The following is a 144,179-nucleotide window of genomic DNA, read 5'->3' as shown; positions in this document are numbered from 1 at the left end:
TATCTTCTTTTGCACAGTGTCTGTTTTACATTGAGATTTTTGTCTTTGCATTATTGAACTGTAAAAATTCTGTATATATTCTGAAGTCAAGTACCTGCTTGAGGTATACATTCATCTTAAGCATCTTTTCCCAGTCTGTTGCTTGCCTACTCACTTGCTTAATGATGTTTCTTGATGAGAAATTTTCAATTTTGTTTTAGCACAACTTATCAATTATTTTATGGTTAATGGTTATTCTATTTAAGAAATTTTTTTCACTCTGATGGTAGTTTCTTTTGGTGTGCAGAAGCTCTTTAGTTTAATTAGATCCCATTTGTCAATTTTGGCTTCTGTTGCCATTGCTTTTGGTGTTTTAGACATGAAGTCCTTGCCCATGCCTATGTCCTGAATGGTAATGCCTAGGTTTTCTTCTAGGGTTTTTATGGTTTTAGGTCTAACGTTTAAGTCTTTAATCCATCTTGAATTAATTTTTGTATAAGGTGTAAGGAAGGGATCCAGTTTCAGCTTTCTACATATGGCTAGCCAGTTTTCCCAGCACCATTTATTAAATAGGGAATCCTTTCCCAATTGCTTGTTTTTCTCAGGTTTGTCAAAGATCAGATAGTTGTAGATATGCGGCCTCATTTCTGAGGGCTCTGTTCTGTTGCATTGATCTAGATCTCTGTTTTGGTACCAGTACCATGCTGTTTTGGTTACTGTAGCCTTGCAGTATAGTTTGAAGTCAGGTAGCATTATGCCTCCAGCTTTGTTCTTTTGGCTTAGGATTGACTTGGCGATGCGGGCTATTTTTTGGTTCCATATGAACTTTAAAGTAGTTTTTTCTAATTCTGTGAAGAAAGTCATTGGTAGCTTGATGGGGATGGCATTGAATCTATACATTACCTTGGGCACTATGGCCATTTTCATGATATTGATTCTTCCTACCCATGAGCATGGAATGTTCTTCCATTTGTTTGTATCCTCTTTTATTTCTTTGAGCAGTGGTTTGTAGTTCTCCTTGAAGAGGTCCTTCACGTCCCTTGTAAGTTGGATTCCTAGGTATTTTATTCTCTTTGAAGCAATTGTGAATGGGAGTTCACTCATGATTTGGCTCTCTGTTTGTCTGTTATTGGTGTATAAGAATGCTTGTGATTTTTGTACATTGATTTTGTATCCTGAGACTTTGCTGAAGTTGCTTATCAGCTGAAGGAGATTTTGGGCTGAGACAATGGGGTTTTCTAGATATACAATCATGTCATCTGCAAACAGAGACAATATGACTTCCTCTTTTCCTAATTGAATACCCTTTATTTCCTTCTCTGGCCAAATTGCCCTGGCCAGAACTTCCAACACTATGTTGAATAGGAGTGGTGAGAGAGGGCATCCCTGTCTTCTGCCAGTTTTCAAAGGGAATGCTTCCAGTTTTTGCCCATTCAGTATGATATTGGCTGTGGGTTTGTCACAGATAGCTCTTATTATTTTGAGATACGTCCCATCAATACCTAATTTATTGAGAGTTTTTAGCATGAAGGGTTGTTGAATTTTGTCAAAGGCCTTTTCTGCATCTATTGAGATAATCATGTGGTTTTTGTCTTTGGCTCTGTTTATATGCTGGATTACATTTATTGATTTGCATATATTGAACCAGCCTTGCATCCCAGGGACCATCAGAGTTAACAGGCAACCTACAGAATGGGAGAAAATTTTCGCAACCTACTCATCTGACAAAGGACTAATATCCAGAATCTACAATGAACTTAAACAAATTTACAAGAAAAAATCAAACAACCCCATCAAAAAGTGGGCGAAGGACATGAACAGATGCTTCTCAAAAGAAGACATTTATGCAGCCAAAAAACACGTGAAAAAATGCTCACCATCACTGGCCATCAGAGAAATGCAAATCAAAACCACAATGAGATACCATCTCATGCCAGTTAGAATGGCAATCATTAAAAAGTCAGGAAACAACAGGTGCTGGAGAGGATGTGGAGAAACAGGAACACTTTTACACTGTTGGTGGGACTGTAAACTAGTTCAACCATTGTGGAAGTCAGTGTGGCGATTCCTCAGGGATCTAGAACTAGAAATACCATTTGACCCAGCCATCCCATTACTGGGTATATACCCAAAGGACTATAAATCATGCTGCTATAAAGACACATGCACACATATGTTTATTGCGGCACTATTCACAATAGCAAAGACTTGGAACCAACCCAAATGTCCAACAATGATAGACTGGATTTAGAAAATGTGGCACATATACACCATGGAATACTATGCAGCCATAAAAAATGATGAGTTCACGTCCTTTGTAGGGACATGGATGAAACTGGAAATCATCATTCTCAGTAAACTATCACAAGGACAAAAAACCAAACACCGCATGTTCTCACTCATAAGTGTGAATTGAACAATGAGAACACATGCACACGGAAGGGGAACAACACACTCTGGGGTGTTGTGGGGTGGGGGGAGCGGGGAGGGATAGCATTAGGAGATATACCTAATGCTAAATGACGAGTTAATGGGTGCAGCATACCAGCATGGCACATGTATACATATATAACTAACCTGCACATTGTGCACATGTACCTTAAAACTTACAGTATAATAATAATAAAATAAAAAATAAATAAATAGGGGGGAGGAGCCAAGATGGCCGAATAGGAACAGCTCCGGTCTACAGCTCCCAGCGTGAGCGACGCAGAAGACGGGTGATTTCTGCATTTCCATCTGAGGTACCGGGTTCATCTCACTAGGGAGTGCCAGACAGTGGGCCCAGGCCAGTGGGTGCGCGCACCGTGCGGGAGCCGAAGCAGGGCGAGGCATTGCCTCACCTGGGAAGCGCAAGGGGTCAGGGAGTTCCCTTTCCGAGTCAAAGAAAGGGGTGACGGACGCACCTGGAAAATCGGGTCACTCCCACCCGAATATTGCGCTTTTCAGACCGGCTTAAAAAACGGCGCACCACGAGACTATATCCCACACCTGGCTCGGAGGGTCCTACGCCCACGGAATCTCACTGATTGCTAGCACAGCAGTCTGAGATCAAACTGCAAGTTGGCAGCGAGGCTGGGGGAGGGGCACCCGCCATTGCCCAGGCTTGCTTAGGTAAACAAAGCAGCCGGGAAGCTCGAACTGGGTGGAGCCCACCACAGTTCAAGGAGGCCTGCCTGCGACTGTAGGCTCCACCTCTGGCGGCAGGGCACAGACAAACAAAAAGACAGCAGTAACCTCTGCAGACTTAAATGTACCTGTCTGACAGCTTTGAAGAGAGCAGTGGTTCTCCCAGCACGCAGCTGGAGATCTGAGAACGGGCAGACTGCCTCCTCAAGTGGGTCCCTGACCCCTGACCCCTGAGCAGCCTAACTGGGAGGCACCCCGCAGCAGGGGCACACTGACACCTCACAAGGCAGGGTATTCCAACAGACCTGCAGCTGAGGGTCCTGTCTATTAGAAGGAAAACTAACAAACAGAAAGGACATCCACACCGAAAACCCATCTGTACATCACCATCATCAAAGACCAAAAGTAGATAAAACCACAAAGATGGGGAAAAAACAGAACAGAAAAACTGGAAACTCTAAAACGCAGAGCGCCTCTCCTCCTCCAAAGGAACGCAGTTCCTCACCAGCAACGGAACAAAGCTGGATGGAGAATGACTTTGACGAGCTGAGAGAAGAAGGCTTCAGACAATCAAATTACTCTGAGCTACGGGAGGACATTCAAACCAAAGGCAAAGAAGTTGAAAACTTTGAAAAAAATTTAGAAGAATGTATAACTAGAATAAACAATACAGAGAAGTGCCTAAAGGAGCTGATGGTGCTGAAAACCAAGGCTCGAGAACTACGTGAAGAATGTAGAAGCCTCACGAGCCGATGCGATCAACTGGAAGAAAGGGTATCAGCAATGGAAGATGAAATGAATGAAATGAAGCAAGAAGGGAAGTTTAGAGAAAAAAGAATACAAAGAAATGAGCAAAGCCTCCAAGAAATATGGGACTATGTGAAAAGACCAAATCTACGTCTGATTGGTGTACCTGAAAGTGATGGGGAGAATGGAACCAAGTTGGAAAACACTCTGCAGGATATTATCCAGGAGCACTTCCCCAATCTAGCAAGGCAGGCCAACATTCAGATTCAGGAAATACAGAGAACGCCACAAAGATACTCCTCGAGAAGAGCAACTCCAAGACACGTAATTGTCAGATTCACCAAAGTTGAAATGAAGGAAAAAATGTTAAGGGCAGCCAGAGAGAAAGGTCGGGTTACCCTCAAAGGGAAGCCCATCAGACTAACAACGGATCTCTCGGCAGAAACCCTACAAGCCAGAAGAGAGTGGGGGCCAATATTCAACATTCTTAAAGAAAAGAATTTTCAACCCAGAATTTCATATCCAGCCAAACTAAGCTTCATAAGTGAAGGAGAAATAAAATACTTTACAGACAAGCAAATGCTGAGAGATTTTGTCACCACCAGGCCTGCCCTAAAAGAGCTCCTGAAGGAAGCACTAAACATGGAAAGGAACAACCGGTACCAGCTGCTGCAAAATCATGCCAAAATGTAAAGACCATCAAGACTAGGAGGAAACTGCGTCAACTAACGAGCGAAATCACCAGCTAACATCATAATGACAGGATCAAATTCACACAGAACAATATTAACTTTAAATGTAAATGGACTAAATTCTCCAATTAAAAGACACAGACTGGCAAATTGGATAAAGAGTCAAGACCCATCAGTGTGCTGTATTCAGGAAACCCATCTCACGTGCAGAGACACACATAGGCTCAAAATAAAAGGATGGAGGAAGATCTACCAAGCAAATGGAAAACAAAAAAAGGCAGGGGTTGCAATCCTAGTCTCTGATAAAACAGACTTTAAACCAACAAAGATCAAAAGAGACAAAGAAGGCCATTACATAATGGTAAAGGGATCAATTCAACAAGAAGAGCTAACTATCCTAAATATATATGCACCCAATACAGGAGCACCCAGATTCATAAAGCAAGTCCTGAGTGACCTACAAAGAGACTTAGACTCCCACACATTAATAATGGGAGACTTTAACACCCCACTGTCAACATTAGACAGATCAACGACACAGAAAGTCAACAAGGATACCCAGGAATTGAACTCAGCTCTGCACCAAGCGGACCTAATAGACATCTACAGAACTCTCCACCCCAAATCAACAGAATATACATTTTTTTCAGCACCACACCACACCTATTCCAAAATTGACCACATAGTTGGAAGTAAAGCTCTCCTCAGCAAATGTAAAAGAACAGAAATTATAACAAACTATCTCTCAGACCACAGTGCAATCAAACTAGAACTCAGGATTAAGAATCTCACTCAAAGCCGCTCAACTACATGGAAACTGAACAACCTGCTCCTGAATGACTACTGGGTACATAACGAAATGAAGGCAGAAATAAAGATGTTCTTTGAAACCAACGAGAACAAAGACACGACATACCAGAATCTCTGGGACGCATTCAAAGCAGTGTGTAGAGGGAAATTTATAGCACTAAATGCCCACGAGAGAAAGCAGGAAAGATCCAAAATTGACACCCTAACATCACAATTAAAAGAACTAGAAAAGCAAGAGCAAACACATTCAAAAGCTAGCAGAAGGCAAGAAATAACTAAAATCAGAGCAGAACTGAAGGAAATAGAGACACAAAAAACCCTTCAAAAAATCAATGAATCCAGGAGCTGGTTTTTTGAAAGGATCAACAAAATTGATAGACCACTAGCAAGACTAATAAAGAAAAAAAGAGAGAAGAATCAAATAGACACAATAAAAAATGATAAAGGGGATATCACCACCGATCCCACAGAAATACAAACTACCATCAGAGAATACTATAAACACCTCTATGCAAATAAACTGGAAAATCTAGAAGAAATGGATAAATTCCTCGACACATACACTCTCCCAAGACTAAACCAGGAAGAAGTTGCATCTCTGAATAGACCAATAACAGGAGCTGAAATTGTGGCAATAATCAATAGCTTACCAACCAAAAAGAGTCCAGGACCAGATGGATTCACAGCCGAATTCTACCAGAGGTACAAGGAGGAACTGGTACCATTCCTTCTGAAACTATTCCAATCACTAGAAAAAGAGGGAATCCTCCCTAACTCATTTTATGAAGCCAGCAGCATTCTGATACCAAAGCCGGGCAAAGACACAACCAAAAAAGAGAATTTTAGACCAATATCCTTGATGAACATTGATGCAAAAATCCTCAATAAAATACTGGCAAACCAAATCCAGCAGCACATCAAAAAGCTTATCCACCATGATCAAGTGGGCTTCATCCCTGGGATGCAAGGCTGGTTCAATATACGCAAATCAATAAATGTAATCCAGCATATAAACAGAGCCAAAGACAAAAACCACATGATTATCTCAATAGATGCAGAAAAAGCCTTTGACAAAATTCAACAACCCTTCATGCTAAAAACTCTCAATAAATTAGGTATTGATGGGACGTATTTCAAAATGATAAGAGCTATCTATGACAAACCCACAGCCAATATCATACTGAATGGGCAAAAACTGGAAGCATTCCCTTTGAAAACTGGCACAAGACAGGGATGCCCTCTCTCACCACTCCTATTCAACATAGTGTTGGAAGTTCTGGCCAGGGCAATTAGGCAGGAGAAGGAAATAAAGGGTATTCAATTAGGAAAAGAGGAAGTCAAATTGTCCCTGTTTGCAGACGACATGATTGTATATCTAGAAAACCCCATTGTCTCAGCCCAAAATCTCCTTCAGCTGATAAGCAACTTCAGCAAAGTCTCAGGATACAAAATCAATGTACAAAAATCACAAGCATTCTTATACACCAACAACACACAAACAGAGAGCCAAATCATGAGTGAACTCCCATTCACAATTGCTTCAAAGAGAATAAAATACCTAGGAATCCAACTTACAAGGGTTGTGAAGGACCTCTTCAAGGAGAACTACAAACCACTGCTCAAAGAAATAAAAGAGGATACAAACAAATGGAAGAACATTCCATGCTCATGGGTAGGAAGAATCAATATCATGAAAATGGCCATACTGCCCAAGGTAATTTACAGATTCAATGCCATCCCCATCAAGCTACCAATGACTTTCTTCACAGAATTGGAAAAAACTACTTTAAAGTTCATATGGAACCAAAAAAGAGCCCGCATTGCCAAGTCAATCCTAAGCCAAAAGAACAAAGCTGGAGGCATCACACTACCTGACTTCAAACTATACTACAAGGCTACAGTAACCAAAACAGCATGGTACTGGTACCAAAACAGAGATATAGATCAATGGAACAGAACAGAGCCCTCAGAATTAACGCCGCATACCTACAACTATCTGATCTTTGACAAACCTGAGAAAAACAAGCAATGGGGAAAGGATTCCCTATTTAATAAATGGTGCTGGGAAAACTGGCTTGCCATATGTAGAAAGCTGAAACTGGATCCCTTCCTTACACCTTATACAAAAATTAATTCAAGATGGATTAAAGATTTAAACGTTAGACCTAAAACCATAAAAACCCTAGAAGAAAACCTAGGCATTACCATTCAGGACATAGGCATGGGCAAGGACTTCATGTCCAAAACACCAAAAGCAATGGCAACAAAAGACAAAATTGACAAATGGGATCTAATTAAAATAAAGAGCTTCTGCACAGCAAAAGAAACTACCATCAGAGTGAACAGGCAACCTACAGAATGGGAGAAAATTTTCACAACCTACTCATCTGACAAAGGGCTAATATCCAGAATCTACAATGAACTCAAACAAATTTACAAGAAAAAAACAAACAACCCCATCAAAAAGTGGGCGAAGGACATGAACAGACACTTCTCAAAAGAAGACATTTATGCAGCCAAAAAACACATGAAAAAATGCTCATCATCACTGGCCATCAGAGAAATGCAAATCAAAACCACTATGAGATACCATCTCACACCAGTTAGAATGGCAATCATTACAAAGTCAGGAAACAACAGGTGCTGGAGAGGATGTGGAGAAATAGGAACACTTTTACACTGTTGGTGGGACTGTAAACTAGTTCAACCACTGTGGAAGTCAGTGTGGCGATTCCTCAGGGATCTAGAAGTAGAAATACCATTTGACCCAGCCATCCCATTACTGGGTATATACCCAAAGGACTATAAATCATGCTGCTATAAAGACACATGCACACGTATGTTTATTGCGGCAGTATTCACAATAGCAAAGACTTGGAACCAACCCAAATGTCCAACAATGATAGACTGGATTAAGAAAATGTGGAACATATACACCATGGAATACTATGCAGCCATAAAAAATGATGAGTTCATGTCCTTTGTAGGGACATGGATAAAATTGGAAATCATCATTCTCAGTAAACTATCGCAAGAACAAAAAACCAAACACCGCATATTCTCACTCATAGGTGGGAACTGAACAATGAGATCACATGGACACAGGAAGGGGAATATCACACTCTGGGGACTGTTGTGGGGTGGGGAGGGGGGAGGGATAGCATTGGGAGATATACCTAATGCTAGATGACGAGTTAGTGGGTGCAGTGCACCAGCACGGCACATGTATACATATGTAACTAACCTGCACAATGTGCACATGTACCCTAAAACTTAAAGTATAATAAAAATAATAATAATAATATATTAGAACAGTAATAAATGTCACCATTTATTAACAAAAAAAAAAGATGAGGGTTTAATAATCATAGCAGATCAGAGGCTTCAGTAGGGAGGAGATGGGATAGCTTATTGTGAAAAACGATTTTCCCCCTAGTTTAAAAGTGGCCTCTGGTAACATTTTTCTTGAAGCTTCTAGTTATATATATCGTTGTCAGTCACTTTGCAACTTTGAAGAAACAGTTTTCCTGCTGAAGGGCTCTATTATAGTTAATATGTGTCTACATAATACAAAAAGTCATTTAAAAAAATAAAAATAAAAATAAAATAAATAAATAAAAAATAAAAATAAATTAAAAATAAATAAATAAATAAATTTTTTTCTACTCCAAGATCACAAAAATATTCTGTTTTTTTAATAAGTCTGGAAGTTAGAAAACAAAGGTTCTCCAACCCTGTTCTTTTTCAAGATTGTTTTGGATATTCTAGGTCTTTTGAATTTTTATGTCAGTGTTAAAATCAGCTTCTAAATTTCAACTGGGATTTTGTTTGATATTATATTTCTATAGACCAATTTGGGGAGAACTAACATCTTAACAACAGTGAGCCTTCTAATTCATGGACATGGTATATCACTTCATTTACTTAGGTCTTTAATATCTCCACAATGCCATGGAATCTTCAATGTAAAGGACTTGAAGATCTTCAGTTAAATTTATTCCTAAGTACTTTATATTTTTGGTGTTATTATAAGTGGTATTGCTTTCTAAATTTTGTTTCCCAATGCTTCATTGCTAATATATAGAAATACAACTGATTTTTGCATACTGACCTCATACCCTATGACATTGATAAATTCACTTGCCCTAGTTGTTTTTATTTGTCTGAGAATAAAGAGTTTTAACTATTTATTTCCAATATTTATGCCTTCTATTTCTCTGTGATGTCCACCATATTACACTGATTAGAATTTTTGGAACAATGTTGAGAAGAAGTGGTGAGAGTAGACATCCTTGCCTTGTTCTTGCTCTTAGAGGGAGCAGAATTATTTTTTATACCTGCCTGATTCCTCCCCCTAAACAGTAAGATTCTCCAGAGTAGGAATCACAACTTATTCACAGTTGTATTCTCCACCATTTCTGAAATAAAAAAGAGTCTGACATTTCAGAAGCATTTAGTAAATATTTATTGGTGTATTAAAGGAATTACATACACATGGCAGAAATGCACTAAGGTCTCTGTTTTGATTCCTGGCCATATTTGGTGCTGATCCCTTAAAATGAAGTAGGAGCTCATAACCGGGCAGCCACTGATAAAAGAATGTTTTTTTAAGTTAGTAGTTTCCAATTCTGAGTTTTATGCAAATGTAATGTTAGAACGTCTAGTCTTGTGGAGAGGGGTGGGAAGTGGCCATTTTGACCAGGATGCTAAGTAAGACACATGCATAATCTGATTCTTAGGTTCCGAGCACACAAAGAACTGTCAAAAGCAACCATAGGCACGGCGCGGTGGCTCACACCTGTATTCCTAGCACTTGGGGAGCCTGAGGCGGGTGGATCACTTGAGGTATGAAGTTCGAAACCAGCCTGGCCAATATGGTGAAACCCCATCTCTACTAAAAATACAAAACAATTAGCTGGGTGCGGTGGCAGGTGCCTGTAATCCCAGCTACTCGGGAGGCTGAGGCAGGGGAATCGCTTGAACCCGGGAGGTGGAGGTTGCAGTGAGCCGAGATCGTGTCACTGCACACTGCACTCCAGCCTAGGCGACAGAGTCAGATTCCATCTTAAAAAAAAAAAAAACAGAAAGCAACCATAGCATTCAGTTTCACAAACCACAAGTCCCAAATACGCAAAACTATGAAGCTGGCTAAAAAGAATAAAAAACTGGAAAATTAGGATTTGTGGGAAAATAGATTGACTCATTCAATACTCATCCACAAAATATCATTACTTATGAATCAGGGTGTTACTAAAGCTCGACCATCTGGTTCAGCAGCAACTGTTGATTCAAAGCTTTTAGCGAAATGACAGGTAATGATAAGTGTGACCAACTACTGAGAGTTAATGCCAAGCATTGTGCTAAGAGCTTCAAATACCCTACATAGTATTATTCACCAGCACTTGGAGATAGGCATTGCATCCGCTTTATAGATGAGTGGCCAGAGATTAAATGACCATCTCAAACCATGCAATTCCTGTGTGCTAGAGACAAGGCCCAACAAGATCTCCATTCAAAGTGTGCACACTTAACCACTAAGCTATACCTCCAAATTCCATGTCATGGTGAGGGGGTGTTGTGAACATCCTTCTCCATCAGCCCTAGGACCTGGACTGTCAGTCCCATGAGATCAGGGACCATATCTGTATGTCACCACTCTGACCCGAAGTCTGGAATAGTGTCTAGCACTAAATAGGCATTCTATCAAATTAAAAAGCTAAATGACACACATTATCAGTTAATCCTAACCACACCCTAATATTTGTCTGTTTCACCTCTCAATAATTTAACTTTTTAAAATTAAAATCCTCCATTCTGATGCTGAATTTGCTCATTTCTCATGGTAATTCTAGGTACCTTATCAATTTTTGCTTTATATTTTTGAAATATGTTAAGGTAGCTTTTAGGTACTTAAGCTTTTTAAGCATTACTTAGAGACCTATTTACTCCTAAAGATGCTTTATGTCTTAAAGTCTATTTTATCTGAGATTAATATCTTGTTGTCAGCGTTTTTTGTTTAGGATTTAGGTATTTCATCTTTTTTCTAGCCTTTTTACTTTTAACCTTTTCAGGCCTTTAAGTTTCAGGCATGTTTTTATAAAAGCACGGGCAGAATTTTGTATTACTGTTTTCAAATCCAGTCTAAGTCTATTTTAACTGGCATGTTTAACTCATTTTCATTTTACTGATTATTAAAATATTTGGGCTTGTTTCTACCATTCTTCTCTGTTTTTTTTCTATGACTTCTCTTTTCTCATTTTTAAAAATATTCCATTCGTGGCATGTTTGGTCTGGAAGTTTTACACTCTACTTCAATTATTTTATTGATTGTCTTTGAGTGTTACCACTTATAGGTGTTTTTGAAATTTCACTTTGTTTCATTTAAATGTTCTGTTCACTTCTGAAATAGCTGAGCTTTTAAAATTTTCGCCTTTTCTAAGGACAATTTATCAGAAACCCAGTGACAAAAGTGTGGCAAAAGAACATAATCATTGCTGTGTTAAGAAAAGTATTCTGTGAGTATGAGAGATATAAACACTGTGTGCAACTATATAATAACAAAAGGGTCAATTCAGCAAGAGGATATAACAACTTTAAACATATATGCAGCCAACACTGGAGTACCCAGATTTATAAAGCAAATATTATTAGAGCTAAAGAGAGAGAGAGGCCTTTTTAATACCATAATAGGTGGAAACCACAACACCCCACTTTAAGCACTGGAAAAAGCTTCCAAGCAGAAAATCAACAAAGAAATACTAGATTTAATTTGCACTACAGATAAAATAGCCCTGTAGATATTTACAGAACATTTCATCCAAAAGCTGCAGAATACGCATTCTGTTCCTCAGCACATGGATAAAACACATGTTAGGTCACAGAACAAGTCTTAAAACATGCAACAAAATTGAAACAATATCAGGCACATTCTCTGACCACAATGGAATAAAACTGGAAATTAGTAATGAGGAATTTTGGAAACTATACAAACATATGGAAATTAAACAATATGCTCCTGAATGACCAGTGGTTCAACGGAGAAATTAAGATGGAAATTGAAAATTTTCTTGAAACAAATGATAATGGAAATACAACATACAAAAGCCTATCAGATATAGCAAAAGCAGCACCAAGAGGGAAGTTTATAGCTATAAGTGCCTACATCAAAAAAAGAGGAAAAACTTCAAATGAATAATCTAACGATGCATCTTAAAGAACTAGACAAACAAGAGCAAACCAAACTGAAAATTAGAAAAAGAACAATAATAATAAAGATTGGAGCATAAATAAATGAAATTAACATAAAACAAGAATACAAAAGATCGACAAAACAAAAAGTTGTATTTTTTTTTAAATAAAGAAAAGAGGTTTAACTGGCTCATGGTTCTGCAGGCTTTACAGGCAGCATGGTGCCAACATATGCTCAGCTTCTGGGGGGGCCTCAGGAAGCTTAAAATCATGGTGGAAGGCAAACAGGGAGTAGGCGTATCATATGGTGAAAGCAGGAGCAAGAGAGAGAAATTGCGCAGGGATTGTTGCCACATACTTTTAAATGACCAGATCTTGTGGGAAGTCACTCACTATTGTGAAGACAATACCAAGTCATGAGAGATCCATCCCCCGACCCAAACACCTCCCATCAGCCCCACCTCTTGCATTGGAGATTACAATTCAACGTGAGATTTGAGTGGGGACAAATATCCAAACTCTATCTCATGGTGCCTGGAATATGATCCAATAACAGAATTAGTTAATCAATAAATATTCAATCTTTGTCTTTCTTATCTGAGACTTCCATCTTTAAAATCTACCTTATCTACTTTATAGTGTCCTTGAGGATGCAACAAAGGAGTTAATGAATTCGAGTATGTTTTATACAATCTACATTCCTCAATAAGGTAGTATGTAAGCTCTTGGAAGAAGTAAATCTTTACTCATTTATTTTATTTTATTTTTTATTTTTAGTTTTTAAACTTTTATTTTAGGTTTGGAGGTACACACGAAAGTTTGTTACATAGGCAAACTCATGTCACCAGGATCTGTTGTACAGATTATTTAATCACCCATGCATGAAGCCCAGAACCCAATAGTTTTCTTTTCTGCTTGTCTCCCTCCTCCTCCCACCCTCCACCCACAACTAGACCCCAATGTCTGTTGTTCCCTTCTTTGTGTTCATGAGTTCTCATAATTCAGCTATCACTTGAAAGTGAGGGCATGTGGTATTTGGTTTTCTGTTCTTGCATTAGTTTGCTAAGGATAATAGCCTCCAGCTCCATCCATGTTACCACGAAAGACATGATCTCATTCTTTTTTATGCCTGCATAGTATTCCATGGTGTATATGTACCACATTTTCTTTATCCAATCAGTCATTGATGAACATTTAGGTTGATTCCATGTCTTTGTTATTGTGAATAGTGCTGCAGTTAGCATTCACTTTCAAGTGTCTTTATTGTAGAATGATTTATATTCCTAGTAATGGGATTGCTGGATCAAATGGTAGTTCTGCTTTTGGTTCTTCGAGGAATCATGATACTGCTTTCCACAATGATTGAACTAAACTCTCACCAATAGTATCACACCAGTCAGAATGGCTATTGTCAAAAAGTCAAAAAATAACAGATGTTGGCAAGGTTGCAGAGAAAAGGAAACACCCACAACTCTTTGAGTCTGGGTAGATTGAGGTGAGTGTCCTGATATCCTAAAGACAGGCAATAACAAATTCTGGTAAGGAGTGAAGAAAAGGGACCTCTTGTACACTGTTGGTTGGAATGTAAATTATTACAACCACTATGGAGAACAGTTTGGAGGTTTCTAAACTAAAAATTGTGCTACCATATGATCCAGCATCCCATGCAGGGCATAAACCCAAAAGAAAGGAAATCAGTGTATTGAAGAGATATACTGATCTCCTATGTTTGTTGCAGCACTGTTTACAATAGCTAAGATTTGGAAGCAACCTAAGTGCCCATCAACAGATGAGTGGATAAATAAAATGTGGTACACATATACAATGGAGTACTATTCAGCCATAAAAAAAGAATGAGAACCTGTCATTTGCAACAACATGGATGGAACTGGAGATCATTATATTAAGTGAAATAAGCCAGACACAAAAAGACAAACATCGCATGTTCTCACTTATTCGTGGGATCTAAAAATCAAAACAATTGAATTCATGAACGTATAGAGTAGAAGGATGGTTACCAGAGGCCAGGAAGGGCAGGGGTGTGGTGGGGGGAGGTAGAGATGGTTAATGGGTACAAAAAAATAGAAAGAATGAATAAGATCTACTATTTGACAGCACAATGGGGTAGCTGTAGTCAATAATAACCTAATTGTACAATAACAACCTAATTGTAAATACTATTTGCAACTGTAAATTGTATTTATTTTAAAATAACTTCAACAGCGTAATTTGATTGTTTGTAACTCCAAGGATAAAGGATATTCCATTCCCCACAATGTGCTTATTCCACACCATGTGCCTGTATCAAAACATGTCATGTACCCCATAATACATATACCTACTATGTACTCACAAAAAATTAATTTTTAAAAATTCAATACATAAACACAGTATTGTTGTAGACATTAAACAATATTGATTTTTTAAACTTGAAAAAACCAGTGTATTCAAAACGCTAATTCTTATAAAACAAGAAATATCTAGGCCTGAAATTTTAATAAGATAAAGAAATATTGATTTGCCAAGAAGGAAAATTATGCTTTTATCTGAAAAAAAAGTGATTTTTTTAAAAGGTAATAGGACTTTTGTAATCTAGTCCAAGTTCCTTATTTCCAGAAAGTAAAAATAATTTGTTCAAAATGTTGGCTCATGAGCATGAGATACACTGTGAGAGAATTTCTTTTCTGCAACTATTCATGATTGGAGATGTAGGGAAAATCTAAGCATAAAATAATAACTATGAGAATGAGATTGTTTCTTACATAAACCTCTCCATCCAAGTGGGACCCACAGACAACTCACAACAGGCAACTTGAAGGGAAGCCCTGGCAGATAAGGAAAGCCATTTGGGTGATGGTTACTGTCAATTGACTGATTTGTATTTGCAGGTCACATGCCTGCAAACCATGTAGCTACCACTAAGGTAACAGTGGTGGTGCCTCCATTATCAGCAAAATTCAAACAACTATTAATTAATAGTTGAATTTTGAATAGTTGTTTGAATTAACAACTAAAAATTTTCAAGTAGTAGCCAGAGGACCTTTCAACTCCTGGAGAGCTTTTTCTTGTGGTCTCTTTATTGAAACAACAAAACATAACAAAATAATTAATCTCTAATTGCCGTCATAAAGTTCTGAGGTATTTCTATAAAGAACTGCACTTCCAAAGTCCATGAAGAAAACCTTTCATTACTTTCTAGACACAGTTACTATACAGATAGGAGAATAGTTTAAAATGGTGCTTTCCAAACTGATATTTCGCAGAATACCAGTTCTGATGGGTATTTAAGAAATCTTTGGAAAGAAGTGTCCTAGACTCAAAATACACATACGAAATGCTGGGTTAAACAATGTAGTATAATTTCAATGCAGGTCTTCTCAGAGACTTTTCTGTGATTAATGTGCTTTGTGTGAAGGGTTTCCTGGTTGATTCAAACAACAGAACATTTTTCTTGTGAGTGCTTCCCCCACAATGTGATTTTTTAACACGCAAACTTTTACAAAATAACACAATATTATTCCCACTAAGCTTTTTTTTATTGTGGTAAAGTATACATGACATAAAATTTACCATTTTAGCCATTTTTAAGTGGACAGGTGAGTGGCATTGAGTACATTCACATTGTTGTGCAACCATCACCATCATCCATCTGTCTCTAGAACTTGTTTCATCTTTCCAAATTTATACTCTGTACCCATTAAATGATAACTCCCAATTCCCTCCTCCCCCTATCCCCTGGCGACCATCATTCTACTTTCTGTCTCTATGAATTTTACCACTCTATGGAGTCATGCAGTATTTGTCCTTTTTTGTGACTGACTTCTTTCACTTAGCATAAAGTTCTCAAGGTTCATCCATATTGTAGCACGTGTCAGAACTTTCTTCCTTTTTAAGATTGAATAATCTATCATTGGATAGACCATATTCTGTTCAGCCGTGCATCTGTGATGGGCACATTGGTTGCTTCCACTTTTGGGTATTGTGGAAAATGCTGCCATAAGTCACTAAGTTTTATTTACTATAAATTTGACTCTGGCCCTATTCAAGAAGTTTTAAAAACTTAGTCCAAAACTTTCCTTTTACCCGCAAAATCCTTTCTGATGAATAAGAATTTTTGGCTCTGACTAAGGCACTTAAAAGCTTTAGACAGCCTGGTATCATGATTTTTTATAGGCACTCTGTCTCACTCTTTCAAGGGAAGCATTTGGCAGCCTCGTAGAACTTTCCAGAGAGCACACATAGCTGTCTGACTATTTCCACTCCTCCTGCTCAGCTTTGTCCTCTTCTGTAACAAGAAATCATTTCTACCACAGGACTTCACTCACATGAGTCCGTAGAAGCTCTCATGTGGGCACCAGGCAAGAAGCTACGTGACTTAACCTTAAGAATCTGTTTGTTTTTTTCTAATTGGAAGAAGATATTCTCCTATCAAGAGAAAGGGCCTTTCATCAAGTATTTAAGACCCTAGTATCTTTACTAGGCTGAAATTTTATTGCTCTCCATCAGAATTCTTTTAAGAATTAAAGAACAAAGAGGAGGTACTGTGCTTTCTTTTAAGTCAGAGAAGCACGAATTGACGTGACCTCGTGTACTGTGAGAAGAGTGTGCAGGGATGCTTTTAGAAATTAAAAGGCAACCACATTGGCCAGTCAGACAACATGGGGTGGATGACAAGAGTCTAAGAAATGCCAGAGGAAAAGCTTTTCCTCTGGCTTCTGGAAAGTCAAGTTATTGACAATTTTCAAGTGGATAAGAAGAATACTAAGAAGGTGAAATATCTGTTCTACATGCAAGACACAAGGCTTTACAATACATTATCTTCTACTTAACCCCTTCCTTCTCTGTTAACTGCATTTATTCTGGCCCAAGTTTTTGACTGCATTGATTCTGGCCCAAGTTTTCCAGGCCATCCCAATTGCCCTATCCTTTGAGATTTAAACAAAAGTGGATTAAATGACTCTGTCATGCATATGACAAGCTCTCTCCACCCTTCTTTCACTATGATTGCTAGGAATTCTTAGAGACTTATGTTAATATTTCTCCTGGTCATCACTTGGTTCAACTTTCTCCTGTCACAGAATTCTTGTTCTCTGCTGTATCTTCCCTCTTGCAGCTCTTTTCTTCTCTACCTTACATAAACCCAAACCTGGAGCACTCAGTCCCTTTTTGAAAACATTTTCCCAAGCGTCATTCATACATGGAGATATGAAGAGTAGGGATGTAGTGAAGATCTTGGAATACTAGCAGAGAAGTCACAGTCCTGAGAAACTCCCCAAGATTGAATATAGAACTTCTCATCTGCCTTCTCTTCTCTGTTTTGTGCATCTTGCTAGGACCTCTTCCCAACACACCCTCTATTTTTTCCTTAGGTTATTCCTTGTTTCTTTGGTGAGGGGAGGAAGATGGAAGGAATCATGAGGCAGGGTGGGGTTGGAGAGGTGCTGTCCTCACCTCGTCTGCTTCGAAGTTGCCCTTGAACACTCAAAATTTTGCTTTCGTTATTTGTGAAGAATGATTTAGTCTTCTTTGACTGATGCCAACCAATCTAGGAAATTCTCCGAGGGCTACTCTCTCATGTCAGAAAATAGCACAGCCGGATGCTTTGTTAAATACAGCCTCTTCTTAAAGCCGTAGAGTTTATTTCTTGTTTATCAATATTAAGCCTAGTCTTCCTGACTAGAGCTCACCTTAGCTCAGCTGTTGCACACTTTTCTGAAGATAATGAGTGTTAAACAGAAATTAGGCCAAAGTCCTGTTTCAGGAGAAAACTCTTCAGATTGAGTCTCTTGTTGGCAGATTACTTAGGAAGGCGTAATCAGTGTTCACATTGCAATTTACCCCCTTGCCTGCCTGCACCTCCATGTTTAGGATCAGAAGGGAAAATGATCTGCTTTGAAAGCACAGAAAAAGAGGAGCCCAGAGACACCATTTTGGAAAATGCATTCAAGCACTGTCCAGGGGAGAGGGTGCCCAGGACCCTTGGTTAATCTGGTCCAGGGGGCAAGTCCTTCCCTGTGGTGGCTCTTCTTTTGCTTCCGTTGCCTACTGATATGGTTTGGCTGTGTCCCCACCCAAATCTCAATTTGAATTGTATCTCTCAGAATTCCCATGTGTGGTGGGAGGGACCCAGGGAGAGGTAATTGAATCATGGGGGCAGGTCTTTCCCGTGCTACTTTCATAATAGTGAATAAGTCTCATGAGATCTGATGGGTTTATCAGAGGTTTCTGCTTTTGCTTCCTCCTCATTTTCTCTTGCTCCCACCATGTAAGAAGTGCCTTTCACCTCCTGCCATGATTTTGAGGCCTTCCCAGCCATGTGGAACTGTAAGTCCAATTAAACCTCTTTTTCTTCCCAGTCTCAGGTATGTCTTTATTAGCATCATGAAAACAGACTAATACACCTACTCAATGAGAATCCTTTGAAAATTTGAGTTCTCATGTGTCTCGATCACAAATCAGCAAAAGTGCTGGTCAGGCCAGTATTCTTCTAGTCTTCCTCATAGCACATTCCTCATTGTAAATAATTAAAACAGCATTTGGGTTTTATAAATCTTCTTCTTGATAGCTCTGTTAGCATTACTGAGCATCTAACCCCTATCAACTCTAGTATATTGGGTCCTAAGATGGCAAGCCAAGGGCCTTTACTGGAACTCAGTGTATTCACCAAGGTAAATGTCACTTGGCAATGTGAGGCTTCTTCATGATGGGTCAATTGGCCTTTCCCAGGCAACAACTCTTATGTCTTTTTATGAGTTCCATTCTTCGGTTCAGAAAGTAGAAACTACTTTGAGAATTTTAAGCAGGAAGGGACTTAATTCAGAGAATTAGATATTTTCAAAATCATTGTAGGGGCTTAAGGATCAGGTTCTAGACTGGTCCTCCTGGAATAATCCCCAGGAGTATAGAACTCATCCATCATGGAAACGACTCCTTTGAGACTGTCACTGTAGCTATAGATACAAAAAGTCACTGCCTTGCTTGCTGCCTCTCATGCCTAGGAAATTGGACAGTGGACACCCCAGGCTGTAATTAAGATTAGAAGTCACAGAGGAGGTAGCATGGGGCATGATGTCAAAGTAGAAGGTGCCATCAATCATGCTCCCAGAAGGACACCAATTTAACAACTATCTACACACCAAAGAAGTATGTTCATGAGAATCAAAACACAGGTGAGCACTCATAGTATCTGGTTTTAACTTTGCATCACTGAAAGAGGTATTGAAGAGGTAGGAAAAGCGGTACTGAATCACCAATGCCACCCCTTCCCCATATCCAGCAGTGACAGCATGATGCAGAGAGTGATTCTATGTTGGGAAGAAGGAGAGTGCAGCATTTGTGAGACATTGAACTCAGTTCTGTCCTGTTATAGCAGAAAGCAAAATTGGACCAAACTCAGCTGACACCCACCCATGGAGTGAATATTTAAAAAGACCCTAGCCAGAGAGGAATCACCAATCTCAGTGGTCAGAACTTGAGTTCCCACAAGCCTTTCCATCATGGTCTAAAGTGCTCTGGGGCCCTAAATTAACTTGGATGGCAATCTAGGCCACAAAGTCTGAACCTTCTAGGTGAGTCCTAGTGCTGAACTAGGTCCAGTGCCTGTGTACTGGGTAGGGGAGGGGTGGGAACATGACCTACTGAGACATCAGCCAGAGTGGCTAAGGGAGTGGTATCACCCCTTTCCTAACCCCAGGCTGCACAGCTCATGGCTCCAAAAGAGCTCCGTTCCTTCTGCTTGAGGAGAGGAGAGGTAAGAGTGGCGAGGTCTTTGTTTTGCACATTGGATACCAGCTCAGCCACAGCAGGATTAGGGCATTGGTCAGAGGCATGAGACACCCTTTCCAGGTCCTAGCTCTCAGATTATATTTCTACACATACCCTACACCAGAAAGGGACCTACTGCCTTGAAGAGAAGGACCTACTTCTGGCAGGATTCATCACCTGCTAACTGAAGAAGCCTTGGGCCCTGAATAACCACCAGCAATACCCAGGTAGTACATCGTGGGCCTTGGGTGAGACTCTGAGACTAGCTGGATTCAGGTGAGACTCAGCACATTCTGAGCTGTAGTGGCCATGGGGCGAGACTCCTTCTGCTTGAGAAAAGTGGAGGGAAAAATAAAGGGAGCTCTGTCTTTCACCTCAGGTACCAGCTAGGCCATAGGTGGGTAGAGCACCAAGCAGGCTCTTGGAGCCCCCAGTTCCAGGACCTGGGACTTGGATGGCATTTCTGGATCTGCTCTGGGGCAGAGTGGAACCCACTGCCCTGAACAGTGAGTCCCAGGTGAGGCATCATTCACCACAAGCTGACTGAAGAGCCATAGGGTCTTAAAGGAACATGGGTGGTAGTCTGGTAGCACTCTCAGTGTGTCTTTGTTGGTGGTGGCCATGGGATGAGGCTCCTCTGCCTTTGGAAAGGGGAGGGAAGAGTGGGAAGAACTGTATGTTGTGGTTTGGGGGACAGCTCAATCATAGTACAACAGAACACTAGATAGACTTCTAAAGTTGTTGACCTGAAGTTGTTGACCTGGCTTCCAGATGGCACCTCTGGACTTGCCTGAGGCCTGGGGTAACATGTCATCCTGGAGGGAAGGACACAGACCTGGATGGCTTTGCCACCTGCTGATCACAGAGCCCTAAGGCATTGAGCAAGCATAGGCAGTAATGAGGTAATGATTACAATAGGCCTTGGGTGAGACCTAGTGCTGTATTGGCTTGAGGTCAGAACCAGCACTGCCCTAGTGGTGGTGGCCATAGGGGTGCTTATGTCACCCTGCACCCAGCTTCAGGAGGGGGAGAGAGAGAGAGAGAGAGTGAGAGAGAGAGAGAGAGAGAAAGGAAAGAAAGAAAGAAAAGAAAGAGAGAGAGAGAGAAAGAAGAAAGAAAGAAAGAAAGAAAGAGAAAGAAAAAAGAAAGAAAGAAAAAGAAAGACTCCATTTGTTTGGGAGAAAGTAAGGGAAGAAAACAAGAGTCTATGTCTGGTAATCCAGAGAATACTTCTGGATCTTTTACAAGACCATCAAGGTAGTACCTCTATGAGTCTGCAAGAACCACAGCATTACTGGGCTTGGGATGTCTCCTAAAGCAGATATAGCTCAGATCACAACACACAAGTCTTTTTGAATATCTGGAAAGCCTTCCCAAGAAGAATGGGTACAAACAAGCCCAGACAGCAAAGACTGCAATGAATACCCAGTAATTCTTCAATACCCAGACACAGATGAACATCTACAAGTCTCAAGACCTTGCAGGAAAACATGATCTCACCAAATGAACTAAATAAGGCACCAGGGACAATCTTGGAGAAACAGAGATAAGTTATCTTTCAGATAGAGAGTTCTAGATAATTGTTTTCAGGAAACTCAAAGAAATTCAAAACAATACAGGGAAATAATTGAGAATTCTATCCGATAAATTTAACAAAATAAAGCAGAAATTCTGGAGTTGAAAAATAAATTGACACATGGAAAAATGCATCAAAGTTTTTAAATAGCAGAATTGATCAAGCAAAAGAAAGAATTAGTGAGCTTGAAGACAGGCTATTTGAAAATATACGGTCAAAGGAGACAAAAGAAAAAAGAATGAAAAACAGTGACACACATCTGCAATATGTAGAAAATAGCCTCAAAAGGGTAAATCTAAGAATTGTTGGCCCTAAAGAGGAGATACAGAAAGAAACAGATGTATACAGTTTATTTAAAGGGATAATAATATAGAATTTCCCAAACCCAGAGAAATACATCAACATTCAAGCAGAAGAAGGTTATAAAATATTAAGCAGATTTAATCCAAAGAAGACTACCTTAAGCCATCTAATAATTAAATTCCCAAAGGTCAAGGATAAAGAAAGGATCCTAAAAGTGGCAAAAGTAAAGAAATATATAACATACAATGGAGCTCGAATACATTCAGAGCAGACTTTTTAGTGGAAACCTTACAGGCCAGGAGAGCATGGCATGACATATTTAAAGGGCTGAAGGAAAAAACTTTTATTCTAGAATAGTACATATAGGGAAAATATCCTTCAAATATAAAGAAGAAATAAAGATATTCCCAGACAAACAAGAGCTGAAGGATTTCACCAACACCAGACACACCCTGTAAGAAATGCTACAGGGAGTACTTCAATTAGGAAGAAAAGGAGATTAATGAGCAAAAAAAATCATTTGAAGATACAAACTCACTGGTAATAGTAAGTACACAGAAAAACACTGAATATTATAACACTGTAACTATAGGTTGTAAACTACTCTTGTCCTAAGTAGAAAGACTAACCATGCACCAATCAAAAATCATAACTATAACAACTTTTCAGGACATAGACAATACCTTAAGATATAAACAAAAACAATGGAAACTTGAAAAACAGGGGGACAAAGTTAAGGTGTAGAGTTTTTACTAGTTTTCTTTTTACTTGTTTGTTTGCTTATATAAATGGTATTAAGTTGTTATCACCTTGAAGTAATGGGTTATAAGATAGCATTTGCAAGCCTCATGGTAACCTCAAACCAAATGTCATACAATGAATACACAAAGGATTAAAAACCAAGAAACTAAAGCATATCACCAGAGATATGATTCACTAAAAAAGAGAGAGGAAGAAAAGAAAGAAGGAAGAGAAGAACGCAAAACAAACAAAAAACGAATAATAAAATGTCTTCAGGTAGTCACAGTCAAAACACAATTGACAAAGAAATTTGGTTATTTCTGTGATTTACAATAACTTAAGATAATAACCTTAATTATTATTGATAGCATATACTCAAACATTAGAATTTTTTAGAAACCCCATACCATGTTGGAACATATATTAAAATTTCTTAGTAAAATATAACCTGAAGAAGATTAAACATTATTTTCATTTTGGCATTCCACATAACTAAACATGTCAAATAATCCTATTTACCTCTCTTTTGGATGACCCAGGGGCCCTCTGTAGCATCCAAAAGTTAGAGGTCAAGGAAGACAACCTTGAAACTGAAGTTTGATTTTGGGAAGCCTGTTAAATATGTTAGAGGCTTAAAACATTTGATATTATGAAATAGAATTCCAGATTTCCATAAGTCATTTACTTAGCCAAAATAATGACTCAAAAAAATTTTTTAAGGCAAAAACCTTTACTCATTAGGAGGAAAGATTTAGCTTTCCAAACAATCTGTCTGTTGTCTTTTCCTTATTTTTTGAGTAGTTGATTCACAAAGCAAACAAAAATTTTTCATTATCCTTTACTATTACATGAAAATCTCATTCAAGGGAGAGAAAGCAAATTTCACCCTTTCATTAGTCTACTATTAATGTCAACCCCAATTTTCTAATGAAATATTATAGATAATTCTATCCAATCTTAACCAGTTTGATCATGAGGTAAGATTCTTGTGAATCTTTTATAACACTTTACAAATTTTTGTTAAAGAGCAGATCAGTGCCCTAAGAAATCCTTGTTTTATTCTTTTATTTTAATGCTCAATTTAGGGAAAAACCTATAATACTCTTTTGAATTTAGTCAATATGTTCACATACAAAATTTCTCTTGCAAGATTAATTTTTACAAACTTTCCACAACTTGTTTAAACCTTCAGCTTTATCTTTATCCAGTTTAAAACAATCCTTTAACCCTCTGAACTAGGCAAAAATTTACATTCCCATGCTTTCTTATAATCTTGTACGAAAAACACATTTTACTTTCCTTGCACACCTTGCATGTAAATCTATGTTCAGTAGTCTCAATTACATATTATAATGGTAACCCTTAGCAATTTTTAATTTTAATGTAAAGCATGGTAAGTTATTTTAATTATGTACTAGGCACAGATAGGGTCTAACTCTTTCCAGCACAGTTAGGGACATTTTGAATTCCATATGTCCCCAGGTCTTACCAAACCATAAAGCAAGCAAGTTGAACAACTTTCAAAAGCCAAAGAAGCAGTTTATAACCTTAAAGCATTTAACAAGCCCAGTATCTGACCTACATAATTTAGACCACATATTTACATTTTGAAGACATTTGTATTTTACTAATAATCTTTAAAACTGTTTTTATTTCTCAAAAATTAAAGTCACATGAACTAAAAGCATTACAGCTTTTCTTTTTTGCATCAAATAATATTTAATCTAAGCATGTGTTCTTCTCTAAGCCAATTAATTAGAGCTCTTTTTTATATAAACATCACACACATAACACATATATAACTACACAGACAGACAGAAGATCCAGTAGTTGTAAGATTTTTCACTGGCCAATCTCCTAATTAGATTATTGGCCTCAGGGTGGAGCCCTTCAACAAACACGGTAAGAAAACATGCAGTTTCTACGGCCTAATAAGCGGATATAGCTAAAAGACAAAAACATATTTTGAGAGGGATTTAGTCACTTTTAATTCTTGGGGATCCGTGAGGAAAACAGAAGTTTTTTTCCAAAACAGGGTCAATGGTGCCTCCTCTGCTTTTTCCAGGGAGTCCCAGGCCATCAGAAGTTATCTTAGGGCCTCTCATGCGTGCATTAAGAGTGGCAAGACAAAATTGAGAAAAATAATGCAGTTGGCCAAGAAGAACAAAACTCTTTTTCAGTGAAACAAGATCCAAGAAGAGAAAAACATAAAACCCTTTTAAATATACCTATAGCATGGATATCCACTTTTAATTAAGCTGACTTTTAACCATAGCACTCTTTAAGAAAATCCTTTTAAATCTCTTGTTACCTGACTTTAGCCATACCAAGTGGCCAATATTTCTGGCTTTTGAACTTTACCAAAAGTAACCTCACAGGTGAAACCAACAAACCTTAACTAAGGTATGATTTAACAGTGAGTGTACAAGGTATTTTCAAAGAGCTGGTAAGCAGTTTTTACAAAATCTAGAATCTTTAAAGGTAGTTCAGAGAAAGGAAGATTTAAGAACGGAAGCTGGAAGCTAAGGGAGGCAAAGAGAATCAGCAAATTGTAAAAGCAACACAGATATTAGCCAGAAAGTACTCATTCCCTAAGCCAGGATTGAACCTGAGCCACAATTGTAAAATGGCAGGCACCAAAAGAAAGTACTGCCACATGGTTACATGGTCAAGCTCCCAAGGACATAAAAAAAGATGGAGACCTCATTCAGTTTTTTTCCCTTCAGAGACCTGTAGCAAAGTTTGTTACTGACCAGTTTGCTGGGATAGTTTCAAAAGTGGGATTATGGGGTCCTAGACCTGCATTCTATCCTAAGGTACCCCTCTTTCTAATAGAAAGACATAGAAAGATAAATTCTTAGCACAAAGTACAACAGATTTGTTACAGGTTAAGTCTAGCCTCACACATCCTTTTTTCCTATTAATCAAAAGTTTACAGAGGATATAAACAGTGATTTTTATCATTCATTCTACCAGTTTGCACAGGGAGAGGAAGGCCAGAAGTCTGGCTAGTTTAAAAAAACAAACAAACAAACAAAAAAAAACCTTTTACCCTTTTGCCAGTATGTCAGGCTTCTGGGCTCCCTTCCCTTAGCTGTGGAGCCCTTTTGTGACTCTGGAGTCTTGTAAAGGGGGAGCAGACAAAGAGGTTATTTGCATACTAAAAAACTTGTCCCTCCTTAATAGATTTGCTCAGTTAGGCCTGTAATTTTTTCCTGGCTCATTTTTAAGCCAAAAAGTTTAAGATTTGGGAAAATTAACTTTTCCCAGTTTGGGGGATGCATCTGAGAGGAGTGTCCTGTTGTATGGAGAGTAGCTGAAAATGGTTGGTTACCCATCTGGAAAGAGGGGAAACGGTGTCCTTTAGTGCCTTTTTTCCCCCAAGCAAATACCCAGGGCATATGAGGGAAAGAAAGAAAAAGTGTCTTCTTTCTTCTGTCTTTGTATCCCTGAGTCCCAGCAAACTCCACGGGGTGCTACCCATGGGTGCCAATGTGACTTTCACCCATGTGGAACAGGGCGTCCTAGAGAGTAAGAATTATCTGCACTCACCTACACATTTTCTATTCTCCCTGCTGTTGGTAACCTCATCTATGCCATGGATGCTAACATGACCTCCATCCATGAAATGGTGGGGGGCCTCGTTGGCAGGAATTAGTCATGCTCACCTGTGCTGTGTCCCTTGAATTCCATTGCCATCTGCCTCTGGATCCCTCAGATCCAGTTTTCCTTTCTAGGGCTTTAACCTGAAGCTTGGAATTGAGTTTGGGACAAATAACTGCCTCAGGAGGGTGCATGGACTCACTAAATTAAGTAAGTCCCAGGTGGCCCTTGCTAAACTGCAGACAGCAGCCAGTGGGGCTGCTCCTTTGCTGCCTCTTTATCATAAGCTGAATGCTAAGGTAAAGCTGTAGAACTGGGTCCTCCTCAAACAAGGGAGAGAAAGGGGGACCTGGCCCTTCAAAAGGAAAAAAGATGCCTTTCAAAAGGAAAAAAGAAAAACTCTCACATAGAAAAGCTCCCCGTATTTGCAGGGCTGTGTTAACTTCTGACATGGTAGAGAAAAAGAAAAAGACAACCTAAGTGTGGGGGTGGGGTAGGTGCTTGTGGGTAAAAGCCTCTCACTGTATGCAAATGAGTTTCCTCTATAGGAAAAAAAAACTCTTAAACACTGTACCCTTTTTGCCTCTAAGAACAGACAGAAAACACATTGTTCTGAATTACATTTTTGATGACTGGGCCAAGCACCCATTCTAGTCAGTAATATCTCTGTAGTTTGCAACAACACTCTTAACATTGTAAAAGACAAGATAGGCACCATGACAGCCCCCAAAACAAGAAGGAAAATATCACAGAAAGGAGTAAGACTGATATTTCCAGCTCCCAAGAGTGACAGAAGGGTCCTCTCCAGCATCCTGTCCTGTGTAGTTGTACCATTCATTCTTAACTAGCTAATCAGAGGTTCAGTGCTTCATCTGCCTTCAGAAAAAAGTCTGAGGACAAGAAGCCTCAGAAAAAGTGAAGCATCTTGGTTCGCATTCACTCACCCTTCAGGGATCCTGGGCAAGCCTCCAAAATGACACAGGATTTTTCTTGGCCCCTTTGCCAGACTCACAGCAGGGGTGCCTTATCTACTTGGCCTACCATGCTCACCTTCTTGCAGAAGGGAGCACATGAGCGAGCAAGGCAGGATCTGGCCAGCCACTCTGAGCACTGACACAGGAGCAAGCTCCACGTGGGTCCCACAGCCAGACCAGGCATGTCACCTTGAGGGCAATACAGTGGCATCCAGACATGGGTGCTCACGATTTTGAAACCCCATAGTGGGTGTTAGTGTGCTAATTAGCTCTTTTAGTTCTGCCGTCCACAGCCCAATGGACAGTGACATGTTAGCAGCTCAGTTGGCCCCTGGATCAATTGCATGGAGCAGCTGCCCTCTGGCAAGGGCAAAGGGCCAGTGTGACAGCCTTTCTGGGTACCCACACTAGGTGGGTCTTGAGCTCCTGCCCAGCATCCAAGAATGAAGTCATGCTGATGGGTGAAGAAGAATTTTATTGAGTGATGGAACAGCTCTCAGTGGAGAGGGGATGTTGGGGGAGGTACCCCACCCCTGCAGTCAGGTGGGTTTTTTGCCTCTCAGTGTGGCTGGGTCTGGGGCTTTTTATAGACTCACAACAGGGAGTGTATGCTGATTGGTTTGTGAGCATGCAAGAAAATTTAAAGCAAAGACACCACTCAAAGGTGGGCACAACAGTGTAGAAAACCAATTAGGAAAGGGTAGGTATATGTAAAATAGGTGAAGGGTGTGGATCAGAGGAAAGCATGCCAAAAGGAAAGGCACGTTCTCAATCAGTCCATGGATTTAACTTGTAGCTTGGCTTTCAGGCTTTAAACTGTCTTCAGCTTGGAGGTGAGGTTTCACTGAGGACCTGCTCTTATCTGCCTAGGCATTTGACTGCCTCCTGTCACTATCAATAATAAAGCGGTCAATTCAGCAAGAGGATATAACAATTTTAAATATATGTGCACCCAACACTGGATCACCCAGATACATAAAGCAAATATTATTAGAGCTAGAGAGCAAGACAGGCCTCAATACAATAATAACTAAAGACTGCAACACTCCACTTTCAGCATTGGAAAGCTCTTCCAGACAGAAAACCAACAAAGAAACACTGGACTTAATCTGCACTATAGACCAAATGGACCTAATAGATATTTATGGAACATTTTATCCAATGTCTGAAAAAATACACATTCTTTTCCTCAGCACATGGATCATCCTCAAGGACAAATCCTTGAGAGTGTTGGGTCACAAAACAGGTCAAAACATTCAACAAAATTGAAATAATGTCAAGCATTTTCACTGACCACAATGCAACAACAAGAGGAGAAATCAACAACAGGAGGAGTTTTGGAAACCGTACAAATACATGGAAATTCAACAATGTGCTCCTGAATGACCAGTGGGGTCAATGAAGAAGTTGAAAAGAAAATTGAAAATTTTCTTGAAACAAATCATAGCGGAAACACAACATACCAAAGCCTGTGAGATACAGCAAAAGCAGTACTAAGAGGGAAGTTTACAGTTATAAGTGCCTACTTCAAAAAAGAAGACAAACTTCAGATAAACAATAGAATGATACACCTTAAAGAGCTAGAAAAGCAAGAGCAAACCAAATCAAAAAATAGAAGAAAATAAATATTAATAATAAAGATTAGAGCAGAAATAAGTGAAATTGAAATGAAGGAAATGATACAAAAGATCAATGAAAAAAAGTTGCTTTTTTTGAAAAGTTAAACAAAATTGACAAACATTTAGCCAGACTAATAAAGAAAAAAAGAGAGAACATCCAAAATCAGAAAAGAAAAAGGAGACATTACAACTGATTTAACAGAAATTCAAAAGATCACTACCGTCTACTATGAGCAATTATATGCCAATAAATTGGAAAGTCCAGAAGAAATAGACAAATTCCTACACAGCTTACACAACCTATCTACCATGGTTGAATTTCTTCATGGCTGAATTTTTTCAAGCATGAGGAAATCCAAAACCTAAACATACCAATAACAGGTAACAAGATAGAAGCCATAACAAAAAGTCTCCCAGTAAAGAAAAGCCTGGGATCTAATGGCTTCACTGCTGAATTCTACCAAACAATTAAAGAAGAACTAATACCAATTATACTCAAACTATTTCAAAAAATAGATAAGTAGGGAATACTTCCAAACTTATTATACGAGGGCAGTATTACCCTAATACAAAAACCAGACAAAGATACACCATAAAAAGAAATCTACAGGCCATATCCCCAATGACTATTGATGTAAAAATTCTCAACAAAATACTAGCAAACTGAATTCAAGAATACATTAAAAAGATCATTCATCATGACCAAGTGGCATTTATCCCACAGATGCAAGGATGGTTCAACATATGCGAATTAATCAATGTGATATATCATATCAACAGAATGAAGGACAAAAACCATATGATCATTTCAATTGATGCAGAAAAAGCATTCCATAAAATTCAACATCCCTTCATGATAAATTCACTTGAAAAACTGGGCATAGAAGAAACATACCTCACCGTAATAAAAGCCATCAATGACAGACTCACCACTAGTATCATACTGAATAGGGAAAAACTGAAAGCCTTTCCTCTAAGATCTAGAACACAACAAGAATGCCCACTTTCACAACTGTTATTCAACATACTACTGAAAGTCCTAGCTAGAGCCATCAGAAAAAAAGAAATGTAGGACATCCAAATTGAAAAGGAAGAAGTCAAATTATCCTTGTTTGCAGATGATATAACCTTATATTTGGAAATACCTAAAGACTCCATCGAAAAACTGTTAGAACTGATAAACAAATTCAGTAAAGTTGCAGGATACAAAATCAACATACAAAAATCAGTAGCGTTTCTATATCCCAATAGTGAACAATCTGAAAAATAAATTTTAAAAGTAATCCAATTTGTGATAGCCACACATAAAATTAAATACCTAGAATTAACCAAAGAAGTGAAAGATACCAAAAATGAATAAAAAACACAAATGAAATAAATTAAGGAAGACACAAAAAATGGAAAGATATTCCATGTTCACACATTGGAAGAATCAATATTATTAAAATGTCCACACTACCCAAAGCAATCTACGGATTAAGTGCAAATCCCTTACAAAATACCAATGACGTTCTTCATATAAACACAAACAAACAATTCTAAAATTTACATAGAGCCACAGAAGACCCAGAATAACCAGAAGTATCCTAAACAAAAAGAATAAAACTGGAAAAATTACATTACCTAACTAAAAAATATACTACAGAGCTATAGTAACAAAAAGAGCATGGTACTGGCATAAAAACAGACTCATAGATCAATGGAACAGAATAGAGAACACAGAAACAAATTCACACACCTACAGTGAACTTGGTACAAAGGTACCTAGAATACATGCTGGGGAAAAGATAGTCTCTTCAATAAATGGCACTGGGAAAATTGGATATCCATATGCAGAAGAATGAAACTTAGACCGCTATCTCTCACCATATACAAAAATAAAATCAAAATGGACTAAAGACTTAAATCTAAGACCTTAAATGGTGAAACTAGTACAAGAAAACATTGGGAAAAATCTCTAAGACATTAGTCTGGGCAAAAGTATCTTGAGCAATACCTCATGAGTACAGGCAACCAAAGCAAAAATGAACAAATGGAATCACATCAGATTAAAAATCTTCTGAACAGCAAAGGATACAATCAACAAAGTGAGGAGACAACCCACAGAATGCGAGAAAATATTTGCAAACTACCCATCTGACAAGAGATTAATAACCAGAATATATAAGGAGCTCAAGTAACTCTATAGTAAATAGTCTAATAATCCAATCAAAAGATGGGCAAAAGATTTGAATAGACATTTCTCAAAAGAATACATACAAATGGCAAATAGGCATATGAAAATGTGCTCAACATCACTGATGATCAGAAAAATGGAAATCAAAAATACAGTGAGATATAATCTGTCCCCAGTTGAAATGGCTTATATCCAAAAGACAGGCAATAACAAATGCTGGCAAGGATGTGAAGAAAAGTGAACCCTATACACTGTTGGTGGGAATGTAAATTAGTACAACCACTATGAAGAACAGTTTGGAGGCTCCTCAAAAAGCTAAAAATTGAGCTACCATGTGATTCAGCTATCCCACTGCTGGGTAAAAACTCAAAAGAAAGGAAATCATTCTATCAAACAGATAGCTGCACTCCTATGTTTGTTGCAGCACTGTTTACAATAGCCAAGATTTGGAAGCAACCTAAGTGTGCATCAACAGATGAATGAATAAAGAAAATGTGGTAAATATACACAATGGAGTACTTACTATTCAGCCGTAAGAAGAATGAGATTCTGTCATTTGCCACAACATGGATAGAACAGGAAGCCATTATGTTAAGGGAAATAAGCCATGCATAGAAAGACAAACATCACATGTACTCACTTACTTTTGATATCTAAAAATCAAAACAATTGAACTCATGGAGATAAAGACTAGAAGGATGGTTACCAGAGGCTAGACAAAGTAGTGGGCTGCTGGGCGGGGTGGGGGGAGATAGGGATGTTTAATGGGTATAAAAAATAGAATAAATAAGAACTCGTATTTGATAGCACAACAGGGTGACTATAGTCAATAACAATTTAATTGTACATTTTTAAATAACTAAAAGAGTATAAATGGATTGTTTGTAACACAAAGAATAAATGTGTGAGGGGATGGATACCCTATTTTCCATGATGTGGTTATTAAACATTGTCTGCCTATATCACAACATCACATTTACTCCATAAGTATATACACCTACTATGTAGCCACAAAAATTAAAAATAAAAAAATTGTAAAAATGAGAAGAAGTAGTATGGACACTACCACTTCTTCTACCTCCACGAAGCTGGGGACTGGAACTTTAGAGCAATCCGTAGGAGTGTCACAGGTTTCTACAACCTTCTTGCAGGAAAATTTTACTTACATTTCACCTCTAACTTTCTAAATATTATATGTGCCAAATTCTATGATTGATATAACTGAATTCACATCCTAAACTCTGCCACAGAGAAATCTGGGAAATGTAGTTTTTAGTTTTTCAACCTCTCCAATGAGAAGACTGCTGAAATGAAGGCTGAGAGGCCCAATCCAGAGCATTCAGCACAGGTATTATTATCCCCATTTTGCAGAAGAATTCTGCAAGATGAGAGTCAGAGTGCAGGTAACTTAAACAAGTCCATACTTACTAAGTGGAAGAATTGGGATTTGAAAATAGATGTCTAACTCATATTTATTTTACTCTACCACTCTAATATTCACATACCTGGGCAATTCATTTTTTCAAAAGTCCTTATATTGTGAACCTGGAGTAACTGCTGAAGTCCAGTTACAATCCTCCGTGGAGTCTTACATCGTCCTGGTATCACTACACATGTGCAGGATCCAGGAATGCAGAGGAGGAATGAGGAATGAATATACTAATACCAGTCGTTATAACAATGCTATGCCTCCTCCATGGATTCGCTCATTTATGCTGAACTCCACAAGTGTATCTCTGACTTCTCTATCTGATATCTACTCTTTCCCATCCTTCTAAGTCTCAATCCCTGAAAGTGTTTTCAGCCATTCCATTCCCTGTATATTCCTTCCAGCCTCTGTGAAACTTACATACTGATTTCAGCTTAAGCTTCTGGATGTGTGTTATTCACATACTCCTCCTGTGAATGACTGGCCTCCCATTGTCATGATAACTTCCTTGGCCCTTGTTCTTCTCTGCCTGAGAGTCACCTATGACCATAGATGACATCAGTAGTATCTGAACAAATTAGGTCAGAGATAGGCTAGGCCAAATCTACCTACCCTATTAGCCATGGAAGGAGTTTGCATTTTATTCTAAACGTGTTAAGAATTCATTAGAGGGGAGTGTCATGATATGACTATGTGTTAAAAGACCATTCAGGTTGCTGTATACAGAAAAAACCATATGTGGGGTGTGTGTGTGTGTGTGTGTGTGTGTGTGTGTGTGTGTGTGTGTAAAAATAGAAATACAGAGACCTGTTAAGATGCCACCCTGATAAGAAATGATGATGTTGTATGCAGTGGGTTTAAAGGTGGTCGTCCCAATGATATGTCTACATCCTAACTCCTGGAACTTGTGACTGTGACTTTATTTGGAAAATAAGTCTTTACAGATGTAATCAAGTTAAGGATCTCAAGGCGAGGTCATCCTGGATTATCCTGATGGGCCCTAAATCTAATGACAAGTGTCCTTATAAGAGATGGAAGAGAAGAAGACACAGAGATAGTGGAGAAAGCCATGTGAAGGTTAGAGCAGACAATTATGTAATGGAGCTACAACCAAGGGATGTTTAGGCCCACCGAAGCTGGAAGAAGAAGGGAGGAAGTCCTCCCTAGATCTTTCAGAGAGAGAATGTAGCCCTACCAACATCTTTTTTCAGACATCTATCCTCCAGAACTGTTTGAGAACAAATTTCTGTTGTTTTAACCCACCCAGTTTGTAGTAATTCATTAAGGCAACCCTAGGAAACTAATAAAGTATATTATTTATCTATTGTTAAATAACAAATTATCCCCAAAATTTAAAGCTTAAAATAATAAACATTTATTATCTCACATATTTATATTCCAGAAGTCACTTAGCTGAGTAATTCTGGTTCAGGGTTTCTCATGAAGCTACAGTCAAGGTGTCAGCCAGGGCTGACATTATCTGAAGGCTTGACTTGGGCTGATGGATCCACTTCCAGGATGGGTCACTCACATGGCTGTTGACAGAAAGTCTCAGTTCCTCACCACTTGGATTTCTCCAAAGGGCGCTTGCACATCGTTCTGACATGGCAGCTGGTTCTCCCCAGAACAAGCGATTTCACAGCCTCTCTTCCACCACATTGCATCCATTAGAAATGAATCACTAAGTATAACTCACATTCAAGAGCATGAGAATTAAAATCCAAATTTTGAAGGGAGAGAAGCAAATAATTTTCAAATTTGAAAACAACCACAGTGGCACAGAATAAGATGGTTAACAGTGGAGATTAGGGTGAATAAAAAGATTTGGAATATATTTTGAAGACATAGTTGAATAATTGTAAGTGAGGTATGAAAGAAAGAAGAGTTAAAATGCCTCCAAAATTTTGACCTGAACAACCAGATAAATGGCAATATCATTTAATGGGAGATGAAGGGGTTTGGAAAATGGTGGTTGATCAAGTTCTGCCCTGGACCTGTTAAATTTATGATGTTTATTAAATATTCAAGCTGACCTTTTGAGTAGACAGATTTACAAGTCTGGAAGTAAGGGAAGATGTCAAGACTTGAGATATAAATTTAGGAGTTACCAGCATACAGATGATATTTAAAATCATGCCATTATTTGAGATCACTTGGAAAATGAAAAGAAAAGAAATCTTAAGATTGAATTCTGGGGGACTCCAGGATTTAATAGCAGGAGCATAAAAAGAAACTAACAAGCAGTAGCCAGAGAGGTAAGAGAAAAAACAGAGTGTGGTATTCCAAAATCAAAGTGAAGACATGGTTTTGAGAAAAAAGAAGTGTTGTTGAGAGTTGAGTAAGATAAGGAAAGAGAATTGACTCTTGATGATAGCAAGATGGAATGGAGGTGGTGGAGGACAGAATGGGAAGTGAAGATGTGGAGAAAAAAAGCATAGACAAGCCTTTCTAGGAGAGTTGCTTTTAAGGAAGACACAGACATGGAACATAAACTAGAATTGGTGTAGGGGCAAGGAGAGTTTCTAACAGGAGAGATCCTTGTATGGAAGCAGGGGCTGCTCACCCTGGGGCAGAAAGTAGGCTCCTGCAGATTGGTTGGTGGATCTGGTGGTGATAAGATGAGGCAGTTCTCTTTGTATTGCCTCTGTTTTCTCACTGAAATAAGAGGTGATATCATCAGTGGAGAGTAGGCAGAGGGTTAGGGGTAGAGGTTTGCCAAGGGGAGGAGATGAGGACAAGTTGACTCAGAGTAGGAGAGCAATTGATGAGGGAAATGAAATAGAGTGAATGGGGCCCATTTGAAATGTGTGGACATCAATTTAGAGCAAGACCAGTCTGCAGGATAGTGTAAAAACTCAGAGAAAGCCAAATGTCAGATTTACCCAGGGCTGAGGGTTTGCCAGATATGTAAATGGGGTGAGGGGGACATAGCAAGAGAATTACCAGTGTGAGCAAGGAACTATTATATTTACAGTGTTATTGACAGTTCATGGAACCATGTAAGATAAGGAGGGAAGTGAGCCCATGAGGGGAGATGGGAGGATGAAAAGCAGAAAAGTGGTGGAGTCAGTGGATCTTGGTATGGTCAGAGAATTGTGCTAGTGGGGTTTTTGAGGTAGGTCAGAGGTAAGTTTTTGGAAGAAAATTAATTTTTGTGATGATAAATTTTGTTTGATTTAGGATATTCTAGGACAAGGGTCAGAAAACCACAGCCTGCAAACCAAATCTTGACCTCCTTCTGTTTTTGTAAATAAAATTTTATTGGAATATAGAGCCATGCTCATTAATTAATGTATTGTCTATGCATTCTTTAGTGATACAAAGACAGAGTTGAATATCTCCCACTGTATGGGCAGCAAAGTCAAAAAAATTTGCTCTCTGGCTCTTTGCAGAAAATGTTTGCTGACCCAATGGCCCTTCCCACCCAAATTCCTATAAATTAAATCAGCCCCGAGCCTTCCTCACCACCCCCATCATACCAGGGGTTTTGGTGTGTCTACTTTGCAGGTGCCTCAAGCATGTGTTTTATCTGCCTGTTGGAGTAATCCATCCAGGTGTTCTGCTAACATCAGCAGGCAAGCCCTCTGCCCCCTCTGATGTAGAACACAGCACTGACTGTAATCCCAGCTACTTTGGGAGGATTGCTTGAGGCCAGGAGTTCAAGACCAGCCTGGAAAACAAAGCAAGACCCTGTAACTAAAAATAAAAAATAAAAAGAAGATAGAACACAAGCATAGCTTTGTCAGTGCCAGGATAAGGATGAGGTAGGAGAAACACTTGCCTTGGGCCTAAAGTTTGAGGGGGTGCCCCCAAAATTCAGTAATTAAGACAAAAATTATTTTAATTCATTTTTTTTGAAAAACAAAATCAATGGAAAAAAATCCAGGATAAACAAAATATCAGAATTTAAAAATAAAGACAGGATCCAACAGGGCCATGCCAAGCCTTATTTTTTAATGATTGATATTTTTCCGGAAGTAAATTTTAGAGATACTATTGATGTTTTTGCTTCCATCAGAGGTAGGAAAGTCAAATTATAATAAATAGATTCTTTCATGGAATACAAATAAAATATTTAAATTTGCAATAATGTTGTAAGTTGTAATATATTTGCCTATCAATTTTTCAATATTTTTCAACTTCTTTAGTATTCTAAAATATAATATCATTAAAAGACAGATGAGAACATGTTGATAGGGGTGCACATTGTTTCTTTAGCTCCAGGCACCCATAAGTCTCTGCATGGTGCTGGCTTTAGTATATGGGGATTAATGTAACTCAGCTTCAGCAGGGGTGACAGAGATGGAGGAGACAGGTCCAAAGGCCCCAGAAGCCATGGCTGCGGCTCTTTAAAGCCCTTCTTAGGCCAAGGGGGCTCCAGCCACAGAAAGCAGTGAGTGAAATCAGATGAGGAAAAGAAGAAACAGGTGGAAATTAGAGTCACAGAAAGGACAGGCAAGAAACCTGCAGGGCTGGGTGAGTGCTTTTCAGGAGGCTCATGATCCAGTGTTGGGAAGTGAGAACAAAAGCCAGCAAAACAGGTTTCACGTCGCTAAGCAATTTGCTGTGGTAAGACAGCAATTAGAACAGCCCACACACACCAAGCCTGTGTCTGATTTCCTGTCAAGGGTAGGTGGTGTGCTTCCTTCAAACCAGTCATTTTCTTCTCTAATGCCCTGCTCTGCAGGTGGAAAAAGATCAGGATGGCTTAAGTTTCAGGAGCTTTTCTCCCTACCCTTTCTCCAACACTTTCCCTTCCTACAAATTCCCACCACTCCAGGATTTCTTCTCTCCTTTCATTGTAACCCTTCTCTGTTCTCCATATCTACACCCTTTCTTCTGTCTGTGGGAAAAATGGCAATAGAATGGGGGCCAATGTATGACTTTAACTAATGTACCAATAAATTGGATCCTTACATTTAATTCTTTAACAGATTTTCCATTCTCTAAGCTTTGAAAAGCATTTGGAAATGGGAAGTGGAGGTCATTGTAGAAATTTAAGAATAAGACTCTTATTTACAAAAACTGCTTTAAAGGAAGGAAGATGATATGTGTTTACCAGCTTTGGGCATTGACTACTGATACAGTTTGGCTGTGTCCCCACCCAAATCTCATCTTGAATTGTAGCGCCCCCAATTCCCACATGTAATGGGAGGGACCTGGTGGGAGGTAATTGAATCATGGGGGCGAGTCTTTCCCATGTTGTTTTCATGATAGTGAATAAGTCTCAAGAAATTTGATGGTTTTATAAAGGGGAGTTTCCCTGCACAAGCTCTCTTCTCTTGTCCGCTGCCAATGTGAGATGTGACTTTCACCTTCTTCCATGATTGTGAGGCCTCCCCAGCCACATGAACTGTGAGTCCATTAAACTTCTTTCTTTTGTAAATTGCCCAGTTTCGGGTATGTCTTTATCAACAGCATGAAAACAGACTAATACAACTACTACACCCTCAGTACATCAACATTTCATTCCTGTACAAATATAATCCAAGAATTCTCTGAGAATTTCCTGGCAGTCATCAAGGGAGGAAGCCCTAGAAGGAGAGATGAAACCTCTTGATACTCAGCAGAATGGTGAGATTAGACTTTGCCACCATAAATATTAGATACTTTCCAAACACGCTATTTGAAATGGGAACTGCTAACATACATTCAAAAGAGGTTACATATTTGCCCAACAAATATTAAATATCTATAAAAGTTCACAGTATTTGTCCAAGAGAGTAACATATTGAAGCTCTATAAAAGAGTCAGTTTTTTTTTCCAGGGCATCCAATGATGAAGGTCTCTATAAGGGTGAAAGTGTGTGTCCAGAGGAATAAAACATTAAGGAGCTCAGTTGGTTGAGATTTTTATCTTTTTTTTTTTTTTTAGATGGGGTCTCGCTCTGTTGCCCAGACTGGAGTGCAGTGGCGCCATCGTGGCTCACTGCAAGCTCTGCCTCTTGGATTCACGCCACTCTCCTGCCTCAGCCTCCGGAGTAGCTGGGACTACAGGCGCCTGCCACCACGCCCGGCTAATTTTTTGTATTTTTAGTAGAGACGGGGTTTCACCATATTGGCCAGGTGGATCTCGATCTCCGGACCTCGTGATCCGCCCGTCTAGGCCTCCCAAAGTGCTGGCCACCATGCCCGGTGGAGATTTTTATCTTTTATAATTAACGACTGGCATGGGAAAATTGTTGGGTTATTTTGGGGGATTTTTTTGGCTTTGTTTGTTGTTGTTGTTTTGTTGGCAAATTGAAATGTAAGGTCATGCCCCACATGTACCACATTTAAGTGTGTAACTCTAACTCATTTACCAAGAAACCTGTAAGTCCAGATGTGAATTAGGTTGAAAGCAAGAGAAGACTCTGCAATTAATCCAATTAGTGAAAGCTGTCCAGCCACTTGGATATAATCTGGAAGATTTAGTGATGCATACTGTGTTTGTGGCAGATAAGGACACTGTATGGAATCTCTGGCTAACCCTAGTAGTAGTACACACCTCTAAGGTTTTAAAGCAAAGCCATGTGATCCTCTTCAAATAATCCTTTGAGAAACAGCTTCTGGCTTACTGCTGAGCTCTAGTTGAGAGTGAATGCCTGACCACAGAACCCAATGTCATTCAGTCACTGCTGCTCATTATTAGCTGGATATTATCTGAAGCCCAGGTTATAGCGGTGGACATCCAGAGGAGCATACCATAAATGAGTAGAAAGTTGGATGAACAGCTGGCTCAGTCTCCAGCAGCACCTGCTCCCACTAGATGGCTGCTGCAATTGTCATCATATCTGATTAAGTTTTTAAAAACGCATAGTCATTCTGCAAGACCCATCTGTCTTCTGGCCAGGTCAATAGGCACAATAAGAGGGGATATGGGAGGAATCACCATCCCTGCATCTTTCAAGTCTTTGGCTGGGGCACTGACTCTTGTAGTTCATCAGGTGTATGACATTCACTTTGGTTTACCATCCCAGGGACTTTTGCTTGAATCTTTCTACCTTAGTAGCCCTCAGTCCATAAATCAGGGACTCAACATAATAATTCTGCCAGTTACCCGTAGAGCAATTCCAATCACGCATTCAAAAACGTTGGAAGTAATGCTGAGGAAGACTCGAAGACTTTCTAGACTCACCGTGAGACGGATTTAGACCAAAACTCCGTCTGTCTTCCACCTCCACGAGCCCCCACTCTTGCAGATCATGGATGCATTTCAGGTCACCAGAGATTAACATTAATTCAAATGCATTACCTACAATTCCTAAAGATATTGTATTTCCCTTTCTTCAAGTCGTTGTCATACCGATATGTCGATGCAGGTCCTTGGGGGGAATCTTGCAGGAATATTTACACTATAGAACTGTGGTGGCGTCGCGAGCACCTCCTCAAGGAGTTTCCATCTCTCCTTCACTCAAAAGACTTTAAGTTTTTGAATTAGCTTGCCAGAGATTAGGGTGATAGGACACAACTCTACTGTGGTGACAAACTGACAATATCAATGCCTGTTGTCCAGATCGCAAATATTTCTGATTATAAGTACTACTCCGACTGGTTGCCCATTTACGAATCCTAAAGACACTGACCAAATAGCCACATTGGGTCACATTGGGTCACAGCATTCTGATTCCTGCTCCACCATTCTAACCATTTCAGTAACTGACCCAGTGTCCCTGGTATTTAAGTGCTGCCACATGGTCTCAGCCACTCTGGGGTGTCCCATAATAGTGGCATCTATCACTTTCACTTGCAGCTGGCAGGAGACAGACACCACAGAGCTTTATGGAATGATGATGCTTCTCTTGTCAATGCATTTCTTTTTCTTTCCTTTTTTTTTTTTTTTTTTTTTTTGACAGAGTCTCGCTCTGTTGCCCATGCTGGAGTGCAGTGGTGCTATCTTGGCTCACTGCAACTTCTGCCTCCTGGGTTCAAATGATTATGCTGCCTTAGGCTCCTGAGTAGTGGGGATTACAGGTACACACCACCACACTCAGCTAATTTTCGTATTTTTAGTAGAGATGGAGTTTCTCCATGTTGGCCAGGCTGGTCTCAAATTCCTGGCCTCAGGTGATCCACCTGCCTCGGCCTCCCAAAGTGCTGGGATTACAGGTGTGAGCCACTGCACCCGGCCTGCATTTCTTAATACTCTAGGCCTTCCTGCAGACACAATGAAGGAAATTTCACTTGAGAAATTTATTTCAACATTCTTCTCCCTAAGCCTTTGGATTCTTTCCTTTCCATTGTACCAGAAAAGTTATGGCACCTTAACTTCATGGAATTAGGCTACAGTCAACTCCAGATTTCAGTCAACTAAACAAACTGACAGTAACCACTTCAGCTACTCAAAATAATGCATAGATTTCAAAAGTTCTAGCAATGGAATCCATTTCAATAAATGCAGTTTGATCCAACATTATGTGCTATCATCCTTGGCAGCTAGTACTATATCAGTCAGGGTTTAGGCAGGAAAAGAAAACCATCTTAGGTATGTTAAGCACAAAGGAATTTAATACCATGGATATTACTTTAAAGTGTAAAAAAAAGACTACAGAAACAAAATGGAAAGAAGGAAGGAAAAGTACCACCACCCAGAGATCAAGTGCTGCAAGAAGCCACTGCCACCTGTGTTGGTTTTCTAAGGCTGCCATAACAAAGCTCTACAGACTGGGTGGCTTAAACAATAGAAATTTATTTTCTCACAGTCCTGATAGCCAGAAGTCTGAGATCAAGGGTTGGTTTCTCCTAAGGTCTCTCTCCTTGACTTGTAGATGGTCTTTGTATCAGTCTGAGTTCTCCAGGGAAACAGAACCAATGGGATGGATGAAAAGTTTAATAGAGAGAGAAAAACAGAGATTACAAAGAATAGGCTCATGTGGCTGTGGAGGCTGAGAAGCCCTAAGATCTTCAGTCAGCAAGCTAGAGACCCAGAAAAGCAGACGGTCTTGTTCCAGTCCAAGTCCAAAGGTCCAAGAACTTATGCAACTGTGTTAGTTCCAGCCCACGTCTATGTCTGAAGGCAGGAGAAGACTGATGTCCCAGCTCAAAGACAGTCAAGCCAAGAGTGGATTCTCCTTTACTCCACCTTTTCCTCTACTCAGGCCTTCAGTGGATTGCATAAGGCCACCTACACTGGGCAGGGAAATCTGCTTTACTCAGTCTACTGATTCAAATGTTAATTTCATCCAGAAACACCTTTGCAGACACACCTATAATAATATTTAACCAAATATCTGGGCACCCCATGATCCAGTCAAGGTGACACATGAAATTAACCATCAGAGCCATCTTTTCCTTGTATCTTCTCTTGGTCTTCCTTCTGTATACATCTGTGTCCAAATTTTCTCTTCTTATAAAGACATCAGTCATACTGAGGTAGGGCCCACTCTAGTGACCTCGTTTTAACTTAATCACATCTTTAAAGACTCTGTCTCCAAATACAGTCACATTCTGACATAGCAGGAGTTACACCTCAATATGTGAACTTTGGGGGACACAATTTAGTCTATAACCCCTGAAGGAGCCCACGGAAATCTGCTTCACAACTCACTCTTTCTTACAGGAGACTGTGCTGGTCTGAGTTCCATCTCCACAGGAGTCTGCACAGCCATTCAAAGGCCCCTGGAATCCACACTCACTAGAGTCCAGGCTTCTCTCTCTCTCCATGCTGCTGTGCTCTTTCTACAGGAAACTATTACCTCTATTAATGCCACCAAGGTGCATGGGAGCCAACAGTCAGTGCTGTCATAAGTGACATCACAGCCCATGGCATTCTGGAGCCACCTCCATGGCCACCACAAGTGACTCTGCTGGAGACGCCATCACTGCCAAAAATGGGGTAGCTTCTTTCTCCCTGCTTGTAATCTTGCATGACTGTCTCCCTTGGCGGAATGTAGCTGCAAGTCTACTGGCAACAGAATCTGACTTGCAGCCCCTGCAACACAGGAGACAACATAGAAGGGCAGCCATGCATCTGAGCACCAACAGGGAGTGTCTGGCACAGAAGCTTTCCCAAAAACATAACATTTGAGCAGAAACCTGAAGAACAAAGGAGCAAGCTGAGCAAGGCACAAAACTAGAGCAGTGCCAGCAGAGGGGCTAGCAGTTGCAAACCACTGAGGTGGAATCAGCCTTATTAGTTTAAGAAATCGAGAAGACTCAAACTAGTACACCTGGAATGGAATGGACGAGGAATAGTAGTAACAGATTATATCAGAGAGATAGTTGGGGGACCAGACCATGAAAGACCTTGTAACTTGAGTGACAATATAACTTGCCATACAAACCAAAACATTTTGAGAAAGAGAATGAAGGAGGTGGTACTACTAATAATTATACTGGGACAACAGGCATAAAACAAATTATCCCAGACCAGTCAAGACATAGCCACTCTACTTATAAGCCATTGTAAGGATTTCTTTTCTTTTAAGCTGAGTGACAAGGGAAGACATTGGAGGTTTTAACAACAGTGATATGATCTGACTTACATTTTTAAAGAACCACTATGGGTTTTATGCTAAGAATGGGCTGTAAAGGGGCCAAGGGTCAGAGCAGTTAGAAGCTTACTGCAATCATCAAGGTAAATGGTCGTGGTCGCTGGAAGCGGGTGATAGCTGAGGAGGTGGTTAGCAGAGGGATTTGTTGATGAATAAGATACAGGGTACAGGAGGAGCAATTCTTAACACAAAAGCTAGAGTGGCCTGGGTCCATGAACCTCTTCTCTTCTCTCTCTACACTCATACCCATAGAGATATCACCCAATTTCATGGATTTCAATGCCATACATTTCTGTATATTTACCTCTGCTCATGATATCCAACTCATATATAGTATCTCTAAGACTTGTAGATCCAACTGTCTTCCCAAATGTTTTACTCAAATAACTATATCAAAGTTATTCTACTTCAGACTGAACTTGTTTCTCTTCTACTTTTTCAAAAGATTCCCTCCTCTGATATTCCTCCATAACAGTAAATTGATAGTCTTTCAATCAATTGCTCAGGCCAAAAAAAGTCTTGACATAATCTTTGACTTCTCTCTTTTTCTCACATATAACACCCAACCCATCAGCAATAATATTAGCTCTACCTTAAAACATAATCTAAATCCAACCACTTTTTATGCTCTCCATCACTACCACGCTTGTACTTGCCACCACCCTGCCTCAACTACCACAGCCCTAGCTCTCTGGCTGATTTCCTTAGTTTTACATTCGAACCCTGGTTTTCTATTGTCCACATGACAAGCAAAGGCATTCTTTTAAAACAAAAGTCGGGTCATGTCTGGTATCTTTCCACTCCCCCTCCTTACTGTATAGAACATATTGCCTTCTCCATCACTCACCATTGACATCTGGCTAAAGCAAGGAACAAAAAAACAAGGCTTCTAAACTCTTCAAAATTATCAAAGCATAAGCCTTGGCCTTCAGGAGGTTTGCAGATCTCCTTGGGCCCCAGATTTGATTATCAGACTTTTAAACAGATATTTCTTAGCCTTTCATCTTCTTAGCCTTTGAACCCCACACCTCCCTTGCACCAGTTTCTCAACAGACCCCTGAATTGGTCATAATTCTCAAACTTTATGGCATGAAATATGATAAGATATACAAATATGTGATTATAGTCAGTTCTCCATAAATACTTTCTTGTTTCCTTCCCTACTCCCTTCCCCTAATATTTATTTACTTTTTCTTTCTTCTTATTTTATTCCCCATTTCTTCAGAGTCAACTTTGTGTACATTTACACAAAGGAGACCTTGTCCAAATAAAGTGAAAATTGAAGTACATGCCCAAGTTGTTTAGAGACTCTCAAACCTTACTTTTAATGATGTGAATGGAGACTCTCAGGTTAAAGCAGCAAACTGGGCTATTTGAGGCCAGCTTGATTCTTTGGCTTCTCTTGAGTTGAGGAGACCTAGTTGGTATTCCCCTACCTGTCCAGCCTAAGTTAATATAAGGTGACCAATTTCTTCTGTTGCTAAAAGAAATGAGATCTCTAAAATTGGTGGCTCAGAGAGGGGAATTCAGTGTGCAGCTGATTTCATTTGATAAGACACTTAAATTTCAGTGCCTGCAGAGAAACTCTATTTTGTTGAAATAGAAATGTATTTGGCTCACACCATATATTTATTTCTGTAATATAGCTTAGTAGAGTGGAGAAGAGAAAAGAATACTATATGTGGACCTTTTAAAAGAAATCTATTCTTAAAATGTGTTCCTCATTTTATGATAGGAAACTGGGGAGCAGTAGGTAAACTTTGGTAAGGGAATGAAGACCTGAAGATATTAGGTTCCTGGAGACCTTTGTATCTAGAAAATATGATTGTAACTACAACCAGAAAGTTGCAAGCAGACATGGTTGCTGGGGTGATTTGCATCCTAGTTTTATCAAGGTGGAATCCTGATTACACCTGTAAAATGTTATAAGGGAACTGAGAGATTAAACAGATCATCTACCCTTTAATAGCAGTTTTCTTCTTTTATAATCTATTCCTACATGTTATTCATTCCCTGATTTAAAAATATAATAATTTTTTGTTTGGGGTTTTCAAAAACACAGTTTTCTGTTTTGTTCAGGCTCAGATTGTGCAGCCTTGGGGTCCCTGTTATAGGAAAGGCTGAGACTGCCAAACCATAATCAATGTTTCTAAAGCCTGGCACCATCTCTTCCCTGCAGGCACAGCTCAGGAACGTGATGAATCTCTAAGAAAGATGAATGACTGCTCAGTTTTCTCAGGGCTTGACTGTACTCCCACTAGAATAAGTCTGTGGTGTAGAACAGTGACACATAGTTCCTATCAAAACTAATGACCTGCAGAGCTTTATTCAGCAACAACTCATCTGACTCAAACAAATGAGCTGGACCAAGAGAGCAAAAATCACTGTGCATATGTGGGTGACTCAATAATTGAGCACCCATGGGGTTTTTCCATGGTCCTTGAACTAAATATTTTCTAACTAAGCTCTCTTTCTAAATACTGTGTAAGTACAAACTAATCAGACAGCTTATTTTCCACTTTGGTAATTAACAACAGCAGGGGACAGAGAGAGCTACCAGAGATACTAAAAGGAACCAGTCTTCAATCATGGGGAACTTGACTTTGTTTTCCTGTACTTAGAGGTTGATTTGGAGAAATGTAAAGTCCACACTTTCTATACTATCAGAACATGTATCTATATTTTTGGTATATGTAATGAATAATTCTGCAACATTTAAAAAATCAGCATGTTAACTCTAAGGCACACCTTACTACACAGTCTGTGAGAATAACAAAAAAGCTAAGCTTGCCCCTGAGACCCCGAAGTTGGGGAGCAGCTGTGGTCCCATACCAGTCACTGACATGGTCAACACAGGAGCACAAAACATCAAAAAGGGAGTATGAATTCGCCTTGGGGGCACCAAGTTTTAGAGAGAAAACGAGTAACTCAAGGACATTTTCCTGGGGGTCACACCAATATTTGGGAGGGAAATAGGAAGAGAAGTGGAGACTGAGAATTAATAGTCCAAGAAGTAGAAGGCAAACCAAGAGAGACAAAAGTGAGACACCAAAATAGAAGAAGGTGTTAAGGAGGAGTGACCAGGTGAGGGAACATGGTTTTCCAGACCAAGTGGTTCTCTAGCCCCACTTGAACTTTGAGATGGTTGTAGTTCCAACTGGCAGCTTTATTGCAAGCTTGTGAGAAACCCTGAGCCAGCAGCACCCAGCTGAGTCTCTCCCAAATTCCTGATCCCCAGAAAATGTTTGTTATTGTAAATTGCTAAGTATTAGAGGTAATTAGTTACATAGCAATAGACACCTAACAGAGCAACAGCCATTTCAGTAGAGCAATGGGGTGGAATCCAAGACACATTGGGCTAAATAGTGATTTAGAAAAGAGGAAATTGGAAAAGGAAATGTAGAATTCTTTCATAAATCTTGACTGTGAGGAATTTATGAGTAATGACAAAAATAGCAAGGATTTGGCACCTGGGGAAGAGTTTGATTGTTTTTGTTCTTTAATGGGAACCATATTTTTATTTTGAGAGGAAAAAGCCAATAGATAACAGGGTTTGAAGATAAAGATCCTGAGGGGATCTTGATGCTGATGCCATCACAGTGATGAGGAAGGGGATGGAGTGGTGCAGGTTACTGGAACAGTAGGAGGGGAAGAAGTGAAACCCTAATGGCTCCAGCATTTATAACTCTATCTCTTGCTGGCTCTAGGTCATTCTGTAAGCAAGCTATCTCTAAGTTGCCTAGTCTTTTCAAGTTTGAAGAACTCTTATGTGCTCCTAACTGTCCAACCAGGGGCCTTGGATATCAAACTGTAAGACAGGAATGAACTCACAATATGGACACTTTGGTTATGTTTTAGGCATTTAATTTCATCTGATCAAAGCTAGAATTTCATATGGTCTAAGAGCATAAGAGACACGCTGTTCTGGGGTGGTCTGCTACTGAAGGTGGAAGGACCCTATGGGAACTACAATTAAGTCCTTCATTAAAAGTTATGGGCCCACGATTCCAATGCCATCAATTCGGATTTTAGGATAATTCCCTCCCAGCCTGAGCTTTGAATCTTTTCATGCTTTTGCTTAATGTTTTCCTCCACCTGGTATGCTAGGCTCTGCATGGTCAAATTGTAACCAGTTCAGAGGTCACACACTTCATTCTTTGTTTCCTAATGCTGCCTGCTGGTTTTGACATCTCTTTTCTCTGATTCCTGTAGTGTTTTCTTTGTGCCTCTTATTTTTTGTGTTGTGCCTTTTTTTTTAAGTCACTTATCTTCTTATAATAATGCCCCAGTTGCTGTATCAACACCTCTGACTCAGAGGCCAAGTTACATTGACCTCAGTATTCTTAATACTTGGCATAGCACCTAGCATATAATACTCTGTCTGAGACATCGTATATAAAATGCATTTGATGTAGTACCTGATGGATAGTAGGTTCTCCTTGAACTTCTGCCTTCCCTTATGATTGGTTGGAAGGACGAATAACTGTTTGTATAGACGGATTTCTGAGCTGATCAATGGAGAAAGACACTCTGGCAGTTTTGCCTGTCCTTGAAGCACTCAAGTAAGTAAAATGCTGTATACCTTAGGAATATGTTACTTCATTTTTTCATATCTGTAGGGAGCACTTGGGACTAAACAATTGCACTGAGGATTATTTTCAATAGTATTAAAAATTATTTTCTGACAGTTAGCTGTCATGATTGAGAACTGGTTTAAGGCACTCTAATTATGAAGATCCAGTATGTCTGCAGTTTCAGTTCCCGGTTTCAGAGACCCCTGTGGCTGGGCAAGTGTTCATACCATAACACAAAAAAGCTTTGGTTAAATTTCATCCTGTGAAACATGTATATTCATTATGTTGGTAGCCTTTCACTTTTCTCAGAAACAATTACTTGTGTTTATGATTTTGTTCTTATTCAGACAGATCTCATCTTTTAGCTTTGAAGTAGGGGAGAAAAGCACAGAGTACCTAGAAGTCCTGAGGTATAAAAGGAAGCGAAGGAAAACCTGTACTAATGAACACAAGCCTACTGTTATGAAGTGCCAACTCTACCACACACTTGGCGTCTACAATGTCACTTCGACCCTCATCCCAACACCATAAGGCAAATATTGTGATCCTTATTTTACAAATATAAAATCTAATGATGTTGAGTTATTTGCTCAAAGTTACACAGCTAAAAAGCAGCTCAGTTAGGATTTGAATCTTTGATATCTTACTTCAAAGCTTCAGCCTTTGCCACTATACCAGACTGTATTTGTAGCTCATGGATATGAGTAGAACACCTTCCCGGTACTTTTATTAGATCACAATATATTTACGGAGCCTTTGAAACTCAGTCTTTTTAAAAAACTGTCTCATAAATGTAGTTTTCTCATTTACTTTTTATGATGAACTATTTTTAACTTAGAGAAAACTATAGGGAATAACACAAGCTGTGCATCTACATACACATCGACAGCTTTAACAAAGTCTGATAATTTACCATTTTTGCTCCCAAAATGCGTCTCAAAAAAAAAACAGCTAGATTGAGCCTTTCATCCCATAATAATTGTACATTCAGTATTCCTATTCCATGAATTGCCTATTCAAGTTCTTTGCCATTTTGGAATTATCATTTTGTAGGAGTTTTGGACATATGTATTGCAAATAGGTCCTTTCAGACTATGGCTTACATTTACCTTCTCTACGGTATTCTTTTTTCAACAGAAGCTTTATTTCTTTAAAGATAGTGTTATCAATGATATCCTTTCTTGTCAGTTCTTAGTGATTCTTGAAAGAAATTCTTGCATATCTCTTTTTATAAAAACCTTTTATTTTAGGTACATGTGAACGTTTGTTATATAGGTAATTTCATGTCATGGGGGTTTGTGGTACAGATTATTTCATCAACCAGGTATTAAGCTCAGTACCCAATAGTTATCTTTTCTACTCATCTTCCTCCTGCCATCCTCCACTCTCAATTAGATCCCAGTGTCTGTTGTTCCCTTCTTTGTGTTCATGGGTCCTCATCATTTAGCTCCCACTTGTAAGTGAAAACATGCAGTATTTGGTTTTCTGTTCCTGCATTAGTTTGCTAAGAATAATGGCCTTTAGCTCCACCCATGTTCCCAGAAAAGACATGATCTCATTTTTTTATGGTGCAGAGTATTCCATGGTGTATATGTACCACATTATCTGTATCCAGTCTGTCATTGATGGGCATTTAGATGAGTCTATGTCTTTGTTACTGTAAATAGTGCTGCAATATACATTCATGTGCATGTAGAATGATTTATTCCTCTGAATATGTACCCAGTAATGGGATTGCTAAGTCTAATACTAGCTCTGCTTTTGGCTCTTTGAGGAATTGCTATACTGCTTTCCACAATGGTTGAACTAATTTGCACTCCCAGCAAGTGTATAAGTGTTGCCTTTTCTCTGCAACCTGGCCAGTATATGTTTTGTTTTGTTTTTACTTTTTGGTAATAGCCATTCTGACTGGTGCGAGATGGTATCTCATTGTGGTTTTGATTTGCAAATCTCTAATGACTAGTGATGTTAGTATTTTTTTCATATGCTTGTTGGCTGCATGTTTGTCTTCTTTTGAAAAGTGTCTGCTCATATCCTTTGCCCACTTTTTAATGGGGATGTTTGGTTTCCTCTTATAAATTTAAGTTCCTTACAGATATTGAATATTGGACCTTTATCAGATGCATAGTTTGCAAATATTTTATCCCATTCTGTAGGAGGTTTGTTTATTCTGCTTATAGTTTCTTTTGCTATGCAGAAGCTCTTTAGTTTAATTAGATCCCACACATCAATCTTTGCTTTTGTTGTGATAGATTTGATGGCTCTGTCATGAGATGTTTACCCATTCTTATGTCCAAGACGGTATTGCCTAGGTTGTCTTCCAGGGTTTTCATAGCTTTGGGTTTTGCATTTATGTCTTTAATCCATCTTCAGTTGATTTTTGTGTATGATGTAAAAAAGAGGTCCAGCTTCAATCTTCCGCATCTGGCTAGCCACTTATCCCAGCACCATTTATTGAATAGGGAGTCTTTTCTCCATTGCTTGTTTTTGTCAGCTTTGTCGAAGATCAGGTGGTCATAGGTGTCTAGCCTTATTTCTGGTCTCTCTATTCTGTTCCACTGGTCTATGTGCCATTTTTTGTACCAGTACCACATTGCTTTGGTTATGGGATCCCTGTAGTGTAGTTTGAAGTTGGGTAACATGATGCCTCCAGTTTTGTCCTTTTTGCTTACGATTTTCTTGGCTATTCAGACTCTTCTTTGGTCCCATAAGAGTTTTAAAATAGTTTTTTCTAGTTCTGTGAAGAATGTCATTGTAGTTTGATAATAACATTCCATCTGTAAATTGCTTTGGGCAGTATGGCCATTTTCATGATATTAATTATTCCTATTCATGAGCATGGAATATTTTGTCATTTATTTGTGTCTTCTCTGATTTCTTTCAGTGGTGTTTTGTAATTCTCATTGTAGAGCTCTTTCACCTCCCTGGTTAGCTGTATTCCTGGGCATTTTTTGTGTGTGTGGCAATTGTGAATGAGATTTCCTTCCTGATTTGACTCTTGGCTTGACTATTGTTGGTGTATAGGAATGCTAGTAATTTTTGTACATTGATTTTGTGTCCTGAAACTTTGCCCAAGTTGTTTATCAGCTGAAGCAGCTTTTGGGCAGAGACTATGAGATTTTCCAGATATAGAATCATGTCATCTCCAAACAAAGATAGTTTAATTTCCTCTCTTCGTATTTGTATGCCATTTATTTGCTTCTCTTGCCTGATTCCTCTGGCCAGAACTTCCAATACTATGTTGAATAGGAGTGGTGAGAGTTGGCATCCTTGTCTTATGCCAATTTTCATGGGGAATGCTTCCAGCATTTGCCCATTTAGTATGATGTTGGCTATGAGTTTATCATAGATGGCTCTTATTATTTTAAGAGATGTTCCTTCAATGCTTCTTTTATGGAGAGTTCTTAACATAAAGGGATGTAGAATTTTATTGAAAGCCTTTTCTGTGTCTATTGAGATAATCAACGTGGTTTTTGTCTTTAGTTCTGTTTATGTCATGAGTCACATTTATTGATTTGCATATGTTGAACCAACCTTGCATCCAGGGGTTGAAGACTACTTGATCATGGTGGATTAGCTTTTTGATGTGCTGCTGGATTCAGTTTCCCAATATTTTGTTGAGAGTTTTTGCATTCATGTTCATCAAGGATATTGGCCTGAATTTTTCTTTTTTTGTTGTGTCCCTGCCAAATTTTAGTATCAGGATGGTGACTGCCTCATAGAATGAGTTGGAGAGAAGGCCCTCCTCCTCTATTTTTTGGTATAGTTTCAGTAGGAATGATAACAGCTCTTCTTTGTACATCTGGTAGAATTCAGCTGTGAATCCACCAGGTCCTGGACTTTTGTTGGTTAGTGGGCTATTTATTACTGATTCAATTCTGAAGCTCATTATTGGTCTCTTCAGGGAATCAATTTCTTCCTGACGCAGTCTTGGGAGGATGTATATGTCCAGGAATTTATCCATCTCTTCTAGGTTTTCTAGTTTGTGTGCAAAGAGGTAGTGGGCATTCAAAAGCTAGCAGAAGGCAAGAAATAACTAAAATGCAAAGAGGGAGGGGCATCAGCCATTGCTGAGGCTTGAGTAGCTCACAGTGTAAACAAAGCATCCTGGAAGCTGAAACTGGGAGGAGCCCACTGCAGCACAGCAAGGCCTACTGCCTCTCTAGATTCCACCTCTGGGGGCAGGGCATAGCAGAACAAAAGGCAGCAGACAGCTTCTGCAGACTTAAACATCCCTGTGTGACAGCTCTGAAGACAGCAGTGGTTCTCTCAGCATGGCATTCAAGCTCTGAGAACAGACAGATTGGCTCCTCAAGCTGGACCATGACCCCCATGTAGCCTGCCTGGGAGATACCTCCCAGTAGGGGCCAACAGACACCTCAAACAGATGGGTGGCCCTCTGGGATGAAGCTTCCAGAGGAAGGATCAAGCAGCAATATTTGCTTTTCTGCAGCCTCCACTGGTGATACCTAGGCAAACAGGTTCTAGAGTGGACCTCCAGCAAACTCCAACAGACCTGCAGCGGAGGGGCCTGACTGTTAGAAGGAAAACTAACAAACAGAAAGGAATAGCATCAACATCAACAGAAAGGACATCCACAGCAAAACCCCATCTGTAGGTCACCAATATCAAAGACCAAAGGTAGATAAAACCACAAAGATGGGGAGAAACCAGAGCAGAAAAGCTGAAAATTCCAAAAACCAGAGAGTCTCTTCTCCTACAAAGGATCGCAGCTCCTTACCAGCAAGGGAACAAAACTGAATGGAGATTGAGTTTGACAAGTTGACAGAAGTAGGTTTCAGAAGGTCAGTAATAACAAACTTCTCCGAGATAAAGGAGCATATTCTAACCCATCGCAAGGAAGCTAAAAACCTTGACAAAAGGTTAGACAAATGGCTAACTAGAATAAACAGTGTAGAGAAGACCTTAAATTACCTGATGGAGCTGAAAACCACAGCACAAGAACTTCGTAACACATACACAAGCTTCAATAGCCGATTTGATCAAATGGAAGAAAGGATATCAGTGACTGAAGATCAAATTAATGAAATAAAGTGAGAAAACAAGAATAGAAAAAAAAAGAGTAAAAGAAATGAACAAAGCCTCCAAGAAATATGGGACTATGTGAAAAGACCAAATATATGTTTGATTGGTGTACTGGAAAGTGATGAGGAGAATGGAACCAAGTTAGAAAACACTCTTCAGGATATTATCCAGGAGAACTTCCCTAACATAGCAAGGCAGACCAACATTCAAATTCAGGAAATACATAGAACACCACAAAGATACTCCTCGAGAAGAGCAACCCCAAGACATATAATTGTTAGATTCACCAAGGTTGAAATGAAGGGAAAAAAGTGTTAAGGGCAGCCAGAGAGAAAGCTCAGGTTACCCACAAAGGGAAGCCCATCAGACTAACAGCGGATCCCTCAGCAGAAACCCTACAAGCCAGAAGAGAGTGGGGGCCAATATTCAACATTCTTAAAGAAAAGAATTTTCAACCCAGAATCTCATATCCAGCCAAACTAAGCTTCATAAGTGAAGGAGAAATAAAAATCCTTTACAGACAAGCAAATGCTGAGACATTTTGTCACCACCAGGCCTGTCTTACAAGAGCTCCTGAAGGAAGCACTAAACATGGGAAGGAACAACCGGTACCAGCCGCTGTAAAAACATGCTAAATTGTAAACACCATCAACGCTATGAAGAAACTGCATCAATTAACAGGCAAAATAACCAGCTAACATCATAATGACAGGATCAAATTCAAACATAACAATATTAACCTTAAATATAAATGGGCTAAATGCTCCAATTAAAAGACACAGACTGGCAAATTGGATAAAGAGTCAAGATCCATCGATGTGCTGTATTCAGGAGACCCATCTCACACGCAAAGACACACACAGGCTCAAAATAAAGGGATGGAGGAAGATCTACCAAGCAAATGGAAAGCAAAAAAAAGTAGGGGTTGCAATCCTAGTCTCTGATAAAACAGACTTTAAACCAACAAAGATCAAAAGAGACAAAGAAGGTCACTACATAATGGTAAAGGGATCAATTCAACAAGAGCTAACTATCCTAACTATATATGCACCCAATATAGGAGCACCCAGATTCATAAAGCAAGTCCTTAGAGACCCACAAAGAGACTTAGACTCCCACACAATAATAATGGGAGACTTTAACACCACACTGTCAATATTAGACAAATCAACGAGACAGAAGGTTAACAAGGATATCCAGGACTTGAACTCAGCTCTGTATCAAGCAGACCTGATAGACATCTACAGAACTCTCCATCCCAAATCAACACAATATACATTTTTCTCAGCACCACATTGCACTTATTCTAAAATTGACCACATAATTGGAAGTAAAACACTTCTAAACAAATGTAAAAGAACAGAAATCACAACAAACTGTCTCTCAGACCACAGTGCAATCAAATTAGAACTCAGGATTAAGAAACTCACTTAAAACCCCACAACTACATGGAAACTGAACAACCTGCTCCTGAATGACTACTGGGTACATAACGAAATGAAGGCAGAATAAAGATGTCCTTTGAAACCAATGAGAGCAAAGACACAATGGACCAGAATCTCTGGGACACATTTAAAGCAGTGTGTAGAGGGAAATTTATAGCACTAAATGCCCACAAGAGAAAGCAGGAAGATCTAAAATTGACACCCTAACATCACAATTAAAAGAACTAGAGAAGCAAGAGCAAACAAATTCAAAAGCTAGCAGAAGGCAAGAAATAACTAAGATCAGAGCAGAACTGAAGGAGATAGAGACTTGAAAAACCCTTTAAAAAATCAATGAATCTTTATAGCAGCAGGATTTATAATCCTTTGGGTATATACCCAGTAATGGGAAGGCTGGGTCAAATGGTATTTCTAGTTCTAGATCCTGGAGGAATCACCACACTGTCACATGTATGTTTATTCTGGCACTATTCACAAGAGCAAAGACTTGGAACCAACCCAAATGTCCATCAATGATAGACTGGATTTAAAAAATGTGGCACATATACACCATGAAATACTATGCGGCCATAAAAAAGGATGAGTTCATGTCCTTTGTGGGGACATGGGTGAAGCTGAAAACCATCATTCTGAGCAAACTATCACAAGGAAAGAAAACCAAACACCACATGTTCCCCCTCATAGTGGGAATTGAACAAAGAGAGCACTTGGATACAGGATGGGGGACATCACATACTGGGGCCTGTCATGGTGTGGAGGGAGCAGGGAGGAATAGCATTAGAAGATATACCTAATGTAAATGATGAGTTAATGTGTGCAGCACACCAACATGACACATGTATACATACATAACAAACCTGCACATTGTGTACATGTACTCTAGAACTTAAAGTATAATAATAATAATAAATCAATGAATCCAGGAGCTGTTTTTTTTAAAAGATCAACAAAATAGATAGATCACTAACAAGACTAATAAAGAAGAGAAGAGAGAAGAATCAAATAGATGCAATAAAAAATGATAAAGGGGATATCACCACCAATCCCACAGAAATAAAACTACTATCAGAGAATACTATAAACAACTCTATGCAAATAAACTAGAAAATCTAGAAGAAATCAATAAATTCCTGGATGCATACTGCCTCCCAAGACTAAACCAGGAAGAAACTGAATCTCCTAATAGACCAATAACAGGTTCTGAAATTGAGGCAATAATTAAGAGCCTACCAACCAAAAAAAGTCGAGGACCAGACGGATTCACAGCCAAATTCTACCAGAGGTACAAAGAGGAGCTGGTACCATTCCTTCAGAAACTATTCCAACCAATAGAAAAACAGGGAATCCTCCCTGACTCATTTTATGAGGCTGGCATCATCCTGATACCAAAGCCTGGCAGAGACACACACAAAAAACGAGAATTTTAGGCCAATATCCCTGATGAATATCCATGCAAAATCCTCAATATAATACTGGCAAACCAAATCCAGAAGCATATCAAACAGCTTATCCACCACAATCAAGTCAGCTTCATCCCTGGGATGCAAGGCTGGTTCAACATATGCAAATCAATAAACATAATCCATCACATAAACAGAACCAATGACAAAAACCACATGATTATCTCAACAGATGCAGAAAAGGCCTTTGACAAAATTCAACAGCGCTTCATGCCAAAAACTCTTAATAAACTAGGTATTGTTGGAACGTATCTCAAACAAGAAAAGGATGCCCTCTCTCACCACTCCTATTCCACATAGTGTTGGAGGTTCAGGCTAGGGCAATCAGACAAGAGAAAGAAATAAAGGGTATTCACTTAGGAAAAGAGGAAATCAAATAGTCTCTGTTTGCAGATGACATGATTGTATATTTAGAAAACCCCATCATCTCAGCCCAAAATCTCCTTAAGCTAATAAGCAACTTCAGCAAAGTCTCAAGATACAAAATCAACTTGCAAAAATCACAAGCATTCCTATACACCAATAACAGACAAACAGAGAGCCAAATCATGAGTGAACTCCCATTCACAATTGCTTCAAAGAGAATAAAATACCTAGGAATTCAACTTACAAGGGATGTGAAGGACCTCTTCAAGGAGAACTACAAACCACTGCTCAACGAAATAATAGAGGACACAAACAAATGAAAGAACATTCCATGCTCATGGGTAGGAAGAATCAATATCATGAAAATGGCCATACTGCCCAAGGTAAGTTATAGATTCAATGCTCTCTGTATCAAGCTGCCACTGACTTTCTTCACAGAATTGGAAAAAACTACTTTAAAGTTCATATGGAACCAAAAAACAGCCTGTGTAGCCAAGAAAACCCTAAGCAAAAAGAACAAAGCTGGAGGCATCACGCTACGTGACTTCAAACTATACTACAAGACTACAATAACCAAAACAGCATGGTACTGGTACCAAAACAGAGATATAGACCAATGGAACAGAACAGAGACCTCAGAAATAATACCACACATCTACAACCATCTGATCTTTGACAAACCTGACAAAAACAAGAAATGGGGAAAGGATTCCCTATTTAACAAATGGTGCTGGGAAACTGGCTAGCAATGGGGAAAGGATTCCCTATTTAATAAATGGTGCTGGGAAATTGGCTAGCAATATGAGAAAGCTGAAACTGGATCCCTTCCTTACACCATATACAAAAGTTAACTCAAGATTGGTTAAAGACTTAAATGTAAGACCTAAAACCATAAAAACCTTAGAAGAAAACCTAGGCAATATCATTCAGGACATAGGCATGGGCAAAGGCTTCATGACTAAAACACCAAAAGCAATGGCAACAAAAGCTAAAACAGACAAAGGGGATCTAATTAAACTAAAGAGCTTCTACACAGCAAAAGAAACTATCATCAGAGTGAACAGGCAACCTACAGAATGGGAGAAAATTGTTGCAATCTACCAATCTGACAAAGGGCTAATATCCAGAATCTACAAAGAACTTAAACAAATTTACAAGAAAAAATCAAACAACCCCATCAAAAAGTGGGCAAAGGATATGAACAGACACTTCTCAAAAGAAGACATTTATGCAGCCAAGAGACACATGAAAAAATGCTCACCATCACTGGCCACCAGAGAAATGTAAATCAAAACCACAATGAGATACCATCTCACACCAGTTAGAATGGCGATCATTAAAAAGTCAGGAAACGACAAGTGCTGGAGAGGATGTGGAGTAATAGGAATGCTTTTACACTGTTGGTGGGAGTGGAAATTAGTTCAACCATTGTGGAAGACAGTGTGGCAATTCCTCAAGGATCTAGAACTAGAAATACCATTTGACCCAGCAATCCCATTACTGGATATATACCCAAAGGATTATAAATCATGCTACTATAAAGACACAAGCACACGTATGTTTATTGTGGCACTATCCACAATAGCAAAGTCTTGGAACCAATCCAAATGTCCATCAATGATAGACCGGATTAAGAAAATGTGGCACATATACACCATGGAATACTATGCAGCCATAAAAAAGGATGAGTTCATGTCCTTTGCAGAGACATGGATGAAGCTGGAAACCATCATTCTCAGCAAACTAACACAAGAACAGAAACCCAAACACCGCATGTTCTCACTCATAGGTGGGAGTTAAACAATAAGAACACATGGACACAGGACAGGGAACATCACACCCTGGGGCCTGTCAGGGGGTGGGGAGCAGGGGGAGGGATAGCATTAGGAGAAATAGCTAATGTAAATGACGAGTTGATGGGTGTAGCAAACCAACATGGCACATGTATACCTATGTAACAAACCTGCAAGTTGTGCACAAGTACCCTGGAACTTAAAGTATAAATAAAAAAAAAAAATATATATATATATATATATATATATATACGTATTTTTTACTTCCCCCACGGTCAGTCTTGCTTGAGGTTTGTCTAGTTTGTCTCTTCAAATAACTGATTTTTAGTATTGTTAAGTCTAAGTTTTGTTTATTTTCATAATTCATTACTTCATTATTTCCTCCTTTCTGTGTTTACACAGGGTTTCTACATAAATATCAGTAGCAACTTTATTTGTAGCAGACAAAATGTGGAAACAATTCAAACACCCATCAACAAGTGAATGAACAACAGATTGTGGTATCCTAATTTGTCATTGAAATACTGCTCATGTAAAAAAACTCTATTAATACACAAAACAGCATAGCCATAACTCAAAAACATTATGCTATTTCCTAAGTGAAAAATAAAGTTTATATTGCATAATCCTATTCATATGAAATTTCAGAAAAGACAAACTAATCAAGAGTGACAAAAACATCAATGATTGATTGAAGTTGAGATGAGGATGGGGTCATTATTGACTGGTAAGGGGTAAGAGAGTGATGAAAATATTCTATATCTGATTTATTAGTCTGTTTTCACATTGCTGATAAAGACATACCTGGTGGAGCCAAGATGGCTGAATAGGAACAGCTCCGGTCTACAGCTCCCAGCATGAGCGACGCAAAAGACAGGTGATATCTGCATTTCCATCTGAGGTACCGGGTTCATCTCACTAGGGAGTGCCAGACAGTGGGCGCAAGACAGTGGGTGGAGCGCACCGTGTGCGAGCCGAAGCAGGGCGAGGCATTGCCTCACTCAGGAAGCGCAAGGGGTCAGGGAGTTCCCTTTCCTGGTCAAGGAAAGGGGTGACAGACAGCACCTGGAAAATCGCGTCACTCCCACCCGCATACTGTGCTTTTCCGAAGGGCTTAGGAAATGGCGCACCAGGAGATAATACCCGGCACCTGGCTCGGAGGGTCCTACGCCCACGGAGTCTCGCTGATTGCTAGCACAGCAGTCTGAGATCAAACTGCAAGGCGCAGCGAGGCTGGGGGAGGGGCACCCGCCATTGCCCAGGCTTGCTTAGGTAATCAAAGCAGCTGGGAAGCTGGAACTGGGAGGAGCCCACCACAGCTCAAGGAGGCCTGCCTGCCTCCATAGGCTCCACCTCTGGGGGCAGGGCACAGACAAACAAAAAGACAGCAGTAACCTCTGCAGACTTAAATGTCCCTGTCTGACAGCTTTGAAGAGAGCAGTGGTTCTCCCAGCATGCAGCTGGAGATCTGAGAATGGGCAGACTGCCTCCTCAAGTGGGTCCCTGACCCCTGACCCCTGAGCAGCCTAACTGGGAGGCACCCCCCGGTAGGGGCAGACTGACACCTCACACGGCCAGGTACTCCTCTGAGACAAAACTTCCAGAGGAACGATCAGACAGCAGCATTCGCAGTTCACGAAAATCCACTGTTCTGCAGACACGCTGCTGATACCCAGGCAAACAGGGCCTGGAGTGGACCTCTAGCAAACTCCAACAGACCTGCAGCTGAGGGTCCTGTCCGTTAGAAGGAAAACTAACAAACAGAAAGGACATCCACACCAAAAACCCATCTGTACATCACCATCATCAAAGACCAAAAGTAGATAAAACCACAAAGATGAGGAAAAAACAGAGCAGAAAAACTGGAAACTCTAAAAAGCAGAGCGCCTCTCCTCCTCCAAAGGAACGCAGTTCCTCACCAGCAATGGAACAAAGCTGGATGGAGAATGACTTTGACGAGTTGAGAGAAGAAGGTTTCAGACGATCAAACTACTCCGAGCTACAGGAGGAAATTCAAACCAAAGGCCAAGAAGTTGAAAACTTTGAAAAAAATTTAGACAAATGTATAACTAGATTAACCAATATGGAGAAGTGCTTAAAGGAGCTGATGGAGCTGAAAGCCAAGGCTCGAGAACTACATGAAGAATGCAGAAGCCTCAGGAGCCGATGCGATCAACTGGAAGAAAGGGTATCAGTAATGGAAGATGAAATGAATGAAATGAAGCAAGAAGGGAAGTTTAGAGAAAAAAGAATAAAAAGAAACGAACAAAGCCTCCAAGAAATATGGGACTATGTGAAAAGACCAAATCTACATCCGATTGGTGTACCTGAAAGTGACAGGGAGAATGGAACCAAGATGGAAAACACTCTGCAGGATGTTATCCAGGAGAACTTCCCCAATCTAGCAAGGCAGGCCAACATTCAGATTCAGGAAATACAGAGAATGCCACAAAGATACTCCTCGAGAAGAGCAACTCCAAGACACATAATTGTCAGATTCACCAAAGTTGAAATGAAGGAAAAAATGTTAAGGGCAGCCAGAGAGAAAGGTCAGCTTACCCACAAAGGGAAGCCCATCAGAATAACAGCAGATCTCTTGGCAGAAACTCTACAAGCCAGAAGAGAGTGGGGACCAATATTCAACATTCTTAAAGAAAAGAATTTTCAACCCAGAATTTCATATCCAGCCAAACTAAGCTTCATAAGTGAAGGAGAAATAAAATACTTTACAGACAAGCAAATGCTGAGAGATTTTGTCACCACCAGGCCTGCCCTAAAAGAGCTCCTGAAGGAAGCACTAAACATGGAAAGGAACAACCGGTACCAGCCGCTGCAAAATCATGCCAAAATGTAAAGACCGTCGAGACTAGGAAGAAACTGCATCAACTAACGAGCAAAATAACCAGCTAGCATCATCATGACAGGATCAAATTCAAACATAACAATATTAACTTTAAATGTAAATGTGCTAAATGCGCCAATTAAAAGACACAGACTGGCAAATTGGATAAGGAGTCAAGACCCATCAGTGTGCTATATTCAGGAAACCAATCTCACATGCAGAGACACACACAGGCTCAAAATGAAAGGATGGAGGAAGATCTACCAAGCAAATGGAAAACAAAACAAGGCAGGGGTTGCAATCCTAGTCTCTGATAAAACAGACTTTAAACCAACAAAGATCAAAAGAGACAAAGAAGGCCATTACATAATGGTAAAGGGATCAATTCAGCAAGAAGAGCTAACTATCCTAAATATATATGCACCCAATACAGGAGCACCCAGATTCATAAAGCAAGTCCTGAGTGACCTACAAAGAGACTTACACTCCCACACAATAATAATGGCAGACTTTAACACCCCACTGTCAACATTAGACAGATTGACGAGACAGAAAGTTAACAAGGATACCCAGGAATTGAACTCAGCTCTGCACTAAGCGGACCTAATAGACATCTACAGAACTCTCCCCCCAAATCAACAGAATATACATTTTTTTCAGCACCACACCTAGTCCAAAATTGACCACATAGTTGGAAGTAAAGCTCTCCTCAGCAAATGTAAAAGAACAGAAATTATAACAAACTGTCTCTCAGACCACAGTGCAATCAAACTAGAACTCAGGATTAAGAAACTCGCTCAAAACCACTCAACTACATGGAAACTGAGCAACCTGCTCCTGAATGACTACTGGGTACAAAACGAAATGAAGGCAGAAATAAAGATGTTCTTTGAAACCAACGAGAACAAAGACACAACATACCAGAATCTCTGGGACACATTCAAAGCAGTGTGTAGAGGGAAATTTATAGCACTAAATGCCCACAAGAGAAAGCAGGAAAGATCCAAAATTGACACCCTAACATCACAATTAAAAGAACTAGAAAAGCAAGAGCAAACACATTCAAAAGCTAGCAGAAGGCAAGAAATAACTAAAATCAGAGCAGAACTGAAGGAAATAGAGACACAAAAAACCTCAAAAAATCAATGAATCCAGGAGCTGTTTTTTGAAAGGATCAACAAAACTGACAGACCGCTAGCAAGACTAATAAAGAAGAAAAGAGAGAAGAATCAAATAAACGCAATAAAAAATGATAAAGGGGATATCACCACCGATCCCACAGAAATACAAACTACCATCAGAGAATACTACAAACACCTCTACACAAATAAACTAGAAAATCTAGAAGAAATGGATAAATTCCTCGACACATACACTCTCCCAAGACTAAACCAGAAAGAAGTTGAATCTCTGAATAGACCAATAACAGGAGCTGAAATTGTGCCAATAATCAACAGCTTACCAACCAAAAAGAGTTCAGGACTAGATGGATTCACAGCCGAATTCTACCAGAGGTATAAGGAGGAACTGGTACCATTCCTTCTGAAACTATTCCAATCACTAGAAAAAGAGGGAATCCTCCCTAACTCATTTTATGAGGCCAGCATCATCCTGATACCAAAGCTGGGCAGAGACACAACAAAAAAAGAGAATTTTAGACCAATATCCTTGATGAACATTGATGCAAAAATCCTCAATAAAATACTAGCAAACCAAATCTAGCAGCACATCAAAAAGCTTTTCCACCACGATCAAGTGGGCTTCATCCCTGGGATGCAAGGCTGATTCAATATATGCAAATCAATAAATGTAATCCAGCATATCAACAGAACCAAAGACAAAAACCACATGATTATCTCAATAGATGCAGAAAAGGCCTTTGACAAAATTCAACAACCCTTCATGCTAAAAACTCTCAATAAATTAGGTATTGATGGGACGTATCTCAAAATAATAAGAGCTATCTATGACAAACCCACAGCCAATATCATACCGAATGGGCAAAAACTGGAAGCATTCCCTTTGAAAACTGGCACAAGACAGGGATGCCCTCTCTCACCACTCCTATTCAACATAGTGTTGGAAGTTCTGCCCAGGGCAATCAGGCAGGAGAAAGAAATAAAGGGTATTCAATTAGGAAAAGAGGAAGTCAAATTGTCCCTGTTTGCAGATGACATGATTGTATATCTAGAAAACCCCATTGTCTCAGCCCAAAATCTCCTTAAGCTGATAAGCAACTTCAGCAAAGTCTCAGGATACAAAATCAATGTACAAAAATCACAAGCATTGTTATACACCAATAACAGACAAACAGAGAGCCAAATCATGAGTGAACTCCCATTCACAATTGTTTCAAAGAGAATAAAGTACCTAGGAATCCAACTTACAAGGGATGTGAAGGACCTCTTCAAGGAGAACTACAAACCACTGCTCAATGAAATAAAAGAGGATACAAACAAATGGAAGAACATCCCATGCTCATGGGTAGGAAGAATCAATATCATGAAAATGGCCATACTGCCCAAGGTAATGTATAGATTCAATGCCATCCCCATCAAGCTACCAATGACTTTATTCACAGAATTGGAAAAAACTACTTTAAAGTTCATATGGAACCAAAAAAGAGCCCGCATCGTCAAGTCAATCCTAAGCCAAAAGAACAAAGCTGGAGGCATCACGCTACCTGACTTCAAACTATACTGCAAGGCTACAGTAACCAAAACAGCATGGTACTGGTACCAAAACAGAAATATAGATCAATGCAACAGAACAGAGCCCTCAGAAATAATGCCACATATCTACAACTATCTGATCTTTGACAAACCTGAGAAAAACAAGCAATGGGGAAAGGATTCCCTATTTAATAAATGGTGCTGGGAAAACTGGCTAGCCATATGTAGAAAGCTGAAACTGGATCCCTTCTTTACACCTTATACAAAAATTAATTCAAGATGGATTAAAGACTTAAACGTTAGACCTAAAACCATAAAAACCCTAGAAGAAAACCTAGGCATTACCATTCAGGACATAGGCATGGGCAAGGACTTCATGTCTAAAACACCAAAAGCAATGGCAACAAAAGCCAAAATTGACAAATGGGATCTAATTAAACTAAAGAGCTTCTGCACAGCAAAAGAAACTACCATCAGAGTGGACAGGCAACCTACAGAATGGGAGAAAATTTTCACAACCTACTCATCTGACAAAGGGCTAATATCCAGAATCTACAATGAACTTAAACAAATTTACAAGAAAAAAACAAACAACCCCATCAAAAAGTGGGCAAAGGATATGAACAGATGCTTCTCAAAAGAAGACATTTATGCAGCCAAAAGACACATGAAAAAATGCTCATCATCACTGGCCATCAGAGAAATGCAAATCAAAACCACTATGAGATACCATCTCACACCAGTTAGAATGGCAATCATTAAAAAGTCAGGAAACAACAGGTGCTGGAGAGGATGTGGAGAAATAAGAACACTTTTACACTGTTGGTGGGGCTGTGAACTAGTTCAACCATTGTGGAAGTCAGTGTGGCGATTCCTCAGGGATTAGAACTAGAAATACCATTTGACCCAGCCATCCCATTACTGGGTATATACCCAAAGGACTATAAATCATGCTGCTATAAAGACACATGCACACATATGTTTATTGCGGCACTATTCACAATAGCAAAAACTTGGAACCAACCCAAATGTCCAACAATGATAGACTGAATTAAGAAAATGTGGCACATATACACCACGGAATACTACGCAGCCATAAAAAAGGATGGGTTCATGTCCTTTGTAGGGACATGGATGAAATTGGAAATCATCATTCTCAGTAAACTATCGCAACAACAAAAAACCAAACACCACATGTTCTCACTCATAGGTGGGAATTGAACAATGAGAACACATGGACACAGGAAGGGGAACATCACACTCTGGGGCCTGTTGTGGGATGGGGGGAGGGGGGAGGGAGAGCATTACGAAATATACCTAATGCTAAATGACGAGTTAATGGGTGCAGCACACCAGCATGGCACATGTATACATATGTAACTAACCTGCCTGTTGTGCACATGTACCCTAAAACTTAAAGTATAATAATAATAATTTTTTTAAAAAAGAATTTTTTAATCAAAAGTTTAAAAAAAAAAAGACATACCTGAGACTGGGTAATTTACAAGGAAAAAGAGGCTTAATGGATTCACAGTTCCACGTGGCTGGGGAGGCCTAACAATCATGACACAAGGTGAAAGGCATGTCTTACATGGTTGCAGACAAGAGAGAATAACAGAGCTTGTGCAGGGAAAAACTCCCCTTTATAAAACCATCAGACCTCGTGAGACTTATTCACTATCATGAGAACAGCACAGGAAAGACCTGCCCCCATGATTCAATTACCTCCCACCTACCAAGTCCCTCCCATGACACAGGGGAATTGTGGGAGCTTCCATTCAAGGTGAGATTTGGGTGGGGACACAGCCAAACCATATCATCTGGGTTGTTGTGGTGGTTCCATAGGTACATACATTTTCAAAACTCATCAAACTGTACACTTAAAACTAGTGTATTTTATTATGTGTAAATTATACCTTCATAAGCTTATTTTTAAAAACTACAATGAGATACCTTTTCTTACCCACTGGAATGGTTAATATTAAAAAGACTGACAATACAAATGTGGAGAATGTGGAGCAACATTCTCATACACTGCTGATGAGAGTGTAAAATGGTGCATTCACATTGGAAAACTCATTGGTGATTTCTAGTAAAGATAAACGCATGCCTTCCTTCTTATCTAGAAGTATATATCTAAGAGAAATGCATATATATTTACAAAAAGACTTTTCCAAAAATGTTCATAGCTGCTTTTTCTCCCAGTAGTCAAAAATGGAAAACAACTCAAATGTTCAACAAATAAAAGAAGATAAATAAATTGTGGTGTTTCAGACCATGAAATAATATGCATCATTAAAACAATAATGAATTACTTATACACACAAGCCCATGGATGACTCTGTATATAATTCTATACCTGTGTGAATCTGCTTTGGCAGTGTATAACTGGTCACATGTTTAGCAGCTTTGAATACAAGCCCTCCATTTCTACCATCCTTCTTGGGTTTTGGTATTCATTGTCTTGTGAGTCCATTTTTTTGTATGGCTTGTAAGGTCATCCTGGAGTTTCGTCTTGTTTGGAAACCCCATTTCCTATCCCCCAACCAGCTGGAAAGGTTTGGATACCATGATAATAAAGCACATACAAATGGACTTAGGTGACCTCTGAGTCAGATATCAACAAGAAAATCCCTTCATTGCTTAGACTTTGAGGTACTCTTCCTTGATTTTATCTCTCTTCACCTTTCCTCACCTGGGAGGCAGAAGATAGGGAGTCGCCCAAGGCAAGGGGATCAAAATATCTCCTCTACCTGCTTTTGATGTCAGAATTAGCCCTGTCTGAAGCTGAGCGATCAGCCCAGCTCACCAAGTATTTGAGAGAAAAACTGGAATAGTACATACAATGTGTTTGCCTGGAGTTTTTCTCTGCATAGTTACCTGTGATGGTCAAAGTGACTAACCTTCAGGGATCCTGGGAGCTGGCAAAAGATCATCACAGTCGAACAAATAGCTGACCTATAAATTGATTCTCATTCCCTAGTCTCGTGTTCATTATTACAATACAAACACCATGAAGACAAAAATGCCGTGCCCCAAGCCCCTTAGAGTTATCCAGCTCTCTTCCCAAGCACTTTTTTTCCTTGTCTATGCCAGAAGGCACTGGATTAGGCAGTCTCTTGCCCATTCAAAAAGTCCTAAACTGACACTTCTGAAGAAGATCAACTAGCAAACCAGCATTAGACTGTACTCTTTATTTCAGGCTACATCAGAATGAGGCATCCATTGATAAATGGTTATGATCAAAAGAAAGACTTGGAGAATCAGTTGTCCAACTGATTATAATTTTCTTTGCACAAAATATGGATTCAATTTCTGGTATTGAAGACCAACTCAGTAGAAAGAAGCCTTAGAGGGTTATGTCAGATTTCCCTTTATTAGATCCTTTGCTCTCCTTTTGTCTCCACATAAGCTTCAGATATATGCTGGAGAAAACCTTCAGTAAGCCATGAAGTGCCCTTTGAACATCCGTCCCTCCTGGTTGCAATATTCTGAGCAGATAAGACAGGCAATTAACTTGGTACACAAATAAATTTGGGGCAGGAAGCCCGGCATGATTTTAGGCTCTTGGTGAAGGAGAAGGTAAAACAACTCACCTTATAGAAGAGAGAAAACATGTTACAAGAACACACATAACCCCACTCACTACCCCATTGGGTATAGTCTTGTTCAGTCCTACATTTCTAGAAGGGAACAGCTCTGCTGTTTATACCTGTGGGAGGCATACTGGGGCCTAGTCTACCACAGGTATTAGATCTACATGTGGTTAGCAGGAAAGTGTCCATAAATTTGCAAATCCTTCAGGAATTCACCCTATGTTTACACCTAGAATTTAGAGTTGAGTTCAAAGCTGATGAGCATAAGTTTAGCCCAAATTCAACTGAACCTGAGATTATGGATCCAGCCCTAATTTAAGGGTAAGAAAAAGAGAACAGCAAAGATCAAGAGAACAAGAGTGAGTTCAAGGAATTCTGGAGCAACCTATCAAATTAACAGTATTTACTTAGCCCTGTGTGGCTCCACACAATGCTTTGTGTTAAAGGATTCTTAAGTGTGAGACATAGGCCCTGGACCACAGAGGGGACAAGACATGCACCCATGAGAAGATCAAGAAATCATGCTAGGTAGCGCATAATTCAGGACCAAGTTGTGTGTGATTGTTGGTGAACACATTAACAACAAATCAGCAAAGGGAGAGAGTCTGTGGCCTTCCTCCAGAGATCAGGGAAGCTTTAAAGGAGGGACTGAGACTTAAGCAGCATTCTTAAAAAGGATTTGGATTAGCTGAGAAGAAATGGAGAGAGGGAGACATTCTTGCTTTGGCTGGAAAAGGAACAAAAGCTTGGGAGGGAGGAGTGAGTGCAAAACATTCACGTGACAAGAAGGAAGTAGAGAAAGAGTGAGGCAAGGTTCATAAGATAAGAGCCAAACCATGGAGGGTCTTGTAAGCTGATGAGTTTGTTTGATTAAATGTGTTAAGAAATGCAACACTGTATTAATAAGTCTATCCATTTAGTTGCTGACAGTGCAGGGTCAAGTGAGGCACCTGAGGTAAACAAAGTACTTGCCTGCAGTGCAAAATTTAAGGGGGCACCATAAAACTCAGTAATCAAGATAAACAATATTTTAATGCAGCATTTAAAAGATAAGATTCATGTAGAAAATCCATAATTAATAAAATATCAAGATTTTAAAGAAAGACAGCATCAGTAACAGTGGCATGCTAAGCCATATCAAAGCCTGAGAAAAAAGGAAAACTAAGTAATGCTAACTTTGTCCTCTTTTTGGAAACTCAAAACACATATTAGTATATTAGGGGCTTTGAAAAGTACTGCAAAAAGTTCTATTCAACTCTTTAGTACTACATATCCCAAATGCATTTAACCACACATTTTTGCAGGCAAAATCTTTAGAATATTTTTCAGGACAAGCTAATATATTTTACTATTTTTTGACTGATAAAGAAACCAAGGCATTGAGAGTCAGCAAGATCTTTCTAGTTAACTAGGAATAAATAAATGAAAAATGTTGTGAGTGTATCAGTTCTTTTCTTGTATAAATAAGTGTGGTATAATGAATAGCTTTTAACCTTTAATTATTTTTTACAAACCTTAGGTAACTATAATTACAAATTAATTGAGAACTGTCTATAAATATGATTGCATAAATTGTAAGGAATTGTGTTAAATCTGTGCTGACTTCAAGGTAAAAAACAATACCCTTCACTGTATGGGAAATGAGCATCTAAAAAACTGACCTTGCTGCCAACAGGAGTTATAAGATCTGGACGAAATACAAAAACATCTACACGAGACTCTGGAGACTGAACGAAAGCAAGCAGTTTTTGGAGGAGAGCTAAAGCCTACAGCAAGGAACACCATGGAACACAATGAGTTTTCACTTCATGTGGCTTTCCTCTGAAGGTAATAACTAGAAGACGAATCAATAAGAAGAATCTGAACAACAGGAAAAAAGTGAACAGAGCCTCACTGATCTATGGAACAACTTCAAAAGATCTAGCATATGTGGAAATGTAGTCAATAAAGGAAAGGAGAAAAATAATAGGACAGTAAACATATTTCAAGAAATCATAGCCAAAAATTTCCGAATCTGGTTAATGACTTAAATTTACAGATTAAACCAATTCCATGAATCTCAAACAGGATAAATTTGAAAGAATCATACTTAGGCACATCGTGGTCAAACAGCTGAAAACCAAAGATAGAGAGAAAATTATGAAATCACCCCAAGAAAATGACCCACTATATTCAACACTATTTGACTAATCATGGCTTCTGATCAGAAAAAAAGGAAGCATACAGTAAAATAATATCTTTAAAGCATTAGTAGAAAAAACAACCCTATTAACTAAGAATTTCATGTTCTGCAAAAATGTCTTTTAAGAATGAAGCTGATATAAAGATATTTTCAAATAATGAAAAACTAAGGGTATTCATTGCCACCAGACTTGTACCACAAGAAATGTTATACTGAGTTTTGTAGGCTGAAGGGGGAATGATACCACAGGAAAATTCATAAAAGAATAAACATAACGATATTTATAAAAGACTATTTCTTCTCTCAATTTATTTATAATACAGATGACTGTTTAGAGACAAACTTTTAGCATTGCCTTATAGAATTTACAATGTATATATATCTAATACATATAGTAACCATAATATAGAGAATGGTAGAGGCATAAATGAATAGACCTAAATAATTGCAAGGATTATATATTTTAAATAAAGTTGTATAAGACTAACTTTAAATTACTAACTCTAAGTTAACTTACCCTATGAAAGGCTAACCATAGTACATCAACTAGAAAGATTACACCAAGAAATATTGCTAAAAATCTAATACAGAACATTAAAATTGAATTGTAAAATACATATATAATGCAAAAGAAGGCAGAAAGAGAATAGCAAAAGAAAAATGGGCAAAGAGAACAACCAAATAAATAATAAATTGGTAGGACTAAATCCAATCATGTCAGTAATTTCATTAAATGCTAATGTACTAAGCATGCCAAAGATTATCAGAATGGATTATTTTAAAGGCAAGATTAAATTTATGTTGTCTACAAGAAACATGTTTTAAATATGAAGACATAGACTAAATATAAAGATGGACAGTAAATAGAAGAAAAAAGAAATACCATGTAAATAGTCAGCTTAAGAAGATTAAAATTGATATATTAAAATCAGATAAAACAGACTATCAGATAAAGAGTAAAAATTACGGTATTATCAAAGATAAAGAGAGCCCTTCATATTGATAACATTATCTATTGGGGCCTTTTTAGCTCAAGTAATTGGTAAGATTTAATAATCAAAAATGTGTATACACATAATAATAGAGCCTCAAAATACAAGAAGTGAAAATTGATACAACTAAGGCAAAATAAACAATAGAAAAATTACAGTAGGAAAATTTAACACCCTTCTCTCAGGAATTGATAGAACAACTAGACAAAAAAAATCAACAAAATGTGATACCTCATTGTACTTTTGATTTGCAATTTTCTGGTGATTAGTGGTGCTCAGTATCTTTTCAGATATTTTTAGGCCACTTTTATGTCTTCTTTGGAAAAATGTTTAAGTCCTTTGTCCATTATTTAATGGGGTTATTTGTTCTTTTGCTATTGAGTTATATGAGTTCCTTATATATTTTGGATATTAACTCCTTATTAGATAAATAGCTTGTAATTATTTTATTCCATTATGTCAGTTGTCTTTTCATTTTGTCAAGTCCAAAAAATCATTGCCGAGATGGAAACAGAAAAACAACAGAGAAAAATCAATGAAACAAAAAGCTGGTCTTAGAAGAGATCAATAAAATTGATGACCCTGTAGCAAGATTGACCAAGGGAGAAAAAAAGAAAACACAGACATCAAAAGAAAAATAAGAGGATATAACAGACAATTCTATGTCCAAAAATTTGATAATTTACATAATTAGTTCAATGTCTTGAAAGATATAAACTACCAGAACTCACTGAAGAAGAAATAAATAACTCAGATAATACTATATTTATTTTAAATTGGATTTGCAATTAAAAACCTTTCAACAAAGAAAACTACAGGCCTAGATTGTTTCACTGGTGAATTCTACAAAACATTTAAGGAAGAAATAATATTAATTGTATACCATCTCTTTAAGAAAACAGGAGAGAGACAACTTCTTAACTAATTTTATGTGGCCAGCATTACCTTAATACTCAAACTAGACAAAGACATTACTAGAAAACAAAACTATAGACCAATACCCCTCATGAACATAAATGCAAAAATTCTCAAAAAAATATTAAGAAATCAAATCCAGCAATAACTACATATAATAATATATCATAACCGATAGGGGTTTATACCAGGTTTGGTTCAATATTCCAAAATCAATCAATGTAAGTCACAATATTAACAGACTAAAGAAGAAAAACCATATGATTATGTCAATAGATACACAAAAATATTTGGTAAAATTCAACATCTGTTTATCATTAAAAAAAAAACTTTCAGGAATCTAAAAAAATAAGGAGACTTCCATACTGATAGATGGCATATCACACACACACACACACACACACACACACACACACACACACACATACACACAACATACAACAAACAAACAACTATAGCTATTAACGTTGAAAAGCTAAGTGCTTTTCTCCTAACCTTAGAAACAAGGTAATGATGCCCCCTATCACCACTCCTATTCAATATTTTACAAAAACTCCAGCCAATGTAACAAGATTTTTTTTAAAAGATGATTGAAAATAAATAAAACTCCCTCTGAAACATTATTTTTCCTCTAAAACATTCCAAAAATCAATTTTCAAAAGGTTCATAGAACTAATAAGTGAGCTTGTCAGGGTTGCAGGATACACAATCAAGGTACAAAGATCAATTGCATTTCTCTAGGCTAGCACAGAATTCCAAAAATATAGAGTTCAAAGTTTACAAAACAGTCCCACTTACAATAACATACAAAAAATGAACTAGTTAGGTGTCAATCCTACAAAATATGTATAGAATTTGTATGCAGTAAACTACAACACATTGATAAAAGAAAACAAGATCTAAATAAATGGAGAGACATACGATGTTCATGGAATGGAAGATTTAATCTTGATAAGATGCCAGTTCTCCCCAGATTGAGCAATAGTTACAATGCAATACAAATCAAAATCTCAAAGATCTATTTCATAGATAATAAGGAGCTAAATCTAAAACTTACATGGAAAGACAAAGGAATTAATACAGCCAGAACAGTTTTGAAAAAGAAAAAGTTGGACCACCCACACTACTTAATATCAAAACTCGTAAGTTTAAAGTTATCAATATATTGTGGTATATGTAAAAAATATACACATACAGATCAGTCATATAAAATAAAAAATGCAGAAATAGATTCTACAAATATAGTCAACAGATTTTTGGCAAATGTGCAAAAGCAAACCAATACAGAAGAGTTCCTCTTTTCAACAAATGATGTTGAAGCAATTGGGTAGTCATCAGGAAAAATACAAGAACAGAAAGTTAACCTCAATCTGTATCTTACATGTTACACAAACATTAACTCAAAATGCACCATAGAATAAAATTAAAAAGTGTATCTATAAAGCATCTAAAAGAAAACAAATAAGAAAATCTTTATAACCTTGAGTTAAGCAAAGAGTTGTTTAGCTATAACACCAGACGTATGATCCATAAAAGAAATAAATTAATAAATTAGACTCCATTTAAATTAAAATTTTTTACCTGTCAAAAACACTCTTACACGAATGAAAAGACAAGGCACTGGCTGGTAGAAAATATTTTCAATAGATACATTTGACTGAACACTTGTATTCAAAATATGTAAATAGCTCTCAAAACTCAACAGTAGATTCAGCTCAGTGGCTCAGGCCCTTAATCTCAGCAGTTTGGGAGGTTGAGATGGGAGGATCTCTTGAGCCCAGTTTAAGACCAGGCTGGGCAACATAGTGAGACCCTTGTCTCTACAAAAATGTTTGAAATTAGCCAGGTGTGGTGGCGAACACCTGTAGTCCCAGCTACTCAAGAGGCTGAGGTGAGAGGATTTCTTGAGCCCAGGAGATTGAGATTGCAGTAATCCATGATTGTGCCACTGCACTCCAACCTGAGACCCTGTCAAAACAAACAAACAAAAAAATCTCAGCAATAAGAAAACAACACAATTTTTTTAAATGAGGAAAGATCTAGACACTTCACTAATGAGGAAATATGGATGGCAAATAAGCATACGAGAAGATGCCCAACATCATTACACATTAAGGAAATGCAAATTTAAGACAAAAAATTACTACTACATACCTATTAGGGTTGCTAAAGAAAAAGGCAATATCAAGTGCTTGTGAATATGCAGAACAATTGGAACTCTCATACATTGTTGACTGAAATGGAAAATTATGCAGGTACTTTGGAAAAACTGGTTGGCAGTTTCTTAGAAACATATGCATACCTAATCCAGCAATCTCACTTCTATGTATTTACCCAAGAAATTTATTTATTTATCCATGAAATGTATGTTTGCTAAAAATCTATACACAAATATTCATAGAAGCTTTATTTATAATTGTCAAAAACTAGAAACAACTCAAGTATCCGTCAACATGTGAAAGAATAAATAAAATGTGGTATACTTTGAGATACTTAATGCAGTATTACTTAGAAAAACAGGGAATAAACTACTGATACAATCAATTACATGAATTAATCTTATAATTTTTATGGTGAGTGAAGGAATCCACATATAATAGAGTACATACTTAAGATTCCATTTAGGTAAAATGCAAACTAATACAAGAGGGAGTTGAAAAGTTTGTGAACAAAATTGAATGAAAAGATAAAATAGAAAATGTGAACTTTATTTCTCAACATAAGTTCCATCAAAGTCATGACACATTTTTTTGTGATGGAATCAGACATTTAGTTCATCCCTAAAGAACTGAAAGTCCTGGGAATTTAAACAATGTCAATACTGTGTTTTGTTTTGTTTTAACACTGTTAGCTGAAGAAAAATGGGTATCCTTTACAGACTTTTTTAAGATTAGGAAACAAAAAGAAGTCAGGAGCCAAATCAGGACTGTAAGCCTAACGATTTCCCATCAAAACTCTTGCAAAATTGTCCTTGTTGGATGAGAAGAATGAGCAAGAGCATTGTCATGATGAAGGACTCTCTGGTGAAGCTTTCCTGGGTGTTCTTCTGCCAAAGCTTTGGCTAACTTTCTCAAAACATTTTCTTAAGGAGCAGATGTTACCATTATTTGACGCTCCGGAAAGTCAGCAAGCAAAATACCTTGAGCATCCCCCAAAAAACCATTACCATGACCTTTGCTCTTGACTGGTCCAATTTTGTTTTGACTGGACCATTTCCACCTGTTGGCTGCCATTATGTTGCTTGTCCTTTGTCTTTAGGATCATATTGGTAAAGCCATGTTTTATCTCCTGTTATAATTCTTCAAAGAAATGCTTCAGGATCTTGATCCCATTGTTTAAAATGTCCATTGAAAGCTCTGCTCTTGGCTCCAGCTTATGTGGGCATCTTTCAAGCTGAAGCAATTGAGATGTCTATGGTGTTGGCTATTGTTCATGCTGTTCATCATCGGCCCTCTTCTATTAGAGTGGAACAAGATTATTTTTTCCCTGACAAATTGATGTGATGGTCTGCTACTGCAGGCTTCATCTTCAATATCATCTTGTCCCTTCTTAAAATGAGTTACCCATTTGTAACTGTGGATTTCTTTGGGGCATTGTCTCCTTAAACATTGTGTGAAGCATCAATGATTTCACCCTTCTTCCACCCAAGCTTCAGCATCAAGTGGATGTTCGTTCTTGCTTCAATTTTAGGAGAATTCATGTTGCTGTGATAGGGGGTCTTTCAAACCCTTGTCTTTCTTATCTTTCTTAGTGCCTCAAACTAGATCCTGTTCAGATATGTTATAACTACCTGGTACAAGTTTATTTTGGCACAAAAAATATTTTAAATCCATCATAGGTTTTCCATAATATGCATTTTCTGTGAATTATTTGAAGACTCCACATATATACTGAAGAAAAGAAAATCAGTGGTTGTCTACAACCATGGGTGAAAGGGAGAATGGACTGTGGTATGAAGAAGTTTTTAAAGTTAAGAAAATATCCTGTATCTTGATTGTAGTGGTTGTGACATGGGTGTATACAAGTGTCAAACTCATTGTATTGTATACTTGAAATAGATGCAGTTTATTGTAAATAAATAACTTCTTATCAAATAGATTAAAGAAATTTCTAATATCATTTTTCTCTCTTATGATGTTTTTCTTTCTCCTAAAAGTAAATGAAACTGAACATTTTTCCTGCCTAATGAAGTGATTTGCATAATGAAGTCACTGATATATGACCCTTCTAGAGTTTCTGACCAGCCATTATAGTTTCATCTGTTTTCCCCCACCTGCTCCCTTGAATGTGAATAAAGTGTTTGAGCATTGACCCCACTTCTGTAGGCACTGTCCATCCCCCTACCACAAAGAGCCAGCTCTCCCCAGAGATGCTTCCTAGTGTCGCTCAGGTGATTGTTCACCACACTTGACTCCTAGAATAGCTGTGGCCCAGAATTTGGAAGTTAGTGCTCCAGGAGATACAGTTTTCCTTTGATTTGAACTAAACTTCTTGAGTCCTGCATTTTTTTACTGACTCATATTCAGATGTTACTGGCTCTGCCTTGGAGCTTACTGCAACTGAATTATTAATGCCTCAGAAAATTCTACACAGACCTGGATTGATTCCCATAAACCACATGAACCTACAGGCCAGGTTGGCCCAGGCAAACTGGTGAACCAGGAATTATATATTCAATGCCTGGCACTTAGAGTTATAAATCTAGAAGGAGCCTTAGAGAGCCCAAGTCCAAACTCAGGCCTCTGTTCAACCTGAGCTTCCCCAGCAAGTCATCCTCCAGGCTCTCTGGAACACTCCAGTGATGAGGAGTTCACAATCAGATGTGTTGTCTTCTTTGCAGTTAATTAAATATCTCTCCTCTGAAGTTTACTCCTTGTTACCTTCCTGGCCTCCCCAGTCTCTGGGGTGCCCAGAGTTCAAACCTCAATCCCACCTGCTCATGTTCCCATCTGTGCACCTAAGCAGTCCCTACTACCAGAGGGCACCCCAAGTACCACTCAGCCCCTTCCCTCTGCAGCCTTCTCCCCTGCTTCTGTTTCCTCACCTTGTTCTCTGCCCTGGGACAAGGGATCAACCAAACCATTTAATCCCTGCCAAGACACATTTAACTTAGAGCAATTTCAGGTCACCTGGTGCTTAAACTTACGTAAAAGTCTCTGTCTCCCAAAAAGAGTGCCAGGGTAGGAACTTTTGACCCCACGGGTAGCTAGAAAGGAAGACATTTGTGTCATAGGACTCTTTTAGACTTCTTTCAATCAAACTGCAAGGAGAGGTAGAAAGTTAGCTTTTACAAGATATAAGCCAACAACACTGTCCTCAGTGTTTAATGTGCATAAGAAGCATCTGGCCCACTCCCTTAATTAAGATCCATGGACAATCCCCTCTGTATTAGTCTGTTCTCACATTGCTATAAAGAACTACCTGAGACTGGGTAATTTATGAGGAAAAGAGGTTTAATTGACTCACAGTTCCACAGGCTTAACAGGAAGCATGCCTGGGAAGCCTCAGGAAACTTACAATTATAGTGGAAGGTGAAAGGGAAGCAAGCACGTCTTACCATGGTGAAGCAAAAGAGAGTGAAGGGGAACGTGCCACAAGCCTTCAAACAACCAGATCTCATGAGAACTCACTCACTATCATGAGAACAGCAAGGGGGAAATCCACCCCCATGATCCAATCACCTCCCACCAGGCCCCTTTCCTGATGTGTGAGGATTACAATTTGACATGAGATTTGGGTGGGGACATAGAGCCAAACCACATCACCCTCTATGGGAGTTCCTCAAGAAAATGACACTTGTAATGAGACGGTTTGTCACAAGATGTTTCCTAATGTAGTGGAATTCTGTGTAGACCCTAAATATAAAGCTGAAAATGCAACATAATCATAGGACAGGTTGAATTTAGGCACCAGAATGAGAGTTGAAATGTGGAACTGTGCTTGTTTGCGTGTGTGTGTTTGTGTGTGTGTGTGTGTGTGTGTGTTTAAAGGGTTAGTGTATTACTTTTTTTTTTTTTTTTTTTTTGAGATAGAGTCTTGTTCTGTCACCCAGGCTGGAGTGCAGTGGTGCGATCTCGGCTCACTGCAAGCCCCGCCTCCTGGGTTCACGCCATTCTCCTGCCTTAGCCTCGCCAGTAGCTGGGACTACAGGGGCCCGCCACCATGCCCGGCTAATTTTTTGTATTTCTTTAGTAGAGACGGGGTTTCACCATGTTAGCCAGGATGGTCTTGATCTCTTGACCTCGTGATCGGCCCTTCTCGGCCTCCCAAAGTGCTGGGATTACAGGCGTGAGCCACCGTGCCCAGCCAGGTTAGTGTATTACTTATGACCGAGCAGCCCAGCCTGAAGGCCTGGCCACACTTGACAAGTGGCCAACCTATGCCAAAAAGAAGGAGCCAAATGACCGTCTGTCCAGGACTGCCTGAGGCATCAGGACATGCACCTCATCCAGTGGCCACTGCCAATCTTCCACCACACCTGCCAGGACCTGCCTGGACACTCTGCTCTATGCTTGACTGGATGATACAAGGCCCAGCCCCCTTGGAGATCCATACGCTGATGCAAACACCACCACCTTCTTTATCATGAGCAGGAGTCATGTATTAATTACCTAGAATGGCAAGATCTAGCCTTTAAAATCCCATTCAGCTTGCCATCCTTTCTTTTATTCCTCCCAGGTCTCAGGATGATGGGAAGCAGCAGTAAAGTTTGTACATGTTTTAGCCATGTTTAGGAGTCCTTTTCTCTCCAAGTACCCCCACATTTAGGGAAAGGAAAATTTGCTTCTAGCTCTTCCCATAGTATAAATATTTACTAAGCTCTCATTTTATGCCAGGCACCCATGCAAATACTGATGACACAGCAGAGGACAAAGCACACAAGTCCTTGCCCTCAGGGGGCTTATAGTCTAGTGGGGAAAGACAGAGAATGAACACATAAACTAGGAACTGTCTTGTGTATTAGATGGTGTAAGTGCTTTGAAAACCATTATAGGGATAAGGCAGAAAGTGTACCAAGGGTAGGAGTGGGGCACTATGTTGAACAGGATGGGCAGGAAAGACCTTTCTTACAATGTGGTATTTGAGCAGGCACCTGAAGGAAGTGAGAGGTGAGCCACGTGAGTGTCTGAAAGAAGAGCGTTCTAGGCAGAGGAGTGAGCATGTGCAAAGATCCTAGGGCTGAGGGGATTTTGAGGATCTTCCAGGAAGTCAGCATGGTAGTGGACAGTGGGCCACATGGAGAGCAACAGGAGATAAAGTCAGAGAGGTAATGGAGCCCAGATTCTGTAGAGCTTTGTAGGCCACTGCAAAGACTTACTCTTTTGCTCTGGGTGAGATGGGAGCCCAAATACTGTTTTGAAGGTGATGCGAAAAGGTTTACAAGTACTTATAAAAGTATCACTCTGACTGCTTGCTGTGTTGAGAATACACTATGGGGAAGCAAGTATGGAAGTGGGGAGATCAGTTGAGAAACTTTTATGACAATTCTGAGAGATAGTGGTGGCTCCGAAAAGGTGGGATAAAGTGTGGTGAGAACATGACTAAATGTCAAAGTAGATCAGAGAGAATAGGAGCACCTTGGCAATTCTGATGGAGGGGTCCAGAAACAATACTTTGAAAAGCACAACTATAGGGCAACTGTTGGAGGGAAAGTTCCTGGCTCTAGGTGCTCTGCTAGACTGTCTGGTGTTGGGGACTGTCACAGTCCTGAGCCTCCAAGTTTGTGCATCAGTCTCATAGAGCACAGAAACAAAATTACTGACCCAGGAAGCAGGCTCACAGATCCAGCCCCTCTCTGCCCTGTGGCTGGACCCCTTTGAGCCACAACTGAAACAATGGGTATAAAAGTCCAGCCTTCATCCTAGAAGGTTTAATGTGAGTACCACTTCGAATGATGTGTATGAGTGGTCTTAGATAAGGTATGGACCTCAAATTAGTCCCATTAGCTGGGCAGAGGGTGGATATTTCACCATAAATTCATTAATGTGGACCTTGAAGACCTTCCATCTTTATGCAAATGTTCCTTCAGTGAAATGCAAATATCCCCTGGATACAATCAGACCTTGTGCTGTCAACAGCTAACATAGTTTGGATATTCTTTAACAGGTAACCTCTTTCTTCTGGCATCATACCAGAAAGTATGATGCCAGAAGAAAGAGGATAATCATTTGCTCACATTAGATTTCACCCACTTCACAGTTTTCCAGATGAGGACTAACTCTCTGCTTTCTCTTTATGCATTTGCTTAAGAAATCTTCTGTCTCAATTTATCTCTCTCTCTCTCTCCCCTCCCCCTTCTGCCCCATCCCACCCTTATGGGACTCTAATTACACATATTTTTTTCTCTCTTTGATTCAGTTTGGATAAATCTATTGATCTGTCTTCAAGTTTACTGATTTTTTACTGTATCCAGGCTGCCAAGCCCATTAATTCTTTATCTCTTGATATTGTGGGGAGATTTGTCAGCATTTCCCTTGGAATTTGTTTAGTTTTTGTCTTTCTGCTGACATTCTTCATCTGCTTATGCATGTTCCCCACCTTTTCCTCTAGATCCTTCTATATATAAATGATAATTAGTTTAATGTCCCTATCTGATAGTTCTAATATCTGGACCACTTCTTTGTCTCATTCTGTTGACTGCTTTATCTCGTCACAGTGGATTATCTTTTTGTTTTTTGCCTTGTTTTATGTATGTGTATGTGTGTTCATACTTTTTATTCAATGCCAAACACAAAGGAACAGTAGAGACTGAGGTAAATAGTATTTATACCCAGAATTAAGCTTGCCTTTTCTACTAGATCATAAGTTGGGGGTTGGGGGAACAGGCTAGATTTGGGGTTTGTTTTACTGAATTAACTTGTAATGCATCACACTCCTCAGATTCTTTCCACGATGAGCTGCTGCTGCCTTGTGCTTACTGTGAGGCCTGGAGGGCCAGAGGGGCTATTCCTTGTTTCTTCTCTACTCTTAGCTCTCAGCATGCCTGTGCCACATGCGTGGTTCTCTCTGTGTGCTCCCCAGCAGTAGAGACCAACTCATCCCGGTTTGCGGGGGACTTTTGCAGTTTAAGTATGGAAAGTCCTGTGTCCCAGGAAACCCCTCAGTCTGGGGCAGAACAGGGTGCTTGGTCAACTGAGTATCTGAGGCTCCCAGGGATTCTAAACTCATGCTAGGCCCCACTCAACTATTGATAATTTGTTGAAATTTCCCTTCTTTTCTTCTTTGCTCTTGCTCACTATTGGGTGTGAGGTGTATGCTGGACTTAGGATAGTTCCTAGGTGCCCCTACTCCAGCCTCAGTCTTAGGTGAGTCCTAAGGGGCTCGGCCACTATGGTGTGGAATTCTCAGCATTCCTGCACCATATCCCACACTCTGCAGCCAAATGCTGGACTGTGGGGGAGTCTTAGTCAGGAGGGACCCGTAGTGATGCAGACCTCTTCTTTGTAGCTCTGCAGGCTTCTGTCCAGATTGGGTTTCCTCTCCCCTCCTTGAGGACAGACAGCTTCTGCATCTACCCCTCCATCAGCATCAGTGTAACATTGCCTGAGACTGGGGCCATTTCCCGATGTCCATGCAGTAGCCTGCTAATGCTTGCTACTTGGAACAAGGCTCTTGGTCAGAGTTGGTGGATTTGCTGCCTTCTCCCCACCCACCCCCTTAGAAGAAATAGTTTTTGTTTCTACCCCTTTCTCAGTGACAGTATAGCAGGGGATGGGGCAGTTTTCTGAATGCCCTCTTTTCTGGTTCTTTTTTGCTTTATCCCCTCCCCTAGAGTCAGTGGACCTTTGCCTGTGTCTTAGAGAAGGAGGGTTTCGTATCCCTCTCCCAGAGGCTTGCAGGTTTTGCTTTCTATAACAGAAAGCCCTGGAAGAAGGTGGGTGATATAGTTTGGCTGTGACCCCACCCAAATCTCAACTTGAATTGTATCTTTCAGAATTCCCACGTGCTGTGTGAGGGACCCGGGGGAGGTAATTGAATCATGGGGGCCAGTCTTTCCCGTGCTATTCTCGTGATAGTGATATTCTCATTTGTCTCTTGCCACCACCATGTAAGGAATGCCTTTCACCCCCCACCATGATTCTGAGGCCTCCCTAGCCATGTATAACTGTAAGTCCAATTAAACCTCTTTTTGTTCCCACTTTCAGGTATGTCTTTATCAGCAGTGTGAAAATGAACTGATACAGTAAATTAGTAGCAGTAGAGTGGAGCATTGCTGAAAAGATACCCAAAAATGTGGAATTGGAACTGGGTAACAGGCAGAGGTTGGAACAGTTTGGAGGGCTCAGAAGAAGACAGGAAAATGTGGGAAAGTTTGGAACCTCCTAAAAACTTGTTGAATGGCTTTGCCCAAAATGCTGATAGCAATGTGGACAATAAGGTCCAGGCTGGGGTGGTCTCAGATGGAGATGAGGAACTTATTGGGAACTAGACTAAAGGTGACTCTTGTTATGTTTTAGCAAAGAGACTGGAGGCATTTTGCCCCCGTCCTAGAGATTTGTGGAACTTGAGAAAGATGATTTAGGATATCTGGTGGAAGAAATTTCTAAGGAACAAGGCATTCAAGAGGTGACTTGGGTACTATTAAAGGCATTCAGTTTTACAAAGGATGCAGAGCATAAAAGTTTAGAAAATTTGCAGCCTGACAATGTGATAGAAAAGAAAAACCCATTTTCTGGGGAAATATTCAAGCCAGCTGTAGAAATTTTCATAAATAGCAAGGAGCCTAATGTTAATCCCCAAGACCATGGGGAAAATGTCTCTAGGCCACGTCACAGACCTTCACAGCAGCTCTTCCCATCACAGGCCTGGAGGCCCAGGAGGAAAAAGTGGCTTCATGGGCTGGGCCCAGGGTCCCTACACTGTGTGCAGCCTAGGGACTTGGTGTCCTGTGTTCCAGCTGCTCCAACCATGGCTGAAAGGGGCCAATGTACAGCTCAGAATGTGGCCTTAGAGGGTAAAAACTCTAAGCCTTGGCACCTTCCACGTGATGTTGAGCCTGCAGGTGCACAGAAGCCAAGAACTGAGGTTTGGGAACCTCTGCATAGATTTCAGAAGATGTATGGAAACACCTGGATGCCCAGGCAAGTTTGCTGCAGGGGCAGGGCTCTTATGGAGAACCTCTGATAGGGCAGTGTGGAAGGGAAATGTGGGGTCAAAGACCCACACAGAGTCCCTACTGGGGCACTGCCTAGTGGAGCTGTGAGAAGAGGGCCACTGTTCTCCAGATCCCAGAATTTTAGATCCACCAACAGCTTGCACCACGTGCCTGGAAAAGCCACAGATACTCAACACCAGCTCGTGAAGTCAGCCGGAAAGGAGGCTGTACCCTGCAAAGCCACAGGGGTGGAGCTGCCCAAGACCATGGGAACCCACCTCTTGCATCAGCGTTACCTGGATGCGAGACCTGGAGTCAACGGAGATCATTTTGGAGCTTTAAAATTTGACTGACCCGCTGGATTCTGGACTTGCATGGGCCCTGTAACCCCTTTGTTTTGGCCAATTTCTCCCATTCGGAATGGCTGTATTTACCGAATACCTGTACCCACATTGTATCTAGGAAGTAACTAGCTTTCTTTTGATTTTACAGGCTCATAGGTAGAAGGGACTTGCTTTGTCTCAAATGAGTCTTTGGACTGTGGACTTTGGGTTAATGCTGAAATGAATTAACACTTTGGGGGACTGTTGGGAAGGTATGATTGGTTTTGAAATGTGAGGACATGAGATTTGGAGGGGCCAGGGGTGGGATGATATGGTTTGGCTGTGTCCCCACCTAAATCTCAATTTGAATTGTATCTCCCAGAATTCCCACATGTTGTGGGAGGGACCCAGGGGCAGGTAATTGAATCATGGGGGCTGGTCTTTCCCATCCTATTCTCGTGATAGTGAATAAGTCTCACGAGATCTGATGGGTTTATCAGGGATTTCCGCTTTTGCTTTTTCCTCATTTTTCTCTTTCCACAGCCATGATTCTGAGGCCTCCCCAGCCATGTGGAACTGTAAGTCCAATTAAACCTCTTTTTGTTCCCAGTTTCAGGTATGTCTTTATCAGCAGCATGAAAACGAACTAATACAGTGGGCTTTTGTAACAATGCACCACCAAAGAAGGGCCCTCTCAGATCCCCTTCCCTGTCCCTAACCCACCTAAGCTCCAGGTGGAGGTCTGGGTAAAAGACCTGGCAACCAGACTAAGGTGACCAGGTCATCCTGGTCTGCCTAGGACTTTTCCAGTTTGAGCACAGAAAGTCCTGTGTCCCAGGAAACTCCTCATCCTGGGGCAGATCTGGATGCTTGTTCAGCCAAGTGTCTGAGTCTCCCAGGGATTCTAAACTCATGCTAGGTTCCACTCAGCTATTGATAATTCATTGAAATTTCTGTTGTTTTCTTCTTTCCCACTCTTATGGCCATTACCTCTTCCTCCCATACTCAGCTGAAAGTGAAACCGTTTGTGTGTTTCCTCTGAAATTCAGTTCTTCTGGTTGCTCTCCTATCTCAGTTCATTAAAAGGCTCAAAAAGTTATAATCTTATATACTATCTGGTTTTTTCTCATTTTTAGAGTAGGAATGGTTATCTGGTGGCTTTCTACAACCTAAGTGGAAAAAAAACCTCCTCATCCCCTTTGCTTCTAAAGAATTGAGCTGCGCATTAGAATGTTGTCCTTGTGGAAAGACATTATAAGAAGCTGCACAAAGTGACCCCTGCATTTACTGTAAAGATGCTCTCATGAACATAGTTCCCCACATCACACAGTGTAGAAATTTATCATGAGTCTCAGTACCGGTAATAGTTGTGTTTCCCTGGTCAAGTTGTTTTTCTTTTGTGAATGTTGTGGATTTAGCAACTGGTAATTTCCTCCTGTACTTTGGAGACTCAGGACCCAATTTATGTTTAGATTTAGCCACTGTACATGATCTTCCAAGGGCATTTTTGCATTTTAACTTTATCTCTGGCTTTATTTTACTTTTTACTCCTATTTTTACTTCCCCTCACTTACTTATCTGTTCAGAGCTTATCCTGTTATAAACCATCATAAAGAATTATTTTAATGAAATAGTATCTGAAAGGCAACTTGTAACAAATGAAAGCATTAATACATTGACAAAATTTAATTGATTTTACGGTATTGCTTTCTAGTCAACACTGTAAAAACGCTTCTCTATAAGGAAGGATCCTTTTTGGGGGAGTGCGTCTGGAGTAAAGGAAAACAAAGGCCTTGAAAAGGGGAACCCTGGCAGTTGCTTATTCTTCTGGATGCTCCCATCTCCCCATTGGCCTCAGCCGACTTGGATGCTGCCACACGCTCTAAGAGCAATTACTTCACCTCTTTCTCACAATGTCACTACTACGCAGAACTAAAACTATCTTTACGAGGTGAGCAGACAGAAATACAATTATTTATGGTGAAGCACAGCCAAATGGCTTGTGTTTTTTAAAAGTCAGCTTCTTCTTTTATGAAATGGAGCTCTAACAAGTGTTTATTCTCTCTGTCAGAGGGAGGTCTTTTCCTGGGAGGATAAAGAAGGGACCAGGCTTGTGCAGCCTGGACACAGGAAAGGGAGGAAGCCCACTCTGTCAGTGGGAGGCCCCTCTCTCTCAAGGGCCTTCCATTGCCAACCCACCCTTAGACCCTCACTCATTACTCCCCTCCTTCCTCCACTTTCTCTGTTGTTCTCCTCCTCCCAGCCAGCTTGCCATGTCGGAAGGGATATTCGCTATCCCTCCAATAAAGAATCTAGATTGTTACTGCATTGAGCAAAACCAAACCCTCAACCCAAAAAGACAGGACTAAAGAAACTAACACAGCTTGGTGCATACTTTAACCTTCTCCAGTTATTTATTTTATTCATCCAAATCTCAAGCTAAGGTTGATGGGGAGAAATGAGGCACAATGCAAATAACACAGAACTCTTTAAGATCACAACTCCATGGACTTGTACAAAGAATGAACAAATGTCTTACTTAGAAATTAAATCCACTCAATGGCTTATTAAATCACCCAAGAACTCACATTGCCACCTGGCTCTATGCCTCTTTCATCATAGGATAGTGTAGATGCTATAAAATAATCAGCATCCTTCTCCAGAAAAATTCACTTTACATTTGCCGTTACCCTCCTTGTTTTCCCTGCATGGACCTCAGCTCACAGCTTATTAGAGAACCAAAAGGCCAAGCGGGAAAAGAAATGAATCTTCATGAGCCTATTCCTTCATGTGCCAAGAGCTTGCTCCCCTGCTTCTTAGTGAGATTGCCATGAGGTAACCACAAAAATCCAAGAGAGCTATTATCAAACTTCAGGGTTGTAAAACCACGGATTTATTTATTTGTTCCTGAAAGGGTCTAAGCCGCCTAAATAGCTGTTTAATTGCGTATTTCTCATTAGAGCTCCTTTTTCCTTTTAGAATACAGTGGAGCCACTGTTGTTCTTTATGAAAGTAAGCATTAGGGATAAGGGGGTTTATGACCTGAAACCTTTTTCCATGCTGAACACACATGTTGTCTTGACTACACCAATGAGGGAAAACTCTCTATTCTGTCAAATAGGTTTATGAAAGGGCATGAGCCTGGTGCTCCCACAGAGCGAGGGAAGCCTCACACACAAACAGGCAAGGGACAATAGGTGTATAAACTGAATTGTGCAACAGCACTTAAGCTCTGGCTATTTTTCTCCTGCATGAGCTCTGTAGAAATCCAGATGGCAGCCCTAAAGGCTGTGCCTTAAGCAGAAAAAGCATACGTCTGACCCTCGAAGGGACAAAATGAGATGGCTGCTCTGACCAGCTCTGTACCAGCTGTGAGGAGGCCTTTTAACTCTGTGGGTCTCAGTGTCACTACCTATAATGTGAAGTGGCAGGAATAGCTGATGTCTGAGGTCTGCTTCAGCTCTTTAAGTCTAAATTCTGAAAAACAAACAAAACTCAAAATTTTCTTCAAGGTTGGCAGGAAAACGCCTCTTCCGTGAAAGCTTAAGCAAGACCAAGATAGAGTATCTTGTGAGCTAGGACACTGTTAGATTATTTTAGCCAAAAAACAGTCCATGGAAACCTCAATTAACTATAATTTTGTTGCACTCTGTTTTTAAAAGTGGGAAGAAATATGTTTAGAGATGAGCACATGTTCAGACCTTTACTGTATTTAATCCACATACATATCCTAGCCCTAAACAATGACAAACTGTCATTGAACACAACAGCCCTAGAACACTGAGAATACCTGAATTATCAAGGGAAGGTTTCAGCTTTCATAGAGTTCACGCTACTCTACCCTATATTCAGATTAAGAAGTTCCACGATCATGCTAACTTGAAAGGTCCACAATCAGGCAACAGGACTGGGGTTGGACCCAATTAAGTCAAGGTTGGACTAAATACTATTTTAGAAAGCGCCCTCTTGTGGCAAAAAGTGAAATTGCCAAATGGCGGTTTTGTCCTGAGACTGTGAGTACTGCCATTTATTGTATATTTATTTCATCTCAAGGACCGGCCTGGATGTTTTACGTGGTAGTAAAATAAAGGACTTAAGCAAGGTAGTTTTCAATGTCGTGGAGAGAACTGGAAGTCTTTTATGTCACAGAGCTCAAGCTACACCTGAAGATTTACTTCACCAAGTGTGTTCATTCCCCCTGTGTATTCCTCAGCACCAGGAGTGGCATCTAACCTCATGACATTTTCCTGCACCTTTATTGTACTTCCTTGTAGTTCTGAATTGTGGCTGAGAGGCTGTATAAGTCATACTTCTTTATTTCCAGCACACAGCCCCTAATTTCATGAAGAGAGAAGAGAAGAAAGGAAACAACACTACAGACAGGGTGAATGGGAATGAGGGACAGGCGGGACAGGGAAGCACACCCCAATACCTTGTGAAAATCTCCAGAAGTCCCAGGATATTTTAATTCAAACAAAACTGCTTAACATCCATGATTTAAAGGTATTTAATGAACAACAAAAACACTTATTTATATGATTGCAATTTGTATTTTTCAGTAATCTACATCATCCTCAGACCTTTCAAGTTTCCTATGTGACTTATATAGTGAGTTTCTGTACTTAGTACCACTGGTGCTCATTTCTCAAAACAGTTTGCTAAATATTGACAATGCATTCCGCAAACATAGGCCTGAGAAGACAAATATTTCCATGTATTCCAATTACAAGCGTTCGGCCCCTTCCTTAGAGAGTCCATATCTCAGCACTCATGCTGGGGTGACCGCTTCACAAGAGTTTGCAAACTCAAATGCTTACTAGCTACGTAGTTCCAGTTCTGGTGTGGAAATGTGGGCTCTGTATGCTCAGATCCTCCAACTTTTTAAATGAAACTAGAATGCCAGAGTTTTATGAAGGAATCTCCTGATTTTTAAGTTTTTGAAACTTTGTAAAAAAAAAAAAAACTATATGTCTGAGCCAAACAAAACAGGTTTTCTGCCCAGATGTGCCCCTCTGTCTGCAATTTTCAGTCTCTGCCTGCAGGTCGTTTGAGGGAGGCATTCAAGCTGCCCCTAGGAGATACCTTCTTGAACAGGTCCTGAGAACTACAAGGAAGAAGCTCCAGGAAAGGAAAGTTGCTTGGGGCTTCTGCTGTACTTCATATTGTTGTGGACATCTGGTGGAGGCAAGCAGCATGTAACCTCATCATTAGTTCTCTTTGTTTTACACTACTCATTATTTGGATATTGCCACTAGTTTCCAAAAACATGAGAGTTTGCAATGTCTATTGTAAAACTGTTCTCTATCCTCTTAGTAGCCATCCAGGGTCATGTTGTTCTCTACTCTCTCAGTAGCCATCCAGGGTCATGCCTTTTTGTTTGTGGTTATTAAAACCTGGCCTTCAAGAATAGCCATACCAGTTTTCCAGGGATTGTGAAATCTTCTGGAAAACAGAGGCACTCATCAACTAAGACACTGCACAAATTTGAAATGAGGTCAATGCATCAGTATCTTTTCAGCACTATGAGGAGAGGGCTCCTGTATTCAAGGTCTACCTAATAATTTCTCATCTTTCCTAATTAACCAAGAAAAAAGGAAGCCATGACTGGGGTTTTCATTTGGGAGTGGGTTTGCTCTGGGTCTTTGTGGCTTCAGAGTTTAAATTTCTGCTACTCTGTTACATGTATAAAATGCATACCTTTAATAAGGTCTATAAGCACTGCCTTCAAGTCAAAAAATTCTTGATTACAGAGTCGTCCTGCATTGACAGGGAGTGGGTATGAAGCCACATGTACTTGGATTGCCCGGTGAAAGACACAGGAGAAGTTTGTACTTTCTCAGAGCAATAGCTAAGAAGCAACTGTCGCCATTTGGAAAAGTGGCTTTTTGAAGCTTCAGTTGGGGATCAGGATAGGGGTCCCTGGAAGGGTAGGAGTAAACTCTAAGCAGACACCACTCAGAATCCCCAGGCCAGCTGGCAGAATGCCAGGAGACCTACTATTATATATATACATATATATATACATATATATATATATATATATATATATATATGAAGGACTATTATATCATGAAAATTACAGTTTCAGCAGCTTGACAGTTTTCATCAGCATTGTAGGAGCTCTGCTCCTTTTTAATTTGGTTTCTTTAAAAGATGAATGGAATAAGGGCTTTCCGAGATTTGGGGTAGTCCTCAAACATCTTGAGGTAGAACCTAAAAGACAAGAAAGGAATAATTGTAAATATAATGGAGCAGTGGCTGACAGCTGAGGTTTGCTCTTACCAAATCTTTGTTACAAGTCAACCTACAGTTATTTTGGGCCTGACTACTTCGATGGTCATTTATGATTCTTATTTCTCCTTCCCACAGCCTATTTCTTGTAAATGTTGAAGCTTCTTTTGCTGGGAAATGAAAAGTAACAGGCACAGGGTAGTGGTGATGGCTGTGCAATATTATGAATGTACCTAATGCCACTGAATTTTACAATTAAAAACGGCTAAAGTGGTAAAATTTTTGTTAACGTATATCCTACCAGAAAAAAAATGTAGTATCTAGAAGGAAGTACTTGTTTGGATTCAGCTGGGAAATACAGGGAACCAAAGACTATGGGCAAAGAGAACCAGCAATGTTCCCAGGAAAATATCCTTTCATGAGGCCTGGGAATGCCAGCAAATTGTCACCATGTATCATGGGTTGAATTTTGTCTCATCAAAAGATATGTTGAAGTCCTAACCCCCAGTACCTGAGAGGGTAATTTTTTTTTTTTTCTGAAACTAGGACCATTGCAGATAAAATTAAGATGAGGTCATAATGGAGCAGGGTGTGCCCTTAATCCAATATAACTGTGTCCTAAAAAGAAGAGGAGAAGAGACAAAGAGACAGAGACAGAGACACACAGGAGAGAAGGCCATGTGAAGACGGAGGCAGAGATCAGAGTGATGCAGCTATAAGCCACGGAACACCGAGGGTTGCCGGCCACCATCAGAAGCTAAAAAGAGGCAAGGAAGAATTCTTCCCTAGAGCCGTCACGGGGGCCTGGCCCTGCCTACGCCTCGATTTCAAACTTCTAGCCTCCAGAACTATGAAAGGACAAATCTGTGTTGTTTTAAGCCGCCCAGTTTGTGGTAATGTATTGCAGCAGCCACAGGAGACGAATGCATCTTATAAGAAGCCTGTCTGCTTAAGTTGCCAGGCTGTCCTCCTAACTAGTTGATGCTGGCGGTCCTCAAGGCATAATCAAGATGACACACTGTATTAAAGTACCTTAGTTTGAATTAGGGGGCAAATAATAAGTTACAAAAGGTGGCTGGTTTTCGGTACTGTGATTTGAGAAGTCTGGTGGGCTGCCTCCGCCCGTGCTGCCTCTGATGTGAGTGCCTGGCTTTGTTTTATAGAAGCCTTCACAAAGTCCTGTTAGCCTATTAAAAACTATGCCTTCTGGCCCTTCTCTGGGAGGTCTGACATCACAGAATGAGGCCTCAATTTGGGTTTTGTTGTTGCAGCAGCTGGAAACGTCTGGTGGAATTACCATCCCTCCCCTAACCAAGCACAGTAGAGTCCCTGCTTCCCAGGGACCCTCCAAGTGCTGAGTGATGCCTTCTCTTCTCCCATTCCCGCTCTGCCTCTGGTGGGCAGCAGACCCAGCCTGAAATGGTAAGAACTGTTATGACTCTTTTATGGGCTAGGAACCCTCTGCCACCCCTCCTCACAGAGTCTAGGAGGTGGTAGGAATAGGTCACGAGCTGTTGCTTCATTCATTTCAGAACTGTTGTCCTCGAACAATTCTAATCAGAAAAAAACGAACTCATTCTTAGTTAAATCTTCAAAACTAGGCATTGAGTCATAACCCCAGGGTCCTGGTTCCAAGACCACTCATTCCCTGTTTGAGTATCCATAGTCTCCAGTAATTATAGGCTTTCTCTTTCCACAAAAGCCATTTTAGGGAAAGGATCTGAAATTTACACTTGGCAAGTTAAAGCATGATAACAACCTAATATATTACCTTTCACTTCCAGCAATACTTTTAGTTAATTCTTTTGTCCCCACTCCACCCCAGGTTAGTGGATTAGTGAAGCTTTAGGCCAGACCTTCAGAGGGAGGGTTCTGAAACACCTGCAATTCCTGGTATTTCCCAGCAGATAGGGCAGTCCTAAGATTGCCCCATACATGCGATTTCTTGTCCTACCTTCCCCAGAATCCAGGGTTGGCCTTGGTTATGATTTATAGAGGGTGGGTGTCAGGGAAGGAAGGCAGTACCAAAATAAACCCTGGCATTGCAGAGATTCCAGGGGAAATAATCCTTCTGGAGTTCCAGGGCTCTGTGATTACCTGAACTGTTAGCACCAAATCTTGTCGCCAAAAACAGCAGCCACATAGTCACCAAGATAGTACTTTTTCCCAGTGGCTCTCTAGCCTGCTGTGCCTCAGAACATCTGTGGAGGCCAGGCGTGATGGCTTTGCCTGTAATCCCAGCACTTTGGGAGGCCGAGGCAGGCAGATCACTTGAGGTCAGGAGTTCAAGGACAGCCTGGCCAACATGGTGAAACCTGTCTCTACTAAAAATGCAAAAAGTTAGCTGGGCATGGTGGTGGGCCTGTAGTCTCAGCCATTTGGAAGGCTGAGGTGGGAGAATCACTTGAACCTGGGAGGTGGAGGCTGCAGTGAGGCAAGATCGCCCCATTGCACTTCAGCCTGGGCAACAGAGTGAGACTCCGACTCAAAAATAAATAAATAAATAAATAAATATCTGTGGAGCTTTGGAAAGTGCTGGCCATGGTCCCACCTATGGAGCACACTTCCAGAAATGTGGTGGGAGGGGATGAAACTGAAGGTGGAAATGGAAGCGGCTTCTTCCACTTCTTGAGGCTTTATCTAACCATCTCCAGGTAAGCCTGCCTGGTGGGCACAGAGCCTGGGTCAGCTAACCCAAGAAGGTGCAAGGCACTTCTCGCTGGACAGCCTTCTTCAACAAGACAGGCACAGGACCTTCCCGGCCGTCACCTCAGTTGCCTCTGTTTACATGGACTTATGTTTGTTCTTAGAAAAAATTTTATTACTGCTACTCTCATCCAGCTAACTTCCAACTTCAATACAAGCCCAGCAAGTCAGAATATGCTAACCCAGATTATTGTATCAACCTTCCCTTAAAAAATTAAATATCTTCGGTTTCTCAATCTTCCTCTGCGGGTTAAAAGCCTGTTTGGAGAAGAAGAAAGCTACGTGAATGCTGCCGCTTTTATTGAAAAATTTACCTATGGTGGTGAAAAGCTCGCAGCCCAAGGAAACAAAGTGAGAAAAATGCAAATGCAAGTGCTGGGAGGGACCAAGTGGCCAGGGCATAGCCGATCCATTCAATGATCTCACCGAGGAAATTGGCTCCAGAAACATACGTAAACAAGCCACCTGCGTGCAGAAGAATCGGAAGGTCAATCACTGCAACTGAATCATTTTGACATTAAACCCATCTGTGTTGTTCCAAAATACACAAAGGCAGCAAGAACAAATGTGGGGCTGGAGGCTCCCTCCATAGTCATAGGAGTTTGGTGGAATCCTCTTGGGGAGAAGGGGAAACAAAACAACAACAGCCTGTTGCCTGGAGAACATTCTGGAGTTGCGAAGAGTGGCCTCAACTGCTTAACGGGCTCTATCCAAATCTCTAACAACTGCTGGACCACTAGCTTTGGGTAGGATAAGGGAGAGGTGTAGGAGGTCTGGGTTTTGTTTTGTTCTGTTAAGGAAGGTTTTTGGGCCACCTCTTACCTCCCCGCTCCTTTCCTGGACACACACACGTTCACATTCACAGTCTCAAAATGTGAAACTGCACACTACATTAAAATAATAAAAATCTGAACTCACGGGAGAAGGAATTTAGATTCTCTTATGGGATTTGTCCCTCCTCACCCTTCTGCAAAGCACTCTCCTCTATTCATGTTTAAAGCAGAGAGTAGGAGCTGCAGGTATTTGTCCTGCTGTAGGCTGGTGAAGTCGGCTTCTAGATTTTAAATGTTTCATTTTCTATCCAACCAGGTATTTCTTCTCTCAGGACTGTATCTAGAAATCAGCATATTTCTAATGATATTAAATATATCCACACTAAATTTTATGACCCACATTAAACTGGGGATGTTTCAACCAAAACAATTTTGTTCTTTCTATAGTTACATAAAAATATTTTGTTTTAAATCATTCTCTATTATAATTCAAAAGTTGGAAACTAATCTTGGCAACTGGTTTTTAAGTGCTTTCTCTGCTCTTCTTTATTTATCTAGTTATGGAGTGAATGTTTTTAAAATCAAAGCCCCTTAGAGTTGAATCTTTCTTGAAGATGAGACTGCATCAGTGGTTCCCAACCTGTGATTCTCTAGGCCCTGGGAGGAACCACGGATCTAAAGCAAAGGGCCTATAAATTGTCTATGAAGACAGTAAACGGCACATCTTAACCTCCTAAATTATTTTTGTTTGATGTAGATACTGTTAGGATATTAACAACATTCAAATTCATTTGAATCTGTTACTGAATTCATAGTAACTTTGTCATTAATTTCTTAATCAATGACTATTAATGTGCACTAACATCATGTCATAATTGAGGAAATGTTTTGATGTAAATAAAGGGTTGTATTTACATCAAAAACGGTGGAAGCCAAGGACCTACACAAATACCCATCTAAATCTATTGAAGGATGACTTGGACTGATTTGCTCCCATCTGCGTATATTTGTCAATCTCATACCCTGGTTTCTTTGGAACAGTTAGGATTACAAACATGCTCACCTTTATCTCCAAAAATGCACTTGTGCTTGTAAGGCCTCCCATCCTAAGTTTTGATTAAGTAAATATAGTTCTCTACACCTTTAAAAGTATATATGAATGGCAGGAAATACGCAAGTTCTAGCCTTAACTGCTCACAAGATAAGTCTAGATCAATTGGAGGGGACACATTTATTGGCCAAGCATTCAGCATCATTTGCAACCTAGAAAGGATCAGCCCTCTGTACATGACAATCTTACCTACTGCAATGAGGGTGTAGGTAGCCGATTCCAACCCTACTCAAATCTCCCACTCTCTCCCACCTTCCGGGTATTGCGGTCTCGCACCTTCCTGAGGGCTCTGGTAGCTCTCTGGAGCTTCTGGGTTCAGATTAGAAATGCAGAGGTACTGTGATGGGACTGGGTTTGCAGGGGAAGTCAAGAGCAAGCTGAGAGGTATTGTATCATTCGTGCCCTCACTGTCCCCTCTCCATCTGCTACCATAGCATCATCCCTGGGACAGGCTCCAGGGAAGAGTGAGAGTCTGGGGGCAGGGGAGACATTACCTTGTGGAATCCTGTAGCTGATTTCTCCAGGCTTCCTGAGCTGGCGCAATATATAGTCACTATGAATGTTTATTCCCATTCCCAAAATAAATAAGAAGACACCTTGACAAAGAAGAGAGAAAGGAGAAATTTTTTTTAAATGTGTCCAGATTGTGCTTTTTTCACAAACTAAGCTAAAATGAAAGGAGGGGCATTTAATTCCAAAAAATGAAGGGAAGGGCATTTAATTTCTAAATCTAAGAATGGTCCTAAGATGTGGCAGAAAGTGGGGAGGGCAATGAGTCCTGGTCCTGAATGGGGAGCACTGGATGTGCTGTTTCCTAGACTCGGGCTGAAAGTACACAGTGGCACCACTGATGGAGACAGATTAGAAAAGAGAGGAGAGCAGGAGGTAGCACCATTGTCCAGTATTTAAATAGATAAACAAACAAATTAATGGATCATAATAGTAAGCCTTTAGCTCATTCACAAACAGTCAAATCGAGGTTGCATATCTCAACAGCTGATTCCAGCCCCTTTTCTTTTGCCATCCCCCACTACAGAGGTTGGACTGAGAAAGGGGGTCACATGAGCTAGTTCCACCAATAAGATGTAAAGTGAAGTCTTGGTGGGGGGACTTCCTTGGAAATCGTTTGCTTTTCTGATAAAAGGTGCAGGCAAGACCGGTGCCCCTACTTCGTCTTTCTTCCTGTCTTGATTGCCAGATGTAATGCCTTGAGCTACAGTCAACATCTTGCAACCATGAAGTGATGAATAAGAGGACCACAGGTAAACATGCTAAGAATAGGGGAGACAGAAAGTGCCTGAGTTATTAATGGTGTCAGTAAGCAACCACAGGAATGCAGAAGCCACCTACTTCGACACTTGTTGTTATGTAAGAACTATGAATTCTGAATTATTCCCGTCACTATTATATGGTTTTCTGAACGCATTCCTGACTGAAACACCCACTCTCATGAAATAACGTGAGCTAGTTTGGAGGCGTGGCCACTAACAAACTGACTTCCATCACTGCCAGTTCACACACACACACACAAACACACACACATTCTGACATTAAAAGTAGCATACTACACACACTGTTCACATTTTTATTTATCTTACTTAGCCACATATCCTGGAGGTGTCTCCACGTGCACTATCCACTGGTGCAGAAAGGGCCCTGTTCTGAGGTGAGGACAGCCAGGATCAGGGATGCTAGATCCTGCATCCCAAAAGGCATTATTACAGCCCAGAAACACTCACCGTCCCACAAAGAGGCCCAACCCAACCTGTCAGCAAAGCACTTTGGTGCTTTTCAAAATATGTCAGGCAAAAAGCAAGAACAGTTTAGTTGAAACAATCAAGTCTATTCTCACCTTATTTGATTTGATATAAAACAAGGATTTTCCACCTTGTCTAGTCAAAAGATCATTAGCCTGGAAGAAAGGGTATCTGGGGTGGGGGATGGTAGGGGAGCGGGGAGGGAAGGGGGACAGCACACACAGCAGTGTCTTCAACCATTTTAGATAGGGTGGTCAGGGAAAGTCCCTTTGAGGAGGTGCAAATTGGTAGGGAACTAAATAAAGTGAGGAACCAACCCCCATGAATACATGGGGGCAAAGCCTTCTAGGCCAGGCTTGTCCAACCCGCAGCCTGTGGGCCACATGCAGCCCAGGACAGTTTTGGATGTGGCCTGACACAAATTCGTACACTTTCTTAAAACATTGTTTTAAGAAACAATGTTTCTTTCAGCTTATCAGCTATCATTGGTGTTAGTGAATTATATGTGTAGCCCAAGGCAATTCTTCTTTTTCCAATGTGGTCCAGGGAAGCTAAAAGACTGGACACCCCTGTACTAGGCAGAGGGAACAGTCCTATACAAAAACACTGGGGCTGGACAAGCTTGACAGCTTGTGGCACAGCAGGAAGGCCACTGGCACTGGAGCACAGAAAAGGAGGTGCAGGGAGCCAGGAAAAGAGGTTGGGAAATTGGAAAGACCAAGAATATTTAGGATTTAAAGGCAGTGGGAAGGAATTTGTATTTTATTTTGAGAGTAAAGGAAATCTACTGGAGAGTTTTGCGATGGGAAATGGCATGATATGTGTTTAAACAATCTCTCTGGCTACCATATAGAGAAAAGACCAGGGTAGAGGTGAGGGAGGGGAAGATGGGATCATTACGAGGTCATTGCAGTAGGGAGAGGCCATGGCGATGTAGATTGTGGGAAGGGTTGTTAGCTGGGAAGTAGGTGAGAAGTGGGCAGATTCACTTACCCAAGCTAAACCGTATGTCTGTGTACCACCCATCAGGGTATTCAGCACAGTAAATCAGATAGTAGCCTTGAAGGACTCCATTTCCAGTGCAGAAGGCAATGCCTCTGAGAATGAGTATAGCTGGATAAGGCCTCCCTCGATTGAGCAGTGAGTACACAAATGTCCTGGGACACACAGGGAGGAAAGGTTAGGATTCACTGTTAAAAAAGAACATGGTCTCATCCCCACCTCTTTCTTAAGCTCACACCAGAAGGTACAAAAACCAGGCTCTGCCATTTCGCCTTAACCCAATACAAATTATCTTCTCCAGGAGGATGTATATCACAGGCCAAAATAATTACATACCTGAAAAGTACAACCACTAAGAAATAATCAACAACATGTAATATATAAATAATTTATGTAATAAATAATGAATAACATGTACCATGCAAAGTGGAATTATCATGACAGAACAACAATTTTAAATAAGTACAATAAATATCCTTAAAGAAATGTTTCCTTCAAGGCAGAAAAAAATACTCACTTGAAAAAGAACTAAATAAAAATAATTTATCAAAAATTATAAAGCCTATTAGTGATAGAGTAAGAGCAAAATCTAGGTCTTTTGATAATCCCAGTTTTCTACATTAAACCTTTCTAATTACTCTTGAATTGGCATTTTCAAAAAGATGTACTGTCACTGTATGTGAATGAGTGATAGACTCAAAAAAGAGAATCCATAGTTAAGTAAGCTTGGGATCTATAACATCAGACAAGACCTAATATTTACTCATTGTGGGGTTTCTTCAAGCCATGGCATACTAAGGATATGATGACTCTCTGAGAAGGAACCCCTAGTTTGGCACATTCATCACAGAGTTGGAGCTCCACTCCAGAAAACACTTTCCTAAACAGGGCAGATAATCCTATACACACAATTGGATCTTGAAGCTTTGAAAACTGATATTTGATTCTGTAAATTTTATATTCATTTTTCTTTCTTTGTCTCTTACACAAAAACACACACACATATGCATGCACACACACATGTACAAATGCACACGCACATGCTCATGCTAGACAACCACACACATCTCCAGAGCATTCATCTGATCTTTTGCAGACAAGAAAGAGCAGACAAGATCTGCAGATTTCACAGATAATCACAGTTGCATTTTGGATAGGAACACCCATCCTTCAAAGTCTGGGAGGTTTGTCTTAGATTTCCTTCTCAAAAACAGGAAGTCTAAGAAATGCCCTGGGCTTCATGTCAGGGATGTGAGTCACCATTTTTTTCACCTGGATCATATGTGAGTGTTGCCTCCTAAAATTGCTGTGAGGATGAAATTATCTAATTTGATGCTTCCTATGAAGAAGCACATTTTAAATTATGGAGTGACTGGCAAAAGTATGCAGACAGGTGTTGCATTATGTGTGAGTCAATTTTTTTTTTTTTTTTGAGATAGAGTCTCATTCTGTTGCCCAGGCTGGAGTGCAGTGGCACGATCTTGGCTCACTGCAACCTCCACCTCCAGGGTTCAAGCAATTCTCCTGCCTCAGCCTCCCAAGCAGCTGGGACTACAGGCACCTGCCACCATGCCCAGCTAATTTTTGTATTTTTAGTAGAGACAGAGTTTCACCATATTGGCCAGGCTGGTCTGGAACTCTTGACCTCGTGATCCACCTGCTTCAGCCTCCCAAAGTGCTGGGATTACAGGCATGAGCCACCGTGCCCAGCTGAGCCAAATTTTATAAACATAAAACATCAAGGTGGTATTGAAGACCTGCACTTTCCCCCTTGGCAACAGCAGTTCCACATCTTTCCTCTCTTGGCTTGAATATGGACAATTCTGTTGGAACAGGGAGGCTGCTCAAGTGTTCTCAGGATGCTGAAACTTCTCACCTCTACCATCTGCTCTCCTGGCCAGTTAATGGACTATGAGGATCTTTAATTATTTGTATTAAAAAGCTGAAGGGGAAAGAAAGGTTAGTTTCCTGTGCTGTCTCCCTAGAAACTAAATGCTGTCTGCTGTCTCCCTCTCCCCTTCACACCTGGACTCAGGTCTACTATGTCATCTGCAGAATGCCTCCCACCCCACCCAATCACAACAGTGCCTACAATTCATGTCAGTAAATAATTACCTTCTCTGTTTCTCACCTCCTTCAAAACACAAATACACACAACAAGAGAAAGGAAATTGAGTCTCTAATACCAGAGTGTGCATAAGTGAATTAGATTCATGAGTTTTACTTCCTTCCCCAGAGGGAAAAAGAACAGAGTGAAGATGTAGTGGGAGAGCAAGGGCTCCGTGGTTAAAAAGGTCAGGCTCGAAGGATTTCACTATTTCATAACTCTGTGATGTTGGACAAACTCCTTCATCTGTAAACTGAGGTTAATTATTAACCTTATTGGATTATGAGGCTGGACTCATTGGACTACTGTTTTATGAGAATCATGGGATTCCTATAAAAATTAAATAAGATGATGCAGGAAAAAGTAACTGATACAGGATTGTTGCTATTTGTTTCTCCTTGCATTCACACTCCAGGAAAGCTTTGGGAGCCTGAAGGTGACTTCTTAGAAGGAAAGGATCCTGAAAGGCTACAGAAAGGTATTTTTTAAAAAGTTGTATTTTTGTAATTCTTGCAGTAGAAGTATGTATTAATCAGGGCAGGCTCACTACTGTAACAAACAACTACAAAGTATCAAAAGATCAACATAATAAAAGCTCATTTCTTGCTCATGCCACAGTAAGACGCTATTCAAGCTTCTGCTCCACAGCCATTCAGGACCCAGGCCCTTCCAAGGAATCTTCTGCATCTATCCAGCAGGCAAAGGAAGAGAGAGGACAAGGAGGATTGTGTAGAAGATTTTCTTAATGACCATGCTTCAGGCTGGAAGTGGCATAAATTCCACCCTCATTCTTTTGGCCCCACCCAACTGCAAGGGAGGCTGGGAAATGCAGCTGATTGGGTTTCCCAGCAGGAAAAAGAAGGAGGTTTGGTGAACACCTGGTACAGACAGAAGACTTTGGAGAACTAGATGTCCCAGAGAACAAATAAAGTTCATCTAATCTGAATAACTTTGCTATTGGAAAGCTGGAAATAGTTCAAAGCTTGTTTCACTGTAGAAAAAGACAAAGACAATGACGAGAAGCGGGAGAGAGTCTATTAGCCCAAGAGGCTGGCAAATGGTGCTGTAGAGTTGCAGGTGAGTTTCCCCTTCAGATCCCATGCTCCACCTATGGTCTGAGACTCAGTTTCCCTGGTTTGGGACCACATCACTTTAATTACCTCCTACACCTCTAATGTAAATTTTCATTCTTTTATGTTTGTTCTTATAGAGAGACTGATAAGTACTCTGTAAATATAAAGTTTTTTTTATCATTGCTAAGTAAATATTCATTTGGGGGGATTCATTGGAAAGGGTTAACTGAAATTGCAAATCCAAATTAAACCAAAGAAAAAAAGCTTTAAAATTACACATCTTGCATAGACCAACTCATATTTAACTAAGTCTTCTTCAAATATAAATGCTATTGCTAAGATTATCAAGCCAATTGAAGACTTTTCACTATATGAAATTTTAGACTCATTGTCAATCAAAATAAATTCAAATTCTATATATAAATACAAAGTTTCCATGTATATATTTAACTGTTCTGTATAGTAATTACTCCTTTCTTGACCCTGTAACCTTGTTCATCTACTACTCCATTTTCCTGCTTTCCTTTATAGCAACTCCAGAGAGTTGCTTATGCTCACCATCTCTGTCTTCTCCTCCACTTCCTTCCTCCTTCCCCCTCCTCCCATGGAAACAAATCTTGGTGGGGCCACCAGAGACCATCACATTCCCAAACCCAAGAATCAATTTACAACTCTCTTCTTATTTGACAAATTAATCACTCCCTCTTTCTGGAAACACTTTCTTTACTCAACTTCCAGCACACCATACTCTCTTGGTTCTTCTGCTTCACTGATCTGTTCTCATTTTCCTTTGCTGGTTTCTCCTCATCCTCCTGACCTCTAAATATGAGAGTGCCCCCAGAACTCAGGACTCTTTTTCTTCTTTATTTACAGTCTCTGTCTATGTGATCACATCTAGACATATCATTAAATATCATTCATATAATCTGAATGTGTTCCCCAAAATTTGTGTGCTGGAAATTTAATCCCCAATGCAACGGTGCTGAAAGGTGGGGCCTTTTAGGAGGTGTTTAGGTCATGAGGGCTCTGCCAACATGAATGGATTAATGCTGCTATAAATAGGACTTGAGGGAGTGGATTTGTTCATTCTTGCCCTTTCACCTTCTGCCTTCCTCCACGTGAGAATACACCAAGAAGGAGTCCATCAGATGCTGGCGCCTTGGTCTTGTACATCCCAGCCTCTAGAACCGTGTGAAATAGATTTCTGCTCTTTGTAAATTACCCAGTCTCAGGTATTCTGTTATAGTAGCACAAAACAGACAAAAGCAATTATCTATAGGACAGCAAGTCCCAAATTGATATCTCCAGACAGGATATCTGCAGTCCTTAAACTCAGACTCCTATGGGCAACCTCCTACTATACCTCTAGTTTAATGGATATTTCAATTTTAACACAGTCAAACCCAAACCTCTGATTCCCCATTCTTCTCCAAACTTGCGCTTCCCTCAGTCTTCCCCATCTCAGTAAATGCCAAGTTTATTCTTCCAATTGCTTAAGCCAAAGATCTTAGACCATCTTTGATCTCTCTCTCTCTCATTCTCTCATACCCCACATAAAATCTGTTAGCAATTTCTGTCATCTTTATCTGCAAAATATTTTCAGAATCTGGCCACATCTCACTAACTCCATTATTCCATCTGAGTTTAATCTCTCATTAAACCTCTCCCGGGTATTTGTAAAAGCCTCCTCATTTGACCACCACATTTACTTCACTGCAATCTATTCTCCATATAGCAGACCAATAAAGCTGTAAACTGGATCATATTACTTCTCTCTGAAAACCTCCTTCATGACTAAATGAAAGCCCAAATTCTTGACTGCCTTCAAGACCCTAGACAATCTGATTCCCCAACTACATCTCTGCTCTCTTCTATCACTTTTGTCTTTGTCCATCTCACTGCAGCCACTCTGCTCAAATGTTAGCTTCCCTGACCACCTTATGTAAAATAAACAACCTCCAATGCCTCCAGCACTCACTAGCCTCATAAATCTACTTTACTTTTTCCCGTAGCATTTTTTACTAACATATTCTACTTTCTGTGTTTATTGTCCACCTCTTCCCACAAGAATGTATGCACCATAAAGAGAGAAATGTTATCTATTTTGTTCATCACTATATTTGCAATGCCTTGAACAGTGCCTGGCACACAGCAGGCCTGGAATGAATTTTGAATGAAAGAGAGTCTATCATGTGCTATAAGTGGCACACATCATATGCATGCAGAGCTTCAAATTTTATCTCACTGTATATGCATCATAACTTTTACTTCCAGGGGGGTGTGAAGTGGAGATGCTTTTCCACATTCCTCCTGCTACATATAATTGAGTCTCTGGACGTTATTTAAAAAGCAAACATGAGAAGATTCTAAAAGTTGGAGAGAACAAGGCATATGGGCTAGAAACCTTAGGATTTGAAGAAAAACAAAGCAGTGTGTTCCTGGATTTTCATTTTGCCTCATATATTCCAGATTTAGAGCCATTGAAGTTGGCAACCATAAAATGGAACCATCACAGATCAAAAAGGCCAAACAAAATCTTACTTTCTCTAGCCAAGGAATGAGAAAAAGGGAAAAACCAGAAAGACAAAAACTTTTAGAATATAGTTGCTTTGTTATAACAAACACCACAGAAAAACTGGCTCACTCTCACCCCACTAGTAAAGTCTGATGGAAGTGCAGAAGCCTGTGCTTCCCCCTTACCAAGCTGTTATAGGCACACTAACCCCTTGCCAGGCTGTGTCAGAAAAGGCTGGGTAGGGAGTCAGGAATTCCTACTGGGAAGTAACAAGCTCATCCCACTTCTCCACAGTGTTAGTAGAGACAACATGGGGAGCCAGGATTTCTTAACTCCACATCCTCCTGCTGGCCTGGGTAGTATCGGAGAAGCCCTAGTGGAGAGTTGGAATATTCAACGTTTCCCAGTGACAACAAGGCCACCTTCCCTCCTCCACTGCATTCCATGGTGTCAGTGGAAACCAGTTGGGAGGTGAAAGGAAACATTCCCAACTCTCTCAGCCAAACAGGTATCAGTGGAGGACTAACAGGGAGCCAAAAACCCCACCGCCACACAAAAGTAACAAGGAGCCTCCACGTTCAGGTTTCAAAATGTCCAGGTTTCAATTGAAAATAACTTAACATACCAAGAACCAAGAAGGTCTCAAACTGAATTTTTAAAAATCAATAGATGCCAATACACTGTATTATGTAATTCTAAATGTACGAAGGGGGAATATTTAAGACAATTATATTATAAATGAGGAAGAAAAATGTGGCATTACGGGAAGTATGTTTTCTACACTCAAACTGGTAAAATGACAACACTTTTAAACTATGAAAAATTGTGCATATATAATTTAACACCAAGAGCAATCACTAAAAAACTATATGAAAGAGATTCTCTTGTATCAAATCTAAGGATAAATCAAAATGAAATTCTAAAAAATATTCATATAATCACCAGGAAGCATAAAAAAAGAAAACACATAGAAAAACAGAGAGAACAAATATAAAACAAAAAATAAAATTTCAGACTTAAGCATTAATACATTAATAAATCCAATAAATGTAAATAATTCAAATCATTGTAAAGACAACAGTTGGCTAAAGACAATTAAAAGACAAGAGTTGACTAAAACATAACCAAACAATAGGTTGATGACAAGAAACTCACTCAAATATAACAATATAGTCAGGGTAAAAGTAATAAAAAGGGGAAAAGATGTATCATAAAAACATTAAATAAAGGAAGGTAGGGAGAGCATCCTGGGGAGCTGCAAGAGTAAGAAACATGAGGAATCTGTCTCCCTGCTTAGGCAATAATTGCACTGACAAAGTATGTCTGATATAACTGTTTTGGAAATCTGGAGTCTATTGAAGGCTTGCAACTTTCAGGGAAACATTTGGATGGTACATTGCAGTTAACTTTGATTTCAGTTCAGTCAATTTTAGCTCTTAGCACAGTAACAGCTACCCATTTCCTATCCCCACCCCTGTGCCAGGCAGCTGTGCATGTATTCCTGCAGCAGCTTGCACACAGCTTGAAGGAGCCAGGATAAGCAAAAAGGACCCTGTCCTCTAAGTATCAGGCATATGTGCTTAGATTGATGATTGCTGCTTCTGATCAGAGAGGTACAGACAAAGAGGTGGTGGGTCTTTGCTGTTACACCTTATTCCCCTGTTGCAAACCCCTCCCCATCCAGCTGAAATGACTTCCGGAGATTTAAAGGGCTGGCACCCTATTTCCACTCCTTTTTTCATTTTTCTCTTTTTCTCCTTTTGGGAGCCAGATATTAAAGATTAGGACATTCACAAACAACTGAATATATGGGGAAAATTAGAAAGTTAACACACATGACCACAGAAAGATGCAAGCTCAGAGAATACCAGTAAAGACCTTATGTTTACACCTCAGGCTGATCCTTGGCACAGAGACAGACTAAAGCAATTTTTATAAACAAACAAAACAATAACAAAAAGCAAACAACCTTGAGGAAAAAGAAGAGTCTGCATCCCAGAGTTACCACATCATTAAATTGAAATACCCAACTTTCAACAAAAAAAAAACACAAGGCATTCAAAAAAAAAAGAGGAAAATATAGCCCATTCAAAGGAAAAAATAGTCAACAGAAACTGCCCCTGAAAAAGACCTAACAGCAGATCTACTCAAAAAAGACTTTAAAATAACTGTCTTGAAGATACTTTAAGAACTGGAAAAGAGGGAGGGTGGAGCAAGATGGCCAAACGGAAACCTGCAACAATGATCCCCACTGCAGGAAGACCAATTTAACAACTATCTACACACACAAAAAGCACCTTTGTAAAAACAGAAAATCAGATAAGCAATCACAGTACTTGGTTTTAACTTCATATTGCTGAAAGAGGGACTGAAGAAGGTAAGAAACGTAGTCTTGAATTGCCAATGATGCCCCTCCCCTATCCCTCTGGCAGCAGCCACATAGCACAGAGAGACAATCTGTAAACCTGGGAAATGGAAAGTACAGTGATTGTGGGGCTCTGCATTGAACTCAGTGCTGCCCTGTCACAATGGAAAGTAAAGCTGGGCTAAACTCAGCCAATGCCAACACACACAGGGAGCATATAGATCAGCCCTAGCCAGAGGGGAATCACCCATCCCAGCAGTTGGAACTTGAATTTTCACAAGACTTACCACCATGGGCTAAAGTGCTCTGGGATCCTAAACAAACTTGAAAGGCAGTCTAGGCCACAAGGACTGCAATTCCTGGGCAAGTCCTAGTGCTGTGCTGGGCTTAGAGTCAGTGAACATTGGACACCAGCCAGGGTGGCTAAGGAAGTGCTTGTGCCATTCCTCCTGCAACACCAGGCAACACAACTCACAACAAAATTTACTCCCACCATCTGCTTAAGGAAAGGAAAGCAAAGAGTAAAGAGGGCTTTATTTTGTATCTTAGAAGTGATTATTATGCACTGCATGCCTGTATCAAAATACTTCATGTACCTCATGAATATATACACCTACTACATACCCAAAAAATAAAATTTAAAAGCCTAGGCAACACAGTGAGACCTCATCTCTATTAAATTTATTTATTTATTTATCCAGGCATGGATGGCACACACCTGTAGTCCTAGCTACTCAAGAGGCTAAGGCAGAAGGATCACCGGAGCCAAGGAGGTTGAGGCTGCAGTGAGCTAACTGAACCATGTACTACAGCCTGGATGACAGAGCAAGAACCTGTCTCAATAAATAAATAAATAAATAAACTAAAAGTAAATGTGGATGAAGTCAAGAAAACAATGTATAAACAAAATGACAATACAAATAAAGATTTTGAAAACCTAAAAAGAACATCTGGAGCTAAAAATTAAAATAACAGAAATGAAAAATTTACTAGAGGGCTTTGAGGGAAGATATGAGTAGGCAAAAGAAAGAATCAGAGAACTCAAAGATAAGGCAATGGAAATCATCAAGTCTGAGGAACAAAAAGAAAACAAAATTGAAGAAAAGTGAGCAGAGCCCAAGAGACCTGTGAGACATCATCAAGGGGCTCAACATACACACCATGAGAGTCCCAGATGAAGCAGAGAGAAAGAAAGGAGTAGAGAGAATATAGGAAGAAATAATGGTGAAAAATTCTTCGAATTTGAAAAAAGACATGAACATAAACCTCCAAGAAGCTCAATTAACTCCAAGTAAGATGAATTCATAGATACCCACATGGATATACATTATAATCAAACTTTCCAAATACAAAGGCAAAGAGAAAATCTTGAAAGCAGCAAGAGATAGAAATGACTTGTCACATACCAAGCATCTGCAATAAGATTATCTACAAATTTCTCATCAGAAATTTTAGAGATAAGAAGGCAGTGGGCTGATATTTTCAAAGTGCTAATATAAAAAAGAAACTGTCAAGCAAGAACACCATATCTGGCAAAACTTGAAAGTGAGGAGAAACTTAACTATTCCCAGCTAAACAAAAGCTGAGATAGCTTGCTGCCCTACATCTGCCATGCCAAAACTGTTAAAGGGAGTCCTGCAGGTTAAAATGAAAGCATACTATACAGTAACTAGAATCTATATAAAGAAATAAAAATATCAATGAAGGTAAACATAGGGACATTGTAAAAGGTGGTATTATTATAACGATGTTTCTTGACTTTGTGTTCTGTACATGATTTAAGAAACTAATATTTTTTAAAAAAACAATTATTAGTCTAAAAGTTAATATCACTGAAACTATGGTTTCTAACTCATTATTTTTTCCATATAAGAGTTTAATGCATTTCAAGGAATTATTTATGTTTTGTGACACATGATATATAAAGTTGCAATTTTGTGACATTAACAATCAAAGAGAGATGGGAAGGAGCTGTTAAAGTAGCAGAGTTTTATGTTATTGAAATTAAGCCGGTTTATAAGTTAGAATGTTATAAATTTAGGATGTTAAATGTAATTCCAATGGTAACTGCAAAGAAAATAGCTATAGAATATATACAAAAGGGAACAAGGGATGGGGAGTTATAAGGTGTACAGAAAACAAATATAAAAATTATAGAAGTAAGTTCCTCCTTTTCAGTAATAACATACATGAAAATGTATTAAACTCTTCAACCAATATAGATGAGCAGAATGGATTTTTTAAATGATCCAAATATATGCTGTCTACAAGAGACTCACTTTAGCTCCAAAGACACAAATAAATTGAAAGTGGAAAAATGGAAGATGACATTTCATGCAAATGGAAATGAAAAAAGAGCAGATGTGGCTGTACTAACAGGCAAAATGGACTTTAAATTTTTTAAAAAATGGTTACAAGAAACAAAAAAAGTACTTAATCTTAAAAGGTTCAGTATAGCAAGAAGATAGAAGACTTATGAGCATTTATGCACCTAATGACAGACCATCAAAATAAAGACAATGAAAACTTCAGAATTGAAATAAAAAGAGACATTTCTGCAATAATAGTTAAAGAATTCAATACCACACTGTCAAAAATGAATAGAATAACTAGACAGAATATAAGTAATGACATAGAGAACTTAACACAATAAACCAACTAGATCTAACAGAAATATACAAAACAACTCTGACCACAACAGGATAAAGTTAGAAATCAATAACAAAAGTAAAACTGAAAAATCTATAAATATGTGAAAATTTTAAAACACATTCTTTAAAAAAATTAATGGATCAAAAGAGAAAGCAAAGGCAAATTAGAAAATACTTAGATATGAATGGAAATGACAACATAACATACTAAAACTTATAGGATGCAGCAAAAGTAGTGTTAAGCATGAAATTTGAAACTACAAATGATTATATTAAAAACAAGGAAGATCCTATATCAACCAACTAACTTTACAACTTAAGGAGCTAGAAAAGAATAAGCTAAACCCAAAGCTACCAGAAAGAAGGAATAATTAAGATTAGAACAAAGATCAAAGAAATCAAGAATAGAAAAACAAGGGTAAAACCAATAAAACCAAATCCTCCTTCTTTAAAAATTATTTTTAAAAATGACAATTCTACACTTAGATTGACTAAGAAAAATAGAGACAAGACTCAAATTACTAAAATCAGAAATAAAAGTGGGACATTACTACTTATTCTATGGGAATAAAAAGAATTCTAAGACAGCACTATGAACAATTGTACCCCCCAAAATTGGATAACCTACATGAAAAAGTTCAAATTCCTAGAAATACTAAACCTACCAAGACTAAATCATAAAGAAATAGAAAATTTGAAAAGACTTATAACTAGTAAGGGGATTACATAAGTAATCAAAAATCAAAATCTCATAATGAAAAAAAAAAGCCCTTGATCTAACAGTTTCACTGGTGAATTCTACCAATAGTAGAAATACTTCTACCATTTAAAGAACTAACCCCAATTGTTCTCAAACTTTTCCAAAAAAAAAAAATGAAGAGGAGAGAGAACACTTCCTGACTTATTCTATGAGGTCAGCATTATCCTGACACCAAATTTAGACACAGACACTATCAGAAAAAAAAATTATAGAGCAGTATTTTTTATGAACATCAAAGCAATTTTTTAAACAAAATACTAGCAAACCAAATTGAGCAGCATATAAACAGAATTATAGACCATGATCAAGTAAGACTTAATTCTAGAATGCAAGGATAACTCAACATACAAAAATCAATCAATGTAATCCATAGCGTTGTCAGGCTTACAGAGGGTAAAACACATGGTCAATTAATTGATGCAGAAAAAGCATTTGAAAAATTCACTCTTTCATGATAAAAGCACCAACCAAACTGAGAATGGAAGGCAACTTCCTCAACATAATAAAATCTGTATATTAAAAACCCAAAGCAAACGTACTCAAAGATGAAAGCTCTTCTTTTAAAATCAGGAACAAGGCAAGGGTGCTGCTTTTGCCATTTCTATTCAACATAGTGCTAGAAGTTTTAGCCAGAGCAATTAGACAAGGAAAAGAAATCAAAGAGATACAAATCAGAAAGAAGGAACTAAAATTATCTCTGCTTACAGATGATATGATCATGTGTCTAGAACACTCTAACGATTCCACATACATTTTTAAAAAACTGTTAATAGACGAATTAAGCAAAGTAGCAGGATAGAGAGTTGACACACAAAAATCAGTTGCATTTCTATACACTTACAATAAACAATATGAAAAGGATATTAAGAAAGTCTCATTTACGATAGCATCAAAACAAATAAAATACTTAGGAATTAACTAAAGACTTGAAAGACTTGTACAGTAAAAAATTATAAAATATTGCTGAAAGAAGTTAAAGAAGAATATAAAAATGGAAAACATTCCATGTTCATGGACTGGAAGACAATATTTTTCAAATGTCCATACTACCAACACAATCTATTGACTCAATACAATCCCTATCAAAATTCCAATGACTTTTTTTTTTCAGAAATAAAACAGTCCACTATAAAACTCAAATGGAATCTCAAGAGACATCAAAAAGCCAAAACAATTTTGAAAAAGGAGAAAAAATATTGAGGACTCACATTTCCTGATTTCAAATCTTACTAAAAACTATAGTAATCAAAGCAATATAGTACTGGCATATAGACAATAAAAGTCTATAAAGACAAAGACATGCAATCTACCTAGATGCCCATTAATGATGGACTGGATAAAGAAAATATGTTACATATACATCTTGGAATACTATGCAGCCATAAAAAATTAAATTATGTCCTTTGCAGCAACATGGATGCAGCTAGAGGTCTTTATCCAAAGCAAATTAATACAGGAACAGAAAACAAATACTGCACATTCTCACTTATAAGTAGGAGCTAAACGTTGAGTACACCTGAACATAAAGACAAAAAGAACAGACACTGGGGACTAATAAAGTGGGAAGGGTGAGAGGGGGCTAAGGGCTGAAAAACTACCAGTTGGCTACAATGCTCACTAACTGGGTGACGGGATCATTTGTACACCACACCTCAGCAACGTGCAACTTACCCATGTAATAAACCTGTACATGTGCCCCCTCAACTTTATTTTAAAGTTAAAAAAAATAAAAATAGGCTGGGCACAGTGGCTCACACCTGTAATCCCAGCACCTTGGGAGGCCAAGGAGGGCGGATCACCTGAGGTCAGGAGTTCAAGAACAGCCTGACCAACATGGAGAAACCCTGTCTCTACTAAAAATACAAAAAAGTAGCCGGGCGTGGTGGCACATGCCTGTAATCCCAGTTACTAGGCAGGGTGAAGCAGGAGAATCACTTGAACCTGGGAGGCAGAGGTTGTGGTGAGCCGAGATGGCGCCATTGCACTCCAGCCTGGGCAACAAGAGTGAAACTCCATCTCAAAAAATAAAATAAAATAAAATAAAAATAAAAATAAAAGTCTAAAAAGGCACATAGACCTGTGAAATACAATACAGAGTCCAGAAATAAACCCTAATATATATGGTTAAATGATTTTTGACAAGGGTGCTATGATGGTTGATTTTGGATGTGGCCTTGGCTGGATTAAGGCATACCCAGCAGCTGATAAAGTACAAATTATTCTCAATGCTTCAGTAGAAACTGATCTTGTCTCCCTTCTGTAAAAGGGAAACCCAAGTGATTTAGCATTTGATTCTAATGATTGGGCTACCCCAGGTGCATCTGTGAGGGTGTTTCTGGAAGAGATTGGCATTTGAGTTGGTGGACTGGGTGGAGAAGATCTGCCCTCAATGTGGGTGATGGAATAAAAATGTAAAGGAAGGACAAATTCTTGATCTGTCTTCTGGAGCCAGAATTCATTTCTTCTACCCTTTTCAAGTGTACATGGGATATATACCATGGTAGATTATATTTGTATCATGAGACAAGTTCAGATTCTCTGGTCTTTGGAATTTAGGACTTGCACCAGCAATTCTCCAGGCTCTTGGGCTTTCAGTCCTGGACTGAGAATTGCAACATTGGCTTCCATGGTTCTAAGGCCATTAGACTTGGAATGAGCCATGCTACCAGCTTCCCTGGCACTCCAGCTTACAGATGATCTGTTATGAAACTTCTCAGCCTACATAATCAAGTGAGTCAATTCCCCTAATAAATCCTTTCTTATATCTCCCCCGCCTCTCTCTACATAGATAGATAGATAGATATAGATATAGTTAGATAGATATAGATATAGATATAGATCTCCTATTAATTCTGTCTCTCTGAAGAACCCTGATTAAAACAGATGTCAAGACCATTCAGTGGAGAAAGAACAGTCTTTTCAGCAAATCATGCTGGGAAAACTGGATATCCATATGCAAAATAAAGAAATTAGACCCTTACCTAATACTATATAGAAAAATTAACTCAAAATTGATCAAAGACCTAAATATAAGAAAAAAACTATAAAATTCTTAAAAGAAAACATAGGACAAAAGCATCATGATACTGTATCTGGCAGTGATTTCTTGGATATGCTACCAAAGGTGCAGCCAACAAAAGAAAAAACAGAAAAACTGAACTTCATGAAGAATCTTTAAAATTGTACATCAAAGACACTATTAATAGAGGAAAAGGGCAACCCACAGAATGGGAGAAAGTATTTGCAAAGCACATATCTGACAAGAGATTGACATCCAGAATATATAAAGCACTCCTAAAACTCAACAACAACAACAAAAAATTGGGCAATGGACTTGAATAAATGTTTCTCCAAAGAAGCTATGCAAATGGCCCATAAGAACCTGAAAAGATGCTCAACATCACTAATCTTTAGGGAAATTAAAATCAAAACTACAATGAGATACCATCTCCAACCAAACCAATTAAGATGGCTACTATTAAGAAAACAAAAAATAACAAGTCTTGGCAAAGATGTGGAGAAACTGGAACACTTGTGCCCTGATAGTAGAAATGTAAAATGGTGCAGCCACTGAGGAAAACAATATGGTGGTTATTCAAAAATTAAAAATAGAATTACTACATGACACAGCAAATCTACTTCTGAATATGCATCTAAAAGAACTGAAAACAGGGTCTTGAAGCAATATTTGTGCACACATTTATAGAAGCATTATTCACAATAGCTAAAATGTGGAAGCAATCAAGTGTCTATTGACAGATGAATAAATGGATAAGCAAAATGTGGTATATACTTACAATGGCTTTATAAAGGAAGAAAATTCTAACACGTACTATAACATGGATGAACCCTGAGAGCAATGTGCTAAGTGAAATAAGCCAGTCACGAGAAGACAAATTCCGTATGATTCACTTATATGAGGTAGTTAAAAGTAGTCAAAAGCATAGAAACAGAAAGTAGAATGGTGGCTTCCAGGGGCTGGAAGTAGAGGGAATTATTATTATTATTATTATTATTATTTAAGATGGAGTCTCACTCTGTCACCCAGGCTGGGGTGCAGTGGCACAATCTCGGCTCACTGCAACCGCCGCCTCCCAGGTCCAAGCGATTCTGCTGCCTCAGCCTCCCAAGTAGCTGGGACTACAGGTGCCCACCACCACACCAGTCTAATTTTTTGTATTTTTAGTAGAGATGGGGTTTCACCGTATTAGCCAGGTTGGTCTCAATCTCCTGACCTCATGATCCACCCGCCTCGGCCCTCCAAAGTGCTGGGATTACAGGCGTGAATTATTTTCTTACTAGGTACAGAGTTTCAGTTTTATAAGATAAAGAGTCATGAGCTAAATAGAAGTGATGGTTGCACAACATTAAGAATGTATTTAATGTCACTCAAAATGGTTCAAATGTTAAGTTCTATTATGTGTATTTTGCCACAATAAAAAATAATAAATGTTAAAAGTAAAAATGAAGTAGAGTTACTATACTAATTTCAGATAAAATAGACTCTGAGCAAATAAAATTACCAGAATTAGAGAGGGACATTATATAATGATAAAATGGTAAGTTAACCATGAAGATATAGAAGTCTTAAATGTGTGTGCATCAAGCAACAAACTGGCAAATTATATGAAGCAAAACCAGAAGGAAAAATAAATAGATCTACTATTAAAGCTGAAGGCTTCAACACCCATTTCTAAACCATAGATAGGAAAACCAGAAAACTAGGAAAACTAGAAAATCAGCAAAGATATAAAAGAACTCAACAACACTATCAACCAACAAGATATAATCAGCATTTCTATTAAACAGCATCAAACAACAGCAGAATGCACATTCTTTTCAAGTGGCCATGGGATATATACCACGGTAGACCACATCTTATATCATAAGGCAATCCTAGACAAATTTTTAAAAAGTAAAATTATATAGAATATGTCACCTGGCCATAATAGAAACAAAACAGAGATCAGATATAATAATAACAAGAAATTCTCCAAAATTTAGAAACTAAACAGCATACTTTTAAATAATTCATGGATCAAAGACCAAGTCTCAAGGTAAATTAAAAACTACATTCATCTTTGTTTTTTGTAACCACTTTATAAAATAAACTAGGTAATTTATTTCTTAATTTTCAATATCCCCAAAATAGAGATATCCTGGTCCAGATGGCTTTACTGGAGAATTCTACCAAACATTTAAATAATTAATACCAATTCTATGTCATTTCTTCCAAAAAATAGAAGAGCTTCTCAATTCATTTTATAAAGCTTGTATTACCCTAATCCAAAAAAAAAAAAGGTAAAGATAAACCAGATAAACACAGTGCAAAGAAGAACAAGAAAAAAATTACAGGCTACTAGTCCCCATAAAAATTGATGCAAAAACATTTAACAAACAGAATTCAGTAATTCTATATGAAGAATTATATAGTATGACCAACTGGAGATATAGTTCAGAGATGCAAGGCTGGTATACTTAAAAATCAATTGATGTAACCCACCTTATTAACAGAATAAAAAAAGAGAAATAACCTGATTATATCAATCATTTAAAAATTTTATAAAATTCAATTTCTATTAATGATAAAATTATAAGAAATAGAAAATAAGAGTAGAGGAAAACTTCCTGAACTTGATAAGGAACATCTACAGCTAACATTATATCGAACAGTCAGTAACTGAATGTTTTTTCCTTAAGATCGTGAACAAGACAAAGATGTGCATTCTTACTACTTTTATTCAACAACATGCTAGAAATTCTAGTCAGTGTAATAAGGTAAGAAAAAAATTTATAGATTAGAAAAGGAGAAATAAAAGTCATTTGCAAATCACATGATTATCTATGTGGGAAATCCCCAAAAATATACAGAAAAAAACCCCTCACTTCTAATAAATTATTTCAGTGAATTTGCAGGATACAAAATACACAATTAAATTTCTATTTGCTACTAATGAATATGTTGACACTGAAATTTTAAAATATCACCAAATTTACGATGATCCAAAAACTACCATATTTTGTTGTAAATCTAACCAAACATGTACAAGGGTTCTATAGTGAAAACTCCAAAGAATTAATAAAATAAATTAAAGATCTTTTTTAAATGGTGACATATCATGTTCATGGATTAAAAGACTCAATATAGCAAGGATATTAATTCTCCCCCAAAATGACAATGCAATTTTTATTACATCCCAGAAATTTTTAAATAAATATAGACAAGATAATTCTAAAATGTACACATGCTCCTCAACTTACAACGAGATTACTTCCTGATAAAACCATTGTTTTCAATATATCAGAAGTTGAAAATACATTTAATACAACTAACCCACCAAATATAACAGCTTAGCTTGCTTTACCTTAAACTTACTCAGAACACTTACATTAACCTACAGTTCAGCAAAATAATCTAGCACAAAGCCTATTTTATAATACAGTGTTGAATATGTCATGCAATTTATTTAATAGTTCTGTGCTAAAAGTGAAAAACAGAACAGCGTGTGAACACTGCGTATTGTTTCTACTGAATGCATTTTGCTTTCATACCTTCATATAGTCAAAAAGTTTTAAGTAGAACTGTTGAATTTCAGGGACCATCTGTATACGGAAAGTCAAAGGAACTTGGATAACTAAAATAATTGGAAAAAAAAGTCAGAGTTCCTACCAGATTTAAGACTTATTAAATAGTTATAGTGATCAAGACTATGTGCTGTTGGTGGTGGGATAGACACATAGATTGACAAAACAGAATATAGGACCCAGAAATAGAGCCATAAAAATAGGCTCAAATGATTTTTCATAAAGGTGGAGAAGCAAATCAATGGAGGAAAATTAGCCTTTCAGTCAGGAGACAATCCTCAGGATCTAGGACTAAGCAAAGAGGTCTCAGACTTGACACCAAAAGCACCATCCATAAAAGGAAAACTCATAAATTGGACTTCATCAAAATTTAAAACTTTTGCACTTCAGGGGAGTGATATCAGCAAGATGGTAGAATAAATGGTCCCTCACCTCATTATTCCACAGAAACATCAAGCTAACAATAATATACACACCAAAATACCTTTGTGAGACTACTTTTATGAGAAGTTGCAAGCATCCTAGATGAGCACAAAATGAAGAACAGCCACATTAAAACAAATAAGAAGAGCAATTACACTTTACCTATGTCAGCCTCTCCCCAAAGCCAGCACAGATCAATGCCAAGGGATATTGCCTCAACCCACACTTCTCTCATTAGGAGGGGAAGAGAAGTGGAATGACCATCCGGCATCCCAGTCTTTCAGTGAATTGTCCAAGGGGACAGTTTCTATCTTGCCTCACATGGAACATTGACAGTACTGCCACAGTTTGGACCCCTGGGTCAACTCAACAATGGAAAGGGCATAAACAGATTGTTACAGGATAGCAGAGCTCTGTGAGATTGGGAGAAATTGCAGAACCTAGGCATCTCACCAAGAAGAGAGAAGAGTGGTGTATACCTCCAACCTCTTGGTCTTTCACTACATTGCCAGAAGAATGCCAGTCCCTGTTCCACTCAACCCAAAGGACTGACAGAATGAGTATAGTTTGATGGGGGCAGCTAAGAACAAAGGAAAAGAGGCAGTCAGCTTGCTATGTGAGAGGCTCTCCAAATCTCTAGCTGGGCTAATTGATGAAGGTCTTTAACTGTCAACACCACTCCATAAAAACTGGGAGAGATGGCTGTTTTTTCAAATGTGCAGACACCAAGGCAAAGCTACAAGAAACATAAAAAATCTGGGAAACATGACACAATCAAAGGAAAAAACAAATCTCCAGCAACCAACCCTACAGAAGTGGAGATCTTTTAGATGCCTGACAAAGAATTCAAAATACTTATCATAAAGAAGTTTAATGAGTTACGAGAGGAAACATATGAACAACCAAAGGAAATCAGGGAAGTAATACCTGAAAAATGAGATTCTCAGTAAAAAGATAGGAACTATACAAAGAACCAGACAAATTCTGCATCTGAGGAATCTAATTGCTGAAAGAAAAACAATCAATAGAAAGCTTCAAAAACAGAATTGATCAAACCTAAGAAGGAATCGGTGAACTCAAAGACAAGTTATTTGAAATTATCCAGTTAGAAGTGCAAAAGAAAAAAGAATGAAAGAGTTAAGAAAGCCTAAGGGACATATGAGACATCATCAAGACAACAAATATATACATTATGGTGATTCTAGAAGGAAAGCAGAGATACAATAGGAAAAAAAGCTTATTTAAAGAAATAATCACTGAAAATTTCCCAAATTCCAGAAGGGAAATGAACACTCAGATTCATGAAGCTGAAAGCACCACAAATAGGATGAATATAAAGAAATCTAGACCAAGACACATTACAATCAAATTGCCAAAATACAGAGACAAAGAAATTGTCGAAGGCAGCAAGAGAAATGTGACATGTCACATGCAAGGACACATCAATAATACCATCAGATTTCTCATAAGAAACCTTACACACCAGAAGACAGTGGAATGACACATTCAAACGGCTGAAGAAAAATAAAACTGCCAATTCAACTGAGGTAGGTCCACACCACAGAATACTACTCTGCAATCTAAAGGAAGGATATTTGAGGAGTTTGGACAAAGGAATAGTAAGCATAGTAAGCAATATATAAATATTAGCTGTCTGTGGTCCTTTGCTGAGATTTCCCTTACTGGATGTCTGAACTAAAATTGATTTCAATGGTCTAATATAACTCCAACAAGGTATATTAGCTCCCTGTGGCTGCTGTAACAGGGGTTACGGAGGTTTGGACAAAGGAATAGTAAAGGGTTTGGACAAAGGAGTAGTAAGTTTTGATAAGAGAACTGAAAAGACTTGAAGGCTAGTCAATTTCTAGGAAAAATAAACCTTTTGGAGCATGATAGTGCACATCTGTGAGGGATCTTGAGATAATTCCTACCCGTAGGAATTCCTTCCTACCCATAATAGGATGGATAATTCTACTACTTGTTATCCTCCAAGTGATAGCTAAAACCTACGGCCAACAGTCTTTTAGAAGTAGAATACCACATAACATCTGTTGTGAGTACACTTGCAACCGATCTAGGAGAAAGGGAAAAAGACCCGGGTATCTTTCTCAAAAAATCTCTTACCTCAATCTAGAAGATTGAAGATAAACACTAACTCCCTGAAAAAAAAGTCGAGCCTGTCACTCACACATGCTTAATATGAATGCTTTAATCAAATCATAATCAGATGGTACTTGCCCTACCTAATAGCAACTCCACTGTGAAAATGAGCACTGTGATTACGGAGATGAAGAGGTCATTTTTGCAACTGGAGACAACTTGGAGAAAGAAGAGCTCTAGGTATAGTTTTTCAATATGGACATTCCCTGTGGTATTGGATATCCCCAGGGAACACTGCCTCAGGAGAAGCAGTTAGAGAAGAATCCTAAAACAAATGTGGAAAAACAGAAAGATCATTTTGCCTGAAGTCTCTTGATGGTTGCCTTGCATGTTGAGAATGATCACACAAGGTGACTTTGGCTCATCCCTTCTAAGGTGGCAGATAAGGAGTACTCAGTGATGCAGGATTTCATTTTGCTTTTCCCTGGCATCAATTTGCATTTTTCACCTGGCTCTCTGGAAACATGTTGCTTTAAACATTCCTTCCATTACTCAAATGGTAGAAATTTCCAACATGTTTCAGGACCATGAAAAATATGTAGGGACAGATGGTTCTTCGGTATCAATCAGACTGTGTTCAGGTAGGCTTATTCTGTTTATGTGCCCTGGTGATGAATAGTCCTGGTAAGATAGCCTCTATCCTGATTGTGTGTGTGTGTGTGTGTGTGTGTGTGTGTATGTGTGTGTGTGTGTGTTACCGCCAGGCCAGTGAAGAATTTAAAGCTTACAGACATAAGGTAATGTGCCCAAGGCCACACAGCTACAAAGAGGCAGCAGAGATGGAATTTAAATGTGGGTCTTCTGCTTCAAAATAACTCACTTATTTCCAAGTGGAAAGGGAAATTGTGACCAACACACACAACTAGAAAAAAAAAAAAATCCCACATGTCGTTCAAGAAAACCCAGGTTTGGATTTCAGACATTTTAGTCCAAGGACCTAATTGCATCTACAGTGGTCATCTGTTGTATTTGCCACCCAATATTCATTCTCCCTTCTGATGGTACCTACACTGGTTCTTCAGAACAGACCTACCTCTTTCCACAGTCTTAGCCCATGTATTAAGAGGGGTCATCCTTTCCAAGGTCCTTGGCCAAACAGAACAGGAAGGGGTGCTACCACATTGGTTGTCTCAGGCATGAGTATTCAAGCCAACAAATCTCGGTAAGGTTTTGCTTACATTTTTTTCTAGGACTGTTTATTTTCATGTGCCTTGAACCTGAGAGAATGTAGGTCTTAGTACAGTTGTCTTGCCACTACCTAAGGATGGCCTTTCTGAAACTACAGCCAGCAAAAGTAGAGCCAAGAGCTGGAGAAAGAAACCAGGTCCTGATAGTATCTTTGGAACCACTGCATTGATCTGGACCTGAAGCTGGAATTTTCCAGTTATGAGAGTTAATAAATTAGGGTTTCACTTAAGCCTATTCAGATTGATTTTTCTATCACTTGGGACAGAAAACATGTCCTGATAATGTAGCATCACCCTGTTCTCTTTTAAAATAAGCATCAGACTTTTCCAAATGTAAACCCAAAATTAGCCAGGCAGAGCCATGCGGCCTGTAGTCCTAGCTACTCAGGAGGGTAAAGTAGGAAGATCTCTTGAGCCCAGGAGTTCAAGGCCAGCCTGGGCAATATAGTGAGATCATATCTCTAAAATGAAAACAAAAACAAAAACAGCCATCATTGGTGAGATTTTGGGTACACATTTTAGCACAAAATAGAGTTTCTCAAAAAATTGTTCTCTTTGGAGCAAAACCACCAAGAAGCCTTTCCTTGTTGGAGCTCTCTATATGCCAAAGGCCATTGGGCCAACCAGTCCTCTGAGCACTTGCTCCACTTCTGTGGGTCCTTGCCGAGAAGTAACTACAAACATTGACAATAAATAGTCACTTGTTTGTATATTTGGATGGTACCTGTTGTGTAAATAATGGTTTTAGACATATTAGAGAATGGGATGTGCAGGCCAAATGTGAAGTCCACTAAACACAGAATGAGTCAGTGATGCCTCCCATCCAAGCTTACTTTTTATTATGCCATCTTGTATAGTGGGTTGAATGGTAGACCCCAAAAAGATATCTCTATGTCCTAATTCCAGGAACTTATGAATAGTACCTTATGATAGCAAAAAAAAGTGAATATTATCTTCTATGGCAAAAGATGTGACTACATTAAGAATCCTTAGAAAAGGAGCTCATCCTGTATAATCCATGTGGGCCCTAGATGCAAACACATGGATTCTTATACAAGAAATACCAGGAGAAGAAAGACACACAGGGGAGGAAGTAATATGAAGATGAAGCAAAGAGAGATGTGACCGCAAGCCAAGGAATGCCAATAGCCACCAGAAGCTGAAAGAGGAAAGGAGCAGGTTTTCCTTCAGAGCTTCCAGAAGAAGTGTGGCCCTGCTGACACCTTGATTTCAGACTTCTGGCCTTCAGAATAGTAAGAGTAAGATTTATTTTGTTTTAAGCCACTTTGTGGTAATTTATTACAGCAGTCACAGGAAGTTAATATAACTTGTTGGAGTAATATTACACTATTGAGATCAATTTCAGTTCAGACATCCAGTAAGGGAAATGTCAGCAAAGGACGACAGACAACTAATATTTATATATTGCGTACTATGTTCCAGGCAATGTTCTAAGTACTTTGCCCATATTAACTCATTTAATCTTTATAACAACCCTAGGAGATAGGTATTATTATTCCCATTCTACAGAGAAGGAAACTGAGGCACAATGAGACTAAGTTAGCCCAAGGTCACATAATTATGAGATATCAGAGTTGGGATTCAAGTCCAGGTGGCACTGATTCCAGAGTATCTGCTCTCTAGCATTTTCCTCTATTGCAGTCACACGTCCACATCAGAGGATTACACCCCTGGTTGCACAAGCAAGTCACCTGAGTGGCTTTAGAAATATTAAAGGGGAGGAATCACCCTGAAGACAAATTAATCACAACCTTGGGCACATGACTTTGAGCAGAAGTCATTTTAAGGGTTCCCCCAGATGATTTTAATGTGCAGCCAGGTTAAAAGCCAATGACATAATGACTCCCAGTGGCAGATTTAACTAATTTGTTTAAATTCGCATTGCTTAGATGTTTTGGCTTTTCCAAGTCTATGTCTACACAGAGAAATTGGACCGCAAAACCTAGTAAAAGGCTTAACTCAGTAAAACCATAATTTTTTTTCTTGTAATGGTCTGGTTGATCAATTTTTTTCAAGGGTTATACCATAGGAAAAACTCAATGTGAAGGCTACCTAGTAATCAACAATTTGTTTTAATTTTGGTATTGAGGGAGTAGGAATGGAGAATGATAAAATGGAGATGGAGTAGGAATGGATGAGAAATGGAAATTCATCCACATCCCCAGAACCCATTCTGGCCAATTTCTGGTCAACTCTGGTCTGGATATCTGTGACCTAGAAATCCGGAGTACAGCACCCTGGGGGCTCTTGATTTTGGAATTGTCCTAGAGCAAACTCAAAGGCTGTTATTGCTTCTAAAATAGGACCAGCTTCCTTATATTCTCCTGAACAAAAAGGAACTCATCACGAAAGCAGCCTCCTAGAGCCTGCTCCAGGCCTGACACAGGTCAGTGCTGCCTGACCTTCTGATGCAGAGTCTCAGGTTGAACAATCCTCTGATAGGACTAGTGCTATCTCACTTTCAGATCGGCCCTATGAAGCACTTTAGAAACTAGGCTCTATAGAGTCCAAATCTGCCGATAATACCAATGGATTTTAAAGCTTTTTAGCCATGGAGCATTTTCTTCAATGGAAATCTTACTTGGAAGGCCAGCAAACATAAAAATCGGGGGGAGTTTCTATACTTGAAGAGAATCTGAACCCCTACTTGGCCAGACCTTTAGTGTAGGAAAATACAAAGAGCCTTTGCCAAGAGAGGGCCAAGTAAACATCAAGAACTACTCTGACATTGTAAATAATTCTAGTAACAGGAGACCTATTTGGTTATCCCTTGACCTGTCCTGCTCTGAAGTGTGCCTGGTGTTAATTTCCTAGGCTGCCATAACAAATTGCCGCAGACTGGATAGCTTAAAACAATAGAAATGTATTGTCTCACAGTTCTGAAGGCTGGAAGTATGAGATCAAGGGGTTGGCAGAGCCATGCTTCCTCTAAAGGCTCTAGGGAGGAGTCCTTACTTGAGTGTTCCTAGCTTCTGGCAATGGTTTGCAGTCCTTGGCATTCCTTGGCTTGTCATTGCATCACTCCAATGTTTGCCTCTGTCTTCAGATGGCCATCATCCCGGTGTTTCCCTGTGTTTGTGTCTGTTTCTCTCCTCTTATGAGGACACTAGTCACATTGGATTTAGAACCTACCTAATCCAGTATGACCTCATCTTAACTACAGTCATGCATCATAATGACATTTCGGTCAATGGCACACTAAATATATGATTATAGTCTCATTAGATTATTGTACCCCAATTGCCTACAGTCGTCAGTACAGTAACAGGCTGTAGAGGTTTGCAGCCTAGGAACAATAGGATATAGTATATGGTCTAGGTGTGTAGGAGACTGTACCATCTAGGTTTGTGTGAGTACACTCTATGATGTTTGGACAACGATGAAATCACCTAACAACACATTACTCAGAATGTAACCACAATGTTAAGCAATGCATGACATCGCAAAGACCCTATTTCCAAATAAGGTCATAGTCTAAGGTTCTAGAGAAAACATGAATTTAGGAGAGACATGCTTCAACCCAGTACACAGCTCCAGTTCTACCTCTGAACTTGTTTATATGGCTGGGCCCCACTACCATGGCCAGATCTCCCCCAGCAGCTACCCTGACACCAGATGCCAGTGGCGCGGCTTTTTGGCTTCCATCAGCTTTTATTGCCTAAATGTTTGAGCTCCCAGACTGTGTGATCTCCAGGCTGCAAATGTTGCCACTTTGGCTTGACCTGCTGCCGAGTCCAGAATGGAATGTTTTCTTGCATGTTTTCCTTTCCAGATTTTAATCAAGAAAAAAATGAGTAAGCTGTCTGCAGAAAATCCTATGGTATCTTTCCAGACAAAGAAAGACTTCCCTGGAAACCACTCTTTGACTTATTCAATATCCCTTTTTTTCTTAATTATGGCTAATATAAATTGTTTTTTAGAAAGTGTTTCTTACTAAGTGATACCATATTTTAACTGAGCCGTGCTAGAACCTACTATTATTCTTTAAAAAACCTCTTTATTCTTTGAATATTTTAACATACATTTGCATAAAACAAAAAATGTTGATTTGTATTTCAATTTTATTTTAGTTCTTCCCAAATTGCTCTAAAAAAAAGAAAAAGAAAAGATTTAAGGCCATAAACATAGATGTATAAAGTGCTGCAAGATGGCCTAAAATTTAAAGAAAAAGGAGGCAAATGAAAATAAAGATATGAAAGTAAGGTGAATTGACTAATGAAGTTAGCACCTAGACTCTATGTCAACAAGTCAGGTATGTTTGTCTACTGAATAGGACAAAAATTTATCTATGAACTTTCTAGTAACCAATACATCAGTGCCCATAAGTAAAAGTAAACAAACCAACACACACACACACACACACACAAAGCCATACAACACACCCCAACCACCAAAGTCAGCTCTGAAGAGTAATCTCAAAGTTTCCTCCAGGAACTGTTAAGATTTAAGTAGAACAGAGTGGTTTGTGAAGGTACCTATAGAACTTTATCATCACTTTTTAAAAAATTGTACGTTCCCACAATATCTATGTACATACCAATCCCCCCCCCCTTTTCTTAAAAAGTCATTGACCATTGGGAATCAAGTATTTTAGGTAGGTGAGAGGACAGGTGCTCCAAGATATTCTATGACACGTGATTAATATATATGAACTCTTTCTGAAGTCCTGGCCCTATATCCTCTAATGGGACATTCCATTCTTCTTTCCATCTTGTTGCTACTGCTATTTAGAAATCTGTCAAGCAAGCATTGCCTTTGATGTAAGCATCTAGATAGACTGTGGGGATGCGGAGAGAGTTCTGACCAATGAACCTGAAACCAAGATGTCTAAGGGTGTCTAGAGCTCCCATCTCCTGTCCATCTTCCCCTGATTTTCCCTCTATATCTCACAGTTCCCTGAACTTCTCCAGCACTTTTTGTATTTCTGTTTAACTATCCTGGGCAATAGCACTGATTCTTAATAAGCCCTTGTTATTTGAGAACCGGCACCTGATTTCAGGCTCCTGGCCTTTGGGTGTAACTTGTTCAATGCTTTGCCCAATATAGGCCCCTGAAAAACCTGCATCAGCACTCTCTCTTCTTTTTCCATCTTTTTTGCTGTGCTTCCTTTCTCCTTTCCCAGCTTTTCTTCTTTTTACTGTTGTATCTCCTTTAAACCTCTTTCTCCATTTCCTTTTACTCCCCTTTCCCTGTTCCTTTTATGCACCTGCTCTTTTTCTTCATACCCTTGCCCTCTGAGTAGCTTCTCAATAATCCTATAGCCCTACAGAGCTTGTCACACATTACTTCAAGACTTTGTTACTCAGTGTCTCCACAAGAATGGCCTGCAGGAAGACAAGCAAAATAAACTGGATACCAAGTTTAGGAAGAAGATCAGAAGTTAGTCTCCTAAGGGCTGTTGCAGAGAAAGGCAGCAACTCATCTAGTTTTTTGGATGGGTGCCCTCCCTAGAATATTGCTCAAAGTTCCCAGAATATCATTTTATAAATTCTAGAATCAAACCTTCTATATACCTATCCCAACCCTAGAAAAGCAATAGAGAAATGCCTCCCTGGGGAAAGCAAAGTGATTCCCTCCACATCTAATCCCTTTTTCTAAAATGAAGACTCAGCACCTTTCCAAGAGCTCAATAATAATGCAATGAGATTTGTAAAAGAGCACACCTGACTCCTCTCCAAGTGTGCCCTAACTGGGGAAACACACGGCCTCCAGTATTTACAGTGTGGATTAGCCCAGTTTTCAGGCTCCAAGACTCTATTAGCACAGCAATATTAACCTAATTACTTTCTCTAGTAAGACAAATATTAAGGCCTCCTAGACATATAATGATATTTTCCCCAAAGAGCAATGACTCAAGACTTCTTCCCATCTTACTCTGCCATGCTGGAAGACAGGGCAGCCACATCCCATTGTCAACCCCATGCAAATGTTATCTGGTTTTAATTATCTAATGGTCCTAATCTGGCAGATCCATTTAAATCATGCAAAATCTTTGAGATGATTAGCTTGTGAATATCTAAAATACAGCAGAAAACCTTTAAGTTCCCTGTTTATGTTTTTAAGTATTTATGGCATGTCCTGGTAATACTGGGAGACCTTGGAACTGTCCACTCAGTATCTTTCTTCCTGCCTCTACATTAAAATAGATGTTCAATCCAAACATCTAATGAATTACCAAGGTTTTAAAAAACTTTGAGGATTCCCCGGAATGGTAGAAAGAATAATGATTACTGGAGTGAAACCTCCCATAAAAGGCATGCTACTGACCACTGGCTCCACTTTAAAAAAATTTTTAATACCCCAGAAGATCAAAATCAAAGAGAATCAGATCAACTTCATGGCCTGAGTAACTAAATCAACTTATTTGAATAACTAGTTTACCTTTTTCTATAAATTGATCAACTTGAGGTGGATTTTGGCATCGTGAAACAACAGTTGCTCAGCCACTCATGCTAACTGATTATTACAAAATCAAGAAAATACAAATATTGACATGGGGTGGTTTTCAGCTTGAAGTAAAAAGCTCAGCAAGCCTATGAAGAGAGGCTAAGGACATAACAGGCACTTTCACTGTTGGATAAATACATGCCATTTCTCTGAGCTATAATTTTGTCTCCTTTATTTCTCAGTGTTTGCAAAAAGAAAATTGTGGTTTTCTAAGCTCAGTTGTTTAGCTTCTTAGTGCAGCCCAGGTTTACAGGTCTTTTTTTTCCTTTTTAAAAAATTTTTATGTTTAATATTTGTGGGTATATAGTGTATATGTTTATGTGGTACATGAGATATTTTGATACAGGGATGCAATGTGTAATAATCACATTAGGGTAAAATGGGGTATCCACCACCTCAAGTATTTATCCTTACTGTTACAAGCAATCCAATTATACTATTTTAGTTATCTTTAAATGAGTAATAAATTATTATTGACTGTAGTCAGTCTGTATCAAATACTAGAACTTATTCATTCAATCTAATCATATTAATGTACCCATTAACAATCCCAAGTCTTCTGATGTTATTTGGAAGCAAACAGCTCTGTACAGTTTTGCAGCAATGAGGCCTAGATATTGCCATAAATTTGAGAACTTTTAAAAAGTTTCCACCTACATTTAAATATTGTCCTGATACAAAGATGGGAACAATACACACCAGGGATTCCAAAAGGGAAAAGGAGGGAGAGGGGCAAGGGTTGAAAAACTACCTATTGGGTACTATGTTCACCACTTGCGTGATGGGATCATTAGAAGCTCAAACCTCAGCATCACACAATATACCCATGTAACAAACCTGCACATGTACCCCCTGAATTAAATTTTTAAAACAAATAAATAAATGTCCAGGGATTCAGTAGCCCTGATCAAAGGCAACATTCAAAGATTGATCTACCTCAGCATATCTCCCTCCTACGTCTACCTCCATTCCATTGTTCATTTGGACCAAACAAAAAAAGAACAAAAGCACAATCTGAGGTTTCTGCAACATAATTTTCCATGTGAAAGTTTCAAACCAATCATTCATAACCATCTGTTGGTATCTCCCACTCTTTATCTCCTACTCTATAGTCCTACAGCCACCTTCCCAGCTGCAGCTACATGGAGCCACAGGACTCATGTAAAGGAAGTCATCATTCTGCTATCCCACTTAGTCTTCTAAGTAAAATACGTCCCAAAGCATTACACGTCAAGCCTGAAGATGGAAAGTTTGGGGAAAAAAACATGACATTGAGTACAAGTAGAGGTCACTAAAACCAACAAATCAACCAGTATTGCAGATTATCCAATTAGCAAAGATAAATACTAAAACCCATTGGAGACACTTCTGCTTCCAGTCAAGGAGGAATAACAGGAATTGGATTTATCCTCCAGGCTAGAAAAAAAAAGGTAAGTTATATGAAATAATTATTTACAAAACACTGGATATTAGGCAATGAAAAACAGTGAGTGGCAAGAAAAAAATGACTCACACCACCTCATAACTGACCCAGCTTCCTGGTTTGAGAAAACTTCCAGGCTGAGGTACAGGGAAGGGGATCCCAGGGAGAAGCTAAAAGACTTCCTGAGTTGAGAAAACAAAATTGAGATTTCAAGAAATCAAGACATCTAGAATTTTCAAGACAGAGTGCTGAAAAGGACAGAGACACACGGAGACCTGCAGAGAATTTTCCTCAAGTATTAGCAGAGTGTTAATTCATGCATTTGTGTGAGGAAAGAATCACCCAAAAGAATTAAAGGGAACAGTATCCAGTGATCACACATGGCCACAAATAGAGCCTGTACCCATAAGGCAGATAGAAAAGCTCATATAAGACATTGGGTAGAATACTCAAAAAGGCTTTACCTCAGAGGAAATTATTAATTAGCCCTAGCATTAACACTCTTCTGGAACCACTGAACAAATCAGATCAAAACCTGAAAGGATCAAATTGTTTCCAAGTAACTTAACTTCATCCCAGAACAAAGCTCAAGAATATTTATAGAAACACAAAAATATCCAACACCCAATGAGGTACAATTTTCTGACCCTCCAATCAAAGATTACCAGGCATGCAAAAAGGGAGGAAAACACTGCTTATTATAGGAAAAATAATTAATCAGTCAAAACTGACACCGAAATGACACAGATATTAGGTTAGCAATGATATTAAAACAGCTGTTATAACTGCATTCCATGTGTTCACAAAATTAAGTAGGGACATGGAAGAGAGAAAAAAAGACCGAAATCCAAAATTCTAGAGATGGAAACTACAATCCCTGAGATAAAAATACCAGAGATGGGATTAGCAACAGATAAAACATTGTAGAAGAAAAGATTATGAACTTGAAGAATAGCAATAGAAATTACCCAAAAGAAGCACACAGAAAAAAAAAAGAATCCACAAAAATGAAAAGAGCATCAGTGAGTTGTAGGACAGTTTAATATACGTGTAGCTCTCATAGATATTTTCCTCAGCAAAAGAAAGGAGAAGTAGGGAGGGAATGAAGAATAGTGTATGAAAATCGTCCAATTTTGATGAAAGACTTAAGCTCATGGATTCAAGTTTAAGGAAGCCAAGAATAAGAAATATAAATACACCAAGGAATATAGTAACCCAACATCTCAAATCCAGTGATAACATGAAAATATTAAAAGTAGGCAAAGATAAGAAGATACGTTAAGTACAGAGGACAAGGATAAGGGCAAGAACAGATTTCTTGTTGGAAATAATGCAAACAAGACAACAGTGAAACATCTTTAAAGTAATGAAAGAAAGCAGCTGTCAATCTGGATTGCTATATCCTAGAATTTTCTATCTTCGAAAACAAAGAAGAAATAAAAACACTTTCAGAAATATAAATTCTGATTTCAGGTAAAAGGAAAAAATGATACCACATAGAAATATAAATCAACCCTCAAAAATGAAAAGCATCAAATATGGCAACCACATAAGTAAATATATAACTTTTTTATTATCTTATTTAAAACTGTTTAAAAGATAATTGACTATTTAAACAAAAATAATAGTAATAAGTTGAGGCTTTTATAGCACATACGTAAGTAAAACAACAACAATAACATAAGGGCAAGAGAGAAGAAATGGAAGTACATTATTTCAGATTTTTATACCATACTTGAAGTGGTATAATATCACCTTAAGGAAGACTGATAAATTTAAGATACATGCAATAAACCTTTAAGCAAATTAACAAAAGAGTTATAATGAATAAACTGACAATAATATGAATTGAAATAAAATAATACTAAATCCAAAAGATGGAATATAAATAGGAAATAGGAACAAATAACAGAGACACAAATGGAAACAAATAGCAAGATGATAGACATAATTCAAACTGTATAAATAATCTCATTAAATATAAACATTCTAATATCCCAGTTAAAAATCAGAGATTGTCAGAATGGCAGGGGCAGGGGGAAAGAAAAATTGAACAGTATGCCACCTTTGAGACACACATTAAATCTAAAGACAGAAAGAGATTAAAAGTAAAATGTTGGAATAAACGTAGATACATATACCATGTTAACCCTAGTAAAAAGAAATCTGTAGTGGCTAAGTTAATATAAGACAAAAGTAGATTTCAAAGCAAGATATTACCAAGAATAAAGAAGATTGTTTCATCACGATAAAAGCATCAATACATCAAGAGGACATACCAGTTCTGTCTCTATGCATGTAATAATAGACCTTCAAAATACATGAAGCAAAAACTGATAGAGCTGTAAGAAAAAAAAGCAAGTCTACAATTTTGATCAGATATCTCAATACTCTTCTCTCAATAATTGGTAGAATAGGTAGAGAGAAAATCATCAGGATATAGAAATTTGAAGCACACTAACAATCAAAATAACCTATGGACAATTTTAGAACACTCCTCTTCTTGGCAGTATACACATTCTTTTCATGTTTACACAGAACAGTTATTATGATTGATAGACCCAATTCTGGGCCATAAAACAAGTTTTAAATTCAGTAAGTTTAAAAGGATGTATGTCATACAAAGTATGCTCTCTATCCACAGTGGAATTAAATTAGAAATGAATACAGAACATGTCTGGAAAATTCCTAAACATTTGGAAACTAAATAACACCCTTCTAAATAACCCATAGATATGAGAATAAATCAAAGGAGAAATTAAAATATTTGAAATAAATTAAAATGGTAACAACATGTCGGAATTTGTGAGGTGCCACAAAACAATATGTAGGATGAAATTCAAAGCAATAAATGCTCATATTAGAAGAAAGAGAAAGTCTCCATTTATAAACTTGGCTTCCACCTTAATAAAAATAGAAAAAGGAGAGCAAATAAAATTCGAAGTAAGCATAGGAAAAAACATAATAAAGATCAAAACAGAAAACAATTAAATGTAAAACAAAATCAATAGTGAAACTCAATGAAATAAAAATCTAGTTCTGAGATGATCAATACAATTTCTAAAGCTCTAGTCAAAAAGATCTGGAAAAAAAGTGGAAAATATAAATTACCATGATTAAGGATGAAAGAGATGAGATCCTCTCAGATTCAAAATATTAAAAGGATAATAGTTTGGACTTTGCCAAGTGCTACTTTGCCAGGTAACATGATTGCATGTTAAGGGATCATCAACATCTTGATACAAAGGAGAAATAGAAAGATGACAATTTCATAAGTGGGTTGTGTCATAGCAGCTCAGTGGGGGAGATCTCACACACGAAGGGTGACTTTTAAAATCCCTCAGAACAGTAACTACTTATGGGGTGTCATATCTCTGCTGAGATTTAATTGCATGGTCAGTTTGTAAAATACATCTTAAAATTTTGTAATACAGTATTATTTCTTCTATTAGGTATAATAGGAGTTAAATAATTAAATACTTTAATAATACTAAAAGGAAAAAATACAAACCTAAATTATCAGCTATTTACATCACTTTATATTCCAATCATGGTCAATTTTCATTTGTACATGTCAACATGGATTAAATCAGAGTGTACTCTTTATGTGCTACTTTTTAACTAAATGGCTCCACATATTTATTTCCATACACAGATATAGTCCATGCAACTAATATTTTTGAAGTATATATGGTAATTTAATCATATTGATTACAATCAATCCCCAATTGTAGAGCATTTAGGTAACTTCCAGTGTTTCACAGTTGTGAATAGTAACACTATAACTTTGTGTAGACTGATTTCTTCCTTTTGGATTATTTCCCTTGAGTAGAATTCCTGGCCCTCCTCTACTCACACCTCAAAAAAGTGAAACAGCTTATCAGCACTTGTTGAACATTTCCAGATGAACTTCACAGAAACTTTGAACAATTCTCAGTGACACAGGGCCACATATACATTTAATTTTTTCACAGGCCTACCTAGTTTTCTTATTTTTATTGAAGTAAATTACTATTCAGTCAACTGAACATATTTAAAGGGTGCAATTTGGTGTGTGTGTGTGTGTGTGTGTGTGTGTGTGTGTGTGTATATATATATATATATATATATCTACCAGTGCAGTTTGGTAGATATATTTCATGTCACATGAAGCCATGTGACATAAAAATAATGAACACATCCATCACAACAAAAGGTTCTTCATACCCTTTGTAGTTCTACCTTCTTGTCCCTCTTGTGTCCTCAGGAAACCACTGATGTACTTTGTGTCACCATAGATTAGTTTAAATTTCATAGAATTTTATATAAACATAATCATAAAGCATGTACTCCTTCTAGTTTTTGGCTTGTACAAATAAAGCTACTACAAACATTTGTATACAAGTCTTTGTGTCACGAGATCCTTGGGGTGTCACTTCACCAGCTGGAAACCTCTGTGGCCAGCAGTGCCTTCTGCCTGAGTATTGCTCATGCCCACTGAGCTCAATCTGTCCACTCAGCCTGGCAGGCTGCACTTGGCTCATGCTACAGGCCTGGATCCCACACCTGCCAAGGGTGAGCCAGGCACAGAATGATGAGGGGTGTGTGTGTGAGTGAGCACAGGGTCCAGCCACTGTGCACAGCCAGGCACACTGGTTGCTGGGCAAGGCAAGCAGCTCCAGATGACAGCATAAGTGCCGGCTCCATGTGAGGCTATGGTTGGACCAGATGTACCCCAAGTGGCTTCCACTGTGGGCACCCACATCTGGATGAAGGGAACATGGTGGTGCCTGGAAGCTTGGAGATGCCAGGAACCACAAAGCCCCAAAGAGGGTGTCATAGCCCTGGCTCAGGGCTCCCCTAGTTCTGGGCTCCCCAAAGGGTCCCAGCTCTTCTCTCCTTCTTGTTGCCTGCAATGTGACAAGCAGGGGGGCATGTTTCAGACCTGTTTGTGTTACAGCTCTTTCAGTCCCCGCATTCAGCAGGTCCTGATTTCTTGTCCCGTGTCCAGGAACAATGAGGTACGCAAACAACTGGGGGATGAGCAAGGCAGAGAGGAGCTTCAGTGAGTGACAGAGAGGCTCTTGGGAGACCCAAAGTGGGCAGTTCCTTCCCACAGCTGGTAGTCCTGATGTCTGTCCAAGTCTGGATGAGTCCAGAGTTTTTATAGCCTCAGAAGGAAGGGCGTGCTGATTGGTCCATGGGCCACCATGAGCAGGTTCAGAAAAAGCACCATAAATTGTCACTCTGGGCCACTGATTTCATCCAGAATTGACAGCCCAGCACCCAGGCTTCAGGCCATCCCTGGCTTGAAGGTGGGGTTTCACCCGAGACCTGCCCCTTTCCACCCAGGAGCCTGTCTGCCTCCTGCCACCATCCACATGCCATCCATGGTGCCCAGGCTGTTAGTGCCAAGGGGTGCTTGCAAGCCTGCACTAAGCCACCCTCAGCCCCCACTTGCCCCTCCTCCCATGCTCATCAGCACCCAAAGTCTGGAGGGGGCCAAGGCAGCAGGGGGCTGGTGTGTCAATGCCGCCCTGAGCTTGCACATGCCAGGCCGAGCAACAGCACCTTGGCTCAGCCACAACTTTGTTCCACCCCAGAGCAGGCGCCTAGAGTGGGAAGAGGCCAAGGAGCGGGAGCAGGTACTTCCAAGCCTTCAGGGGCAGGGGCGCTTCCCAGGCCCCTGAGAGCACGGGGAAGCCCGGGTCCAGAGCCATGGCTGGGTGGCTGCAGCTGCGCCAAGGAGCACTGGCCTTCTGCCCCACCAACTTGGTAGGGGATGGGGCTCATGCCTGTTCCTGGCCGTGCCAGCTCTGTGGAGTGCACAGCCCCAGCCACGCCTCTAACACTGCAGCCACTCCAGTCAGGCTGCTGCTACCACCATTTGTATGAACACATGCTTTTATTTTTCTTAGAAAAATAACCCGAAATGCAATGGCTACATTATATGATAGGTATATGTTTCACTTTTTAAGAAACAATCAAACCATTTTCCAAAGTGGTTGTCATTTAAATTCCCATCAAAGGTATGAGAGTTCCAGCTCTTCCACATCCTCACAAACACTTGGTATGGTCAGTATTTTTTATTTGAGCCATTCTATCAGACACATAGTGATACCCCATTGTGGTTTAATTTGCATTTCCCTAATCACTAATAATGAGCATCCTTTCATGTTCTTGTTTGCCAATCATACGTTTTCTTTGGCAAAGTATCTGTTCATATAATTCTCCTATTTTTAAAGTTAAGGTGCAAAGGCAGTTCATTGGACAAAAAGTAGTATTTTCAACAAATGGTACTAAAACAATTGACTGTCCACATGCAAAAAACAAAAAACAAAAAAAAACACAACAAAAAAACTTTGATTCAAACTTGGAAACCTACTTTAAAAATTAATTCAAAATGTGTCATAGACCTGAAATTAAAACCTAAAACTACAAATCTTGTAGAAGGAAATATAAGAGAAAATCACTGTGACCTTAGATTAGGCAAAAATTTTTTAGATATCACATCAAAAGCCAAAGAAAAATGGAAAAATTAGACTTCATCAAAATTAAACATTTCTGTTTTTCAAAAGACAGTTAAGACAAATTACACCAGATGCGTAAAGAAGAGCTGGTACCACTCCTACTTAAACTACTCCAAAAAATTGAGGAAGAGGGACTCCTCCCCAACTCATTCTATGAGGCCAGAATCATCCTCATACCAAAACCTCACAGAGACACAACAGAAAAAGAAAACTTCAGGCCAATATCCCTGATGAACATCAAGGCAAAAATCCCTAACAAAACACTGGCAAACTGAATCTGGTAGGACATCAAAAAGCTAATCCACCAGGATCAAGCAGGCTTTATCCCTGGGATACAAGGTTGAGTCAACATATGCAAATCAGTAAATGTGATTTACATAAGCAGAACTAAAAACAAAAACTACATGATTATCTTAATAGATTCAGAAAAGGCTTTCAATACAACTAAACACCTCATCATGTTAAAAACCCTCAACAAATGAGGCATTAAAGAAACATAATTCAAAATAACAAGAGCCATCAATGACAAACCCACAGCTAACATCATACTGAATAGGCAAAAGCTGGAAGCATTCCCCTTGAAAACTAGAACAAGATAAGGATACCCTCTCTCACCACTCCTTTTCAACATAGTACTGGAAATCCTGGCCAGAGAAATCAGGTAAGAGAAAGAAATAAAAGGCATACAAATAGGAAGAGAAGAGGTTAAACTATTCCTGTTTGCAGATGATGTGATTCTATACCTGGAACACCCCATAGTCTCTTCCCAAAAGCTTCTTGGTCTGATAAACAACTTCAGTAAAGTTTCAGGATACAAAATCAATGTACAAAAATTACTAGCATTCCTATACACCAACAACATCCAAACTGACAGCCAAATCAAGAATGCAATCCCATTCATGATTGCAGCAAAGAGAATAAAATACCTAGGAATACAACTAACCAGAGAGGTAAAAGATCTCTACAATGAGAATGACAAATCACTGCTGAAAGAAATCAGAGATGACACAAACAGAAAAACATTCCATGCTCATGGATAGAAAGAATCAATATTGTTAAAATGGTCATACTGCCAAAGCGATTTACAGATTAAATGCTATTCCTATCAAACTACTGATGACATTCTTCACAGAATTAGAAAAAAACTATTTTAAAATTCATATGGAATCAAAAAAGAGCTGGGATAACCAGGCAATCCTAAGAAAAAAGAACAAAGCTGGAGGCACCACATAACCTGACTTCAAACTACACTACAAGGCTACAGTAACCAAAACAGTATGGCACTGGTACAAAAACAGACATATAGACCAATGGAACAGGATAGAGTGCCCAGAAACAATGCTGCATACCTACAACCATCTGATATTTAATAAAGTTGACAAAAGCAAGTAACAGGGAAAGGACTCCCTATTCAAAATGGTGCTGGGATAACTGACTAGCCATATGCAGAAAATTGGAACTGGACCTCTACCTTACACCACATACAAAAATCAACTCAAGATGAATTAAAGACTTAAATGCAAAACCTAAAACCATAAACACCCTAGAAGAAAACCTAGAAAATGCCATTCTGGACATAGGATCTGGCAAAGACTTCATGACAAAGACTCCAAAAGCAATTGCAACATAACCAAAAATTGACAAATAGGACCTAATAAAACTAAAGAGCTTCTGCACAGGAAAAAAAACTATCAAGAGAGTAAACATGCAACTTACAGAATGGGAAAAAATATCTGCAAACTGTGCATCTGACAAAGGTCTAATATCCAGCATCTATAAGGAATTTAAACTAATTTACAAGCAAAAATCAAACAATCCAATTAAAAGTGGGCAAAGGACATCAACAGATACTTTTCAAAACAAGATATATGTGGCCAACAAGGATATGAAAAAATGCTCGGCATCACTAATCATTAGAGAAATGCAAATCAAAACCACCATAAAATATCATCTCACATCAATCAGAATAGCTACTATTAAAAAGTCAAAAATAATAAATGCTGGCAAGGTTATGGAGAAAAGGGAATGCCTATACACTGCTAGGAGGAATTTCTCAAATAATTTAAAACAGAATCACCATTGAACTCAGCAATCCCATTATTGGGTATATCCCCAAAGGAATATATATTGTTCTACCATAAAGACACATGCATGTGCATGCTCATTGCAGCAGTATTCACAATAGCAAAGACATGAAATCAACCTAAATATCCATCAATGGTGGACTGGATAAAGAAAATGTGGCATATATACACCATGGAATATTATGCAGCCATGAAAAATAATGAGATCATGTCCTTTGCAGGCCATTATCCTCAGCTAACTAACATAGAAACTGAAAACCAACTGCATATCCTCACTTATAAATGGGAGCTAAACACCAAGTACATATGGATACTAAGAGAACAACAGAACTGGGGTCTACTTGAGGGTGGAGGATGGAAGGAGGGTGATGATTGAAAAAATACCTATCGGGTAGTATGCTTATTACTGGGGTGATGAAATAATCTGTACACCAAACCCCTGAGACATGTAGTTTACCTGTATAACAGAACGGCATATGTAAACTTGAACCTAAAAATAATTCTTTTAAAACAAAAGACAGTTAAGAGAATAAAAGAGACAAGTCACAAACTGAGAGAAAATATTTGCTAACTTTATACCTGGCAAAATACTTCTATCCAGAATACATAAACAACTTTTAAAACTCAATAATAAGAAAACAAACAACCCAATACACTAGAACTTAGATTTGTTTATCACATGAGTAACTTTTGGCAAGTAAAGGGCATTGACTGAGAGCATGAGACACAGAGTTAAGTTTTAAAAGATAGAAGTAAGATCATGTACTGCTGATACAAGAGGGCAGGCAGAGAGGCAAGAGAGAACCAGAGTCTATACATGAAAAAAGATCTTGGGATGTTTCGTGGTTAGAAAGAAAAAATATCAAAACCAAATTACCCTGTTTTCTTCACAGTAACTTCTAGGATCAGCCTTAACAATATGGAGCAAATATAAAAAAAAAGAAATTGAAAGAGGCCCAGAGCCTAATTTAAGACTTGGGTAGTAGGACTGGATAATATGGCATAGTTACAGAAGATGTTTGGAATCTAAAAGTAGAGAGATACTCCAAGACTGAGTATACAAAGTATAAGGCAAATTTAAGTCACAGATCACCACATGGGCCCCTTTTCCCAACAGACATCATGTCCCCACCCAGAAATCTGGGAACAGGCCATTCTTCAAGGACCAGGTCAAGTCTCCCATCTTCACTCCCACTCACTCCATCAATGCTCTGCACTGCAATCACTTGTAAAATAGCACTAATAACACGGATTGCCTCAAGGACAAAATGAGATAGCCAATGCAAAGAACATAATATAATGCCTGGAACACCCAGAGCTCAATAAATATTGGTTTCCCTTCTCTCCCTTCTATAACCTAATGGAAGACAAATTGCACTGTTGGCCCTAGTTCAGGGGTTTTTAAAATTTAGAGCTCCTATGTTGAGCTGAGTCTCGTTAAAGGCTCCTGGATTGAGCACAGAAACTTTTTAAACAACTTGAGTCCAGACTTTGATGTCCCCATTGCCATACATGGCAGGGAGTCAACAGCAGAACAGGAAGTACCCCAAGTTGCGAAACAAGTTGCCAGGCTGTGGCAAAATTCAATAAGTAGACAACGTTTGTATTCCATCTAGTAACAAAAAATATTTATGCTCCCCCTACAGCTGGCTGAGGGACCTTCATTAGAGCATCACTGCAAGCCCTTCCACTGTCCCTCACCCATTCCTCCTCAGGCAAGGAAATGTGAATTACCTGATGGGTCAATCTGGGAGCAGGACCTGCCAAAGGATGCGTACAGCTCAGCCCTTCTGCTGTCTTTTCAGAACAGGTACCACTGTGAGAGGCCTGTGGTTGCCCAGCCATGATCATAGCTAGTTATTTCTGAGGTACTGTGTTATAAGGCCCATATAATCCAAAAATCTAAGCCACATTCCCCCAAACCAGCTTTACCAGTAATAAAAGGTGGTAATATGTCTCTAGTTACCTAATTCCTGGATCTCTCAGTTAGTTCTGAACTTGAATGGAGAAGAAGGGTGCCATTTTGAAGCCCCCTCAACACCTATCCACCTATCTATCTGCCCCCTGTCCCATGCACAATCAAACATAGACAGGCACTAGGGCCCTCTCAGATGAATGTTCAGTGGCCTTGCTGGGGCCCGTGCTAACCAGGCTTCTTTCCCCCTCAGTTTACATTTTCCCACCTGCCTGATATTGTCAGACTGACGTTGCTGCCACCCAAGTTTCACACCAGAAAGAGTGAGAAGCACACAATGAAGGTTCTTTCCTGCCTTCTTCCTAGAGGGCAAGCACTAGGTATTGTACTCCTATGACTCCCATGAGACCTAGCATAGTTCTGAGCCTATAGAACTCTGATAAAGATCAGGAGACCAGGCTTCAAGCTCCACTCTGCCCTTTCTTGCCATGTAACTTGGTACATGTCACTTTGCCAGTCTGAATCCTTGAATTCCCATCGTAATTCTTTATTTTGTTTGTTCTTTTTAAGTGACATTAAATTAGATTTTAAATGGACAAAAAGTTGGTCCTTTCTTCAGTGTGGTAAAAGTGAAGTGGTCACGATCTCCAAAGCTGGTTTATATTTTTGGCAAACATAGCTATATATTTTTCAGATGTGCTTATGATGTCATTCCATTTAGAATGAAAACTCCAAGACTCCTACTATTTTCCCATAAAAGTTCAAATAAAAACTTAGAACCCAAGAATTCTCAGAAAACAATATTTACTGCCAAGTCCCCACTTACATGTAGCAGAAATTTTCTAAGATATGCCCGCTGCTTTGCTATAGAATTTAACCAAATTTTATTATAGAATTATCAGGGCACTGAATGTAAAGCCACGCCATTCACAGTTTTCTTTAGAAGGGATTGGTAAACTATGGCCCATAGGCCAAATATGGCCCACTGCTTGTTTTTGTAAATAAAGCTTTATTGGAATACAACCACATTCATCTGTTTACATAATGTCTGTAGCTGCTTTCCCGCTATAACAGTAGGGGTGAGTTGCTGCAATAGAGATCATGACCTGGCTTTTTACAGAAAAAGTTTGCTGACTCTCATTCTAAAAAAATCCTTCAATTAATCTTAATTTATTTAAATTATGACTCAGGAACATCCTTAACACATGATTAAGTGATCACAGGAATGTTGCTTATCTTGCTTGGGCTTTTTTTTACTTAATCTGTAAGAGGAGAGATTTGTCTATTGTTTCCAAAGTAGCCATTAATTCTCATTCTGATTCTCAGCAGATGAGTAGTTTCCTTAGCAAGGTCTGATTACTTCTGAATAGTTGAGACATCTGCACCTCTCGTGAAATAAGAGAAGCATTGGCAGGGGCTCATGAGAAGACTCAAGTTCCAACTCTTTGATTTCCCTCTAACTGACCCAACCTTTTGTGCTTTGCTTCTGTAAAATGAAGAGGCTGGGCAGATGAGAACTACGTTTCCTTAGAACAGATAATTATGATCCAGTGTGTGAAATGCCTCATCGAAAGCCACACTGCCTATTATGAAAGCCCAAAGAACAGCATCACAACTGGATTTAGAGAAAAGAAAAGACTCAGACAAGGCTTCTTGGAGGAAAGGATGCCTGACCTGAATCTTGAAGGATGAGGAGAAATTCCGCTGGGGAATGAACTGACTAATAAAGCAAAAAGCACCTTATTGAAGCCATCATTTTATTTGGCTAATCAAAAAAATGTTTCAGCATCTAAACCTCAAGGAATATCTCTCCGAATTCAAACAGACTCTAATGTGTGCATTATACTCTGCTTCTAGATGTATATCATGGAAATTACATTGCCCAAAACCTTTTCACAATGTAGTCACTTCTTTTCTGGAAAAAAAAATGTTTCTTTGTCTTGTTCATTCAGTTATCAAGGTCCTATCAAAGTCTTGAAAAAGACATCAGCCACCACATGCATAAGTGATGTGACTGACCACTATATGGAACACCAAGACTTCTTGGGAAAGTGAAGATCAATCAGAGAGTTTAGACAAGGGGTCATTCCACAGCTGTAATCACAGTCAACAAGAGGTGAGATAACTCTTGACTTCAAATGACTTTGGCAGTGGGATTAGGCAATGTGCTTAGGCAGCAGTCATTTCCATGTGGCTAAAGAATCCAAACAGCCACAACAATAGATTCTGAAGAGAGGAAAGTTATCTGAATTGACCTAACTATGCAATCTCAGCAATTATGATTCCCAAGTAATTGCTAGCTCTCTACAATTCTGTCTGTACGGTTGTTGTAAGTAGAGTTCATTCATGCATTCAACAAATTCTAGTGAGTACCAACTATGTACCAGCTCTTTGTATACAATGGGGATACAGCCATAAAAAAGTGAGACAAAAACCTTTGACCCTGTGGAATCTACATTCTTGTGTGCCATCCTTGTATTGAGAAAAGTACAATGAGTTTTAACTTCTATTTGATGGGACATATTGCTGCTTTGAACAGTCCCCAATGGACATTTTGCAAAAGAGTCTGAGCCAAACCTGAGCCATCCTTTCTCCCTGTCTCTCCGTCTTATTCTCTGTCTTAGCAACACACAGCACGAGATAAAGCCAAGACAGCCTGATGCTTGTTCCTTAATGCACCCTCAGTATCAAGCCAAATGACTCCTTAAGCCTCGAAACAGATATGTATGATTATATCAAGACCCTAAAGAATGTTCATAACCTTTGAACCACTTCTGGAAATCCTAAGAAAATAGATCTAACCTTTGAAAAGAATTTAGATGCAAAAAAATGTACATTACAGCTTCAATGAACCTAGCCTCACCCCAAGACAAATTAAATGTCCAACTATAAATGAATAGATAAATTATTATTTTTACAGTAGATGAAATAAGCAGATATTAAGAAATCTGTGATAATGTTGGAAAATACTATAAAATGTTAGGTAATTAAACAGAACTAAAAAACCATATATTCAACATAACAAGCATGTGTGAAAATCTACTAAGGAAAAAGGTTTGATAGAAATTCTCTAAAACATTAATATTTAATATACTTAGATGTAATTATGAGTATTTTCTACTTTTGGGATTTTTCCATTTTTCATTAGGAAAAAATGTTTTTATAATTTAAAAAAATTTTACATAATAATTTTAAGAATAAATATAGTTTTTAAAAAGCAAGAATGAGGTCGCATTTATCCAACAAGTATACAACTGTTTATTATCATACCTGAAGAGCCTGAGATCTGGATTCATACTGCCTGGGTTTGAACTCTGATTCCTCGTTATTGTGTGACCTTGGGCAAGTAAGTTATTTAACCTTTTCTTGCTCCAGTTTTCCACCTGCAAAATGGGCGTGCCTACCTAAATGTGTTGGTATGAGGATGAGTAAATTATTTACTCAGAGTGTTTGGCACACAGAGTGTAACACCCTGTAAGCACTCAAATAATAACAGATCACACACTCCAGTGGTTTCAAAGAAAGAATTCAAAAAAGAGGAAAGACAAACATCAGATCCCGATGCCTCAGGAACAAGTAGCTCAAGAGTTGTACTTCCAGTGGGCAATTTTCCCTCAGGCAGAATGAATCTCCAAGTCCTTTACTAATATTTTAAAATTTCCTCTGAAGAAGGACAATATGTAGATATTTGTTTTATGCATAATTACTCCTTTGGGTTTTTTTTTTTAAATGCACCGGTCATAATTTATTGTGCAAAGTGACTTTTGATTTCAAAAACAAGCCTAAAGATTACATTAATAGGATTGTCACAAAACACTAATCATTAAGATGAAATGACCTCATAAAAATATTGCTTATGTTGCCAACATACAGGAGTTAATTTGAAGATAAAAATAATTGTTGATAAAAATCACATTTCTGTCAAATATCTGTTCAAAAATCAGTGAAATAAAAAACTAATCTCTTATCTCCTGTATCCAACATCCTTCTTTCTGTGCAAATTAAATCATCTAAATCTGAGTAAAATAAAATCTGTGTAAAATAAAGAATCTTGTTCACAGCAGGCTTTTAGTAAATATTTGTTGAAAGGATACAGTTTAGTTCTTATTACTTGACAACATTTGCCTTTTAAAAAGAGTGAGAATTCAGTTAAGATTGCATAAATATTGAATCTTGACCAATAAAGAAGATTCAGAGGATAAGAGGAAATTAAGAAAGACAGTTTGAAATCTGTCTCTGACACCTTCTTCTCTCAAAATGAGGCATCACTTTCTCTTTACGAGACAGATTATGCCAGAGGCATTCTTTATCCTAATTTCTAATCCAAACTTCCTTGATCTTTTGACCCTAGGAATCTTCTACTCAAAATAAGGCAAAACCTTCAAGGTTTTGATTTCGTTTGATAACTTTTCTCTGTTTATGGGCTCTGTTCTCTTCTTGCATAGAACATCTGCCTACTTAAAACGGCTAAAAGGTCTTAAACCTCAGAGATTCACAAGCTCAGATTTGCATCTTAGCGGGCACCAGCTGTATTGTCTTCTTTCAGTCCCATAACCTTACTCAGCCTCAGTTTCTTTGTAAAGTGGACATAATAAATATCTCTCAAAAGGTTACAACAGAGTTAAGTGAGACCATAGATACTAAACGATTGGGCATGGTAGGCAATTTAACAATGTGTTCGTTCTTCCCTTTCCCTGTGAGACTTTACTGAGGCTGGACAGTCTTTCTCTGAACCCTGACATCCCTTGGTCTCTTTCCTGTCTTTCCTTCCCAGAGCAGAAAGCAAAGTTCTCCTGAACCCGGATTTTTTAAATCTAGAAGAACATTTGAGCTGTAAGTTACCCACTCACATTTCAAGTCCCAGGGAAATTGGAAAGGTAGATGAATTGGTGGTGTGCTTGGTCCCTTTTGGGAGGGGCCTAAGACGCGGGGACCCTCGCTTGAGTCAGTGGGATCTCACTATATTCTCTTCCCCATCTGTGAAGTCTGGATTTGGGCTCTACCCACCTTCCTCCTTAGACCTGCAAAGACTAAATCAATGAGAACCTCTGAGCTGAGTTTCCCTCGGGAGATGCCAAACGCGTAAGACTCTCCCAAGATCCCAGAACTAATCTGTCCCCACCCTGCAAGGAAAAGGTGAAGGAAGAAAGGGAAGCGGGGCGGGGCGCGATATGCCACAGGTAACCGCCGCCTGCGCGCAGTTAAGGAACAGTCCTGTCCAATAGGTCTCCCCAACCTGAGCTTTCCAGGTTGCCTCTCGCCCGCAGGACCTCTTTCTCTCGAGCAGCCAGAGGATTTGGAGCTGCTGAGAGCGGATGAGGTCCTGGGGGAGTGAAGGCGGCGTCTGTCCCGCAGCCGCCTGTCAACTCTCTAGCGTCCAAGCCCCGGCCCCGGCCCCCGCCAGGTGAGCCAGGCAGGCTGGCCTCCGCGTTCCTCACAGCGCCCCACGCTGCCTCCTTGGCGTTCCTCGGTGCGCGCTCCACGCTGCGCTCCTGGACGCCGGGAGCAGGGCAGTGCGCTGCACTGGGCACCCGCAGGGGGAAAACGCTACCTGTGGAAGTAATGTACGCAGAAGAGGCCCAGAAGTACCGTCCCAGGTGGCCCGAAGAGGGAGAGGGGCTGCCGGGCGAGGATCCCCGCGGGCACCGCGAAGGAAGGCAGCTCCTGCAGGAACCAGGCGGCGCGGGCTGGCAGGCGGGTAGCCGCCGGCTTCAGGCTCTCCGTGTGCTTCCCGTAGCCGGAGGGCTTCGCGACGTACAAGGCCAGTGCCCCAAGGGCGACCAAAGTGGCGCTGCCTGCCAGCACTGGGCTCTGCTGGCACTGAACCTGCATCGCGCCGTGTTCCTCGCCGGTGGCCGCTGCCCTCCCACAAGAGAGCGCGGCCCCGGCAACCCCTTTATGGAGCGCCAGACGCCACCCATGTCCGCCCCCTCGGCCTTGGCTCCCGCCCCTCCATCCTGCCTCCCACCTCGCCGCGTCCAGCCCTGGCGCGGCTTCGCAGCAATACCCCTTTCTCAAGGATGCAGCCGCGGGGGCGGGAGGAGAACGAAGGCCTTCTTAGTTCGCCCGCCCTCTCCACCGCTTTACATTCACCTCCCCTTAGGCTGTCCTTCCATGACTTGTTCCTCAACTATTAGCGTCTGATGCGGCAACTTCTGGAACTAAGACACGGGAAGATAACCCCACGGGGACGATTCAGCTGGGGTGGTTCTTCCGCCCCAACACACACCCTCTGTGCCGTCGGTCACCACGCAGTCCCACCCTCGAACATCCAAGCCAAGGTCTTTCCATCTCCTCCGGTTCTTTATGCACTTTCACTCCCTCACAGCTCCCACCCAACATAGGACCTTCCTTGGACCCTGAACCATCCTGGCTCTCTGAGCGTCTGCCAGCCCTTCTGCTCTGGGGCGCCGCGCTCCTTAGCCACTCTCAGCATCAGTGCCAGCTCTGCCCCACCACACGCCCCCGGCAGGTACCAGTCTCTCCCGGCCCTAATTCCTCAGCGGTTTCTCTCTGCATCCCCGCACGCGTCCCTGAGCCGCCTGCCTGGGTCAGAGAGGAGCGTCCGCTGAGCTCGGGTGATAATGCACAGATTGGGGCCAGAAGTCGAGATTCTGCGCGTCCTCTCCCGCCACCCCACTCCCGGTCCCCTAGAGTGGCCCAGACTCAGGCTAAAGTCTAGGGCTTCTTTCCTGGGATGCCCTTTCCCAGCTCCTAGAGCCAATGAGCCGTGGCCCATCAGGTGGTGGCCTGGCGACCCCGCTGTTCTCTGAACTCCTGTCTAGCCGTCATACACGCAGACGCGGTTCTTTCTCTCTTCCGTTTCCCACCTTTATGTTATCCTCCAGCCCCTCCGTCTTCTACCTCTTCCGTTCTATGATTCAGCTTCCAGGCTTTCTTGGCTGCCTCCTCCTCTGTTTCCCAACCCTTCTTTTCTTCTCTCCCTTCTTTCTTCGACCCGGCTTTCTCCTTTAGGTTGACCTCCTCTTCCCACCTGCTGTTTACCTCATTCTTTCATCTTCCTGTCCCATCTCCCTTGATTACTTTATCCCTGTTTTCTCCTCTGGTCCCTACTTGGGGCTCCACCCCAGTCCTTCTCATTTTTCACTCTTCCCTTACTTTGGAGGTCTCTTCTCTTCCTTCCCCTTCAACTCACGCCTCCCAGGAGCCCCATTCAGTGTATCTCCATCCACTTCTGCTGGATCAGGCCAGCTGGTCCAATGACAGACACAATCCCTCATCTGCTCCCGTTTGGGGTGTCTCCTGATTCTTGGCACACATGGTATATGGTGATGCATTAGCACTACAGGGCACCCTCTGCTTGGTGACCAAGAGTCGTTTATCATATTCCCATTGGGTTATAATTAATGCTAATCATACTTCAGTTTTTAATTGATCACCACTTTGGAATCACTCACACTGACCGAAGCATTTTTCATGGAAAAACCAGGTCTTAGCCATCATAGCCGTTTCAAGCTTTTTTTGCACTGGCTTTAGAGTACAAGTCCAGTCCCAGCTTCCTCAGCTACAACCTGCTTGTTGAAGATGCCCAAATCTGGATTGCCAGCAAAGATATGAGCTTTAGCTCTGCGTTTTCTCCCTGCTGGAAAACTCCACTTACATGTCCTTCAGAGACCTCAAAATCAGCCCTACCCAAAACTAAACCCAGTTATTTTTCCCTCCACCCACTTGGACCCAAATTCTCCTTCTATGTTCCTGAGTGTTACCTCTTCCCTGTCCTCAATTGCCATAGCCTCCCTAGGAAGCTGGCTCATAGACTCAGTAAACAATAGATTTCATGATACCATACAGCATTAGGAGAACAGGCAGTGCACTATTTCAAACCCAGCTCAATGGAATAATTTTTTTAAA

At 39.4% G+C, this 144,179-nt stretch overlaps 1 protein-coding gene across 2 annotated transcripts; it reads right to left on the bottom strand.

Annotated features, from left to right (window-relative positions):
* Window positions 1-86,991: 86,991 nt before the first annotated feature.
* SRD5A2 (steroid 5 alpha-reductase 2) lies at window positions 86,992-142,274 on the bottom strand. 2 transcript variants are annotated; one of them, XM_016948299.4, is made up of 6 exons: window positions 120,885-121,645; window positions 96,074-96,237; window positions 94,493-94,594; window positions 93,818-93,919; window positions 91,754-91,904; window positions 86,992-88,715 (listed from the first exon to the last, which is right to left on the bottom strand). In XM_016948299.4, the coding sequence occupies exons 1-6, from the start codon at window positions 120,941-120,943 to the stop codon at window positions 88,649-88,651; spliced, it is 645 nt and encodes a 214-aa protein (XP_016803788.1). In that variant the 5' UTR covers window positions 120,944-121,645; the 3' UTR covers window positions 86,992-88,648. The 2 variants fall into 2 exon arrangements, with proteins under 2 accessions (XP_016803788.1, XP_016803789.1); XM_016948300.4 differs by lacking the exons at window positions 94,493-94,594; window positions 120,885-121,645 and adding an exon at window positions 141,859-142,274.
* Between the last annotated feature and the right edge of the window lie 1,905 nt (window positions 142,275-144,179).

This window comes from Pan troglodytes, chromosome 12 (assembly GCF_028858775.2).
Source record: "Pan troglodytes isolate AG18354 chromosome 12, NHGRI_mPanTro3-v2.0_pri, whole genome shotgun sequence".
Taxonomy (NCBI): Eukaryota; Metazoa; Chordata; class Mammalia; order Primates; family Hominidae; genus Pan; species Pan troglodytes.
The sequence above is the reverse complement of the archived record's forward strand: the minus strand, read 5'-3'. Positions and strand labels throughout refer to the sequence as shown.

What these genes read in the sequence shown, in the direction of transcription:
- SRD5A2 (XM_016948300.4), bottom strand. Translation starts at nt 142,139, where the DNA reads ATGCAGGTTCAGTGCCAGCAGAGCCCAGTGCTGGCAGGCAGCGCCACT. An exon ending in TGCGTACATTACTTCCACAG is followed by an intron (nt 96,238 to 141,858) that starts GTAGCGTTTTCC and finishes TGTGTGTCCCAG; the next exon opens with GACATTTGTGTACTCACTGC. An exon ending in CAGCTACAGGATTCCACAAG is followed by an intron (nt 91,905 to 93,817) that starts GTAATGTCTCCC and finishes TTCTGCACGCAG; the next exon opens with GTGGCTTGTTTACGTATGTT.